General features: G+C 46.2%; 5 protein-coding genes across 14 annotated transcripts in view; 2 read left to right on the forward strand and 3 right to left on the reverse strand.

The window, feature by feature from the left end:
- Window positions 1-5,397, reverse strand: part of SF3B3 (splicing factor 3b subunit 3) — a 38,748-nt gene extending 33,351 nt beyond the window's left edge. The window contains exons 1-4 of one of the 2 annotated variants that reach the window (XM_081117828.1): window positions 5,269-5,397; window positions 2,645-2,782; window positions 1,344-1,670; window positions 442-614 (exon numbers count right to left, since the gene is read on the reverse strand). In XM_081117828.1, coding sequence (XP_080973954.1) covers window positions 442-614; window positions 1,344-1,670; window positions 2,645-2,714 — 570 coding nt within the window. In that variant the 5' untranslated portion in view covers window positions 2,715-2,782; window positions 5,269-5,397. Of the gene's footprint in view, window positions 1-441; window positions 615-1,343; window positions 1,671-2,644; window positions 2,783-5,059 lie in introns of both variants that reach the window. The other variant, XM_081117829.1, reaches the window with a different exon arrangement.
- Window positions 5,398-5,639: 242 nt separating this feature from the next.
- On the forward strand, window positions 5,640-29,356 carry COG4 (component of oligomeric golgi complex 4). Of its 4 annotated transcripts, XM_081118160.1 has the most exons (20): window positions 5,662-5,821; window positions 7,004-7,042; window positions 7,424-7,506; window positions 8,244-8,358; window positions 10,037-10,211; window positions 10,971-11,164; window positions 13,017-13,122; window positions 13,628-13,785; window positions 14,454-14,509; window positions 16,905-17,038; window positions 18,670-18,788; window positions 19,567-19,733; window positions 20,535-20,700; window positions 23,709-23,771; window positions 26,173-26,289; window positions 26,890-26,982; window positions 27,553-27,636; window positions 27,864-27,965; window positions 28,218-28,346; window positions 28,791-29,356. In XM_081118160.1, exons 1-20 carry the CDS (start codon window positions 5,663-5,665, stop codon window positions 28,923-28,925), a joined length of 2,394 nt encoding a protein of 797 aa, XP_080974286.1. In that variant the 5' UTR covers window position 5,662; the 3' UTR covers window positions 28,926-29,356. The 4 variants fall into 4 exon arrangements, with proteins under 4 accessions (XP_080974287.1, XP_080974289.1, XP_080974286.1 ...); XM_081118161.1 differs by lacking the exon at window positions 7,004-7,042 and having other exon boundaries at window positions 5,640-5,821; XM_081118162.1 differs by lacking the exon at window positions 27,864-27,965.
- A 296-nt stretch (window positions 29,357-29,652) lies between these two features.
- On the reverse strand, window positions 29,653-47,679 carry FCSK (fucose kinase). Of its 3 annotated transcripts, XM_081118157.1 has the most exons (24): window positions 47,604-47,679; window positions 42,341-42,445; window positions 41,844-41,995; window positions 41,663-41,713; window positions 40,771-40,896; window positions 40,391-40,463; window positions 39,908-40,005; window positions 39,440-39,520; window positions 38,763-38,882; window positions 38,420-38,591; window positions 37,887-37,999; window positions 37,135-37,236; window positions 36,846-37,016; window positions 36,320-36,384; window positions 35,572-35,942; window positions 34,700-34,910; window positions 34,353-34,519; window positions 34,043-34,264; window positions 33,542-33,685; window positions 33,261-33,380; window positions 31,475-31,662; window positions 31,292-31,391; window positions 30,572-30,795; window positions 29,653-30,405 (listed from the first exon to the last, which is right to left on the reverse strand). In XM_081118157.1, the coding sequence occupies exons 2-24, from the start codon at window positions 42,420-42,422 to the stop codon at window positions 30,304-30,306; spliced, it is 3,255 nt and encodes a 1,084-aa protein (XP_080974283.1). In that variant the 5' UTR covers window positions 42,423-42,445; window positions 47,604-47,679; the 3' UTR covers window positions 29,653-30,303. The 3 variants fall into 3 exon arrangements, with proteins under 3 accessions (XP_080974283.1, XP_080974285.1, XP_080974284.1); XM_081118159.1 differs by lacking the exon at window positions 36,846-37,016; XM_081118158.1 differs by lacking the exon at window positions 33,542-33,685 and having other exon boundaries at window positions 29,654-30,405.
- An 11,545-nt stretch (window positions 47,680-59,224) lies between these two features.
- Window positions 59,225-101,815, forward strand: ST3GAL2 (ST3 beta-galactoside alpha-2,3-sialyltransferase 2). 3 transcript variants are annotated; one of them, XM_081117841.1, is made up of 8 exons: window positions 59,225-59,425; window positions 90,253-90,337; window positions 90,701-92,102; window positions 93,773-93,966; window positions 96,142-96,321; window positions 98,404-98,449; window positions 98,744-98,863; window positions 99,358-101,815. In XM_081117841.1, exons 3-8 carry the CDS (start codon window positions 91,764-91,766, stop codon window positions 99,529-99,531), a joined length of 1,053 nt encoding a protein of 350 aa, XP_080973967.1. In that variant the 5' UTR covers window positions 59,225-59,425; window positions 90,253-90,337; window positions 90,701-91,763; the 3' UTR covers window positions 99,532-101,815. The 3 variants fall into 3 exon arrangements, with proteins under 3 accessions (XP_080973967.1, XP_080973968.1, XP_080973969.1); XM_081117843.1 differs by having other exon boundaries at window positions 59,334-59,425; window positions 90,253-90,355; XM_081117842.1 differs by lacking the exon at window positions 90,253-90,337.
- Window positions 101,816-104,159: 2,344 nt separating this feature from the next.
- DDX19A (DEAD-box helicase 19A) lies at window positions 104,160-121,674 on the reverse strand. 2 transcript variants are annotated; one of them, XM_081117839.1, is made up of 12 exons: window positions 121,508-121,674; window positions 119,212-119,260; window positions 115,938-115,988; window positions 115,103-115,238; window positions 112,490-112,582; window positions 111,580-111,682; window positions 111,119-111,233; window positions 109,793-109,970; window positions 109,182-109,419; window positions 107,358-107,520; window positions 106,676-106,867; window positions 104,160-106,258 (listed from the first exon to the last, which is right to left on the reverse strand). In XM_081117839.1, exons 1-12 carry the CDS (start codon window positions 121,562-121,564, stop codon window positions 106,197-106,199), a joined length of 1,437 nt encoding a protein of 478 aa, XP_080973965.1. In that variant the 5' UTR covers window positions 121,565-121,674; the 3' UTR covers window positions 104,160-106,196. The 2 variants fall into 2 exon arrangements, with proteins under 2 accessions (XP_080973965.1, XP_080973966.1); XM_081117840.1 differs by having other exon boundaries at window positions 114,754-115,238; window positions 121,508-121,667.
- Between the last annotated feature and the right edge of the window lie 5,212 nt (window positions 121,675-126,886).

Genomic DNA, 126,886 nt, shown 5'->3' on the forward strand with positions numbered 1-126,886 from the left:
AGATGCCAAATGGTTTGCCAAAGTTCACACTACTAGGTGATGGTAAAGCTGGAACAAAAACCCATGCCTCCTAATTCTGGGACCAAGGTTCTCTCATTTAGAGGATACTGCCTTCCACGCAAGGAAAAAAATGGTATGCTCCACCTTTCACTATCTCCCTGTGGAAAAAAACATCCCAACTATAATTTTATCTCCTTTTCCAGGCAGCTTTTCTCAATAAATACCCTGTTTCCACAGGGAGATTGTTCAAATCAGAGCAAAGTGTTATTACATAGTCAGGTAAGTTCTGAAAAATTCAGGAGGGCACTTGGAATATGGAAAAGATTTATTAGCAACACAGATACAAAATTCAAACAATGAAAAAATAACCTTAGGAAAGCTCTGAGGTGACTAGAAAAAAAAGAAGAGAAAGAGACAGAACGTACACACATTCCCTATTACCTCATAATCCATTTCCAGACAAGCAAACATTGGATTTTCAAATCCCACATCTACTCCAACCACGTGATATACTAAAGTGTTCGCTTTGTGGGCCTCCAGGGGAGATGAGATGGTAAGCCGGGCTGCAGCGTCTCTGTTTAAAATATATACCAATTTCTGTTTTTCAATGGCACCTATAGTTGAAGCAGACAAAACACACAAGATTTCCAGATAATGAATTGAGGGACCTAAAGAACAGCTAGATTCTTACCACAATTACTTTAAAAATCCTTAACAGCCAGCCCAAACTCTGTAAGTATACTAACTTAGGATTTCTTTTCTATCATTAAAATAGACAACAGTATCATTTTACCTACCTTCTTCCTAATACAGATTATAATATCCCAATAACCCTTCAGATATTTTTAGTGCCCTAGATTTAACGATATTGGGAAACTAAATATCATTAGTTTCATAATTGCCAGCTTTCTTGTTTCAGTTAGACCTAGTGATTTAGGGACTGGTTGGAGAGGGCTGCCCTCTAGAGGCCTGATCAGATACACAGAATTTTCTTCAAGAGATTTGTCAGAGAAGAGACATGAATGTGAATCATCACTTCAGGCTGATGAAAGCAACCATACTCAATGTCTAAAAATATAAAATCATTTCATTGTAGTCTTTTTGCTACAAATAATGCAAGAAATAGAAAAACACTCATTTCCAACTAGACAGGAAGTAGATAAGGTGTGTTAAGACTTTTTCCATTGTTTTAAAAGGAAAAGCAACTTTATGTTTGAGTTACTCCACATATGATCCAAACTTTACCCAGTTATGATTAGCACACTGCCAAGATTATAGCATTGTTATCCTAAACTGAACATCCATAATAGTCAGAGAGGCACTCAATAGAGCAAATCACTCACTAATCATAACAGCTCGCCCTTTGGGATCCACAGCTAAGAACTGGCCAGGAACAATACGGCGGCATCCACTCTTGCCAAAGGTTTCTTGGTGAATTTTCTCAAACATATTCTTAGATGGCTGGTATTCCAGGATAACAATCCGACCAGAATCACTGCCAACCACAATGTAGTCTTTAGTGCCACCCGTTAGCCTAAAGGCCATGAGCGAACGAATAACACCAAACACTTCCACAGTTAGCAGGGTGTGTACTTTGCCAGTGTTGGGATCCGGGCGAAGCAGCTCCAAGATCTTCCCACGAGAAACAACAATTTCCTGTTGTTTGGTTCCTAGATTGCCCCCACACACAAAAAAACAAATAAATAAGTCATGAAAAATCAGAACTACTCCAAAAAGTAACCTAGATGAGCCATAATGCCACTAAAGACAGGCAGAATTAAATGGGTTAGGGGCTCAGTATTTTCAGTTATTCTACTTGAAATGATCTAACAAAAATGGCACCAAGGTTTTTTAAATGGCTACACAAGTTACTTCCTTAGAAACTTTTTTTTCCTAACATTTGCCATTAATATGCATATTTGAACACTGCCCATACATTAATGGTATTAACGTATCCTTGGCATCACACAATTAAAAATTTCCAAAGGCTTTTTCTAGTCTATCTTTAAGGCTACTGTTCTAAGAAATTGTATTAACATTTTGTGCCATTTGATGTAGTGTCTCAAAGAACTTTTAAAGCTGTCAATAAAATATACCGTTTATTTCTAAACTCACACCTAAAAAAGTTCACTTGCTCTTGTAACTGCAATCAATACCTTCAAATGCATAATAGTCAACATAATTCCACCTGAACAGAGTTGTCCTAAACTTTAAACTAAATGTTTAAAATAACAAAGTTCTTCCTTGCCCAAACTCCCTCTCTGGTCTCAGCTAACCTGCTTTCAATATTACTATCATTTTCTCTGCCACCTCAGTTGGAAACTTGTATCTTTCACTTTCTTTCTATCCCCACTGTCAGATCTTCACTATCTTAATGGATTGCTATAATGACATTCCACTCTTACCCATCACAATCCATTCTCGTCTGCTCAATGCCCCACTTATTAGGCCACCTTACTTGCCAAAGGACATTTGGGTATCAGATAAAATCATAGTGCTTTGTAAACTATAAAGCATTATAGACATTACAGTGTTCTCTAATGATTAAAATTTTCCTATAATTTTAAAATTTGAAAAACATGAAACATAAAACTAATAATATTAAAAATGTTACATTCAGAAAGACAGTAACTGGACAACTTACCAGAGAAGTTGCCATGAATGGCAAAGCTAATACCAGTGGCTCGCTGCAAGGTCAAGTTGTACAGAAACATGGTGACAACACCACTGAGCCACCCACCACTCCACAATCCAAGCGTTGATTATACCAAGTCAAAGCAAGCTAAGAGCACATAAAAGGAGAAAAATATCAGCTGGGAAATTGATGTTTTAACAGACATTTCTATATAGGAACTTCTGGCTGAAGGCAGTAGAAACAGGCCTATGGAAGAACATATTCATAAGAGTTCCTTCTATACACCAGGAACTATATATACTTTGCCTCTAACCTCACAAGAAACCTACAGTACTTAATAGTAAAACTCATTTTATAGATGAGGAAATTAAGGCCAAGAAATTAAATCACATGTCTAAAGTCATAAACAAGTAGTAAAAATGTTGGGAGCTAGAGCTAGGATCTGAACCATTAATGCAACACTGTATTTGCTTTGTCACAGAAACCATGTAGGTCTACTTTTACTTGTATTTGAACAGGCTATGTGTTCACAAGGTTCAGAATTCAAAAGCACAGCAAAAAGCCCTCCACCCACCCATTCCCTAGCCATCCAGCTCTCCTCCCGGAGGAAATCAGCCAAGTTATATTTATCCTGTCCTTCCAGATATTTTCTGAATGGAAAAGCAAAAATGTACTGTATATTGCCCTGCCAGCGCGGCTCAGTGGTTGAGTGTCAATCTATGAACCAGGAGGTCACAGTTTGATTGTGAGTCAGGGCACAAGCCAGGTTTTGGGCTCAGTCCCCAATGGGGGTGTTCAGGAGGCAGCCCATCAATGATTCACTCTCATCATTGATGCTTCTATCTCTCTCTCCCTCTTCCTTCCTCTCTTAAGTCAATAAAAAAACATTTTTTTAAAAAAATGTACTGTATTTTACCTCTTTTCTTAAAAGGTTGGGTACTATATATTGTACACACACATTATACTGCAATTTATTTATTATTTTCTCTATCTTGGAGATACCAATAAAGGGCTTTCTCAATTTTATTTTATAACTGCAGAGTATTTCACTGAATGGGTATATTAAAATTCATTTAGCCAATACCCTGCTGATGAACATTTAGGTTGTTCCCAATCTCTTGCTATTGTGAACACTGCTGCAAAGAAAATAACTCACACATAGGTCATTTATACATGCATGAATATCTCTACCATTAATTCATAAAAGTGAAATTGCTGGATTGAGGGACTCATACAACTGAAAATCTGATAAATAGTGACAAATTACCTTTCAAAGAAACTCACCAATTTACATCCCCAACAATATATGAGTCTATTTCACCACAACCAGACCTCTACTCACTTGCACCTCTTCTATAGCTCTATGTCTCAGGAATGATTAGAATTTAAAATTTAAACCTACTCATCATCAAAAACTAAAACAAAATTGAATTCCTGCCGCTTCAGAAGGCCTCCCTAGGGTAGTCATGAAAAAAAGTTCTTCTCATTATACAGGACTTAAGACTACAAACTTATGTACCTCTACCACAAAAGAATTACCCAAAACTATACCTATACGGTCACTGCCGGAAAAGAAACTGAGTTATTATTAATTTTTTAATTCCCTCCGGTGGGGGCGCGTGGGGGAGGCAACTAGTCGATGTGTGTCCATGTTTCTTTCTCTTTTTCTCTCCCCCCCCCCCGCCCCCTCAGAAAAAGCAATGGAAAAACTATCCTCAAGTGAGGATTAACAAACAAGGCTGCAGAAACCACGAGCCACTTTTGAACCCCCGAAAAGCTACCTCCAGGCTGCTTTTCATTCTTTATACCCGAAGTCGGCCTACTTTCAAGTTCCTTTGTAACTGATGCCATCCAGTCACATCCTTGGAATTAATTTTCCCCAAACCTAGTTGAATCCAGGTTCCCCAACTATTCGTTCATCTTGGGGAATGGAGGAAGATGTATTTAAGAGAAAAAGCAAGCTAAAACTACAAGAACTTTGCACCAGGAACCATCACGGGCCACAACCTGGTAAATTTTGTGACTTCTCTCTCCTGTTTGTGTTTACTAGAAAAAGAGCCTGCAATTGCTCCCTCCATCCCTTCCCACGTGCCAAATGGACATTACCGCGCTTAAACTCGGCAGTCTTCAAGATAGATATCATTGCCCGTGTTGCAAATGATAAAACTGAGGATCAGAGAAGGAAACAAGTCGACCAAGTACCAAAATGCACATTCAAAACAGGTCTTAGCTCCAAAGACTGTTTCCGTTATTTACGCTTTTAACATGCGAGGCTTCTTCACTGACGCGTCCGAGTGCTGTTTACAGTGTCCTGAAGACCTCCTGCCCGCCCTTTCTCACACCTCCCCCAAACCCAAAGAGGCCCCAAGGCCTAAAAGCTAAGCAACCCCTAAAGGCTTATTTTGAGTCAGGTCCCCTTCCCACCTTGTAGACAGAAACAGGTAATAATTCCCGGGAGCCGTTTTCACGCCCCAAACGTTCCCGTCGACCTCCCCGTTTCTTGCCCGAATCCCCTCGGGCCTAGGCTGCCTCAGAGACGCCCCCCCCCCCAAAAAAAAAACCCCGGTGCACACTCCTATATAGCCACTCTATTCCTCTGCGGACCGGGGGAAGTCGGGGGGCTGCTTCTTTACCCTACAGCGGGAAAGATGGTGTAGATATCCAGCGGATGCAGAGTTCCTTCAAGGCCTAAGCCACCGCCAAAGCCGACACACCGGCATCCGCCATTAGCTTTCAAGATAAGGACCTTCAGCTTGGCGCGCGGCGGAAAAAGGCCCCAATCGGCGCCTAAAGGACGTGTATATAATTTTTTTAATGCATCGGTCTTGCAGCCACCCCGCATTGAAAATTACTTAAACATACCTTATGACTGTCACTTTTTCCAGGAGAATATAAAATGAATAGGCTTTTTTAAGTAGACATTTAAAAAATAAGTTCATCGGGCACTTCCGTGGGCAGCCCCAAAACACCGGTGCGCCAACGAGGAGGGGGGCCTCGCGGGGCCGGAAACACGGAATGGGAACAAAGATGGCGGACCTCAATTCCCCTCAGAAGCTGTTAGGGGTGCCTCCGCCGCCTGAGGGAGTGGGAGGAGGCCGTTGCTCCGAAATCTCCACCGAGCTCATTCGCTCCCTGACGGAGCTGCAGGAGCTGGAGGCTGTGTACGAACGGCTCTGCGGCGAGGAGGTGGGAGGGCTGAGCCTTTTTCCAGGAGCATCCAGGGGTAGTGGGCGTAAGAGCCGTCAGTCGGGGAAATCTGGGCTGTGGGAAGCTTTCTCCTTGCCGAGAGAAACAAAAAAGCACCTATTCGAGAAGCGGGAGTGTAGTTGAATGTGGTTCTTGGACCTACCTTCTAGAACCCTTCACTCAGTCTGATGCCCCCAAGCTTGTTTTCCCTGTCATCTGGGCGATCCGCCCCCCCCCCCCCCCATTGATTTATTGAACGTATATGCCAACTCTCCTGAGAGTAAGAATAAAGGTTCTCTTGCATTGCTTAGCAGGTTAAAAAACTATGAAATGCTTTCACTCCATTATCTCATTTAAGCCTGCAGTCGTTGCAAGTAAAGGTGAAGCGTTTTAAAACTTCCTCTTGGAGGAAATGATTTGGGGGTGTAATGTTAGCGTTTCGGTTAAATGCAGAGCTTTGTAGAAGCTTGAGATTTTACGACTCAGGCAAAACTGCCTAATCTTGGACAAGTCACGTCATCTCTTGTACCCCTGACACTGTGTCAGATGAGGGGGCGCCGACTCGACTCTAGCAAGGATTCCTTTCAGCTCCTAATGCTTTATCTCCTTTCTGCCTCCTTCACTGTTCTGTGGCAACCGGATGCTGTCAATACATTTTTGAATGTCAGTTGGGTTCCCTGCCAGTCAGGAGGAAAAGATCTAAGCCCTGCTCTAAAAGTTTAGTAGCTGCTCCCTAAAACCAAACATTTAGATAAGGTTGAGCACAAAAGCCAGCTTCAGCCTGGAGGAGGGGAGGGATCATTGACGTCTTTGAATATTTTCAAGTATTAACTTGCACCAGCTATAGCAGTTTCTGATACGTTTTTCAGCAAGTTGTGCATTATAAAATTAAGTACTCTTAACATTCCTAAACTTGCATTCATTGAGTCAAACAATACTTTCGGGGGAAATTAAGTCAATCTTACAGACGGAACAATGTTCTGTATTTGTATATGATAACTGTCGAGGTGAAGTTGCCATCTGTATCTTACTGGACTATTTTAACAGACATGCTTGGCTAATATTAATAGCTGTTATTGAACCATAAGCCACGTACTATGTTAATAAGCACTTTATGTTCGATATCGTGTTTGGCTCAAACAACAGTCCCATGGGATATGTATTACTATCCGTATTTTACAGATGAAGAAACTCAAGCATAAGAAGTTTACATTAATTGAGGTAATACAGTAAATGGCTTGGCTGAGAAAGAATTATACACTATGAAGAGACTTTAACTGCCACTTTGGAAGTGTCATTTGTTTAGCCATAATATTTTAAAGGTGTTCCTGTGTTAGGCCCTATGCTAATAATACTGAATAGAGGTTTGTTTTCTCCCTTTGTGGGGTTCATCTGCTCCATGAAATAAGATATACGTAATAACCACTATGCACTGTGATAAGTGTAAAAATTAAGTGGTGTTGGTTAATGTTCTGGGGTAACTTAGTGGAAGGAAAGAAGGCATTTGAGATGGTGTTCAACCTTCAGCTAAGTGGTTGGGCTGGAAAGCTCTTAGAGTTCCTTTTGACCATTCTGATGACAGGATGTTTCTGTGCATTTCAGAAAGTGGTGGAAAGAGAGCTGGATGCTCTTTTGGAACAGCAAAACACCATTGAAAGTAAAATGGTCACTCTCCATCGAATGGGGTGAGTCTGTTAATCTCAGTAAGAGCTATCGTACAACAGGGTCCAGTAGATACTTTTCCTAACTTTCTGCCAGTTGAGTGTGAAACAAAGAGGAGCATTACCTCAAGGTAAAGTGAACACCTAAAGGGTACAGTTAAGTGGTTTTCAAAGTGTTCTTGACCAGCAATACCAACACTACCAACATCGCTTGGAAATTTGTTGGAAATGCAAATTCTAGGGCCTCACCTCAAACCTACTGAATCTGAAACTCTGGGGAGGGGACCAGGAATCTGTATTTTAACAAGCATACCAGGAGGCTCTGGTGCATGGCTCAAATCTGAGAATCACTGTTTTTTACAAATTTTGCATATTTGCTAGTCATAAAAATTGCTCTTTGATTTCATCATCCTCTCAGATTGTTGGTTAGTACATTTTATGCTCACGTAACAGTTGGGAAGAGGGTATAGTGGGGGTAAATGGTGATGGAAAAAAGTAAAGAGAAAAAAACAATTGGGAGAATCTGTTCCCTAATTCTTTGGTAGTACCTATTTAGGGGTATCTTTAAAGTATAAGCCTGAGTTTACAGTAAAATATGCTTAGGGAAAAAAGCTGTTATTAGAGTGGCTTAAGCTAAGAATTGTGGGGAAGTACAAAAGAAGTAGAAGACATAGTCTCCATCTGCAAAAACACTTTTTCTGCCTCTTACTCCTACCCTCTGCCCCGATGGATATGTGTGTGCTGACAATGTGTATCTCCAGTCCCAACCTGCAACTGATTGAAGGTGATGCAAAGCAGCTAGCTGGAATGATCACCTTTACCTGCAACCTAGCTGAGAATGTGTCCAGCAAAGTTCGTCAGCTTGACCTGGCCAAGGTAATCGCATTATGGTGTTGATGTCTGAGTTAGTAGAGGTATTAGAAAAGCCACCACATTAGAAATTAGAGCAGCACCACCCAGTAGAAATCTAACACAAGATACCAAAACCAGACAAAGATATCAAAAGAAAAGAAAACTCCAGATTAATTGCTTATGAATATAGACATAGAAATTCTTAACACTAGCAAACCAAATCCAGCAACATACAAAAAGAACTATACTATGAGCAAGTTGGAATTTATCCCAGGAATGCAGAGTCGATTTCACTTATGAAAATCAATTAATGTTATATACCATATCAATAGAGTAAAGGACAAAAACCACATAGACTCAAAAAAGTATTTTACAAAATTTAACACCCCTATAAAAAAACTCAAACTTGCAATAGAAGGGAACTTCCTCAACCTGGTAAAGGTCCTCAATAAAAAAACCCACAGGTAACATCATACTTACTGGTAAAAGACTGGTTGCTTTCCCTGTGAAGGTAAGGAACAAAACAAGGATGTTGTCTCTTGCTGCTTCTCTTCACCATCATCCTGGAGGTTCTAGCCAGTGCAATTAGGCAAGAAAATGAAATAAAGATGATTCAGGTTGGAAAAGAAGATACTTAATACCAACCACATATGTACTTTTGAATTTTCTAGTAGCCATTTTTTAAAAAGTAAAACAAATAGGTGAAAATAATTTTTAAAATATTTTATTTAACTCATATCCAAGATGCCATTTAAATATGTGATTACTATAAAATTGTATTAATGAGATATTTTACCTTCATCTTTGTACTAAATCTTTGAATTCCAGTGTGTATTTTGTAGTTTGGACTAGCCACATTTCAAGTTCTCGATAGCTACATGGGGTTAGTGGCTACTGTATTGAACAGGATAGTGCAGAGTCTGGGCTCTTGAACAAGTCAGTCCCAGCCTTGGTTTGCCCTATGAAATAGCATAACTTTTCCTGATCTATTTGTTCAGATTCTGCAAAAATAACTTACCACAAAACTAAGCCACAAGGCCACCAACTCAACATATTAAAGGTTGTTTTTAAACATTCTTGTTTATTCTAAAAGAAAAATACTTTCCATATATTTCATTTACTTTATAACTTGGTTTACAATGTCATGTTTCCAAAATGTCAAATACATTCTGATTCTATTATAAATTTAACAATGTAAGCCAAATATAAATATGGGTTATTACCCTGGCTGGGTAGCTCAGTTGGTTAGGGCCTTGTCCCATATACCACGGTTGTGGGTTCAATCCCCAGGCAGGGCACATACAAGGTCAACCAATGAATGTATAAATAAGTGAAACAACAAATTGCTGTTTCTCTCTTTCCCTTCCTCTCACTCTCTAAAAGCCAATAATAGAAATTAAAAATAAATTGAAAAAACTGTTTGCTTGGTATAAGCAGCTTTAAAAAAGAAAATATGGATTATCCTTGTTCTTACTTCCATTAGTTGAATGATCTGGTTACATAAATTAAATTGCATGATACTTATCCATGGTCTTGGTCATTTGCAATAACCGTTTTGTGAGTGGTAGTATTTTTAAGTTCACCAGTGAGGGCTGGAAAGGGCCTATGGTTAACTATATTCAGTCCCTGAATCTCCCTACCTTCTGAAGAGATGTTTTTGGTAGAATAGGACATTGTTTCTGAGCAACAAGTCTTTTTGCAGAACCGCCTCTATCAAGCTATTCAAAGAGCTGATGATATCTTAGACCTGAAGTTCTGCATGGATGGAGTTCAGACTGCTTTGAGGAATGAAGATTATGAGCAGGCTGCGGCCCACATTCATCGCTACTTGTGCCTAGACAAATCAGTCATCGAGCTCAGCCGACAGGGCAAAGAAGGTAAGCATCCCAAACTGTTGATTTCTAGTTAACTGGCAAGCATCTGTAATCTGAACTAGGCACACTCAATCAGGAGAAGGGCATGTACTGTTAGGAAATTTCCTTGTCTGGCAATAGACCCTGTATGGGGCCTAGACCATCCCAGGGCAGTGTTGTTATTCCTATTTAATAGAAAAGGAAACTGAATCCAGATATGCTGTTCTCTGACCAGTGGGTTCTTTCCACTTGCCCATATTGCCTACTTAAAAAATTAAATTCTTAGCCTCCTATCCTGGGCCTTCCATAATCTTGACTCACCCTTTCTAGTTCTTATTTCTGTCTAGCCTTATTTCATGCTATTCACTCATGCATCCATTCATCGTGCTAATATTTATCGATCTGCAAATGACAAGGCATACATAGTTGACCCTTGAGCAATGTGGGAGTTATAAGCACCAACCTTCTGCACAGTTGAAAATCCTTGTATAGCCCAGCTGATGTGGCTCAGTGGTTGAATGTCAACCCATGAACCAAGAGGTCCCTGGTTCGATTTCCCAGTCAGGGCACATGCTCGGGTTACAGGCTCAATCCTGACCCTGGTCAGGGCTCATGCAGGAGGCAACTAATTGATGTGTCTTTCTCACATCTATGTTTTTCTCTCTCTTTCTCTCCCTTCCACTCTCTGAAAAGCATGGAAAAATCCTCTGTTGAAGACTTAAAAAAAAAAAAGTGGTGCACAGACTAAATGGCATTAATTTTCACTTTCTCCCCATGGCACAGGGAGCATGATTGATGCCAACCTGAAATTGCTGCAGGAAGCTGAACAGCGTCTCAAAACCATTGTAACAGAGAAGTTTGCTATTGCTACTAAGGAAGGGGATCTGCCCCAGGTGGAGCGCTTCTTCAAGATCTTTCCGCTACTGGGTTTGCATGAGGAGGGATTAAGCAAGTTCTCAGAATACCTTTGCAAGCAGGTATGGCCCTGATTGCTTGGCAGGATAATGGTATGGTTCTCTGCCTATAGATGGGCGCACTAGGTAGATCCAGTGTCTGTGGATACTTTCTCATCTCTTGATTTGACTCCCCTTTTCTGCTTTTTTTTTTTAATATTTTTTACTTATTTCAGAGAAAGAAAGGGAGAGGGGGAGAGAGAGAGAAACATCAATGATGAGAGAATCATTGATTGGCTGCCTCCTGCACACCCCCTACTGGGGATCGAGCCTGCAACCTGAGCCTGTGCCCTGACCGGGAATTGAACCGTGATCTCCTGGTTCGTTTGTCGATGCTCAGGCACTGAGCCATGCCAGCTGCGCATCCACTTCCCTGTTTTTGCCATAGCCGGCAGGACTGGATGCATGCATTCATTCAACATTTATCTATTTCTAGTCTTTGTACCAGGCATGGCCTAGACATCTGATGCTCATTTATTCCAACAGACCAAATGAAAGTATAGGAAAATTAAAATGTAAATTCTCTGACAAGTTGACTTACCCTTTTCAAGCTGTTAGCCAGGAAGTGGCTTCTTTATAGAGCATTTGGAGTTGCTGGTGAGTGCTTTTAAAACTTTGTAACCAGGGTTGAGTCTCAAAATTTAACCACAATGACATGAAGCAGATTAGGTCACTTGAGGTTAAATCCTGAAAAAGAAGCAGGCTCCAATTAAAGTTTCAGCCTTCTTTCCTCAACTTAGATGTGAGAGAATCAAATCCCAACAGGCATGTGTGCAGAAGGTTATCGTTTGTTTGTTTGTTTGTTTATTTAACTTCTCACCTGAGGATATTTTATTGGTTTGAGGAAGAGAGTGAACAAGAAACATGGATTGGTTGCCTCCCGTATGCTCCCCAACTGGGGACCAATCCCAAAACCTAGGTATGTGCCATGACCAGGAATTGAACCCGAAACCTTTTTGGTATACAGGATGATGATCCAGACAACTGAACTACCTGGCCAGTGCTCATTTTTTTCAACTATATGTCAGAGTGCATCCTGTCCATCCATCCCTAATTCTCTATAATGGAACACTAATCTGCCATTAAGAAAAATACAGTTCCATATGTGCTGACATACTTCAGTCTCTTATATATGTGGTTTGTTAAGTTAAATAGCAGTATGCTACCATTCCTGTTTAAAATGAGGGGCATGGCAATAAAGATATATGCTTGTATAGGCATGGGATATTTTTGGAAGGGTTAACAGTGATTGCCTCTAAAGATGGGAATTAGGAGACCAAGAGACATAGGTAAGAGGAAGAACCACTTTTCACCAAACACTCCTTTGTTCCTTTTGAATATTTAAGTAGTTGTGTTTAGTTATTTTTAATTAATTTTTTAGAATGTGTTCTGCAATGGCAGAACATTTTCTTTTTTTTTTTTCTTTTTTTTTAAAATATATCTTTATTGATTTCAGAGAGAGGAAAGGAGAGGGAGAGAGACAGAAACATCAATGATGAGAAAGTCATTGATCAAGCCCACAACCTGGGCATGTGCCTTGACCGGGAATCAAACCCTGATCGCCTGGATCCTAGGTGGACGCTCAACCGCTCAACTACTGAGCCACACCCGGCCAGGCAGCAGAACATTTTCAAAGAAAAGAAAAGCATTATTTATACCTCTGAATGGAAGAGCTACCATTGTGTTTAAGTTCCTTGTCTCGCCTGAGGCTTAGACAACACAGAGCTCTCAATGGAGGTACCTCTGTGCTGCCTAGACTTTTAGGCATCAGGGGAAACATGGGAAAAAGAAAGGCAATGGGAAATCTTTGGGGAAAACTGAGGCTAGCCTTTGGTCAGAAATATATGTGAATTTTCTTTTTATTTTATTTTTTCAGGTGGCCAATAAAGCTGAGGAGAATCTGCTATTGGTACTAGGGACAGACATGAGTGATCGAAGAGCTGCAATCATCTTTGCAGATACACTCACTCTCCTTTTTGAAGGCAAGCCTTTTTCTCTACTAGAGGTAGACTACAGACATTATCCTAACACCTGCATCCTAACTTTTCTTCTCTCCCCACTGGCCTGATGCCTTTATTGATGTAATTTACTGTATGCGGGTTTATTGGAGAATTAACTTCCAATTCAATATCAGGTTAGCAAAGATTAGTTTGATACTCCCTAGCCCTCAAGACCAAACTCTAAGAATAAGTTTAACTCTAAAATACATTCCTGGGAAGAGAGTGATACTGATTTTTAAAGATGTTCTTGTAGAAACTATCAATATAACTTAGGAAATGCCTGCTAGTGTACCAAGCACAGAGCATACTTAACAGACAAATTTGCTTAGCAAATTCTAACACTGACAAGAACCATTTGTATTCATTTGGGGAGGTGAAACAACCAAAAAGGGTTAAATTAGACCCTGGGTCAGCTTTGGCAGAGGAAAAGACTTTATTTTGTGGGAAGAATATTTGGAATCCAACCCTCTTGCTATCTTCTCTCTAGGGATTGCCCGCATTGTGGAAACTCACCAACCAATAGTGGAAACCTATTATGGGCCAGGGAGACTTTATACCCTGATAAAATATCTGCAGGTGGAGTGTGACAGACAGGTGGAGAAGGTGGTAGAAAAGTTCATCAAGCAGAGGAACTACCACCAGCAGGTAAGCAGGAAAAGCTACTAGTGGTTTGGAAGCAGTGTTAACTAGGGAATAAATGGGGGAAAAGAGAAAAAAGATGCAGACAGGAGAAAAATAAATACCAAATACAGACTGACCTGCATCTTGCCCATCAGGACTTGAGGTGTTGTCAAGATGATGATGGCCTCAGTACAAGATTGAGAAGGAACTGGAAAGGGCTTCCTGAAAGGAACACAACAGAAACATTAAACCAGTTCTATATCACAGAACGTGCAACTGTGCTTTCTAGTGATATGAGAATTTTATTTGTGAAGATCCTATTAAGTGTCAAGTAATACGTCTCACACTTCTCCTTTGTACCCTTAAGTACTAAAGGTAACATTTGCTTTTCCAGAACTTAATTTCTCCATTCTTTTGAGCAGAGAAAGTAAAGAGCAGGACTTAGAAGTAGTAGTCCCATAGACTTTAGACAGTAGTCCATTGGAATACCATTAGCATCACTTTTAAATGCAATAATAAAGGTGAGCATTACCATCTAAATCAAAAGTAAATCTTTGGCTCATCCTGAAAGCCTACTTCCAGTTAAGCACACTAAGTCTAAACATTCTTGTATGCCAGAAGTTTAGAGTGACTAGCAAAAGGCAGATAGAAGGAGGGTGGGGAAGAGCATTCTCACTTGTGGTGTTTTGCAGTTCCGGCATATCCAGAACAACTTGAGAAATTCTGCAACAGAAAAAATAGAACCAAGGTAATAATTCTCTTTTCTTCAGCCCATAGGTGTTTGAATTGGAAATCATGAATCATTCAGAGACTACTTTGTTACAGTGTGGTCTATGTTTTAAAAATATTTTATCTGTGACTCTTGGTTTTTTTTAATGGAATATATCCTATAAACAGAAGCATATATATAACTTGCGTGGTTCGTAAAGAATAATAGATCATTACCAATACTTTTGAAGTCCCCAGAGTGACTCCCCTCCTCTATCTCACCCAAAGGCAACTACTATCCTAAACAACTACTATCCTAAAATTGTGAGCTTTTAATTTTTCTAATAAAAATAGCATATGCTGCCTGGCCGGTATGGCTCAGTGGTTGAGCTTTGCCCTGCGAACCAGGAGGTTACAGTTCAATTCCCAGTCAGGGCACATGCCTGGGGATTTGGGCTCAATCCCCAGTAAGGGGTGTGCAGGAGGCAGCCGATCGATGACTCTCACCATTGATGTTTCTATCTCTCCCTCTCCCTCTCTCTGAAATCAATAAAAACATATTTAAAATGATAATAATAATATATGCTTGTTAAAAGAAAATCCAAACATTATAAAAATGTATTCATTCAATCAAATTTTTACTGAGACCCTAGCTGGCATGGCTCAGCAGTAGAGCATTGACCTGTGATCCAGGAGATTGCAGTTCGATTCCCAGTCAGGGCACATGCCCAGGTTTCGGGCTTGATCCCCAGTAGGGAGCATGCAAGAGGCAGTCAATCACTTTCTCATCATTGATGTTTTTCTCTCTCTTCCTTCCTCTCTCTGAAGTGAATAAAGACATATTTTTTAAAATATAATACAATACAATACAATATAACATAATATAATGTAATATAATATAATTGGTTGTTTACTTTAAAAAAAACTTTTACTGAGTACATACTACATGCTAGGCACTGGAAATATGGCAACAAACAAAGTGAACAAAACAAACCTAATTCTTTTCCTGTGGCATCTCTGATATATAGTGTTTACTATATGCTAAACATTGTTCTAAGCACTTAACAAATATCAAATCATTCAATCTGGGCTTTCTCAACCTCTGTATTGTTAGCATCCCTGACCTTTACCCAGTAGATGCTGGTAACACCCTTCAGTTCCGACAACCAAAAATGTCTCCAAACACTGCCTAATTTTTCCCTGAGGGGTAAAATCACCGTCAGTTGAGGATCACTGATTTAACCCATAAACATTTTTTTACAGATGAGGACCCCAAAGCCTAAAAAGGTTAAGTGACTTGCCCAAGGTCATACACCTAGAAAGTGACAGAACCAAGAAAAGAATCCAAGCAGTCTCACTCTAGAGTTCATGCCATTAACTACTGTGATGTACTACTAAGTGTAGGGTACAGGAGAACATGTAATAAGGGGATATAACCTAAGCTGATAAAGTTCAAGGAAAAATCCCTGAGGAAATGACCTTAGATCTGAGACCTTAAGAGTAGTAAGTAGGAATAAGGTGGAGAGCGTTCCAGGTAGATCAGGGAGAACGTGTGCAAAAGGCCCTGTGTGTTTGAAAAAGTGAAAGAAGGCCAGTGTAGTTGAAGTGCAGAAAGTTGGGGAGAACCTCATGAGATGAGATGAATCTGAAGAAGTTGTTAGAATTAAGCCATTCCAGGTCTTGTATCCTAAGAGCTATGGAAATCTTGATTATGATATGACCAGATTTATGTTTTAAAAAGATCTCTTAGACTTCAGTGTGGAAAGTGAATCAATCTGTATATAAATTGAAGTAGGGGTTCAACTTTTTTTTTAATGTACATATCAGTTATCCTAGCACAATTTGTTGAAAGACTATTCCTTTCCTACTAAATTGTCTTATCACTCTCCCTAGAGATCAGTTGACCATAAATGTGAAGATTTTTGTACTCTCAGTTAATCTATAGATCTATCCTTATGTCAGTACCACACTGTCTTGATTGCTGTAGCTTTGTAGTAAGTTTTGAAATTGGGAAGTGTGAGTCCTCCAATGTTTCGACTAATCATCTGGATAGATGAATGGGTGTGAGACAGTTTAAAGGTATGCCCCAAAATCTCATTACATCTAAATAAGAGGTTGGAGGGTTGTATGTTCTTTCACATGAGGCATAGATAATTTTTACTCAAACTGCTAACAAAAACACACCTCCCAATCTCTTATTTAGCCCTGGCAGGATTTTAGGGGCTTGAGTGATTTGTGTAAAACATGTAAGTGGAATATGTGTTTGACAGCCGTCTCTGATTATAATTGGGTCAGCAGAGCCAGGATGACTATCTGGCAGAGACCTTCTGGACCCAGTGGGGAGGGGATGTTTGGGACTGTGTTTGCCCTGTAGCTTTTATATCTCAGGGAATCCAGTGTCATCCTGCTTATTCCTTCTGCTTCATGTGTCTCAGGGAACTGGACCCCATTTTGACTGAAGTCACCCTGATGAATGCCCGCAGTGAGTTGTATTTAAGCTTCCTCAGGAAGAGGATCAGCTCTGATTTTGAGGTGGGGGACTCCGTGGCCTCAGAAGAAGTAAAGCAAGGTAAAAGGCATTTCCCATATTCCCTGGGAGGGCTGGGGTATGGTTAGCACTGTTGTTTCATAGTTAAGCCACAGATCTCTTAATAAGGAAATAACTAGGACTTGTTAGCGTCAAGGGGGGGTCTATGGGCAAATTGACTCCCAGGAGGAAATCTAGACTTAACTGAATTTGGACTTGGACTGGGTCCTTGAAGCCATCTAATTATTTTCCTCTTCTCTTTTACCCACACCATGCTTTGGTTTAGGGACTAGTGTTTAAGTGATACGTGCACATGGTAAGTAGGTAGGTAGGTAGATGAGGAAGGTACATGATTGATAGATAATAGATAGATTAGATGATAGATAGATAGATAGATAGATAGATAGATAGATAGATAGATAGATAATAGACAGACAGACAGATAGATGAAAAATATACATAATTTCATGAAGAAACTTTTGGGAGTGATAGGAATAGTCCAAACTGGATAGTAGCAATTGTTGCAAAACTATAAAGCTACTAAAAAAATCATTGAATTGTATACATAAAATGGGTTAATTTTATGGTACATAAATTACACTTCAGTATAGCTTTGAGGTATAATACTGAAAAAAGTGTATATAGTATAAAGAAAGAGCATACAAAAAGAGTACTGTAAAGAAAGGCTTTCGCCCCCTCCCTTAGTCTCTCAGTTCTCCCAGTCACAATTTTTGAAGAGATAAACACATTGAAAAAAAAGTGTGCCACAGTTCTATTTTATTTATAAATTTAAGAACATTTAATTCCTGCTGGTCAAGTATTACAGAATTCCCCAAACTGGAGACTTGAGACCAACCCAGCATCTGTGGGATTCTGCATGGCTTGTGCCAGTAATACATGGCAGAGGAATTAGTTATATGGCCCAGGTGGCATTGCTTGAATTGGTGTTTAAAGAAGGATGTATGCTAATTTGGAGTTTTGGGCCTCACTGTTATTAATTATAACTGTCACTATTCAGAGCTGTGCTGTCCAATATAGTAGCCACAGCCACATGTTAACAATTTAAATTTAATTAAAATGAAATAAAATTTAAAATTCAGATCCTCAGTCACATTAGCCACATTTCAATTGCTCAGTAGTAGCTACCACATTAGACAACACATAAAGGACATTTCCATCATCACAGAAAATTGACTGGTTTAGAGAATGAAATTTTTTATACCCAATATATTCCATTCTTTGCCCTAGAAACTTACATCTTTTGAGTCTTACTAATTAATTCTAAGGAAATTATGAAAAAGAAGTAAAAAGTTATTTGTATAAAAATGTTTACTCCAATTACTCCGATCTCCAGTTATCTCTAATAATGGCAAAACATTTGGAAATAACCCAGGTGCCTAAATATAGGAGAGTAGTTTTAAAAAATAGACTTTATCTGATAAAATATCATAGTCATTAAAAGTAAATAAGAGAAAATAAAGGCTATGTAGAAACATTGAAAATATTTATAATTTTTAAAGCACAATACAAAACTGTACCTATACTGTGATTGTAACCATGTAAATTATGTACAGATTTGGCATAAAGACTAGAAAGGAACTGAAAAAATGAAAAGGGTTGATCTGTTTCCCTTGAAGAAGAAAAGTGAGTATTCTTTCTTGGCTATCCCCTAGAACACCAGAAGTGTCTGGACAAACTCCTCAATAATTGCCTATTGAGCTGCACCATGCAGGAGCTAATTGGCTTATACATTACCATGGAAGAGTACTTCATGAGGGAGACTGTGAATAAGGTAGGACAGAGGACACATCCCTTGGAAATGGGGCTCCTGCCCAAGATGCCAGGCTGAAGGCATGTCATAATTTTTGGTCCTGCTTTGAGAATATCCTTGCATGCAGACTGCATGGCACCACTTTGTATGGTTAGTTTTTACGCTTTGACTTGTCATGCTCTTCATAGATCCAGGTGGGACTTCTTCCCCAAGGATCAAAAAAGAACACCTCAGCTCCTCAGGGAGACTGCTTGTTCTCTGCCTCCCTAGAGGTATATAGGTGAGGATCCTTGGGGAAGAAGGGCCTCTCCTGATGTCTTACATACCAGGACAACTGTTAAGTTATCCTCAAGGCAAAGGCCCTAAATACTTAATTTCTTAACATAGTGATCAATAGGGAAGTAAGGTATTTAAAAAAAAAAAAAAATGTTTTTATTGATTTCAGAGAGAGGAAGGGAAAGGGAGAGAGACATAGAAATATCAGTGATGAGAGAGAATCCATCAGCTGCCTCCTGCATGCCCCCTACTGGGGATTGAGCCGCAACCTGGGCATGCAGGATTCAAATCATAACCTCCAGGTTCATGGATCTATACTCAACCACTGAGCCACACCAGCTAGGTGGAAGTGAGCTATTTTAATAAGGAGGATCCACACCCAGCTGTCACCAGAATAAACCATATGGGGGAAAACATGGACAAGGTATAGAAAAGGAAGCAGAGCCAGGGCCTATTCCAGAACCATCTCGAACAGTGACATGCAGAACTGGGGCCCTCACTGGGTGCTTTGCCTTTTGAGTAGGCTGTGGCTCTGGACACTTATGAGAAGGGCCAGCTGACATCCAGCATGGTGGACGATGTCTTCTACATTGTTAAGAAGTGCATTGGACGGGCTCTTTCCAGCTCCAGCATTGACTGTCTCTGTGCCATGATCAACCTTGCCACCACAGAATTAGAGTCTGACTTCAGGTATGGTTGACACTCTTTCTCATTTCTAGGAGGCAGAAAGGTCCTAATCATGATTGATTACTGAGGCCTGTTTGTTTCTTTCCTTTTTTCCTTATGATGATAGTTTAGTTCTATACAAGATATTATCTCTTATCCATAGCACAACATCCTTGGCTCCAGGCAGCTGTACAGCAGCCAGATATTTTATGGGCCAAGTCAATGTTCCCTGAACTAAATTGGAGTCGTCACTGGCCCTCAGTCCTATGAAAGAGAACAGGCAATTCAGATGAAGGCAGTAATTGTAATATTAACATAGTTACCATTGCTACAGGCCAGTCCTAATAAAAACCCTGTGAGGTAGGAACTATTAGCTCTCTTTTATAGATGAGGAAACTGGGGCTTAAGGAGATTCCATGTCTTGTCAAAGATACTACACCTCATATGTGATGGAATATGGACTAGAGTCCCAAACTGACTGTCTCAAAACCCATTCTCCCAACTCTTGCTCAGCACTGCCTTTCATTAAGCTATACTGCTGAGTTTGTTGGAGCTTAGTGGTGATAACTGAAATCCTTATGGGAAGTCGAGAATTAGCTAGTCTTCTCTGTGTGCTCTTGTTATCAGTGCCCTTGAGGAGTATTGGTCTCTCTCATATCCTGGCTGCTTATGGTCTCCTAAACCGTCTCAAGGATTGGTTATACTCCCAAAAGAGCAACTTCTGCTGCTGGGTCAGGGTAGGATGCCCTCGGTCCTGCTGTCCCGGAGGCCAGATTGAGCACTGTCAATCCCCATCAATCCCCATATGCCATTTTACCCCCCCAGGGACGTTCTGTGTAACAAGCTACGGATAGGCTTCCCGGCCACCACCTTACAGGACATCCAGCGTGGGGTGACAAGTGCCGTGAACATCATGCACAGCAGCCTCCAACAGGGCAAATTTGACACAAAAGGCATTGAGAGCACTGATGAGGCCAAGCTGTCCTTTCTGGTAGGTAGCCCCACTGGCCGGGAGCTGGGTTGGTTTATCTTGAGAGGTTAAACTATGATCTCTAAGCTACACTATAGCCTTCAACTGGAGACTTTTCCTCTAATGTCTAAAGGAAAACTCATTTTAGAAGGTTCTGAAACCATTTCTTAACCAGGGGGCCTGTTTCTGAGGAGCCTGAGCCAGGACAGGCACTGTTTCCTGCCTGAAAGTTTGGGTGCTTAGCTTTCCAGAGTGCTCATCCCTAAAAGCACTATCCAGCTGTTGAGGGGCTCCACTGAGTATCAAGCTTGGCTTGCATTTGCCACAGGATCAACTAGAATATCTGTGCCAAGTCTTCAGATGGCTCCTCTGAGGACAGTCCCCCAGTATGGGTGGGTGCCAATCCTTTAAGCCTACCAGGACTGCTTTTCTAGCACACTTCTTAAGCTTTCAACTTTCTCAGAAAGGTGATCTTATTAAAGCCCTTAGCTACCCAGAATGACTGATGTGATGAAGCAGTGAGTCTTCCCAGTTGTGTGACAGATGTCAAAGAAGCATAGAAGGATGAAAGGATTTATACAAGGTAACAGCTAGTTTGTGATGAGCCAAAAAACACACAGATGAGTCTGAGCTCACATTCAGGCGTCTCTGGCACTTGCTGTCTTGGCAAGAATGGGAATAGCACTATCCAAGGTCATCCTGCTTCACCCTTACATTGGCCAGACTCTAGTTGTCTTGGCTTATGAGGGTCAAAGACTGAAGGAAACATCTAATAGCAGAGCTCTCAATCAGTACACAGATGGCGTCTCTGAACACCCTGGGGTTGGATGCAAAAGTGTATATATGTATTTTTTTCTGGAAGTATGGTCCTTAGCTTTTCAGATTCTTAACTCCCCAAAAGAGTTTAGAGCTATTACTTTCTCAGACAGAAACCTAAACATGCTAATACCTACCCCATCTCTGTATAAGGAAACCCTCAGTAACTAGTCCTCAGACAGATCCAGTATGGAGGCTCTTTAGGCAGCCCCACTCTCTTCCTGTCATTGAAGATATGTTCCCTGGGCATGAGTTCTATCGAACTGGAATGTCGTGGTTGTTGCCAAAAAAGGGTATCAGCTCCAAGAAACTGTTGCCTCTGAGTATGGTGCCTTTAGAGAACTTTGCCAAAAGGGCAGCCAGCTTCATTTGATCATGGATTGACTTAAATTTTCATCTTCTTTACATTCCATTTCTTTCTTTTTTTTAATATGTTTTTATTGAGAGGAAGGGAGAGAGAGATAGAAACATCAATGATGAGAGAGAATCATTGATTGCCTCCTGCACACCCCCTATTGGAAATTGAGCCCACAACCTGGGAATGTACCCTGACCAGGAATCAAACCGTGACCTCCAGGTTCATGGGTTAATGCTCAACCACTGAGCCACAGCAGCTGGGCTACCTTCCATTTCATTTTTTACAGAACTTACTACATTCTTTCATTTCTCTGCTCAGAAATGACTCCTTGCTACCTACCACAACAAAGCTAGATGTCTGCCTGGTGGTTTATTGAGGGCCCTCTAAATCTGACCCATCCTGCCACTCCAATCCTATTTTCCACCACTTGGCTCCACAAGTCTCCATTTGGCTAATGGCTATGCGTTCATGCATTGGCTGCTCCCATTCAGACAGTTTCATTCTTTTAGGGCCCAGAAGATAAGGCCAATAAAAAAGGTGATGCTGAGGCCCTGGCTGGGTAGCTCAGTTGGTTAGAGTGTCATCCTTATATTGCAAGGTTGCAAGTTTGATCCCTGGTCAGGGCACATACAAGAATCAACCAATGAATGCATAAGTTTCTCAACAAATCAATGCCTTGCTCGTTCTCCCTCCCTCCCTTCCTCTCTAAAAAAAAAAAAAAATCAATAAATTTTTTTAAAAAAAGGAAAGGTGCTGCTGAATGCTTGGTGACAGCTTTCTAGTTTTTCTGATGCCAAGTACTTAAAATGTCATTCCCACCGCAGGGCTTTTTTTTTATGTCACCTTGATTCATTTGGTTGTCAAGATGAATTCCCCAACGGTACTGACCTATCATTCATCATGAGCTGGGATAAGCCCAGTGAGTCCTTGCTTACAAGGGCTGTCAGTACAAGGAAATTTTGAGATCAATACCATTTGAACCCAAATCCATTTCCCCTCATGACAGATTATTCTTGGTGCCCTTAAATACCTTAGAAACATTTATGTTGTCATCTTCATCCTTGAGTGGTCATGACAGTACTGTTAATTCCCTAGAATCTGGTGATGTTAGCAGCCATGTGTTGTGGTATGCTAATGAAAGGCCTTAAGTCTTATCAGTCCACAGCAGAAGCAGCCTTAGCACTGTCAAAAGCATGACCTTTCAGTATCGGCTGCAGGACACTGATAAGGGAAGCATTCTTTGGAGACAAGAGGGGTGTCCTAATGTCAACTCCCTCAGGTTCTGGGATTCTTTTATCCCAAAATCCTGAAGCTCCTGACTCATCTCTTAAAAATTGATTCCTCCCTACATCACCTCTGCCTTTCTGGCCATGCCACTAGCACACCAGTTCAGAGGCCCTGTGAACCTCTCAAACTTCAATTCCTGTCCCACACAGCCTCTAGGTTAGTATTCCCAACCCATAGCTGTGCTCATGTGCCATTTACCTGCTTTAAATACTCCTCAGTGTCGCCTCATTGTCTACAGGACAGCACAGCACCCAAGTTCCAGTCTGACTTCCCCCACTCCTACAGCTCCACCTCTGAACCATTTTCCTGCATTTGTCTGTGCACTGACTCTGCTGATCCCCAAATACCTTGGGTCACTATCTCTGAGGTCAGGTTGACTTCACTGCCTTGGTGTCAGGTACAGGAGAAAGGGCGAGCCTGGTTCACTATTCTGCCCAACCTAAGACCTGATGACAGTCCTTAGCTCTCATCTGAGCCACAGGAGTGCAGCTGTCAGCCATTTGTGGCACTGGAGTGGGTACAAACACCAATAAGTAAGAAGTCACATTCTTCTGTCTTCACTTTCCAGGTGACTCTGAACAACGTGGAAATCTGCAGTGAAAACATCTCTACTCTGAAGAAGACGCTGGAGGTACAGAGGAAATTGCCTATCAGCTTTGAGGCACTACAGCCTCCCCTGGCCTCTTTTTGAGAGGGAGCCCTATAAACTCATCCTGGTGGGGACTGTGGCATGCCCTAGCATTGAGCCAGCTCCCCTTCAGAGCACTTGAGGAGATTCACTAGTGTTTAACTAGGGAATCAAGATGTATGTAACAAGGCATCTCTGGACCAGTATGAAGAGCTCTGGCCCAAGATTTGGAAGATCAGGATTCAAAGTAGATCTTCTAGCATATACTTAGCATGTGACCTTGGACAAGTCCTTAACTCTCAAATATTTAGTTCTCTCATCTATTAAATGGATCTCCATCCTGCCCTACTTTGGGCTTGTTGGGTGGCATAATAAAAAAACAGGGTTGAAAACACTATAAAAATGATAAAGCTTCTATAAATGTAGGAAATTAAGATGAGATAGAGTCACCAACCTGTACAAAACTGGTTGCTATTACCATTTTTTAAAGGAAGGCTGCATAGTATATTGAAAAGTGTTTGCACTTGGAAGTCAGATACCCCTGAGTTCAACTCTCCACTTGACCACTAACCAATTGTGTAGCCTGAGGAAAGTTCTCTACCCTCCCTGAGCCTCAGTTTCCTCATTTGTAAAACAGGGAGAATGATCTCTGCCCCACAGGGTGGTTGTGAGAATTGAACAAGATAACGTAAAGCGCCTGGTACTTGAAGGATGCAGTGGTAGTAAATTGTATTAAGAGTTACAAATGACAGCACAGAGCATTCCAAGTGTTAGAAGACAAGAGGCCCAACTCTGTCTCTGGGAAAGGAGGGAAGCAGGGTCCTACCTCCCTTGTGGCCCTTGTACTCTGCTTTGCTACAGAGGCACAGGGCTCCACGTGCAGGCTGGTGGTGAGTGTCATCCTTTGGGCTGGACAGACTGAGGAGGCTGGGGACCAACACAGAGAAGAAGGCCCAGAGCTGATGGGGTTTCTGAGGGTCTCCAAGAGAAGAGTCAGGTGGGAGTTGACAGTAGTATTGAAAACTGGACTAGATTATGAATTTACCCCAGAAAGGGCTCTACAATTGAATAAAATAAGAGCAATACTCACAAAGTACCAATAGCATAGTGTCTGTCACATTGTATGTATTCAACAAGGTGACTGTCATTGTTTTTAAGTCAGGGCATCTTAGATTATATTCTTGACTTCATCTTTAACTTAGTCTGTTGGATTTTGAAATAAAATTATAGGAAATGTTAGGAATTCAGAACTGAGCTTGTAGAACTAGCCAAGTGAAAGAAAAATGGATAGCAAAGAGCTAAAAACAATTCCCATAAATCCTACCCCCTTTGGATTTGCATTTTACATGTGTTCTTAACCCATCAGCAGCCCATGAGGTCGGGTGGCATTTTACAGATGAGGTTAAAGAGCTAAAGATAGTAAAGATTGGAACTGCTATAGGAATGAAGGACCTCTGCCTGCCAGATCAGTTCCTTTGCAATTCTCCCACAATGCTGCTCCTGCTGTAGGCAAAACAGCACAGGCTTTCTAAGGAAGCTACAAGAAATGTGGGCAGCTAGCAACCCAAACATGGTGAGCTTCAAGCAGCTCCCCCTGTAGAGTTATGTGCACCTGGGCTGTAGTGTGGGGATTAGAAGGAACAAGTGCCTTGGAGCCAGAATTCCCACCTTGAATCCCAGCTTCACAACTTACTGCTATGTGGCTTTAAGTTATTCATTTCTCTGTGCCCCAGTTTCCTTGTCTGTATAATAAGAATAATAATAGTACCCACTTCATAAGATAGATACTTTAATTAATAAAAATAAAATGCTTAGAATAGGGTCTGGCACATGGTAAGTAGTTAAATCTTAGCTGTGATCATGACAATCTCCCTTGGGCTGCCAGGCTACAGTATCTAAAAATCGGAAACTAGAATAGTTAGTATGTCCTTAGGGCCTACTATGTGCCAGGTGCTGAGCTAAGTTTGTGCATCATTTCATCCAGCTCTCACAACCACCAAGGAAGCAGGAATTTGTTCTCATTTTATAGACAGTGAAATTGAAGTTCAAAAACTTTAAATCACTTGACCAAGGTCACTCAATTGGTAGGTAGCTGAGCCAGGATTTGAACCTAGGAGGAATGTCTGGCTCTAAAGGTATGAAAAGATGTATGGTACTTGTGTTTCTTATTCACATTCCCTGACACTGGTACACCCAGATTACAAAGGGGGAAGTGAGGGCCAAATAGCTAACCACCAGGATAGAATCCAGGTTTCTGAAACCCACCAAGGACGCTTGCCTAGGATCAGCCTTAGCTGTTCCTAGAGAAGGCTAGAGTAGGAGAAATGGCTAGTTGCATGTTGCCACCCTCCCCACTGTCTGCTGCCCATGCTCAGAAACCAGAAAACTGGGTGTTCTCCTCTAGAGCGACTGTACCAAGCTGTTCAGCCAGGGCATTGGAGGGGAGCAGGCCCAGGCCAAGTTTGACAGCTGCCTTTCTGACTTGGCTGCCGTGTCCAACAAATTCAGAGACCTCTTGCAGGTAAGCCCCGGGTTCAACTACTGGCTTAATCCTGTGCCTGTGTGTTGCTCTGAGAAGATTGTTACTGGCTTACTATAGGCTCTGTATAAAGAAAAAGGGAGGAGGGGTGAGGGAGTAGCATGCAAGCCAGTGAAATTGTGCCAGTCCCTTGAGACTAAAGGCCCCATTGGTTCTTCAGCAGTGCAGTTATCATGTTGACAAGCCAGCATTCTGGTCCTCTAGAGTCTTCACCTGGCCCCCACTGTACCAAGAGCCCTCAGAAAGGTGCTCTGAGGAAATGGAATCACATGTTACTCAGACCTGCTGCTTGGCCTTAATCACAGGTGCTGCCTAGTACCAGGCACTCAGAAATACCTTCTTTTGAGAGTGTACAACACCAACCTCTAGGCCTATCTCTGGCCTAGACCTGAATTGGCACAGATCTGCAAAGGAACTGGTGTTCCTGGCCTCTTTTATCAGCATTATCTGTTATACTTCAAACAGGGCCTGCAGATAGTCTCAGAGCTGGAAGAATGCCCTGGCAGTAAAGGGATGGAGCAGGAGAAAAGAAGGATGGGAGGTGTGCCTTCTAGGTATGATACTTCTCCTTGTCCTTCACAGGAAGGGCTGACAGAGCTAAACAACACAGTAATCAAGCCGCAGGTGCAGCCTTGGATCAACACCTTTCTCTCTGTTTCCCACAACATCGAGGAGGTCAGTCAGACCACGGCCGTCAAGCTCAGAATTACCCCCTTGCTCCTTTATCCCCCAGCTGGAGGGCAATGGAACTGTTGAAACAGACTAGTCTTAGTCTAGTCCTCGTATCTTCTCAGGCCTACTTCCCTTGCCCTCATAGCCTAGGTTCTTCCCAGGAAACAGGTTGTTCCTGCAGTCAGAAGGGCTCAGAAAAACACTTAAAGGGAGTTTGCCTTGACCTTGCATCCTCTTATTAAGGCTCTTTTTGCCCTATCATAGACTTAGCCTTATTTCTTTTAACCGAAGGATTTTATTCCTAGAACATGAGATGCAAGAGTGAGTAATATGCCAGGAGCTTCACCATATTGTGTGGGCTGTGGCTATAGCCCAGGGTCGTTTGCCAATGGGAAATGTGATGCAGAAGTAGCAGTCACTGCCAGCTGGGATGTCCTAGCTGGTTTTAAGGTAGATGAGTCAGAAGCTACAGGTGAAGAAGGACCTCTTGTGTTAGAGGGGTGGAAGTGGGGTGGGAGTAAGTGGTTCTTCTTGGAGAAGCCCCCAGTGACCCATCTTGCTTCCTAACAATAGGAAGAATTCAATGACTATGAGGCCAATGACCCTTGGGTGCAACAATTCATCCTCAACCTGGAGCAGCAAATGGCAGAGTTCAAGGTGAGCAGGGGCTCTAGGGACTGGCTTATGGAATTACCCACCTCTACCCAAACCAGCAGCGCCTCATCATATTCCTGCTAGCCCTTCCAACCCTGGAAGCCCTTCCAAGTCCCAGCCTGTGGAAACACTCCCTGATGGCCTCATGTAACTGTCCGTACACCCCAAAGACTACTGTATAGGCAGAGGGGTGGGTGTGACTCCCACTGATGTCTGGTCTCTGTGTGTAGGCCAGCCTGTCTCCAGTCATCTATGACAATCTGACCAGCCTCATGACTAGCTTTGTTGCAGTTGAATTGGAGAGAGTGGTGCTGAAGTCCACCTTCAACCGGGTAAGATCCGGGGAGCACAGGCCCCCAGCTCTGTTGTTTCTCCTCTAAAGATGAGTCCAGTCACTTTGTCCTCTATCTGCTACTCCTAGGCCCTACATATCTGGGCCCAGTCCTGCCCTGGCTTCTGAGGCCTTAGAGCTGATTGGAGCCACAGGGTACCACCTAAAGCCCAGCACTAAGGGAAATTAGGGGCCAGTTCTGATAGACCAGAGGGCCAGGCCTTGAGCAGTGACGGCTTATGTTCCCCTGCAGCTGGGCGGTCTGCAGTTTGACAAGGAGCTGAGGTCACTCATTGCCTACCTTACCACGGTAACCACCTGGACCATCCGAGACAAGTTTGCCCGCCTCTCCCAGATGGCTACAGTTCTCAATCTAGAGCGGGTATGTGGGGTCCCCTCAGCCTAGCCAGGGAAAGGTGTCTGGGAAGAGAGGCATAGACCAAATTTGGATCCTAGCCACTCCATCAAAACGCCAGCAGACCTGCCCGGCCAGTGTGGCTCAGTTGGTTGAACGTCATCCATGCACCAAGAGGTCACCAGTTGGACACCTGGTCAGGGCACATGCCTGGGTTGTGGGCTCAGTCTCCAGTAGGGAGCATACAGGAGGCAGCCAGTCGATGTTTCTCTCTCATCCATGTTTCTGTTTCGCTCTCCCTCTCCCTTCCTCTCTCTAAAAAAAAAAAGAATAAAAAATATATTTTAAAATGCCAGCAGCCCAGCCCTGCCAGAAACCTTCCTGGGCACCACTGCTCTGAATCAGGTGGAGCCCCAGGCCTTCCCTCAGGATAGCTCCCTCCTTGCTCATTTGTCTCTGTTCTTCCCACAGGTGACTGAGATTCTAGATTACTGGGGAGCCAACTCTGGCCCACTGACATGGCGCCTCACCCCTGCTGAAGTACGCCAGGTGTTGGCTCTGCGTATAGACTTCCGCAGTGAGGACATCAAGAGGCTGCGCCTATAGCTGCCAGGGTGAGCCCAGCTGGCCCATCTTACTCTAGGGCCCATTCCCTAAGTGGCCACAGCCAAGGAGCTAAGCAAGGCTCTCTGGCATGAGGAGAGTTCTAACAGCCCAGACCGTTCCTCCATTAGCAGCAGGGAAACAAGGCATTGACTATCCATTCTCTGCACTCAGACCTAGCTGGGTGATGCTTTGAGAGCAACCCTTTCTCACCAAGAGGTGAGTGCCCTAGCTCCTAATTAGGTGGGCAAGTCAACGCAGGCCAGCCTTCTGCGTGGTGGTCGTGCTCTCATCCCTAGACACTGCAGCAAACAGACTGCCTCTCTGCCAGCCTTAAAGGATTTGGGTGCATCTGGGGACCTAGGGAATTAGGTTTACTCCAAAAAGACGATATAATGTTTATGACCATCCTGATTAAAGAGACTCCTTGGAGAGATGCCAGTGTGCTGTTGTCAGGGAGGGCTGGGTGCTACAGGGCAAGACAGGTCTACCAGTTGCATTGACATGTGAAGGCAAAAGCCTAAAGCCTCAGCCCCCCCACACCTAGAGTGGCACATAGCTACTGCCAGGACACACTTTATAGCTGGTGGCTCATCCAACCCTGGACCCTAATCCCCTTCCTGGGCCATCAGCACCAGAAGCTGGATCATCCCCAGGGCAGTTTCCCACAGTGCCAGGGGAGATGGGAATTCCTCCCAGCAGGAATAAAAGAGCTTTATGAGGACAACTTTGAAGGGAAGATTGAATTTATTCCAAGAAGTTCACAGTCCTGAAAACCTATTGCCCATAGGTTTCGTGGCACAGTCCATTTTATTGGTTAAGGCCTGAGTTAGCAGTGGCTAGCTGTAGAACGCACTAGCTCACTACCACAGACGTGGGTATGGACCCCCAACCCTACTCCCACTCCATCAAGTCAGCCTGGGAGTGTGTATTGAACATGGAAGTCTCTATTCAGGGGAAAGCCTGACCTCTAAGGAAGGCCACAGGAAATGCCTCATAGGGTCTTATTAGGGTCAGCCTTGCCAAAGGACCCAGGCTAAGGCTGATTGTCATCTCCTTCCAGGGCCTTAATGGAGAGTGAGAAGCTTAAGGCCACAGCTGAGCAATGGGATTTGTAAAGGCCACAAGGGATACTGAACATAGGACCTTCTTATGTCTAGATGGAGCAGAGACCAAGCCTAGGCCACTATTAACCAGGAAGTAACAGTCCCATTCCCAGGTGGTCTCTGCTTCACCGGGATTCAGAAGGGGCTGGGCCCAAACTCAGGTCAGCTTACTTTGGGAGAAGATTCATAAAGGGGTAGGTGGGGAGTAGGAGACTGAGTGCTCTGAAGGGAGGGGCTGCTGTAGCTCCAGGTGTTCTCTTGCCAAGGGATGAGCCTCATGGGAAGGGGCCTCCGGTTGAGGTCTCACTCCTCAACAGCTGCAGGCTCAGCCCCTGAGTGTCCACTTCTACTAGGTGGATGCTGTAGTTCCCGAGGCCCTGGGAGCAAAGGACAAGAGGTGTTGAGAAGACTCTGGGCAAATCTCTGGCCTTCTGGAGGCTGACCTGAGGCTGTAAGGCCAGGGAGACATGCAGCTGTAGCCCCTAGTTAGCCAGTGGACCACAGTGAAGGCACCTACCCCCCACCAACTACACCATCAGGTACCTCAGTCTTGTCCAGCACGGCCTCCAGAACCTCCTTTTGCTTTGGCTCCTTGGTCAACAGATAAAGAAAGCCCCCACCGCCTGCCCCTGCCAGGCTCTGGCCATACACATGGGGGGCCAGGACATCCATCATTCGCCGCACAGCCAGGGGCTCAGAGCCTGGAGCCATGAGCTTCTTCTGCTCCCAGTACAAGGTCAGGCACTGGCCCAGCAGAGGCAGGCTTCCTGGGTGGGGACAGAGAAGGGAATGGCGTGCCTGAGCCAGAATATTCTGTCAGTGCCCATTTGCCTATAATAAAGTGCCAAGAGGCACTGCTTAACCAGGGGCTGGAAACAGGAATAATAAAGACTGCCTCACAGGGTTGTCTGAGGACTCATGTGCACAGGGCAGCTGACATGGTGCCCAGCAGTGTTCAGTAAACTGTATGGCCACTCACTTGCAACCCTGCTTAGCTCTGACTCCCCTGCACTTTCGCTATGGGGCCAATTCTCTTCCCCCACCTGCTTCTTGGTAAATAGGGCTGGAGGCCTTCCCCATGCTGCAGGTATTGTCCTGAGGTATGGCTCCCACCTAAGTGAGACCCTAGGGAAGACAGACTGTAGGCTTCTGTCCCTGGGGGCTTAACACCTAGGGCCTGTGCCAAGACTACAAAGGCCCTCAGACCTATGGCTGAAAGGCACTCACTCCTGGTGCCCTGTCCTCGGGGAAGAAACACCTCACCTTGGTGGAAGGCTTTTACACACTCCTCCGTGTGCCGCACTAGGTTGTGGGCATTCTGCACGACAGCAGGCAGCCGGGCATACCAGCTCCTCAGTACATCCTACAGATGGGGCAGGAGGGGTGCAGTGAAGATGTAGGCCTTGCTGAGCCTCTGCCTATCTTCTTTCTGGGGCCGGGGCTCACCTGCAGCAGATTCCGAGCTAGGCGTGTCTTGCCAGTGTACACCAGGAGCAGGTGGTCATTGAGCGTCTGGACAAAGCCCTCCGGTACAGTTATCTCTTCTACCTCCACCTTCAGTGGCAGCTGAGCACGGGAGCGCCCCACCTTGATGCCAGGCATTAGACCACCCACTTGGTCCTGCCAGCCACCTCCTGTGAACCCAGGGTCCATCACTGTTGGAGCCTACCTGACCCAACTTCCCTCTCCCAGTCCAGGCTTCTGGCCCCCTGCATCCCTGGTAGGGAACAGCAGGGGAAGACAGCTTCCCCCAACTCAGACAGCTGGGCCAAATGAGCTGTCCAGCATCTGTCACCAGCCTTGGGAGCGGAATGAGCCCAGCAAGAGAAAAGATTTCACTCCAGAACCAAGCTTGGGATGCACAAGGCCAAGTTGTATTGCAGGCCTGATGTATAGTTGGAACTGAGGTAAACCACATAGAAGAGTAAGACCTAGTACTTACCTCTCCCCCAAGGAGAAGGGATATAGGACTTTCACGGCAGCCTAACTGGCCCCCGCTCCTTATCTCTTCTGCAAATAAGCTTTCAGCATTTCTTATCAAATGAAAAGCTTGTTCACATCATGCTTTAGTAATGAAAGGTATGGATCTCTTTTTCTCTTGCAGTTTGGTAAAAATAAAACGAGATGGTTCTGGGATAGGCCCTTGATATTTGGGGAAGGTCCTACAAGAATTTAAAGTATAAAATGCAAATGGCAGGAGGCATCTGGAACGTTAAGCCAAAACATGGTGGTTAGTGTCAGGCCCCAAATGTCAAGAACTCCTTAATTGCACCTCTGTCCTTCAGAGCACCTAGCAAAGCTTATAATTATAGTCATTTCAGTGGCTATTGATTAATGTCTGTCCTCAATAGACTATATGACTTTTGAGGGCAAGAGCCCTATTTTTGCTCATTTGATCCCCAGGGCCCAATGCTGAGTGGATACTCAATAGTTGTCAATTGACCAAATGAAAGATTTGAATGGTACATCTCAGAAGAAAACTGGAAAGGCCTCCCCATTTGCCCCTCTTGTCAGTTATGGGATATGAGTCATTACAACAAAAGGAGCGGGAGCTGGGCTGCAAAGTGACCAGAAAAGACAGCATAATTGGCATCTATACGTCTTTGTGACAGTTTTCTGCCCAAAATCACGATGAGGATGAAGCCTGGCATCCTGGGGTGACCACAGCACCCTAGATAGGACCAGACAAACCTCAGGCTGTTCCCCGTTATGCATGGATTCCAAGGGGCCATGGTGGCTACAGGAGGGAGAAGCCTGGGGCTACTAACATTCGCTATGATTACAGCCATGTTCTGGGCCCTCAGTGCCCCCCATATGGCTGGCAGGAAGGCGAGGTGGGTACAAATACCATAGCCCAAGGGAGGGCAAGTGGGTTGGAAAGGCAGGCTGAAGGTCCTGTCCCCTACTACAAATCCATTCTGCCCAGTCCCACCCTAAGGACAGTCCTGGATGGTGACACAGTCATGAGGAATAATCACTTAAACATAGGTACCTAACACACATGAAAGGTATAACACAGAATCTGACACTTAGTAGGTGCTCCTAAAACATCCGCTCCTTTGAGGTAGAAATATTTTCAAGTTGAAAACCACCAGAGAAGGTCAGAGTGATAAGGAAGCTCTAACTGTCTGAAGGAGCAGCAGTTATGTGGCTGTCTACAAGCCCAGGGGAGCCCCAGGAAGCTCTTGGAAAAGTGCCAGTAACCTCCCTCCCACCAGGGACAGTCCCATACCTGTGGTGAGCACCTGCTCCAGGTGCAGCACTGCATGGATCAGGGCCTCCCTGCTCATCATCCGACCTGCTGCCCGCTGCAAGGCGGCCAGGGCAGTGGCTGCCAGGATGCTGCTGGTGCCTGCAGAGCAGGGAGGAGGGGGTCAGGCATGAAACACCTCTGCCCAGCCCAGTCCTGCTTCACCTACTCCCTCTGTTGGGCGCGGACAGTGAGGAGGAAGGAAGGAGATGCTGGAGGGTAGGGATGGAGTGGTTGGCAGTAGGATGACAGGGCCTACTTACCCAGGCCAGAGCCATGGGGCAGCTCAGACCAGGTGTGCAGCTCGAAGCCGCCCCCAAAGTTGTGCAGCAACTGCTCACTCAGTGAGAGCTTGGAATGGATGTGCACAATCCCAGCACAGATAAAGGCCGCCTTCAGCAGGGCCCCTATGGAGGGACCAGCACCCAGCAAGAAATTTAGTATCCAAAGGGACAAGCAGACACCTCACCTCCATTATTTCCCAGCCCAGCATGGGGCTCATTTGGGGAACAAAAGCCCAGCAGCAGGGGAGGCCCCATCCCCAAGCCACAAAAAGTCCTCTGGGCTACCCAAAATAGGCAAATGTGCCAGCTCTACCTCCTGTACCTGCATGCACCGGGCAGGGTGACTTCGGGGCTCCTCGTCCAGACTGGCTAGCCCCCAGGCCAGGCCCCCATGGCCAGCAGGGTCTCCAGGGTTCTACCCCTACCCCCCAGCTAGCTATGTGTGCCGTCTCTACTGGCAGATGTCCTGGGTGCCCTAACCTGGAGCATGGGGCTGACAGTAATCCTGCAGGTCCTCCAGGCTCCGGCACACTATCTTCATGGCCATCTTATCCTGCTGAGGCCCCACTGCCAGCCACAGCTCAGGCTCCCAGATGCGACGAGCTCTGGCCCCAATGGGCCGGTGGCCATCCACTCGCACAGCCAGACCCAGCACTGCCCCACCAAGCTCATAGGCGAGGGGTGGTGTATCACTCCAGCCTCCTGCAGCAGTTGAACAAGGCCAAGCTGGTCACGGGGCTGCCAGCCCAACTCTGGAGTGGCCACCCTCACCCTCCTCCAAGGGGCTCACCAGAGAAATCCACTCGAGCTGGGCACTCAGCCACCACCCACTGCCCAGGTGCCGGCAGCTCCACAGGCTCCGTGGAGACAAAGTGCTGGGCTGACATCACAGCCTGGCGGATCAGGATCTGCCCAGCCCCCTCGTAGTGGCGAGCAGCTCGCACTAGCAAGACTGGCCTGCCAAGAGGGAAGGGAGAGACAGCGGCATGGAGCCCCAAGCTGGGGACAGACTGCCTGGGTTTGGGGACCTGACTGCCCTGGGTGACTTGTGTGTACCCCACCCCACCTCTCTTTGGGTTTCCACCTATGAGGATAACCAGGGGCTTCTCCAGGGGTTCTCACATTATTAACACCAACCTGCTCAGCCACTTGTCCCGCTCCTGGGCAAGTGCCTTCACACCCCCAGCCAGGTCTCCAGACTCCAAGTATGAGAAGGGCCGAATCCACTCAGGATTGGCAGCTGGCCCACTCCGTAAGCCGCCTCGGCCTTCTGCCATGCAGCCCAGTACATCTGCCACACAGGCCAGCACCCGGGCAGCCACGCCTGGGTCTCCCACGCCAGCTGCAACTGATGGACCAGAAGTCGGGTGGTTGGGGATGGCACTCACTTCCAATGCCCTTTCCCCAAGAGACTATTCAACAGTCCCCAAACACTCCAGATCCCTCACACCTCTTCACTTTTGCCCAAGATGTATCCTTGTCTTTAACTGCATGCCCCACTCCTCTGCTTGGCAAAAAGTTCTTATCCTGCCAGCCCCAGCCCGAGCCCCAGCCCAGCTGTGCTTCTTGACCCCCAGAGTGGTTAGGAGCTCAAATTCAGGGGTCAAACCGCATGGGTTCAGTCTCAGCACCACCCCCAACCCAGCTGTGTGGCTGTTGGTGAACAACTTAAACGGGGATCATTTTCCACAGTTCCTGGGATCATTAATGAGGTGCTGCCTGAGAGAGCCGGCCACATCCCCATGGGGCTCTGGCACCTACATTTTGATACCCAGTACAAAACATGTAAGCTTTGCTGATGCTAATAGGAACCAGAGGCTCAGCCTCTCACCAAACTCCTTACTGACAAGGATGAAACTTCCCAGAAACCTGAAAGCAAACTCCACTGTGTCTCTCTCCTGCTTTGAAGTCTCCTGACTCCCAAGTACCCTCAGGTCATCAACCCAGAGGGCAGGTAGGGCAAGGGATGCTGGGTCTGGCTTCTAGGCACAGAGACTTAGCACACTCACCCTGGTCCAGCATGGCCAGCAGGGTCCCAGGACAGCCCTCTCGGACAGCGGCCCGGATCAGTGGGCGCAGGCTGAGGTCCTGCCTGGCCTCCAGCACCTTGCGCACCTTAAGCAGGGCCTGGCGGAAGAACAGGTCCCGACGGGAGGCCAGTGTGGCAGCCCGGTTCAGACAAGGCTGCAGCTGCTCCCAGGACAGACGCCAGGAGGCCCGCCAGGCCCACAGGGCCTCACCCCCATCCTCCTGGGGGTCTAGCATCCACAGCACGTCCCGGGGCCCCAGGGCCCTTGAGGGGTGGAGCACAGGAAAGAGGCGGGCACTGAGAAGGCAACGCTCTGTTGGGGGTGTGTCTGGGTTCCACAGGTCCCAGTTTCTGATGTGGGGAGAAGACACATGAGCAGGAGGGAAGCTAGGGCTCCTGCTTCCTCACCAAGTCGTGACCTCCTGTCAGCTGGGGGCTGGCTAATTCACCGGGCGGGGGCAAGACCAATTCCTTGAGGTGGCACAAGCAGGCAATTTGGGGAGGGAGGCAAACTGCCCTGCCTCCTTTCCCAAGTCTCTGACAAAATCCCAAAGCCTGAGCACAGCCAGGGATTAGGAGTTGTCCAAGGGGAAGATGCTGGGGAGGGTCAGGCTACCCAAAACTACCCCAGGCCCCATGGGTTGGTGGGATGGCAGTGATGAGCCTGAAAGAAGCGGCCACCCTGGATCCCAAGGCCCACAGAGGCCCATCAAGGCCATCAATCTTACCGAATGCCTGTCTTCTGGAAAAATTCACTCCATGGCATGTTAAGATATGTTCCTGTCCCCTGTCTCTGGGGGAAGAGGAGGAAGCAGAGCTTCAGGGACCACAGGAAGGGAAGGGTTAGGGACACTAAGGCCAGAGAGGACAGGAGAGACTTGCACATATGAGAGCAAGTTCTGAAACACTGTGTTAAGCCCTGGAGCTCAGCGCTTCTGCCCAGGTGCCTGGAAGAGGGCAGAATCCCAGTTCTAGGCCCTATCCACTATAAATGACTGTGCAGCCCAAGGTAGGTCACCTCCCTCTCTGAGCCTCAGTCTCCAGCCTGTAAAATGGGGATAAAAATCCCCACCCAGACTGCTTGGCAGAGCAGATGAAGAGAGAGGTAAAGGCATGGAGAGATTCTACTGGCTATAGCCTATCCCTCAGGCCAGCACTCAGCAAGCCCTGCAGTGGAGTGGGAGCTGGGCTGGGACCCCCAGGGCTCCCCAAAGCCTGAAGATGGGGGTGAGGGGACACAGAGCAGGCACCTACTTCCCAGCTGTCCAGACGGCCAACGAGGGTGAAGGCACGGACAGGGGTGCCGTGCAGCCGCAAATGGTGCCCCTGTAGGACAAGATCATGCAGCTCCAAGCCGTGGAGTGCCTCGGATTGGGCCATGTCCAGGCCACTCACAAAGCAACCAGCACCTATGTGAATGGGGCCCTGGCAAGGGAGAGGGCAGGCATCCTGAGTGGCATGCAGCTCCAGGCATACCCCCAACACACACGGGACCCAGCCCCTACAGCCCTGCCCTCCCTCTGCCCCTGCTTGCAGGCCTCACCCGGAGATGGCAGTGCTGCAGGACACTCCCAGGACCCAGTCGGACAGGGCCCTCCAGCAGGCAATTGACCACAGAGCTCCCAGCCTCCAGTAGCTGCAGCTCCTGTGAAGCCAGGGAGAAGGTTATGAGGGCCCAGGACCAGGGGCTGCCCCAATCCTCCACCCCAGCCAAGGCCCCAGCCCATGTCCATCAGCCAGCTAGATCCCTCTCTACATCTGCCCTGACCCCAGCATCAGGCCGACTCCCATCCCGCCCTATTCGTGTTGTTCCCAGGGGCATACTCTCCCTGCATAGTCCTCTAGAGCAAGTCTGAACTTAGTAATGGAGGTCCCATCAGATGACAGCTTTCCCGGAAATCCTCTCCCACCAGTTCAGGTACCCCTACCACTTTGAGGGCCACCTCTGAACTGTTATCTGCCCCCTTCCTCAGTACCATGGCACTGACCCAGGCCCATCACTTCAAATGTGCCTGTCTCCCCACGCAGACCCCAAGGAAAGGATGTGGAGTCTCTAGCTTCTCAATCAGGCAGACCTGGATGTAGAATGCTGACTTGGCCACTTACTGGCTCTGTGGCCTTAGGCAAGTTACTTAACCTGCCTGAGCCTCCCATGCCTCATGTCAAGTGGGGATAATAACATCAATATTCATAGATAATCTGTTCCCAGCATGGGCTATTCCTTCGCTTTCTAGGAGCCCCTATCCCACCTGTCCTCAGACACTTCTGCTGGTCTAACCTCCAGCCAGGTCTTACCTCCACCTGGGAGTGCACGACCTGGGCCCCAGCAACCCCAGGGAACGTGAGACTGTGCAGGAACTCACTGGACGAGTTGGTCATATAGCTGTAGCTGCCATCGGGGATATATGCTATAAAGATATAAGCAATGGCCCCAACCCTATGCCTGCTGCCACTCTGATGCCAGGCCAGGCCTCTGGCCAGAAGATACATCTTCATCAGGCCCTGAGAGGGCAGGCATGGCAATGACTCCATTATGCCAATGGGGAAGCTAAAATCCAGAGAGGCTCAGCAACCTGCCCAAGTCACACAGCTAGAAAATGGAAAGACTAGGACCAGAGCACAAGAATGAGACAAAAGGAGGAGAGTTAGCGGGGGGGCTGCGGGGGGGGGGGGCAAGTCAGGGCTCTGGGTTGGGAAAGGATAGTTGTCCGATACATGCACTAGGCCTGCCTGGTCCAGGAGCCCAGGGACCAGGCAGGAGGCCACCTCATTCTTGGGGTCCTCACTCCTGTGGTCTCCCCCTCAGAATGCCAAAAGGCTGCACCCACCCATGGTGAGGGGTTGATCACGAAGCTCCGTCCACAGTTTGGCCCGGGCAACCTGAAGATAACCTGCGACATCTCCATCACTTTGCCCCATCTCCGGAGGCCGCCCCATCAGGAAGTCCTCTCTGCTCACACTCCGAGCCATGCACAGCAAGATGTCGAAAAATAGAGACAGCTGGGGAAGAGTAGGAGACACAGCTATTGGGGGATTCCTAGGCCAAAGTGGGACAGTCCCATCCCCAGAGACCCTGAGAAGGGAAGGGACTAGCCTGAGGTCACATAGCCAGGTTGCCAGTGTCAGGGCTTCTCCCCCAGGCCAGGGCACCAAGCCCCTACCCCTAGTCACCTGGACAGGCCGGGCTCCAGAGTCCAAGCCCATGTAGGTGCAGGCATCCAGGGGCGGGCTCACGTGGGTGGCCAGGAGGTGTTCAGCAGTCTCCACAGAGAAAAAGGCAACCCCAGAGACCTGGAGGAGCCCCCATGAGGGTCAGGTGGGGGGACCCTGGGGTCAGGCTTGGGCCTGAGTTAGGGAAAACAAATGAAGATGGACCAAGCAAGGCTGGTTGCCATACCAGGCAGGGTCCTTCATCTTCTGAGCCACTCCAGCACCCAGATTCCAGGCTTACTGGAAGGGGATCCCTTGAACAGGCACCTTCTGGGACCCTTCCCTCAATTTTCAGGCCTCCTCCATAACCTAGTTCTCCATCATCCCCATGGTCTGGTCCCAGACCCTTACCACCACTCCTATCCTTGCCCTTCATTCTAGAAGGCTCCCCCGAGCTGGGTTCCAGGTGTCCTCCCAACTGCATTCCTGAACTTTCTCACACTCTGGTTCTAGCCTTTTCAGTTTAGGACAAGACCCTTTCCTCACATTCTGGCCCCACCTGCTCTTCTACCACAGATACTGGTTCTACCCTGCCCTGGAATCTTCTAAAAGGAGTGGGGCTCTGCCCGTAGCAGGAAAGCAAACCCTCCCTTTTCCACAGGGTTCCCAAAGCCTCCCAACCTGGGTGGCAGCCGTACCAGTGGCACGTGCCCATCAGGCCTAGCGCACCGTTGTATGTCCGCCTCGGTGCCCTGGTAGTAAATGTCTAAAACGAAGCCCTATGTGGAAGGGAAAACAGAGTTAGGGAAGGGAGCAAAGGACAATCAGGAACAGGGACACAGTAAGGGTGTTCTCCAAAGGAAAACCTAGAGTGCATGTCTGGCAGGTACCAACATGCTCCCAGGGATCACTGTCCCACCCCGACAGTACAGGGGCTTTGCATATCTTCAGAGCCCCCAGCCCAAGCACAGAGCCTGGCACTGGGTGCATGTGCAATTCAAGTTTGGCAGAAGACTAAGTGAGCACAAGAACTGCTGCCATGGAGGAAACTCCTCCAAATCCAGACTGTACCAGAGAGTCCAGGGCAAGAGGCTGCCCAGAACACAGGGCCAGGAGGCCATGCCAGGTCAGCTCAGCTGCCCACACCACCACCCCAGGGGCACTACCTGGGAGTCGGTGAGGTAGACACCATGGTTCCGGGCATAGGCCATGCTCCCTGGAAAGGCGATCACTCTGGCTCCCCGGAAGCCGTCCCAGCTGATCCCTGTGGGTAGGGCAGTCAGGAGGCTCCCTGGGTGCCCCAACCCAAGGCAGACAGGCCCCAGCCAGGTAAAAAAAAGAGCTAAGGGCAGGGGCAACTAAAAGGAAACTATGGTTTCCAAGCCACATGGACATTCCTCTGGGAGAATGACAATGTCTCCCCTCCCAAAGCAGGGCGGAAAGGATAGGGCTGGCGTTCCTTTCTACAGTCCAGAAGGCTGAGGCCCAGCAGGGGAAGCTCTGCCTCTGGGTCTGGGCTTCATTCTCCACACCTACAGCTTCTCTTCTGAACAGGGCAGTGGGCAAGGCCCAGAAATGGCGAGCTAGGAAAGGCACAGCCGGCCTCTGGCTGTAGCAAGGGAGGAGGTCACAAGCCTTCTCTGGCTCACCTGGGTTAGGAGGAACGGACAGCAGCATGTCGGTGCTGCAGACCCACACACCTGGCGGGGAGCCTGGGCCCAGCTGCGGAAGAGAGAGTGCAGCTGGTGGCCTGGCCCAGCCCTTCCTCTGCTCCCACACAGCCCAGTGTCAAGCCTGTCCCCTGCTCTAAGGAGGCTCTGGCTGCTGAGGTAACAGGGGCATCCCAAGACCTTCCGTCCACCTCCTGGGATCGCACCTCCCCCTAGTCTTGCCAACACTAATTTCCTGAAGCTCTAACTCTAGCCATCCCCAAAGCCGTTCTTCCTGGCACCCCATCTGAGCCAGGACAGACTATAGCTGGTGGTGCAGTGAGAGAGAGAGAAGTCCCCAAGGCACCTGGCAGCCTCACCTGATAGCTCATGATGTCCAGCAAGCGGTCCAGGTTGCAGACCACAGCCTCCACGGGGGCCTGAGGGTTCTCCACAGGGAGGCAGGTGAAGGCCCGGCCACAGTCATCGAAGGGGAAGTCTCGGCCCTAGTAGGGAAGCAGGGACAGATGAAAGGCCCTTGGGATAGAGAGACTGGGGACACCTCATGGGCTGTGCAAGGGTGGAAAGTCATCAAGCTAGCAGACTTTTAAGGTGCGTTCTCTCATGTAATTTTTCCAATTACATGATTATAGTAAAAACTTAGAAAATTCAGATATACAAAAAGAAAAATAATCCCTCAGGAATAATAACCATTCCAATCATTTTGAGGTATATCCTTTCAGACTTGTATTCATATATTCTTTCTTTTCTTTTCTTTTTTTTTTCACAAAAATGAGATTCTGAAAAGATAGAGATAACAGAACTGAACACACACACACACACACACACACACACACACACACAACTGGGGAAATAAGATTGGGAACTATATAAAGCCAGGTCCCGTGTTAAGGGTTTAATTGATCATCTTAGCATATCCACACAAAGGAGGAACTGTTGCCATCCTCATTTTACAGATGCAGAAACTGAGACGTAGAAAGGGTCAAGTGACTTGCCCAAGGTCACAGAGCTGGTAAGTCTCTTTCCGGGCAATGCAAAGAATTAGATGGATATATTAATCACTTTCTAATATTCCACTGCTGTTAATATTTAGCCAGTTCCCTATTTTTGGACATTTGGATCAATTCTGATTCCGATTCTTCTGGATTTACACAATAAACACCTGGCAGACACACCCCTTAAGTCCTGTCTAACCCTGAGAACCAATGGTTCCAGCCTTCTGCACAGCACCCTGCCCAGCATCTTACTAACCATGTGCAGGATGAGGATCCAGGCCGAGTGTAGGACATCAGATGTGACCACCTGTCAAGAGTAGAAGAGCCCTGTTGACAGAGGCCTGGGCAGAAAGTACCCAAGGATGGCACCCTCTTGTCTGAGGAGAGACCCCAGCACAAACCCACTCAGATATGAAAAGAACAACATGAGCACTCACAGTGAAGCCTGCCTGGGCACTCAGGTGTTCAGCAGCCACCAGCAGGGCATTAAGGGTGGCTCCTCCACTGCCCACGCGAGTCTCAGGGTCCTCCACGGCCAGTAACAAAGTCCTGGCGGGGATCTGCTCTCGTTTCTGCCGCACTTCCAGCTCTGTGGTCAGAACACAGCCAGGACCTTCCCCCCTGCCCCTGCCTCCCAGCCCTGGTTCCAAGCACCTATAGCAAAGCTACTAATAATTATTACATTATCTTTGACTCAGTAGCTTTTCATGTTGTAGCTCATTAGATCGTCTCCCAACTCTGTGAGGTAAGTATGATTATTCCCATTAGCAGATGAGAAAACCAAGTCTCAATAAAGTGACATAAAGCATCAAAGGTCACATGGCTAGGAAGAAGCAGAATCTGGGTTTGAATCCAGGTCTGCCTGGCTCCTGGAGCTATAGAGGTGTGGTAGGGGTTCTACATTAGGGCAGAGGGGGGAGGGAGGGTCCCCTACCTCTCTGGAAGACCTCGACACTGTCCTTGTACTGGCATGTCAGGATGATAACCGTCCAATCAATCCCCTTGGGCTGCCCCATACTGGCCAAAGTTGAGGGGCTTCCTGAGGCAGAGATAGGGGGTGTAAGTGAATTTTTTTATATTATCATATCCTAAAATTGAATTTTTGGTGTAGAGTTTTGTGAATTTTAACACATGCATAGGTTCTTGTGGTCACCACCATCTATACCAAAAGAGAACTCCCAGATGCTGCCCCTTCAGTCACACCTTCCTCCATCGCTCATCCCTGACAACCACCGATCAGTTCTTTATAGCTAGAGTTGGAATGTAATCTTTTTCAACTGACTTCTTTCACTCAACATAATGCCTCTGGGATTCATCCAAGTTGGTTGTGAATATCAGTAGTTCTACCTTCCCTCTTTCCTTCCTTTCTTTTTTTTGCCAAGCAGTATTCCATTGCATGGACCTTCCACAGTCTATTTCTCCATCCACTCACTGAAGGACATTTAGGCTGTTTCCAGGTTTTAACAGCCATGACTAGAGCTGCTATAAACATTCATGTGCAAATTTAGTGTGAACATAAGACTTCATCTCTCCAGGTGGATACCTCGGTATGGGATTGCTGGGTCATGTGATAAGTGTATCTTTGACTTTCTCATTTCAGGTGCATGTTATTTCCTCAGGAGAGAAAGTAAGGGGAGCAGGGTGAGGTAGACAGTGGGTTCCACCTTATAGCAAGAGGCTACCCTTTCTGTACCACTGGAACCTCATCATTCAATCATTGGCTGTAACCTGGGAGGAGGAAAGGCCTAACCTCCCAGACTCCTGAGGCTAAAGGGAATTCCCTGGAGAAGGGAGCAGTTGTGGGAGGGGTGCACCACCCTGCTCAAGGGGTCCAGGAAGGGTGCCAACAGTGCTCACTACAGGGACCTCAGAGGGGATCTCTCCTCCCAGGGGCTCCAAACCTGAAAGAGGCTGCAATCCCACCTGCCAGCATCTTCCTCTGGGGCACTCTGAGCAAGTGAGGTGAAGATGAAGGCAAAGCTATGGCTTCACCCCTTCCTATCTCCCCCAACACTTCTCTCCTACGAGATGGAAAACCAGTCTGACTCCAGAGCTCCTGGCCTCCCCAAGAACTCTGTAGACAAGACCCTTGGAGTGCCCTCGCATCTACCTCTGGCAGAGTCCTGGCTGCTGTCCTACAAAGCAGCCCACCCCCACCTCTCCCCTCCACCCCTCATGGCTCAGTGCCAGAGAGATGGTGGAGCTAGCCGCATGCCTTCCCAGAGCCCCAGCCCATGCCACAGCCAGAGCCAGCAGGAAACCTGAGCCTCATCAGCAAGTTTCTTCTTAGGCCGGACGGACTCCTCTGCCACCAAGGTTGACAGAGCACCACTTAGCAACACCCACACTCCTATGAGCTTTCAGGGAAAGCCTCAACCACTAACAGAAACTGCTCTGTTCCCTGCTCAGCCCAGGAGGGAAATCCAGAGGGGAAATCTGAGCTAGAGATCTTGGCCAGGCACCTGAGGGCAAAGGCATTCCCCAAGATGCCCAGATGGCCTTCCAAGTAAAAGGATGGCAAGGGATTCCAGCCTGACCACCAACTTACTGTGGTATCTTTGGCACTCCTAACCCTCTCAAGCCTCCTGAGGCAGGGAGTGTAATTGACTGATGCCCCCAGCTTGTTCACATGGAGGCCATGCTTCCTACCAACTGCTCCCAACCAATGACTCAATGCAGCAGGGACACGAAGACAGACCCATTCCAGCAATTTGGGGATCCTCTGACAGGCAATCCTGGCTCCAGGACTCCCCATCCACCCAACAGAAACTGTCTTAGAACCTCACTGCAGTCTGAGACCCTTCCTACCCAACCTTCCTTCCTTCTGGTGTTGCTTCACAGGGAGCAACTGACAGCTTTCCCTGCTTCCTCCAGCTCCCTCCTCTTTTCCCCTCCCCCAATAAATCTAATCCCATCTTGGTGTCTCAGCTTCTCTAAGAATTTGAACCAATATGGGGAGTATAATATCATCTCCCTCTTGGTACCTTCAAAGGAAAATTCACTGTACAAACCTCTAACTTAATGTGTGGGATAGATGATGAAGAAACTGAGGCACAGAGAGGTTAAGTCACATGCCCAAGGTTACACAGCTAGCAAGTGGCAGAGTCAAATCTGAACCCAGACACTTTTGTTTCAGAGTCCGTTCTCTTAACCACTACACTGAACCTACTATATAGGATTGAAAAAAGAACAAAAGGAGTAAAGGGAATAAAGTGCTCCACACAGGTGGCAATAAAATGGAGATGACATTAATGATGACAACCATTAGGAGTGGGCTCACCCAGTCTGACCACAATTAAGACATGATGATTTTTCATTCCTACAACACCCCTGTAGGGTAAGTGTTCTGTCCACTTTACAGGTGCTAGTAGATGCTACAGCCAGGACTGGGACCTGGGTCTCTCTGATTCTTATTCAAGCAATGGTGATAATGATGTTTGGACCCAAGCAAAGGTGATAAAAGAGAGCAAGGAAGAAATGCCCCAAGGGGAGTCCAGAGGTCTGAGTCCAGACTTGGTTTCAGCATAGTGACTGGGAGACATGGACAGCAGACAGGTCATGCCCTGAGGAGGGAGGGCAGCCCTATCTAGATTGCACCCAACTAGAGATCAGGCAGAGAAACAGGACTCTGCCCCTACCTGTGTGATCTTGAGCAGGCTACTTAACCTCTCTGAGCCACAATTTTCTAAACTGAAAACTAAGGCCAACAATAGCAACCTCTTAGGACTGCTGTTTTTGTATTAAATAAAACAAAATACGTGACACACAGCAGGAGCTCAATGAACAGTAGGTCTCTCCAGCAGGAAAAGGAAGCAGGAGAGTTTAACCTCGCTCTGAAGCCAGTAGGGGTGAAGGCTCTGAAATATCTGAAATATTCTCTGGGTCAAAGATGCGCCTGAAGAAGAAAAAGATCAGGGAAGCCTAGGGAAATCAAGGCTGAGGAGCATGCCTCGCCAGATCAGCCAAAAGGCTATTTTATGATAACACAAAGGGTGGAACGATACTTGTAGTTAATATTTAGGGAGTGCTTTTTTCAGGCACCATGCCAAAGGCATTGTAGTATCAGCTCATATGATCTACTCTATAGTCCTGCCTATGAACTGGATCTTATCACATTCAAGGTATAGGTAAGGAAACTGTAGCTTAAAGAGATTAAATAGTCTGCCCAAGGTCATACATAGTACAGGCAGAACAGGTGTTTCCAAGTCTAAGGTTCATGTTCTTAACCACCCTGTAGGAACAAGACCTCTCTCCTAGGGCCTCTACCCTCTGTCATACCTGACATCTCTACAGAAAACTTAGAAAATAGTCCTTCATTTTCAAAATTCTGCCCACATTTAATCCAGAAATGTGTTTGTTTTTTAAATTGATTTTAGAGAGAAGAAGGGAGAGAGAGAGAAACATTAATATGAGAGAGAAACATTGATGGGTTGCCTCCTGTAAGTGCCCCAACTGGGAATCGAACCCACAACCTTTTTGGTATATGGGACGATGCTCCAACCAACTAAGCCATCCGGCCAGGGCTCTGTCCAACTTTAATAGAACTCCATATACTAAGGCTAAGTTGGACTATTATTTAATGTCCCCAGCCACATGCTGTCTAAAATTGGGATAGCGAAGGGGAGCTAGGGACAGAAAATATTAAGACGTCATCATATAATGTTTGAAGAAAGGTAGGGCAGGGACCTTGCATTTTAGAGCTTTAAAGAAAAAATCAGGCACATGGAGGGATCTGATTTGCCTTCTGAAGAAAAAAAAAAGCGAAAGAAAGTTGATCAGGAGTAAAATCACACTAAAGTACACAAAAGGCAAGTACAGTAGTCCCCCCTGATCCACAGGGAATACATTTCAAGACTCCCAGTGGATGCCTGAAACCAAGGACAGTATGAACCTCATACACACTTTTTTCCCCCCTGTACATACATATATACCTATGAAGACTTGCTTTGGATGGTATCCTTTCCCCTTAATCAACTTGTTCAACTCTGCTGGAAATGTGGCAGACACAGTCTCTCTAGTACTTTTTATATTTTTCAATCCAAATCTATTTATGAATCTGTGTAACCACCCCGCTTTTGCAGTAAATAGCTTGGTGTCACTCTTTTCAGAGGACCCCTTGCTTAAGTCTTTGTATAGGATTGATGCTTTCCGGTGCAACACGTTGCCATCAATCAGAACACGTTTTCTGTTCGTGCCTTCTACCCACAAATTTAATGCCTTTTCCATCTTAATTAAGCACTTACCACACTCACTGTGGCTGTGTAACTTGCAATGTGAGGGGCAACAGCAAGACTAGCATGAATTTTTTTCTTTCTTCACAATTTCACAGAAGATTCGTTCTTACAGTAGATCTTAGCAACCACAGCATATGATTTTTTTCTTTCCTTATTAAGTGGAGGACTTCCACCTTCTCACGTACAGGAAGCACCTTCCGGCTACTCTGGCATATCTGAACCGCCAGCTTCACTGCTCTCGCACTTTGGGGCCATTATCAAGTAAAAGGAGGGTTACCTGAACTGCGCTACCTGACAGTGGATCTGATAACCAAGACGACTACTAAATTACTAACCAGCTGGTAGCATATACAGCCTGGATTAAGAGGGACAAAGGGATGATTTACGATTTACGCCCCACGCGGGAGGGAGCAGGTGCGGAGGGGTCTCATCAGGCTACCCAGAACTTCAGACGATCTAAAACACGCACTGTTTATTTCTGGAATTTCCACATAATGTTTTCAGATGGAACACCTCCGGTAATTGAAACCGTGGAAAGCAAAACCGGGGATGAAGGGGGGGGGGGGGGGCTAGTGTAATTGAGATTTGTGCATAGTGACGAGATCCCACGGGGCACACTGAGGCGGGAAAAGCGGCCTCACGGCAAAATCAGCAGCGCGGGCAAGCAGCACCCCACCTGCCTCTGAGGAGAGGAGCCCCTGGACCCCGTATCCCCTCCCCGTCCCCAGCGTTCCCAGGTACCAGTACTCCCATTGAAAGACCCCGGCAAAGGGGTAGCAGGACCTGCCGCCCCCCGCCCCCCCCACACTACAGCCAGTGGGTGCCCAGGGGCGCCAGCTGAGCTCTCAGAAACTCTCTGCCTCGGTCCTGCCCCTCCGAGAGGATGGATCGGGAAACGGCAGCGAGGGGTGGACTGAGGTGTGCGAAGCGGAGACTCGAGGGGACCCGCGCGTATCCACGTACCTGCCTCCACCGGGTGCTGGGCTCTGCGGGCTTTTTTATGCCGGGTGCGCGTCCCTTCGCGGTGCACCCTGGGAAATGTAGTTTCGCCCCTTCGCCTGCCAAGGCTTGTCCTCTCCAAAAAAAACAGCTCCAACCTATAGCACGGGCAAGCAGATAGGGTCAGGGCAGCGCTTTCCAAAAGGGCAAGTCAGTCTTCAGAGCCAGAAAGAAGGTGAAGCAAGAAGGTGGCTCCGTTGGCCAGCAAAACTACAACTCCCAGAGGAGCTATTGCGTCTTAAAGACAGAGGCTCGGTTTTGGTTTTTTTCCCCCGGGACTCGAGGTTTCAGGTTACGGGTTTTGTTTAACTCCCCGGGCCCCGACCTGCTGCAACTGCTTTTCTCCGGAGACAAAAATCCGGGGAGGGGGGCGGGGGAGGGAGAATCCTAGGTGTTGCCCGAGCGCAAACGACTACCGTTGGATTAGCAGTAGTAGTGCTTTCCTGGTTTTCATCACGTGGGTCCAAAGGGAAGAAACTTGCCAACTCTGCAGTGGGAAGAGGTTCTTCCGAGCTTTTGGTTAAGTTTTGAATGGCAGCATTGTTTGTAATAGCAGAAAGTTGGAAACACTCTCTGTTTAGGGTACTGAAGAAATAAAGACATACCTATGCCGTGGAATACTATGCAGCAGTTAGAACCAGGTAGAACTTGATGCACAACAGGAAACGGTGTTCAAGACGTTTTGTTAAGGGAGAAGCAGCAAGTTGTTAGAACCCTATGTCCGGGAAGCCACTCATGTCAAAAATAAAGTATACGGACACATAGTATGTGTGGGAAAGGACTGGAAGAGAGCACACCCTGGGGCAGAGACTGCTAGGAATGGAGAGAGGCAAGAGAACTTAAGCTTTATCTGTATTGTTTGAATTTTTCTTGCAAGAACATACTTTCCAAATCTACTGTCATTAATAGGGAGCCTGGGAGGTCCTGCCCTCAGTCTCAAAGGGGATGGGGGGACCCTACTTCAACTCCGTGTGTAACCCCGGCCAGTCACTTGGTTACTCTGCGTCTCCCTTGTCACCATCTGTAAAAATGGCTTAATAATCGTATCAAATGCTGAGATTGTTGTAAGGATAAGATGTATGCCTGACTCCATATAGTAAATGCTCAAAAAATACTAACCATTTGACAAGAGAAAAATTCTGAGATGTCCTAAATTAATTTAGGGCAGGGCTCTACATACAGGGTGGGAGGAGAGCTAAGAGATTAATTAACAGGGCCACGGGCCAAAACCAACAAAAGACTACTCACGTTCCTAAATGTAAGTTAAAACTTTCAATCAACTTCCAGGAGGCTATCTAAAAAATAAATAAATTTTAAAAAAAGCAAACCACTGGAGCCACCCCATCCTGCATATGTGTGAGCTTTCTGCTTTGTTGCCCACAACCAATACAGAAGTAGGAAATATTTATTCTTTACCGTCCATGCGCCTATCCTAGAACTGCCACTGCTTCACCTTTTCCCAGCCTCTCTTTAAATATAGCCAGTGTAAGTTCTTTCAGAACAACTTACATCTTGCTTCCCCAAACCCACTGCTTAAAGGATTTCCCTCAGCTCCAGGACTGCAGGCATATTCTCCATCTAGCCCTGCTACTTGTGGTTTAGACTGTGTATATCCCAGGATGTGGTTCTTTTTCTGGCTAGCATATGGCTCAATAAACCCTTCTCTTCTTTCAGAGAAGCTTTCGGCCGCAAAGGTTTTTTGTTTCACATATCATTATGATTATATTTATTGTTGTTATCCCCATGCTGCCCCATTAAAGCAGGGCCTTTGATTTGTCCACTTAGAATAGTCCCTAGGACATTGGAGGTGGTTAGAACATTTTGTTGAATGTTGAATGAATGAATGAATGAATGAATGAATGAACAATCCCCCCGCTCAGCTTCCGCTACCCTGCCTCCTCCAAATTTCTCTCCTTCCCTCAGTCTTCTCCTACTGAATTCACTCCCCCTCTTCACCTGGCCCAGGTCTCATCCTCCTTGCTTCCCACACCTCAGTGCCTCCTTGTTCCCCACACCTCAGTGCCTGGGCCTTCTTCTGTGAACCCAGGAGGCCTCCAGGGAAGTGATGAGCTAGCTGCCTCCCACTGCTGCTGTTCTCATCTTTGCCGATCCCCTCTCTGCAGTGGAGTGGGAGGCAGGGATGCCTGCAGCTACAGCTTTGGCGGAGGCTCAAGGAAAACAATGTGCCCCAAGGAGCTCAGAAGCAAAGGGCTTCATGCCACCTCCTAGGGCAAGCCTGCAGGAGGGGTAGAGGGTGGTTTCAAGGGCCTCTTGCACTTCTCAGACTGAGAGGCAGAGATTACTCCAGGAGGGTTTTTGATAAGATAAAGCCCTCAGTGCAATCTGTCGGCAGCAGACACACACAAAATGTGAAGCTCTCAGCTCTGTGTGTAGTCCCCCCAAAAAGAGGAAAATATGCTCAGGACAAAGGAGCCGGTACACGCTCCTCCTCAGGGGAGCACACCAGCACCATTTCTTTCCCCCTTCTTCCCTCTGAGAGGACCCCATGAAACTTGCAACCGGGAGAGCAATGAGCAGCGGCAGCTTGTCCTGGGCTTAACCCCTGAACCTGTCTCCAAGGACCCCTTCTCTTTCTCTGACTTCTCAGTGAGCCAAAGCAGCCCAGCCTAGGTTCTCCTGTTGTTTCTTCTACGCTCTTCCTTGTTTCATTGTCTCAAGTATATTTTTGCTGCCATCATGGACGCAGTACCCTTTGACTCAGTACTGTGTAGCTCTTCCCTTTGGATACTCCCTTCCCCTATCCCCTTTTCCTTAAATAAATTCAATGTTTCTTTATTCACTGTCTGAGATGGCTATTTAGGCTGCCCACACACCACCAAACCTTAACCTTTCAAAGGGGTTACCACAGGGCCTGTCCACAGTAGGCATTCAACTTCCTTATTATTATTATTTTTAATACATCTTTATTGATTTCAGATAGAGGAAAGGAGAGGGAGAGAGAGAGAGAGAAACATCAATGATGAGAGAGTCATTGATCGGCTGCCTCCTGCATGCCCCCTACTGGGGATCGAGCCTGCAACCCGGGCATGTGACCTGACTGGGAATCGAACCCTGATCGCCTGGATCCTAAGGTCGCTGAAACCCAGGTAAGTGCCCTTGACTGGGAATAGAACCCGGGACCCTTCTGTGGGCAGGCTGACGCTCTAACCACTGAGAAACACTGGCAAGGGCTGAGCTTTTTTTTTTTAATTGAGGTGAAATTCACATAACATAAAATTAACATTTTAAAGCATACAATTCAGTGTACTTAGTACATTCACAATATTTTGTAACCAATATCTCTGTTGCCAAAACAGTTTTATCATCTCAGAAGAAAACTGTATTTGTTAAGCAGCCACGTCCGGCCGGACCCTACTTCCTTATTATTCAACAAACATGCTGCCAGTGAATGAGGGTCCAGGAAGGCTTCTTGGAGGAGGTCCAATCTGCAGGGCCCTGGATGAGATGTGTAGCTGCTGCTGGTAGCAGGAAATTCCCTTGGGAGCCAGGACTGCCCATGGGGATATCTTAGGTTGGGTTCCTAGATATAGAGCCAGGGACTCTAGAGCAAATGATTTATTAAGGCAGAGGGAAGCAGGATAGGGCAGGGGAAGAAGCCAAGCAAAGGATGTGGCTTCATCTAAGTCTTGCCTCAGTCTGATCCTACAGTGAACTCTGGGACAAAAAATGCACCACAAGGTTTAGCCCTCTCAGAAGCAAAGGAGCTGGACTTTGTACCCCTCTTCAGTCATTCATAAGCTGTAGGCCACTAGGAGGTGGGACAGGGAGGACTGTAATTTCTCAGGCATTTCTGGGTGAAACATGGGCTATGTGGACTGAAGACCATTCAGAGAAGGGTGGAGCTGTGAGCCGTTAGCAGCTAACACAACAGCTGGAGAATGGTAAGGGATGTCACCAGCAACATTTACTACAGGAGGACTGGTGAAGAGAGAGGAACTGGGTAAAGAAAATGGGAAGGGGATATTAAACTCTTCTTTTAGATCTCCCCAAGGAGAAAATGAAACAGCTGGCATGGTTTTTAAAAATTAAAGCCCAGCCCAGCCAGTGTGGCTCAGCAGTTGAGCATTGACCTATGCCAAGAGGTCACAGTTCAATTCCCAGTTAGGGCATATTTCCAGGTTTCAGGCTTGATCCCCAGCAGGGGGCGTGCAGGAGACAGCAGATCAATATCTCTCATCATTGATGTTTCCATCTCTCTTCCTCTCCCTGTCTCTGAAATCAATAAAGATATATATATAAATACACACACACACATATATAAATATATATTTTTTTAATTAAAGCACAGATTTGAACAGTAAACCCTTTCTGGACAGCTATTAAGTGGACTTCATCACTAAGTGGCTCCTGTTCCATTAAGCCTAACCATTGCCATTGGTAAATATCTTGTGCAGTATTTTCCAAAGAGTGCTTCTATAGGATGTTAACAAGTGCTGCCACACAGAGGGTGCCACACAGAATCATTAAAACAAAGGTAGACAGGTTTATTTTCTCCTTACAACTTTTAAAAATCAATATACTGGATAAACAAAGTGTAGTGTATCCATACAATAGAATATTATTCAGCCACAAAAAGAATGAAATACTAATATATGCTACCATTCGAGTGAACCTTGGAAACATTATGCTAAGTGAAAGAAGTCAGACACAAATGACCATAGATTGTACGATTCCATTTATATAAAATATCTAGAATGGATAAATCCATAGAGAGAGAAAACATTAGAGGTTGCCAGGGGCTGGAGTGGGGAGGTGGAGAGTGATTGCTTAACAAATACAGTTTTCTTCTGAGATGATAAAACTGTTTTGGCAACAGAGATATTGGTTACAAAATATTGTGAATGTACTAAGTACACTGAATTGTATGCTTTAAAATGTTAATTTTATGTTATGTGAATTTCACCTCAATTTAAAAAAAAAAAGCTCAGCCCTTGCTAGTGTTTATCAGTGGTTAGAACGTCAGCCTGCCCACAGAAGGGTCCCGGGTTCTATTCCCAGTCAAGGGCACTTACCTGGGTTTCAGGCTTGGTCCCTGCGCCTGGTGGGGCATGTGTGGGAAGCATCCAGTCAATGTGTCTCTCACATCCATGTTTCTCTCTCTTTCCCCTTTCCTCTCTCTCTAAAATCAATAAAAAACCATATCCTCCGTTGAGGATTGAGGGGGGGGGAAGTTCAGTGTGCTTGTTGCTAACATAGTGTCTTTGCTCTTAGGCTTTCTCAGTGGACACAGCTCAGGAAAAAATACCTACATGCATGAGAAACTGCAGGTTAACATATAAACATTTAATAAACATGTTAGGTTAGGGAATCCTTTTCTAGAAGAGTATCTCTCAGGACCTGTAAGGCAGCACAACTTGGAGAAGGCTGATCCAGTGTATGGGACATTGGTGGGAAGTGGGTTCTCTCTCTCTCTTTTTTTAAATTTATTTTTATTGGTGAAAGTATTACAGATGTCCCCTTTTTCCCCCCGTTGACCAACTCCACCCCGCATGTGCCCCACCCCCAGGTGGGAAGTGGGCTCTCTGAAGTGAGTCTCCTAGGCTAAGGTTGGGCACAAATGAAAGGAAGACTTCAGTCTTAACCAGCACCTTTCTTCTGTCATTTTGTGTGTCCTTTGAGAAACTGCTTCTCTGATCTGTGCATCAATTTATCCACCAAAACAATGGGTTCCATTGATATAACTGAAAGGACAATTTGAAAAACTTGATATTTTTAATGTCTGCCAGAGTGCTTTACTAGATCTCAAGCTCTCAGAAACTAGGGTCCAATTTTTTTATTTCTGTATATTTCACGGTGCCTACCATTGTGCTTTGCACATAAGGAATTACACAAATGACCTTGGACAAACCACTTAACCTCCCTGAGCTGCCTGCCAATTCCCCATTCAATGGGGGTTCTTGCCGGAGGCCAAGAATTAATTTTTCATTAATTTAATCAATATATTCTTGAAGGTCTATTTGGACCGACAAAAGCCAGTCCCCTGCTTTCCAACAGTTTATTATCCAGTGAAGTAATGATATCAAAAGACACTGTCAATTGAAGTTTCCCCAATTCCATTCCTTTAATCTTTAATTTGGATCATCAACATTTAGATCATTTTTAATCCTTGCTATTACAATGGTATAACAACTATCTATCTCTATATGTAACGAAGAATATGTGTAAATAGGGTACTTTTTAAAAAACTGTCAAATCAAATGGTGTGTCCGTGTATAATTTGAAGATATTACCAAGTTGTCCTTCACAGAGGCTGTACAATTTCAGTCACACTGGCAATGTACAAGAATCCATGTTCTCCACACACTTGGCAAGATAGTTATCAAGCTTTTTGATTTCTGCCAATCTGATAGGTGAAAAATGATATCTCAGTGTGGTTTTAATTTACATTTCTTTTATTAAGAGTAAAGCTCTGAGCCCAGCCAGGCGTGGCTCAGCGGTTGAGCATCGACCTAGGATCCAGGTGATAGCGGTTCGATTCCCGGTCAGGGCACATGCCCGGGTTTCGGGCTCGATCCCCAGTCGGGGGCCTGCAGGAGGCAGCTGATCAATGACGAGTCTCTCATCATTGATGTTTCTTTCTCTCTCCCTCTCCCTTTCTCTCTCTGAAATCAATAAAGACATATTTTTTAAAAATTAACAAAAGAGTAAAGCTCTGAGCCCTGGCCGGGTCGCTCAGTTAGTTGGAATGTCGTCCGGTGCACCAAAGGGTTGCCGGTTCAGTTCCTGGTCAGGGCGCATACTTAGGTTGTGGATTCGATTGGAAGGCAACTGATAGATGTTTCTCTCTCTCTCCTTTCCTCTCTCTCTAAACATTTCCTCAGGTGAGGACAAAAATTAAAAAAAAGTGAAGCTCTGAGAAAATAAGTGTGTTGGAGGGAATGTAGAGAAATTGGAACGCTTGTACACAGTTGAGGGGAATGTAAAATGGTACAGCCACCATGGAAAACTTTACGGTGGTTTCTCAAAAAGTGAAAAACAGAATTATCATATGGCTCAGCAATTTCCTTTCTGGGTATATAACTATAAAAGAATTGAAAGCGGGACTGGAAGAGATAGTTGTACACCCATGTTCATAGCAGCATTACTCACAACAGCCAAAAGATGAAGCAACCCAAGTGTCCATGAATGAATGAATGGATGTAATATGGTATACACAAACAATGGAATATTATTGAACCTAAGAAAGGAAGGAAATCCTGACACATGCCACAGCATGGATGAACACTGGGGACATTATAATAAGTGAAATAAGCCAGACACAAAAGGACAACTAGTGTATTCATACTCCTATGATGTCATTGTCAAATTTATAGAGACAGAAAGTAGAATGGTGGTGGTCAGGAACTGGGGGAGGAGAGAATGTGAGGGGTTACTGTTTAATGGGTTCAGAATTTCAGTGTCGCAAGATGAAAAAGGTTCTGTGGGTGGATAACGGTGATGGTAGCAAGATAATGTGAATGTACTTAATGCCACTGAACTGTACACTTAAAATTGGTTAAGATGGTAAATTTTATGTTATGTCTATTTACAATTTTTTTTTTTTTTTTTTGGTAAAAAATGAAGCTCCTCATCTTCTCATGTAAGAGCCATTGTGTTTCCTTTTCTGTGAACTGCCTGTTCATATCCTTTTCACATTTCCTATTGGTTTCTTGGTCATTTTACTGATTTGCAAAAGCACTTTGTATTAGCCTTTTACGTGTGCAAAAATGTCTTCCACTTTTCTATTGACTTGGTCTTTGTTGGCTTTGTGGGTTTTGGCTTTTAGCTAGGTTTAAGGTAGAGCTCTGAGTGAAAAAAATTTTAAAGCATTTTATTATGGAAAACTTCAATACATGCAAAGGTAGAAAAAAATGTTATCATGAACTCCAAGTAACCATCATCTTCCAGTTCCAACAATTATCAATTTAGCCTTCACCCCTACCCTACATTATTTTGAAACAAACTCCAGATATCTTATCATTCTATAAATAAGATTTCAGTATTATCATTAAGTGAGGTCACTTAAAAAACAACAATTGTCCAACCGGCTGTGACTCAGCCCTTGAGCATCCCGGTTCAATTCCCAGTCGGGGCACATGCCCGGGTTGTGGGCTTGGTCCCCAGTCAGGGGGGTGCAGGAGGCAGCCGATCAATGGCAACTCTCTCATCATTGATGTTTCTCTCTCTCTTTCTGTCTCCCTTCCTCTCTCTGAAATCAATAAAGATGTACAAAAAACAAAAAACAAATAAAACAACAACTAACCACAACACCATTAGCACACTTAAAATTAATAATAATTACTTAGTATCCAATGGTCAGTGTTCAAATCTCCCCTATTCTCATACAATTTTTTTCAGTTTGAGTTAGGAGGCAGGTAAAGTCCATACATTGCAATTGTTTGATATGGCTTTTTAAAATCAATAGATTCTCCTCTATCTTTTTTTAAAAATTGAAATGTATTCATTGAAGAAACTGGGTCATTTGTCCTGTATACTTTCTCACTGAATTTTGTAGACTGCATCCCCATGGTTTCAAAGAGTACCTTCCTCTGATACCTCTATATTCTGTACACTGGTATTGTCAGATTTGGGGTAATTTCTTTTTTTGACACTACTTTCAGAGTATCGTACTTCCATCAGGATTAGTTAGTTGTCTGTTTGTCTTCAGATGAATCCAGTTGCCTTCATTTTTCATGATATTGGTAGCCATTGGTGATTTTTGCCTAGATCCACTAATTTATTCAGAGTTGAACTAATTTTTTTTTAGCAAATGGTTCCCCAATTATTCTTTTACTATTTATAGAATAATTCATCTTTCCCCCCACTTATTTGAAATTCATCTTTATCACATGCCAAATTTCCATGAGTATTTGAGTAAATTCAAAAAGGCTCATTTGCCTTCTACCTGTGAGGGAATGTTGCCATTGCAGGGGACTCAGGTGCAGAGGCAAAGGCCTTGCAAGAGTGGGCCAGGCAGCTGGTTTCATGGGCACAGCATGTGGTTGCATGGGGACACAAGTCTAAGGAAACAAAGCAGCAATCCAGCGTCAATCTCAGTCAGGGTCCAATGCCTCTGATGGCCACTTGGCTACTTGCCCAAGGACTTAGGGATAACTCACCCATCCTTTTGGCACTTGGTGGATAGGGGGAAGGCTAGAGCCTGGGCCCCCAAGACCCAAAGCAGATACCCACTTTGTCCAAGATAAAGCCAGACATTAGTGAAACTGGTAAAGACTGATTTTAACTAGTAATAACTACTGCAATAAGGAAAAGGGCCCACCATGAACTGAACTCAACTTGGACTTGTCCAGAGGTGACCGGGCATTTTATTTTTATTTATTATTATTATTATTATTTATTTTTAATCCTCACCTGAGGATATTTTTCCATTGATTTTTAGAGAGAGTGGAAAGGAGGAGGGAGAGAGAGGGAATCAATGAGGTGAGAGAGACACACCGATTGGTTGCCTCTCACACGGATTGAACCTGCAACCCTGGTACATGCCCTTGACTGGGAATCAAACCCGGGACCCTTAGGTTAACCACTGAGCCAAACTGGCCAGGGCAGACTGGGCATTTTAAAAGGAGAATGAGGGAGTCCAGAGGGCAGTGAGCAGGGGCTTGGTAGAGGCAGGGAAGTGAAAAATTGCAAAGGGTCCGTCAGTGTAAATGCTGATTAGGCCAGCTGTATCTGCGTGCTGGAAATGATTGAGGTTACGATTCTAACCTCCCTCGGAGACTGGGAGACAGAGGCTCTGTCCTCTCTGAGGATTACACTTCCAGGCAATGGCTTTCAGGTCCCTTGGAAAGACTCTCCGGAGTTGTAGGAAATATATATACATCTCAAAGGGACAGAGGAAGTTAGTCACAATTATAAGCCCTTTTTAGTAAATGATCTATAAAAGCAGTGGTCACGAGCCTATTATCCAGTGTTGGCTAGAACAAACAGTCAATTATTTTGGTAGCCTTGAGCTTTATCAAGCAAGCAGTTCAAAGGGCACTAGGGTCATCCTAGGGATGTGGCTTTGGGCTGTTAGAAACTATGTTATTTGTATTTAAGTCTTTTAATGTAGGGGGAAGAGGGTGGGTGAAATAATTTGTGTTGAGAGTGTAATTTTTAGACCGAGGTTGAGGCCTTTGGAAGGAGAAGTCTCAGAGGAGCCTGGCTAAAGTTTGGTCAAGCAGAGAATCTCCCCTTATGGCTGAACAGTCTGAGATCGTGGCTGAGGGTGATGGTCCCCAAGTTTCTCTTTCAGAGGTCTGTGGCTCCCAGAACATCAGGACAGCAGGTGGTAAGGAGGGTCTACCTCGGTAGGTGTGAGAGTCACTCTCAGATACTTGACAAGCCAGGAGTCCACCTCCTCACCTCTCCCTCCTCTCCCTCCCCCATTTTAGGTCAAAGCTCACCCAGAAGTAGCAGATTCTACGGAGCTGACTCTAGTCAGAACTCTACCCAACAAACACCAACAGAAGCAGTTCCCAAAGTGGTTCCCCAGCCCAGCAGCATGAGCAGCATCTGGGAACTTGTTAGAAATGCAGTTTCTCAGGACCACTCCAGAGTTGATGAAACAGAGCCTGGGGCAGAGGGTCAGCAACCCTTGTTTGAACAAGCTCTCCAGGAGAATCTGACACATGCCAAAGGTTGAGAATCACTGACTTGCAGGCCTTCCCTCTCCTAGAGGGGATGCAACGTGGAGGGTGAAACTGAGGTCGACCTGGAGCTTCACAAAGGGTTTGAGTTAGATTTGGAAGAGTGGGGAAAGGAGAAGACATGGAAAAATGTTTAAAATGTGTGCACTTAAAAAATAAATAAATAAAATAAAATAAAATGTGAGCACTTTACCGTAAACAGCAGGGGACTGAAGGCATCTAACAGAAAAAGAGATGAGAATGGAAGTGAAAAAGTGCCCCAGCGGCTGAGGGCTCCAGCAAACCCAAAGACACTTGGGCCCCCTTTCCCAGGTGGGGAAAACCCCACGCCTATGCAAGCTCCTGGAGCTCTCCCTGCTCGGGCCTGGACGCAGCAGCCCAACTGCAGCTCCGGCTCGCAGAGCCCGGGCATGGAGCCAGGCTAGCCTCAGGTCATGGGTCTTCTCAGGCTCGAGTGGAAACGGTACCCTGGGTGCGGTTCACCGGGCGGAGGCTTCTCGCCCAGCGGGCTCGGCCACAGCTGGCCACAGCCGAGTCTAAGAGGCATCTGGGCTCCTTTGCACCTTCCTGGGAATCCAGGTATTTTCAACCCGGGCCCGGGGCACCGCACACCCCACATCATACACTTGGGAGCCCGGCTTTCAGGGAAAGGAGATTTCCCATCTCCCCCACCCCCTAACGAGCCGTAGACCCCCAAAGCCCCGGCCGAACTACAGAGCCCACAATCCTCAGGGCGCAGGCGCGCTGTCTTCGGGGTGTAGTAGTCCTGGATGCCTGGCACCCCTATTGACTGAGCGGTAGCTGGACTCCACATCCCAGCATGCCCCCGCGCGTGCCAGAGGAGGAGGGAGGAGAGAGACCGGAGGATGTGAATGGGGAGGGGGCAGCCGCCCCCCTTCCCCCCACCCTTCCCCTCGAGCCGGGCTGGGGTGGGGGGAGGGGCCGGGCGGCGGCTGGCGCGGCGGCTGGCTCGGGTAGGGCAGGGCCGGCAAGGGCGGGACTGGCCCGCTGTGGGCGAACCAGGGAGCTGCGGAGCTAACGGGTCCGGACGTTGGCGGTGGCGGCGGCTCTCTGCGCGGGTGGAAGCGGTGGCAGGAGCGGCGAGCATGGCCCGCGCGGCGCCCGGCGCTGACTGAGGTGCGCGGGTTGGATGAGGGCGGGCGGGATGCGGGTCGCCCCGGGCCCCTCGCTGCTCCAAATCCTCTCAGCGCGGGCAGCTGGCTCGGCCCAGCGGCCCAGACCGGCCCGGTCCACCCCAGCAACTTCCCCCGGGTCGGGGCGCTGGGCTCCCCCATGTGGGCGCGGGGCCGCTTGCATTGGCCTCAGTCCCCATCCGCGCCTCCTGCTTCTGCACATCAAGCCGCTCCCAGCCCTGCAGGCGCGTGTTCCACGCCTTGGTGGCAGTCCCCACTCCCAGCCCTGGGAAGCGCTCCGCTCCAGTCCCGATTTCCAGTCGACTACCTCCTAGTTCCTACCCCCGACCCTGCGCGCGCTCCTGGCCTCTGCACTATCTGGAGACCCCTGCCCGGCTTTCCCTTTTCGGAGGCTGTCTCTGTACCATCAGCCTCTCCCCTCTTTCCCTTACCTGGCAGTGCCCCCTAGCCACCTCCAATATCCCAGTTCTCTCTGATAAGATCTAACAGCTTGACCTCCTTCCCACTTTGGAGAAACTGAGGGGCAGCCTAAGCCAGGAACTTGGCCCAGGCCATGCCCCAGTCCTGTGGGGGCTCGCCTGAACCCATCCCTCCCAATGGAAGAGTCATTTCTTCCTTCCAGTCATTCCTCTGTGATTGGACCAAACTTCCCAGCCCCCTGCTGCGGCTCTGGGCTGAGCCCACATTCGTCTTCCCTTTAGCTTTCTACCACTTCTGTTTTCCCCCCTCCCCCCCATCCTTCCCACATCCCACCTCTGGCCCTCTCTGCCTGTAGAGAGTCACCAACCCATTGCTTGTTTGCTTAAGTTAGCTTTTCAATTTCTCTTTTCTTGCCAACCACATCTATCTCCCATTTTACCTCTTGCTTTACAGCTGCACAGGGCACTGTAGAACAGTCTAAGGTAGTGTTAGGGGAAAGAGGAGAGAGGTGCTGGTGGCAGGAAGGAATTGGCAGCCTCTTTCACCCAAGGCTGCTCAAGCGGGGTTCAGGGAAACAGTCATTCCTAGTCAGTAATTCACACTCCCATCTTGTCTTTGAGACAGTTGTCTAGAAGCTGGTTGGTTGTTCCTGTCCCATCCTCTTATTATGCCTGGTGAGCTCCAAAGTCCCTCTGAAATGAAGGGAACCTCCTATGTTGGTGGAGTTGGTGGCATTGGCAGCATAAGAAGAGCCTGGGAGACCACACCCCTAAGCCTTAACTTGCTTCAGTTGCTAACTTTAGAGGGGGTGGCTGTTTCAGAGAAGGATGGATGCCTGCCAGGTGCCCTGAGCTCTTTGTGGATAAAGACACAGTGTCTGTAGGTGTAGGCGGCGATCTCAAGTTTAGCTGTCATGTTCAGGATTTGAGGGACAGAGGGAACCAGGGCTCAGCGAGGTGGCACAGACTTGCCTGTATAATTCAATGTTTTGTTTTCTTATCTTTATTTGGCAGATTTGCCTTTGGGTTGTCCCTTTCTAGGCCAATGCTCAGTTTCCCAGTGGGAAGTTGGGGGAGAGAGGAAAATCTATGAACTATCAGGAGGCTCTGAGAATGTGTTGGGGTCCTGAATGAGCAATCTTGATCTGAACCAGATGGTTCCCTGCTTCAGCGCACACATGCCCCCCCCCCCTCCCCCTTGGCTAAGAATAGGACGCCTTGAACCTTGTAACTTGAGAATGGAGAAAGGGAGGCCAGGGGGCCAACTGTCTGTGTGTTTATGTCTGCATCTGCACACTTGCATGCAGGCTTGCCAGGGGCCTGTGGGAGTAACCCTGCCGGGGAATGCATTGCTGTGATGTGCCGTGGCATGCTCACAGCCCTTTATGAACTTTCTGAGCCCAAACCCCGGATAGGGCCAATTTCCAAGCCCCTAGGAATCACGGGGTGTGGCCCCATGGGAGTATTTCCCCACATGCCAACCATCTGGACCTGAGACACACCTCAGGGCAAGAATCACTCTTAAGAAAGCTACATGTGATTGAAGAGTCCAAAAGAGCAGCATTGTTGGGGGTGTTTTCTTTTCCTAGTCATGACAAGAGAAGAACTGAGGGGTAGGGGTCTAGGGAGAGGGGTGGGAAACTGATTCCTTTTCGTTGTTCTACACTATACCCTGCCTTGTGGATTTGTGTACTTGATTTTGGCCTCTATTAGACTGCAAGTTCCTCATATGTGTCCTCATTTCTGAAATAACATAACCTGGCTTAGTCTTTACACATGGTAGGTATCCAGTAAATGTTTGAGAGTCTTACAGTTAAAGATTTTGGACAGGATTCCTTATACTTGACCAGGTATCAGAATCCCCTGGAGAGCTATTTAAGGCACAGATTTCTGGGCCCCACTCCCAGAGTTTTCAGATTCAGTCAGTCTGGGTGGGGCCTATAATTTGTGTTTCTGTCCAGCTCCTTGGAGATAACACTTTGAGAAACCCTGGTTTGGGGCCATCAGTAGTTGCTTTAGAGATTATTCCAGGCAGAGGTAAAGTCTTAAGAGAGACTCCCTTCCACTTTGTGTCCCCACCCAGTCTAATTCCAGCAGCTGCATTGGATTGGCTTTTTTCCTTTCATTCTCATGCTGCCCGGTGTTGGCTAGGTTAATAGTAGGGGTGACTTGTGGTACCTGAGTTCCCAGTCCCAGTGTACCCATGTAGCAGACACTGCCCCATGGTTATTTGAAGAAAGGCCCCACAAAAGCAGGACATTTAAGAATCAGGGCTTTGGCCCTGGCCAGTGTGGCTCAGTTGGTTGGACGTCATCCCATGCACCAAAAGGTTACCTACCGGTTAGGTTGATTCCCGGTTAGGGCATGTGTCAGGTTGCAGAGTCCATCCTGGGTAGTGGGTGTACAGAGGTGCAGCTGATCGATGTTTCTCTCACATCGATGTTTCTCTCTCTCCCTTCCCCTCTCTCTAAAAATCAGTAAAAATATTTTTTTAAAAAAGAAGAAAAAGAATCAGGGCTTTGGAAAAGGGATGGCTGCGTGAACATGAGGAAGCAGACACTGAACCAGGTCCTCATCTGCCCCGCCCCTGTCTCTCAGACCAAATAGTTGGGCACTTGCAAGATAAAGTCCTGCCATGGCTGCACACTGGATAGGGTGCCTGGGAATCTCTGAAATTTAGAAAAGTGGAAGAAATTCCTTACATTGTGCTTTTACTTTGCAAGGCATTTTCTACCTGATTTTTTTTTAGGTAGGTTTATAAGACAGATATAGACCCAGGGGGCTTACTGAGGAGCGGAGCGATGTACTGTGTGCCACACAGCAGGCCCCAGGACTCCTGAGTCCAGCCTTCTGACAGAGCATGTGTTAAACCAGTAGCTATAATAGCTGGAATAATGGCTGCAGTTCGTTGAGCGCTTACTACTAGCCAGGCACCACTACTAGCTAGATGTTCTCACATGGTAGCTCATCAAATCCTCATAGCAATGTTGTGAGGATGGCATTATTGTCACTATTTCATAGATGAAGAAGTGACACTTAGAGAACTTTGGAAACTTGCCCAAACTCACGGGGGGACCTGAAATACAAACTCAGGTCATTCTGATGGCACACCCCACACCTTTGTCACTCACTGTCTGCCTTGCCCAGAAAACCTGTCATTGTCCTTTGGGTTGTCTGCCCCCAGAGTCTGTGAATTTTACTGAGCTTGGAACTATGCTGGGTGATGTGGAGGAGACAATGACCAAGTCACTGTCCTCTGGGAATGGGATAAGACAAGTACACCAGTGTCTATAGGGGAAGGCATAAGGGGCAGCCAGTGGCTTGAAGGAGGTAGAAGTCATCTCCATGGAGTGTTCAGAAGAGGCCTCTAGGTTGGGCCCTGAAGGGGCAGATGGAGTTCCAGTAGTACCTGTGGGCTAGAGAGGTGTGCGTGCCAACAGGTGCACAGAGTGGCCATCACAGCACTTTTAGGGAGTTTTCCTTTTGGTTGGAGCACAGGAGATGTATTTCAGAAAGCAATGAGAAGATCCTGTTTGGTTACAAGCAACAACTTGGCCGACTTCAGCAGAAGAGGACTTCTTGAAAGGTTATGGGAACTCCCAGAATCAATGAGATGACTCAGGACCCAGGTCCCCTTCAGGGTTTTAAGGTGGCTACACAGGAACCAACTCAGCCTCTTTATGGTAGCACTGTCTCCAGGATAAATATGCTCCATCTGTGCTGAGTAATTTTGTCACCACAACTTGGGATTCACATCCAAGGGAGGAAATGCCTGGTTGGCCCAGCCTGGGCCATGCTCTCTCTATCTTGGTCAGGGAAGGGCTGGTGGCATAGTGGGCAGTTCCCCTAGACTATATCTGAAAACTAAAGTTCCCAGAAGAAGAGGACATGGACACTGCAAAAGATCAGTCCAGAAAGGTGCTGGATGAGGTCTTGAATTGGCAGGTGGGAAACGGAGTACTTAGTTCCGACAACTTTCTGAGTAGGCAGAGGGCAGACTGGCAGCAGGGTATGGCTGGGTCAGAAGGAGACAAATAAAAAGAAGAGAAGGAGGAATCGGAAAACTAGGTAGGGTCCAGGTGAGACCTGATGAAAGCTAGAACTTGGCAATAGAAATGGAAAAGAAGGAACTGATTCTAGAGAGATTGCGAAAGTTGGTATCATCTTCGGGAACAGATACTTGATTGGTGGGGGTTTGACATTTCAGTGCCTGGGTGATGAGGTTGGTTCCTTTTGTTGAAATGGAGCAGTAAGGGGGAGGAAGAGTTTGCAGGAGACTATGGTATGTCTGTGCTTTGGAGGAGCTGTGTGCAGGATGGTCAGCACACCAGGAATCCTGATGAGCTCATCCCTCCTGACTCCAAGCTGCCTGATGTTTGAGGCCTCAGCCCTGAGGAGGTGGCATCCCCAAAGCCCCAGGGACCCTGTACTTCCTGAAAATGGCTCACGCTTTGTGAGCCAGGTTCAGCACACCTGCATCCCTTCTCACACTTTAGCCTGGGCTGGGCTCCCCCTTCGCTGCTCTCAGTTCCTATGTCCCAACTTCCTTCACCCCATGTGCTGCGTACCCAAGCCCTTGCCAACTAAAGGGCTGGGCCCAACTCTCTGGGGACCTAGGTTTTCAGGTTTTCCTCCCTTTCTGCTCAGAAGGCTTGTTGACAGTAAGTCCTTGGTAACTATCAGAGCAAACATCTATCTCCATGTGACATTTTCCAAAGAGAGGGTCTGAACTTTGCTCGCTATCTGGGGAAAACAGGCTTTTCCTTCAATTATGCCATGCTCATCAGAGACTCCTGTGTGTGTGTCCCTAACCAGCCATTCTAGAATACTTCTTGGTGCTTATTTGTAACTCATTATTGTAATTACAACATATTGTCAATTGAGCTTTCATGTTGTCATTACAGATCTATCCTAAAGCTCCAGGGCATAGGCTGGCCTTTGGGCCACCCCAGCTTTCCAGCTGAGAATTGGGGAAGTTTCCTCTTACAGGAGTGGGAGCAAGGGCACAGGGTCCTCTCTGGGGTGGGAGCAGGGGGGAGATATTCTGAAGGGTAATTTATCCCTGCAAATTCTCAGAGGGAAGGTCATCTTCCTGGGGTGAAGAGGACTGTTCCCTTCAATTCCAGCTGTTGGCATTCAAATATATGTGATATTTTGCCATCTACGAATGTCGTGCACACTGCCATATACAATAAAGTGAACTAGGGATGAGGGAAATGTAGAGAAACATCTAACTTTATTTTGATATCAATGCTAAATTTTTCTTTGTATAAGAGCAATATTAAAACAAAACAGATAGTTCTGGTATGGGATGTTGGAAAACATCCTCAGCGCCCCCCCTCCCCCTGTCTTCCTGTTCAGGGGGATTACTCTTTGCAGATGAGTAATCCCAGAAAGGGTAACAACCTCACCAGGCTGGCTGCTGAGGTGGGAGGGGAGCCAGCGGCATGTGAGCCTCCTGCCTTGAGGGGGATTTCTCTCCATGCGGTCCTCCTCTGTGCTTCTCCTCTTGGATTGTGATCTTTGCTCATTAGCACCCTTCCCCCTTTTCTGTTCTCTTCCTCTCTCGGGTTAGGGCGGGAAACACGCCAGAGGGACGTAGAAATCATCTGCACCTCTGTATGGTTAGGGCATGAGGCTCCTCCTGTTTTCTAAAGGGCCCCGCATCAGGGCTCAAGAGAAGGCAGGGGACCCTGCAGTGTCAGGGCATGACCCACGGGCCCCAGAGAGCAGTCGTCACCCTGCTCTACCCTCTCTCTATGGAGTCCTTCAGCTGTAAAGTCCGAGCACCACGGGCAGGCAGCAGCCTCCCCGCCTGAGCAGATCTGCAGCCTTTGAGGAGGAAAATCAGCAACAAATGCAAATAGCTAATTGGTCTTGAGGGAATGGCTTTGGTGAGGAAAAATCAACAAGTTATTTATTTGTGTGGCTACAGGGAATTTGGAGGGGTAGTGAAGAGGGAAAGCTGAGAGGTGATTACTGGAAGAGGCACAGGTGAGGGAATTGGGGCATGGAGTGGGGATGCCCCCCGCCGCTCCTGTCACTCCCACGGCTTTCCTCTCCTCCTCCACTCCCACTTCCCCCTTCCTCCTTTGCAGGAACATTAGTAGAAATTTGGATCTCCCCTCACTGTAAGTAAGAGTTCCCCACAACACCCATTGCCACTCAAGTTTAGTTACAGACAAAATACCAATCATATCATACTGATGGCAAACTGGAACCAGAGCCAGGAGGATATGAGAGTCTCTGAAGGCTTTTGCTGAGTCCTTCGGAGGGGAGAGGGCCTCTGAGCTCCTCCTGTTCCTGTCTTTCTGGGGTTCTCTGGGGGAGTGTGTGAATCTGGGGATGCCAGGCCACGAGGGAGTTTCCAGGGTTTGTCTTGTCTCTGTTCCATCCTGTCCCAGAGGGCTTGGTATTTCTCTGGACCAGCGCCTGCCAAGCTTCTGGCTGGTTCCTGGGGCCTCCAGCATAGCTCAGGTGGAGACCCCAGGTACCCCAGGTAAGGCAGACAGGAAAGCCTGAAGGGGGTGAGGAGAAGAGTGAGGACCCCATTCCAGCTCTTTCAGTGTTGGAGAGCCAACACTGGCACTTTCTTAGATGGGAAGGTGCTGTGAAATGGAGAGCAGGGTGAACGGTTTATATCAAGGAAGTTTAGCTTAAGGCCAGAGTGGCAACTGTTTGATGAAGGAATTTCCTCAGTGCCAGAAAAACAAATCACACTTGACCCTAAAGCAGCAGTAGGCAAACTTCTAGGATGAATGTGAGTTCTGATTTCTCAAGTGGCATTTCCTGTACTTAACACAGATGATACCTCACCTCCCTTCAAACCTGGGTGATGTATTTTAGAGGGTGTCTTCTTTCACTCAGGCTGCCCATCCTAGTGATTCCTGCCTACCCTGGACCAGATCTGTGGGCCTCCCCTGTCATTCATCGTATACAAAACAGAGAGAAGCCGGCAGATCCTCTGTTGGCAGTCAGTGAGGCCCAGGTGAGGCCTGGGTTGGCCAAGAGCCCAAGAACCTCAGGGTAGGGTTGTTTGGCTCTTTTCAAAGGAAAAACAGCTTGTTTGGCCAGGTGTCCCCATCAATGGATTTCATAGTCCAGAGCCCAGTCTGCTTGGATGCATACGGAGTTCTCCTTGCCTTAGCTACCCACAGGGGGTTGGTGCTGTGTGACCCAAGCAAGTCACTGCCCTTCTTTGGGCCTCAGAGTCCTCATCTGTGAACACAGAATTTGAAGACCTGCTCAGGGATTTGCTCTCAAACCGGCTGGTAGACCCAGCACCATAATCTGAGAGAGGAGGTAGTGCTGGGGGCACAGGATTCCACAGGATGGCCAGACATGTGTGAGAATCAGTTTGATTTTTCTCATAACCTGCTTGGAGGCACTGAACAGCAGCCAGCCTGCTCTGCTGTCTCTCTGGAGAACTTGGGCTCCTGCAGCCGAGGAAACTGGCCTCTGGCCTCCCGTTGTCCTCATACTCTCAGCCCTTGCTGTGGCTCTGTCCTGGGTTCAGGCAGGAAAACCAGTATCTGGTCTCTCATCACATTCCTCCCTTCCTACAGTGGCCACCGGTTAGGCCCTGAGGTGACTGTTTATAGGGTTCCCATTTCTTTATGCTCCCAGTGCCCCCACCCCCTCATGCCCTGGGATTTGCTCTAGCCAGGTTTTTGGGGTTTTTTCCCCAAAGCCAAGGCTGATCCTGTGAGGGCCCAGGTCATCAGCACAGACACATGGCAGGTCGGCTAAGAGTTGAGAACACAACCTGGAAGGAGAGGGATAAGGTTTCATGCACAAACCAGAATGCAAAGGCCTGAACTGAAAGGGCAGAGGTCGTGGACTGGGGACCTTGAGGAGACTAGATTGGGCAGAGCCTAAGGTTTCTTGGGTCATTGCCCAAGAAGGAGGGGCAAGATAGGGTGGTCTGGCCCAGAGATGGGCCCTAAGACCCACTGGGCTGGGAGGAAGGCCGGGCTTTTGTCCTGGGCTGGGCTGGGCGAGGCTGGGCTGGTCACACAGGATTGTGTTCGCAGGAAGTGTGGGAGGGGTTGTTAATGCCTGTTTATTCTCCACAGGCTGCAGGCTGCCAAGGGTCAGCCTGATAAGAGGGACAAGATAGGCTCCTTGAGTTTTATCCACCTGACAGCTGCCTCTCAGTGGACCCCACAGACACTGACAGTCTATTGTGGTGCTGCTCTTGCTCTATCTCCTCTCCTTCCTGAAATGCACAGGCCCTGGCTTCAGCCCAGCTGGGTTTCCCCTGCCTGTCCGCCAGCTCCCTTCCTATCTGTGGTCAGATGAGGTCTGCAGTGGGGGAAGGTCAGTCCTGGCAAAACTGAGCCAATTCTGAGCCTGACCTCAGGGTGGGAAACCACTGAGGGTGGAGCCAGGGCTCTGTGCAGAGACCATTTTGGTTTCAGATGTCACCCTGCTGCTCAGCCAGCCAGACCTAGGCCCACGGGGCTTTTGGGGAGTTCCACCTTAGCTCCAGAGGATTGGGAGATCCAGCTGTTTTGCTGGAAGGAGTGGGGATGGGGATCTGATGGGATTTGTGCTAGTCACTTTGGCCTCCTTGTGGAGAAATGAATTGGAAGGGTCTCTTTAGTAGATCTGGGGCTACTGTAGGTGAAGCGTGACAGTTCCTTGGATAATGTGATACGCAGAGAGAAGTAGAAAGGTGAGCGATTTAGGTGGTAACAATCACATGGACTTTGTAATAGGTTGCCTGAGGGATACTGAAGGAAGGAGGGGGCACAGATGACTCCCGCGTTTCAGGTTTAGATAGGTGATCTCCCTTTCCCAGAAACTGGGACTACAGAAAGAGGACCAGGTTTAGGTGGGCTTAGAGCATGCATGAGTCTGGTTTGGAGCAGGTTGAGTTTAAAGTATTTTGGGGTACCTCTAAGGTACGTCTCCTGGAGAGAGGGCATCCAGAAATGTGTGGGATAGATGAGTCTGGAGGTCAGGGGAGTGTTGGGCATCATTTGAAAAGCCAGGCACTATTCTTAACAGGTTGAGAAACAGGTTTGGAAAAGGGTTCCCCCCGAAATCCATTGCCAGATGGAATAGAACCTAAGATCCTGACTTTCCATTTCATTCCATGTCCAGGGTCATCTTTCCTTCCCTGACCGCTTCAGCTGGTTCAGGGCCCGGCCAGGCAACAAAAGGCATGGCACCCTCCCCTGCAGTGTCTTCCCTGTGGTTGGGGGACTCTGATGGCGGGCAGTGCTGACCCCAGGCTACCCAGGAAGGCTGTGCACGTGGCAGCCTCCCTTACCATCTGCAAATCTGCGCAGTGTCCCTGGCTGGAGAAATAACTTGGGTCCTGGCCAGAACTCAGCCACTGCCGGGAATCCCAGAACCACTTCTGATCCTGTGGCCTCGTGGGCCTCTGAGCTGGGTTGACCTATCAAGGATGGGGTTTTTACGGACAAGCCCTTCTGCATAAGATAGCAAGCGATACTTATTTAAGTGGCTTTCAAAAATTGTTTTAAATGTAAAATGGTTATAATGTCTGCAAGGTTGTATCAGTTGGACTTCTTCAATTACAAAGGTCAAAAATCTAACTCAGCTCGGCCGGGCGTAGCTCAGTGGCTGAGCATTGACCTAGGATCCAAGCGATCGGGGTTCGATTCCCGGTCAGGGTACATGCCCAGGTTGCAGGCTGTAGCCAATCAATGACTCTCATCATTAATGTTTCTATATCTTTCCATCTCCTTTCCTTTCTCTGAAATCAATAAAGATATATATATATTTTAAAAATCTAACTCAGAGTGCCCTTTGATAAAAGGGAACCTGTTGACTCGTACCTGAGGGTTTTGCTGGCCACATGTAGGGAAGATAAGGGGCTCAACAATATTCATATCACCCTGCCCTTCTCTGTGGTGACACCGTTCAGTTCCCACGTGGTAGAAGGTGCCTGCCATCAGTGCAAGTCTCCATCCTGTCAGCATTCCTGGCCAGGATTCCCTCAGGAGTCCTGGGTTCACTTGGAATTAGGGCCCATGTCTAACCTTGGGTGCATTTGGTGCTCTGGTTGTCCAGGCCTGGGTTTCATGGCGCAGAGATGGTTCCCAAAAGGGAAATGGGGTGTCATCCAATCTAAAGACATGTACTGAGGCAGCAGGCCATGCGAGATGTGCACTTGGGCCCTTGGAGACCTTTCAGTAACTCCCGACCTGGCTTCTCTGTCAGAAACACCACTGTAGACAAACTAATAAGGATTTGTTGCCATTTATTAACTTACCTTGTTAAAAACTAAATGCTAGAATGTAGAATGGAACTCAGAATCATTGATTCACTTCATTTACGGATCAGGAAGTGGCAGTTGAGAAATCTGCCTGATATCCCAAACCAGTAAATAGAACTAAGAGCAGAACCCAGGTCATCTGACTTGCAGACTGGGGGCTCTTTCCAGAATGAAGTGACATTTTTTAGAGAGGAGCCCCTTAGGTACCCCAACTGTCATCCACAAGAAGTCATTCATCCCCTCGACTTCAGGACAAAAAGCTGACATAGGAAGGTTACGACAAATGGTCACTTCCTTGTGGCAAGTAAGTGGCAAAAGTAGCCATTTGTCAGGTGAGATGAGGGAGAACATTCTGTGGCTTAACCTGTCCCAATAAACAGAGAAGGCATTGGCCCTACTCTGGCTGGTTTCTGCCTGGTGGTGCCTCCGTCACCTGTCCATCTCCCCTGTCATCGAGGCTTCTTGAATGCTTCCCCTCTCCTCTGTATTGTTCCTGCTGGGGCCCAGATAAGAATGTAGCTCCGGGCCGCTGTACTTTCTGGATTATGTTGGAGTGTTTCCTGTTAGGGAGAGTTTTGCCCCTCTGTCTTCTCCCTTGGAAGAGATGCCCAATTTCAGGTACAGATAGACAAATAGCACGATTTTGGTCTTAGTCCAGATATTTGACCCAACTTGGCAGAGCCAGGAATGGGGTGTTGTAGAAAGAGCTCTCGGCTTCGAACCTCCAACTTAGCAAGAGGAGACTTCAAGTTCAATCTGACACATGCTTCTTGCCTTGGGTGGGCCACTTCCCTGGACTTCTGGGCCAGAAAGGGAAGGCTGTCCCTGTGAGGGGCTTCGGGCTACTTGAGAATCTGAGTTACATAGAAACAAGATGCTGGAGGTCCTGGAAGCTTGCAGGCAGTTCTCACCAATGCCTCAGTGCCCAGGGAGTAAGGTAGGGCTCTTCCAAGTTTGGGAATTCTCCTCTTTCATTCTCACTATCTCCTCAGGTATCTTTCTTTTTTTTTTTTTTTTAAATATATCTTTATTGATTTCAGAGGGAGGAAAGGAGAGGGAGAGAGAGAGATAGAAACATCAATGATGAGAGAGTCATTGAACGAGCCCAAACCCAGGCATGTGCCCTGACCGGGAATCGAACCCTGATCGCCTGGATCCTAGGTCGATGCTCAACCGCTGAGCCACGCCCGGCCGGGCTCCTCAGGTATCTTTCTTCCTGCCCTTCAGATATTTGCTGACAGCCAGTTCTTCTCTCCTGAACTGTCAGTGTGCTCTGTGCCCAGACTGATCAGTGTGCTCTGTGCCCCTCCTGCTCGGCTCCCAGAGGTCCCCTGCTCTGCCTGTTTTGTCTGGAGCTGTGTTCTAAGTGATTGCTCAGCCTGGGCCAGACCTCCCTGTTCCCTTAGGCTTAGCTACAGTGTCTGTTCTTGTTCCTGCCTCCTTCCTCTCTGTGAGGCTGCAGTTTGGTGGGACCTCAGGTACATAGTGTTTTGCAGCTTAGAGCCATCACTTATTTCATCTTGGCAGGGACTGTGAAATAAGTAGGAGAGACATTATCATGCTCATTTTTGCAGATGGAGGCCCTGAGGCCCAGAGAGGTATGATTTGCTCAAAGACACGACTGTTGAACAGCAGAACCAGTCCTGGAATTGAGGTCCTCTCGGTTTAGTTCAGAGTTCACTGTAATCTGTTAACTCATAGGCACATATTGGGGTGGGGGTGCCTCAGTCTCACCAGGGAAGACCAGGAGCTTGAAAGCAGGCTCTGTCCCCACCTCTTCACAGCCCCTGGTCACACCTACACAGCCCCATTCCTAAACAAGCACCATCATATTGGCCATCCCAGTGTAACCCCAAGATATGTAATAAAGCGGGACCACAGAGACCACTCCCTGGGGACTGTCATAATGGGCCCTGGTCTGTGTATTTCTCTCTTCCCTGTTCCCCCAAAGTTGACAACAATAATGATGTCATCATGTCGATATCATCTTAGCAGGGAGCATATAACTTAGGCCAGCTCCAGGAAGATGAATCACTCCTGGAGGAAAGGACTGGGAAGGGTCCCCCCCCACACACACACACGCACCACACTCTCTCCCGCTCTCCTCTCCCTGGGGGTGAGAGTCAGAGACAGTACAAGGGGAAGGCTCCCTTTGTGCCTACTCATAGCAGCTGGAATTGCTACTTTCCAGAGGTAGTAAAGCAGATTACCCAGCAACCTTGGGGATGTTTGCTCCTCCCAGGGGCCCTGCCAGAATCAGTCCTGACATATGATCAGCTCCTCAATGAAGAGGAAGATTGCTCAGCCAGAGCAAGGGAGAAATAAAAGCAGGTGTGTGTCGGGCATGACCCAGCCTGGCAGCTGTGCTCTCCAGTTCACCAGCCACCTGCTTTCTGCCTCCTGTAGATGAATGTTAGTGACACGAGGAAAAGTGGGGGCACAGGGCAGGGGTTGGAGCTGGAAGTTACCCAGCACCAGCCTGGGCATGCACTCAGGGCCTCTAACTGGAACTTCCAAGGCCTCTGTTGGAAAGGTGACGTCCAAAGTATACAGCTACCAAGCCAAGGGCTGACTCTGGGCTCCTCTGTCTTTTTACTTCACTGCTGGAGGAGAGAGGGGACATTACTTCCTTTTAATTTCCTGGTCCAAGCATGGTTGCAGACATCTTTGGGCTCCATCAGCATAGCTGCCACAGGCTGACCTTTCCAAAAGACATGACTAAATATAAAAGAGGAACAAAAGAAAGCTAAAGATAGAGTGTATGAAGAATAAAAACAGTCTGACTCATGAAATACAGGTTACTGGTTTGTTTCCAGGGTACTCTACCTGTTAGAGATATCTACCTTTAGGGCCAGCATACCTCTGCATGTAGAGTCTCTGGCCTCCTGTCTCCTGTCTAAGGCAGCCCCTGGGACACATACCACCATGAATCCTCTCTAGACAGCTGGTCCACCTCTTGGTCAACTGCCTGTCCCACCCTCCTCTTTACTCAGGATTCATTGGTTGTGGGGCGTATGGCCATTTATCTAGGCCACATAGGGGATTGGCACCTACATGACTGTACCTTATAGGACTGCCATCTTATTCTAAGTAATCCTTGTACTAGGACCCAGTGCTCAGGCCCCAGCTTAGCTCACAAGATGCCATAGAAGGGCTGGTGGTTCTACAACATTTGATCTTAGCAGGAGCTATACACGTCTCCTCACCTGGTTCCTTCATCCCACTGGCCACAAGAATAGAAGCTAATAAGTTGGCCTGGTTAATGGAAGTTTGGGGATGGTTTGGGGGAAAGGTCGTTCTGTGTTTTTTTGAAAAACAAAAAGAACACTTTGAAGTCACCTAGTCTTGATGGAGGAAGTAGATAAGTACCTGACCACAAAACTGAGTTTCCAGCCTGCAGCCCGCCTCTGCGTCCTATCTAGTGTGTGTGTGGTGCCCAGGAGCCAGACAGGTCCCCGCACTCCAAATTGCTGCCTGCCAGTGCCCACGACGCTCCCATTTCATACCAAATGTTCCGATGAAGGCACACACAAAAATCAAAAGAGCCACCCCCTCACAAGGAAATGGGGGGAATAGAAAAAGGGAGGTTGTCGTCAGTTACAGCCTGCTGTCCCCACCCTGCTAAGGTTGGAGCCCTGTAGAGAGCTTTGCCCTGTGCAAAGGAGGCCTCCATGCCTGCAGCCAGGCTGTCACTTTCATGGTACTGCCTGGTCCCAGAGGCTCTGGCAGACGTTCCACCTGAGTGGCTTGGCTGGGCCATGAGGACTGAAAAGTTACAGCCAGAGGTTTTACCAGCCCAGTGGAAGATGTGTGGTGCATGACTGGGGCTGATGACAGATAGCCTTGTTCTCACCTGTACCTTCAAGTGAGACACGGGCCCTAGCTGGGTGAGCTGCGCTGCTCCTGACTTCCAGCCCCTGGGTTGGGAGAGTGAAGGATCCCAGAACCAGGGCTGCTGCGCTCCAAGGGAAAGGGTACCTCTGGACCCTCAGGTCCCAGTAGCTCCGTCAGCATTCACAGGGCTGTAGTTTGTCCTATGTATCAGAGCTTTGGGCTAAGCCCATCCTAGTCTGTGCCACCTAGGAAGAACTGGGGTCTGCTGTCTGGTTTGCTGAAAGCCTTAGAATCCTGTTGGGTCGTGTGTATGCAATGACTGCACAGACCCCAGTGCTGCAGCCATCAGTCCCCCTGCTTCCTGGGCCCCTTTCTTGCAGCTTCACAGTATTGGAGGTTGGGTTATGACCTCTCCCACGGCGTTCTCACCCTATCCCCTCTTCCCACAGAGGATGTGAAAATAGATGCTAGAGGGTTTTTTGTTTGTTTTTGTTTTTTTAAATATATATGTCTTTATTGATTTCAGAGAGAGGAAGGGAGAGGGAGAGAGAGATGGAAACATCAATGATGAGAGAGAGTCATTGATGGGCTGCCTCCTGCACGCCCCCTGCTGGGGATTCAACCCGCAACCTGGGCATGTGCACTGATCAGGAATTGAACCTCGATCTCCTGGATCCTAGGTCGATGCTCAACTGCTGAGCCAGGCTGGCCGGGCAGTGCTAGAGTTTTAAGTTGAATCCTTCAACTCTGGGCCTGGGCTAAGGCCTGGCTAGAGTTTTGAGCCCCAGAGACTGTGGCCTGTAGTCTAGAAGCATAGCTTCTCCCTTCCCTAGGTGTGCATTGGTGGGACTTGCATGTGCCCTAGCCCAGCCCTTCTCCATCAGCCTCTGCTGGGATCTAGCAGGCCCTAGCCTTCTTCACGGTGACCAGACTTTCCGTGCTTACAGATAGAGGGAGGGAGAACCCAGTCCAGAGCCGTTTGCCATGGCCCAGGCTAGGGAAGGGGCAAGAGGGCAATGTGGAAAGGAGGAACACCAGTCCTCCTTTGGGTATTAGGTTTAGGGCTCTCCAAGGGTTGGGAGGAAGAGGGCTGGTTGGGAGTTAGGAGGGGGAAAGCCCTGCCCCTCCCTGTCATCTTGTATGAGTCACAGCTCCTTTAGGGGGGCATTTGTCCTTTGCCTGCAGCCCCTGGAGCTTTCTTCTTAGCATTCGTGCTCTTGCCCTGTGTGTTCCAGGGAGCTGTCTGGGTGTGGTATGCCCTGTTTTCACTGGCTGCTTCCCTGCTGTGTGGGTGCACATGTTGGGGATAAGGCTGAGGGTTACCTGGAGAAGCCACTTACTCTTCTTTCAACCCCCTTCCAACAAGGGTGATGGAATCCAGTGACGCTGTCTTCTAAACCTCTTAGATTCACCCTGGTCCTCCCACCTCAGGGGAGGGTGTGTGTGTGTATGTGTGTGTGTGTGTTTGGGGGAGCCAGCATTGAGAAGGATTGGATTAACCTGTAGATTAACTGTTCTCTGAGAAGAGCAAGGGGAGTTCCCTTTGATGAGAGTGAGTTTGACGGGGACCATGGTCTTTTTCCCCACGGGGGCTGTAAGTTAAGGATTGACTCCTCTCTTCTTGAAGCCCTCGGCTCTGCCCTTCACTAGTGCTCTGGCTGGGTGTGGCCCTCTGAAGGTTTCTGGGATAGGCCATGGAAGTCCATCGCCAGCTCCCAACTCTTTAGAAGGGAAGACCCACAGTTGGGACCTGGGATGCCCATCTCTGAGGTTACCTGCCCCCTGATATCCTTGGAAGGGGAGCCCTCCTAGGGGAGCCATGGGTGGTAGGCAGGCTGGAGGGGCTGGGGAGAGTCCACAAAACACAGGAGCCCCAGCCCCATTGCTCTGCTTCTTGACAGAGCAGGAGCTTCAAGGCCCTAGAAAGAAGGGCTGTGCTGAGGGGCAGTGATGCAGCTATACAAGGACGGAGAGGGCTGGGGCTCTTCCTGTTTTGTCTGTCACTCCCAGGTGACAATAAATATTTGTTGAATGCACACATCCTCTGTTCTTCTCTTGAGGTCCAAATCATAGCGCAGACATCCAGATAAATGCAAAAGGAGTGCCGGGCAGCTTCTCTGTGGTTCTTCATTACACCTCTGTGGTAGGACTGAGATCTGAATCATGAGGGTGATGAATAGCCGAGCTACCTGGTACTCTGACCTTATCTTTAAAGGATCAGAGCAGACTATAAGCACCCTCTGTCCCTGACCCTGGGAGGCAGAGTGGGACAATAAGGTCTAAACCTTCAATTCTCCGGACTCCTGTCTGGCTTGCCCTGGGCCACTATTCATTCATCCCACTCCCTGCATCCTTTACAAGTCCCCAAAGTCTCCCACCTCCAGGGTCTTCCACCTGTCTCCTGCCTCTCTTAATATCTGAGGCTTTAAACCCTGTGGAGAAACCCCTGATTAACTTTGTCTTATCTAGAATCTTGCTTTCAAACTGTAGCTTGAGAGCCACTATGGGAATGGCCTTGGCAAGCTGTTTCGAACTAGCTCAGGGCAGGCCTTTGTTCTGTGTAGTCTGGTGAAGTGACAGCTGTGGAAGAGGTGACAGGCTTCTTGACCCACAAACTCTGCCACAGGATGCATATAGCACTTCTCTGCACAGCCTGTGGGTAAAGGTCAGCCGGGACAGAGCTGGTGCTGAGACCTCAGGTCTGTACTCTCCACACCTCCCTGGAAACTGCTCCTTTCCGCTGGGGGGCGGGGGCCGGCAGTGCCTGTGGTTAGCCAGGAAAGAGGCTCTCGAGCAGCGGGGCTGTGGGTGCTGAGGAACCTGTGATGCCTATCCAAGGTTCATGGGACTCCAGCCCAGAAGAGTTGCCCAAACTCTAAGGGACTGTGTCCTTACCTTAGCCTGCCCAAACCTGGAGCATAGGCACTGAGCTAGGAAGCTGTATGCCTCTCATCCTTACAGAAACCCTCTAAGGTGGGTGATATTAAGGACACAGATCAGAGAGGTTTAAATGGTTAATAGCTCGCAAGTGGCCGCGCCAGAATGTGAATCCAAGTTTTTCTAGGTGCTTTCTTCTTTTGGGAGGCTCAACTGGAAAGGGGCTTTCAGCTGCGGTGAACAGATGTGAGATCTGACAAGTTCTAATGAGGGAGAACACAGCCAGTAGCCTGCGGTGCTTAGGGAAGTATCCAGAGAGAGTTCCACGTTAGTGGCCCTGGTGTGTCTCTGCTGACAGAAAATTAAGAGCGGGCACTTCCACTGTTCCCATGATCCTGACAACTTCTGTCACTTTTACACACACACCTTTCCCATTGCCTCTTATTTGTTAAATCAGGTTTATACCTGAGGCCTCATGTTTTTGGTGGTCCACGAGAACTTAGAGAAAGCTTCGACTTCTAGAGTACCAGAGCTGGAAGAGTGGGGGCAAAATGTAATGATCACTTTCTTTTTTAAAAAATTTTTTTTTATTGATTTCAGAGAGAAGAAGGGAGAGGGAAAGAGAGAGAGAGAAACATCAATGATGAGAGAGTCATTGATCGGCTGCCTCCTGCACTCCCCCGACTGGGGATCGAGCCCACAACCCCGGGCACATGCCCTGACCGGGAATCGAACCATAATCTCCTGAATCATAGGTCGGTGCTCAACCACTGAGCCACGGCAGCCAGGCTGTAATGATCACTTTCATCTGCATACTTACATAATGATTTATCAGAGCATTTTTTCATTATCATGATTTCTTCTGAATCTTATGACCCTAGGGTTATATAAGGAGATGATACTCAGTTGGACAAATGTTTTTTGATGCCTACCGTATGTATGTAGGCCAGTGCTAGGTCCTGCAGTGATAAGGAATGATGAATCATAAATAACATGATCTCTGTACACTGAAAGTTTATATTTTAAGTGAAGGAGGTAGACATGACTTTTTAGGTTCTGTGTAGGATCATATATGGACCAGATTTGGCCCATAGTGCGAACTAGTTTATAACCCCTAGAGGGTAGAGTGTTGTGAGAAATGAGACTTGGGAGGGTGGCCTGATTTGGGGATTTCTGGATACAGTTGTTAAGGAAGGAGCCCCATGAATAAGGGAACCCCATCTTGTATGCTTCTGAATGCAGGGCGATGATGACTTTAAGTCTGAAGCGCTGTATGGACATGCCAAAGAGGCAGTTGAGAATGTAGGTCTTGAGCCTGTAGGTAGAACAGGCTCTTAAATATGGAATAGTAGAGATGCAAAGAAGAAAAAAGGGCTGCGGGTAGAATCTTCAGGATGCCTTAGCAGCTCAGAGAAGCAAGGAAGGTCTGAGTCCGGGAAGTAGATTGCAGAGGCTTGGAAGTCAAAGTGGTGGTCAGCAGGAGCATACAGGAGATAATCAGAGAGGAAGAGAGTGGAGGTAGGATTGCCTTTTTCCAATTGTTGAAGATTCAGGCTGGGAAGAAAAATGGCTTGTGGCCTGATGACAGCCTGGACTAGAATTTGGCTCCTGATTCCATTGCTTTTCTGATGTAATGAAACTAAAGGCTGGGCCTGCTGCAGGCAGGTTGGGGACTTGAAGAGAGTCAGATGGGCCTTTCATCAAAGGTGTCCATATGGCCAATAATGCATTTTTCCCTGGCCAGGTTAAAGACTATGAAATGGCCCAGTGGTGTGGAAGAGGGACTGAAGGCTGGAGTGGCTTTCCCCGGTGAACATTTGGTCAGACCACATCTGAAAGATCCTGTTTGCATATCTGCCCACTCCTGCCCCCACCCCACTGTAGACTAGAATGAAGAGAGGGGTGGGAGTGAGAGAGCAGTTTTAATTGGGACTTTTGATCAGCTTACCTCAGGCTATCTCAGTCTGCTTCCTTCAGCATGCTGGCTGGAGTTCTGTGAATCTCATTAGAGATGGTTTGATATGCCTTCCCAGGAGACGGTACTGGCAGGGATCCCTGGTTCCCCGGTACAAATAGTTTAATCTAACTCACCCAGTCAAGATGGCACTGTAAATTTATACTCTAAACACACAGCAATCATGCATAAAAAGATAAAATTCTAAAAACATAGTGATGTATTCCCCTGCCTCCCCCCCCCCCCCACAAAATGATAGACATCTCTGATGAGAAATGGGACAGGAACACAAAGAAGAGAGCAGGGCTAAAGCTGCAGGCCCACGGGTCTGAGTCTGGAAGCAGGCAGACGTAGCTGGAAATCTGGGGTAGCAGAGCTATAAAGTGCTGCACGTGAAGCATGGAATTAGAGCTAGTTCACTGCTTGAACCCAGGAGCTAGGAAAATAGGCTAGAGAAAAGTGCTTTCAACCCTTCCCTGGGGTTATGGTTTATTCCAAAGATGCTTACTTTAAGAGACAGAACCTCACAGCCTGGACCCAAGCTGAGCTGCTGCAACAAGATTTGATTCTAGACTGGGAGACCTAAAGGACCTGGGAAAGCAAAGGTGAGAACCCCTAGACGGGGAGAGAAAAGTAAAATATAAGAGAAAATAATAAGCTTATACACTGAAGTTCAGGAACATACGGAAAAAATTAATGCAAAAAAGGAAAGAACAAAATAAAAAATTTACCCCAGAAGAAATGAAAATAACAGAGTAATCAGAAAAGTCTTTAATATAAATTAAGTTTAGGACCCTCAAAGAGATAAAGAAACATGAAATCCGTTAAAGAAAGGGAGGTTATGAAAGAAAAAGGTAATGAGAACATGTGAATATAAAAATTTTAAGTAAAAAATTCTAGCAGTGAAAGAGTGTCATTCGAATTGGAAAGAGTAGCTAGAACAGAGAATTCGTGAATTGGAAGCTAATACTGAGGAATTCGTCTAGAAGGCAGCATACACACAGAGGACAGATTGACAGGCTTCAGCATGTATCTAGTAGGAATTCCAGATGTGAGTCAAGAAAATGGCAAAAAAATAATATGTGATGAGATAATGGCTGAGAATTCCAGAAGTGAAGAAACAGTATAAATGCCAAACAGAATAGATACCTAGACATAACATAGTGAAACTGCAAATAAGAATAAAGAGAAAATATTAAAAATTACCAGAGGGCAAAAAGAATTCAACCAGCTGACAATTAGCCTGACAGACAATATCTCAGCACTAGATGCCCAAAGATGATAAAGGAGTGTCATAGGGAAGGTAGAATTCTATATCCAGTTATCATTCAAGAATGAGGTAAAACAAAGATCTTTCTGGACATACTAAGACAGCTTTAGCACCCACAGACCCTTGCTAAAAGGTCTACATCAGTAAGAAGAAAAGCAAATCAGGGAGAAGGAACAGGTTGCTTGCATCAACATCGAGCACAGAAATTGGCATGTTGGCAAATTTAATTAACTATAGACAGTATATCAGGATGCTTTCTGCTACAAGGAATAGAATAACCCACAGTGACTTAAACTCTAAAAAAAATAGTTAATGAGCTTACAATGAGACGTGTGGAGGTAGGAAGTTCCAGGGCTGGGGCAGTTGACATGAAGGACCTCAAATCATTCTGTCATTCTGCTCTGCCATCCTCAGGGTGTAAGGTCTTCCTCCTCATGGTTGTGAGAGGGCTGCTGCAGCTCCAGGCATCATATCATCACCCTGTAGCACTCCAAGCAGGGGGATGCTAGAAGAAAGGAAGGTGTCTACTGTGCCTCTTTTTCTGGCAGGAGGATCTTTCTAAGAAGCCCCCAGCAGATATCTCCTTACATCTCATTGGCCTGAGCTGGTCCATCCTTAGAACAGTGCCTGGCAAAAGGGAGCAGACTTACTATGGTTGGCTTTGATCAGGCTTGCCTCATCTCCTGCGACTGAGTTCTTTGCTGTCTGAACAAAATCAGGATTCTGTTGGCAGGAGAGAAGGGGGAGTGGCTGCTGGTAGGCAACCAACAGAGTCTGCCTCAGATGGCAAAACACATGAACAAAAATCTAGTGTCTAATTTGTCTTTCAATTTATAAAAAAGGAAAACTGAAATTGTTGACAACATTTTCAAGGAAGAATAAAGTAGAATAAAGTAGGGGATTTCATTGTTAAAATACACCAAGCTTCTGCCTTGTTCAAGAGAATAGCCCTGCTGAAAACTGTAGTCTTCATTTTAAAAAATGTATGTATGCTAGCAAATTTAAGATAACCACTAAAAGAAGAGGAACATCATTTCCAAGCCAGACCGGGGCGGGGGGGGGGGGGAGTGGTAGGAGTGGGGAGAATGTTGGATTTCCAGGGAAAACACACACACACAAACAAACTAAAGTAAAATTAGGAGAAAATACAAAGTAAGATTGTAACACAAGTCCAAATGCACAATAAGTGTAATGGATTACAGGCCTGTGTTACAAAGATAAACTATCAGTTTGGGTAATAAGTAACTAAAATGGTCTGGAGCCTAGAGAGACCTAGTCAGCAGGATACAGAGACCTAAGAGCGGCCCTGGCCTTATCACAGGCGTTTTGTTCTTTAAATGACTTTCTGTCCTTTGTTCCACTGTTTCCTCCCCTCCCCAAACATTTCTGTCTGGCCTTATTTGCCTACCTATTAAAATAACATTGTTTTCCCGGATTTCGCTTCCTGACCTAGTGTAGTTAATGTATAACATATTCCTGGGATTTTCCCCTAAAAGACACAGACCACACTGGGACTCCTTGAGGGCGCAGGTGTGGAACAGCGGGGACCCCACATCTCAGTTCTCTCCCTGGGCCACTCCCACGAATGCCCAGCATTCTTCCCCTTACAGCCTGTTTCTTAGGGTACACCATTGATTCTCTTGCAAGAAAGACTTATTTCTCTAGGACTTAATTGAAAGTTAGCCAGAGTGACAATCACAGGTTTGAAAAACTCTTTAGCTCTTGCTTTCTGTTTCCTGGCGGCTAACTCTGGGCAGCATCAGAAGTACCAGAGCCGAGACCTCAGACTGGATGTCAGATCAAGGCGAGGTGTCCTGAAGGAAGGCGGGGGCTCAAGGGGCAGAGGCTGCCCGAGGGGCTTCAGCTGGGGAACAGAGAGGCCCTAGTCACTAGGGTAACTATGAGGGCCTGTGCCAGAGACTGGTGCCAGGATGTTGCAGGCAGTGACTTCAGTTAGCCAAGCTTGCGGAGGTGAAGCAACCAGTTCTCAGCCACTTCAAGGTCAGGCCTCACTGGGTTTGAGACATGTGTAAGGGAGGGGCTGTCAGGTTTCTTGCTCAAGGTAATGACTGACACCACCCCTTCCCCCAGGGCACCTTCTGCCCTCTGCTGTTGCCATACCCAGGAGGCAGGGAGTTGCTAGGCTGGTAGGAATCTGGGGCACAGGGAACGCTTTCATGGTTATACCTCAGTTAGTGGGAAAAGCCACTCTGGAAGGCAGTAGGTGCTTGTGGAAGGGGCACTGGTCTTGCAGCCATCAGACCTGGAGTGGCATTAAAGCTACATCACTTACTGCCTGGCCGACCTCGATCAGCTTGACCTCATTGAGCTAGTCTTGGGGACTTCTGTGCGTACCAAATGAGAGGCTCTGCCCCAAAAGGCTCAGAAACTCATAAAGCATCATGCAGTGTGAGTAATGATCTGTGAGTTGATGCCTTCACCGATGGCTCTGGGACACATCCTCGGGCTGTGTGTCAGTGAGTGGCTTTCTCCGCATCTTGGGCTGGGGTTTTTTTCCTCCCACCCCTTTCAGATTTAAACAGCCTCTGCAACCCCCGTCCTCTGTGCCTTATTTTGACATTCCTTCCCTCTGCCTGCCAAGAAGATTGTGTTCTGCTACACTGGTCTGAGGCTGTGCTTCATTAGGTTAAATCTGATGGCTTGCCTCCTGGGAACTGACCGGAGACTGGCTCTAAAGCCGCCCTAGCCTCTCCTTTTTGGGCCAGCTTTTGCCGCTCAAACGCGTACGCCCACTTCTCCTCTCCTTTACCTGTGAGCTGCCTAGGGCCTCCTTTAACGTCCGTTGGTTCCTTGTATCTGTCTGCCCAAGCGTCCATCCCCTGATTGGCAGAGGGCTCTAGGAGGAAGGAAATTATCTATCCTTCAAAGCCTTTGCTGCCCCTGACCTTCTGGATTCTGGTCTCCCAATTTCCTGTGTTCTGTCTCAGTATTTCAGGCTTGTCCAGCCATTCGGGGGATGTTTATGGTTAAATGGTCTCACCAGATTTGCTTAATCTGTGACCACAAACCTTTTGCAACACCATAGCATTGCCTTGCCACCCACTAAATGTTCCTTGTTACTCCCCTTCTCTCTTAGAGGACCATTTCACATTGGATCCCTGTAAATTTCCAACTTCAACAATAAAAAGACCCTTCTCATTTTTCTATCACCGAATGCACCCCCCTCCCCGTGCCTGTACCCTGTGCTCTGCACCGTTTCCTGTTTCATGGAGAGACCCTGTCCACATAGCCACCGGCGCCCGCCCCTTCTTGCTACCAAGGACTTTGCTTCTCAATTATCCTTTCTTTTTCCTGCATCATTAACTTTTCCCTCTACTGAATCACTCCCACTAGTATCCAAACATTTCTGTAATATCTCCCAGTTTAACCCCCATTCCACTTCATTCCATTCCCTTTTCTCTGCTAACATCTTTATTGAAATATAATTCACATATTGTACCGTTCACCCACTTCAAGTGTACAATTCAGTGGTTTTTAGTCTATTCACATGGTTATGCAACCATCACCACAAACAATTTTAGAACATTTCATCACCCCAGAGGAAACTCCTTCCTTATTAGCAGTCACGCCCCATCTCCCCCAACCCCCAGCCCTAGCCCTAGCCCTGGGCAACCACTAATCTACTTTATAAAATTGCCTCTTCTGGACATTTCATATAAATGGAATCATATCCTATGTAGTCTTTTGTGACTGGCTTCTTTTACTCAGCACAATGTTTTCAAGGTTCCTTCGTGTCATAGTGTGTGTCACTACTTCATTCCTTTTTTTTGTTTTTAATATGTCTTTATTGATTTCAGATTGAGGAAGGGAGAGGGAGAGAGAGAGAAACATCAATGATGAGAGAGTCATTGATCGGCCGCCTCCTGCACGCCCCCCGCTGGGGTTGAGCCCGAAACCCAGGCATGTGCTCTGACCAGGAATCGAACCCTGATCTCCTGGATCCTAAGTTGATGATCAACTGCTGAGCCACGCCGGCCAAACAGTACTTCATTCCTTTTTGGAGCTGAGTAAGATTCCATTGTATGGATAGACCACACTCGATCAGTTGATGGAACATTGAGTTGTTTCGACATTGGAGCTAATATGAATAATGCTGCTGATAGCCACTTGCATACATGTTGTTGTGCGGACATATGTTTTCTCTTGCTGGGCCATATGGTAATAACTATGTTTAACCTTTTGAGAAACTGCCAGACTGTTTGCCAAAGTGAAAGCACCATTTAATAATCCCACCAGCAATGTATGAGCGTTCCTCACCAACGCTTGTTAATATCTCTTCGATTATAGCCATCTTAGTGGTTGGGAAGTGACATCTGATGTGGTCTTAATTTCTGTTTCCCTGATAGCTAGTGATGTTGAGCGTCTTTTCATCTGCTTGTTGGACATTTCTCGTCCAGCCAGGTTTTCACCCCCACCATACTCTGGGTCAGCCATTGTGAAGGTCACCTCTGACTTCCATGTAGCCACAGAACAGCCAGTTCTCAGTCACATCTTTCTGTTTCAGAAAAATTTGACACAGCGAATTCTCCTTCATTCTTGAAACACTGTCTTTTCTTGGCTTCCCAGACACAGGGCTGGTTTTCCCCCTACTTAACTGGCCATTTCTTTCCTGTTTTCTCTCTACTGGCTTCCTCTTCTATTTTTTAAAATTTTTATTTATTTATTTATTAAATTTTGCTTAATTTTTTTTTTTTTTTTAAATAATTGGCTTCCGCTTCTAGACACTGGAGTACCCCAGGGCTATCTCCCGGGCCACCTTCTCTTATCTATGTCAGACCCTCCGTAGATAATTCCTTCTGGTCCTGTAGTTTTAAAAATAAACTGTACTCTGATGACTCTCAGACATATCCTTCTGGCTCTGGCCTCATCCATAAGCCTCAGATTTGTGTGTCCAATTTCCTCTTGCCATTTCCATGTGGCGTCTAAAGGGCATTTCAAATGTAATCTACCACAAACAGAACTGTTGCTTTTTTCCACCCAAACCCATTCCTTTCTTGTCTTTTCTATATGAGCAAATGCCACCCCTTATCTCCAGGTTGCTCAGGTCACAAGCTTCTGTGTCACCCTGCCTTCCTCTCCCTCCCCCTACCCCATTCCTGCCTGTGAGTTAATCCCTTCAGAATATATCCAACCACTTCTCACGACCTTCACTGCCTGCGATATTATAGGAGCTCCTCTCTGGTCTCCCTGCTAGGCTCCTACAGCAGCCAGAGTGATCTTTTAGTAAAAAATGTTTTAACCTAAGAAAAAAATAAAATTATATTTTATTATGAAAGACAACACACATTCAACATCTTACATGTCACATAGATACTCTTTTCTTTTTTTTTAATATATATTGATTTCAGAGAGAGGAAGGGAGAGAGAGAGAGAGAGATAGAAACATCAATGAGAGAGAGTCATCTTTGATTGGCTGCCTCCTGCACGCCCACAACTGGGGATCGAGCCTGCAACCCTGGCATGTGCCCTGACCGGGAATCAAACATCGATCTCCTGGATCCTAGGTTGATGCTCAACTGCTGAGCCACACCCGGCAAGGCACATATATACTGTTTAAAGAATAAGAATAAAAATTTCTCTGTACCCAGTACCTTACCCAATACTTCTGAAGCCTCTGTAGGCCCCTCCTTGATGGTATCTACCTTCCTTCTCCTCCAGAGGGAATTTCCTGAATTTGGCTTTGTATTCTTGATTTTATCATTTTATCATCTATGTATAGGGGCCTGAACAATTTCTTACTTGTCTTTGGGTACTTTTGAACTTTCAATGAACTCATACTTTAGGCATTTATTCATGACTTATTTTTTTTCCTCAACATAATAGTTTTTTGGTCATATTCATCCTGTCGAGGTCTAAAACTGGCCTTCATTCAATTTTACTATAGGACTTGAATGTACCACAGGTTATCCATTCTTTTCTGATGGGCATTTGTCTTGTCTGCAGTTTTCAGCTATTACCCAGTGCCAGCATGAGCGTTTGTTTACATCTCTTTGTGCACATGTTCATATGTACCTGGTGGTAGAAATACCAGAGTTTACTATATCCCCACTAGGATGTCTAAAATTAAAAAGATAGAAAATATCGAGGCATGGAACAAATGGAACTCTTATACGGTACTAGTGGAAATGTAAAATGCTACAACCATGGTAGGAAACTATATGGTAGCCCGGCTGGCATGGCTCAGTGGTTGAGCATCCACCTATGATCCGGGAGATCAAGGTTCGATTCCTGGTCGGGGCACATGCCTGGGTTTCAGGCTCCATCCCCACTAGGGGGTGTGCAGGAGGCAGCCAATCAATGACTCTTACCATTGATGTTTCTCTCTCTCTCTCTCTCCCTCCCTCCCTCCCTCCCTCCCTCCCTCCCTCCCTCCCTCCCTCCCTCCCTCCCTCTCCCTTCCTCTCTCTGAAATAAAAAAAGATATATATATATATTTTTAAAGTAAAAATAAATAAAAACTATATGGTAATTTATAGTAAAGTTAAACATACAACTACCCCATGATCTAGTAACTCCACTTTCAGGTGTTTTCTAAGGGCTATGAGAGGGTGTGTCCACAAAAGGACTTGCACAAGAAGTTCATGGCAGTTTTATTCTTAAAGAACCAAAACTGGAAACAATTCAAATGTCCAGACATGGAAAAGAACAAACTGCTGATGGACACAAACTACTGGATGAATCTCTAAAACATTGCTCTGGGCAAAAGGAGCCAGACACAAGAGTACATAATATGTGTTTATATAGGTTCAAGAGCAAGTAAAATCGAATCTATGGTTTCAGAACCCAGAAAAGTGGTGGAGTGGTGGGTATTGACTGGAAAGGAGCACGGGGAACTTTCTGGGCTGATGGAAATGCTCCGTATTTTACATAGATGTACACATAGGTAGAAATTCATCAAGCTCTATGTGGAAAGATTTCTGCATGTTATTATATACAAATTAAACCTTATTCAGAAAAATAGATCGTCCCAAGTGGGGGTGCGATTTGAGGGGAAATGAAACAGTATATCCAACCTGTTGTCAGGGTTCAATTTGAGCTTTAAACCCGCCTAGTATGACAAGCAGGCTGAACTTACAGGTGTTCATAGAATTGTAATTTAGTGGTTCTAACTACTCAGTCTTTGGGTGAGAAACCATTCGAAAACTTTCCAGTCACCACACAAAATGTTGCCACATTTTCTGTGAGAAAGATGCTTTTTAGTTCCTCTTTTAAAAAACCACACACACACACACAAACAAACACAAAAAACCACATGCTACTGGGATATACTCATGTCTTAATTACATAATGCCAGATTATCTTCCAAAGCATTGTATTTATTTATTTTCCCATCAGTGGTGAGTACATGAGTGTTTTTAATATTCCACATCCTTTCCAAACTCTTAGTACTGTTGGTTTTAAAACATTTGCTCCAAGGGTTCATTTTAAAATATACATCAGACCGATCGCCCTGGCTGGTTTGGCTCAGTGGTTAGAGCGTCGGCCCTCAGACTGAAGGGTCCTGGATTCGATTCCCGCCAAAGGCACATACCTCGGTTGCGGGCTCAATCCTGGCCCCAGTCCATGCATGAGCAGGAGGCAACCAATCGATGTGTCTCTTTCACATTGATGTTTCTTTCTCTCTCTCTCTCCCTCCCCACATTCCACTCTCTGAAAAGCAGTGGAAAAAATTTCCTCGGGTGAGGATTGAAAAAAAAAAAAGTAATATAAATGGGTGAACAATTTTAAAAAATAATAAAAATAAAATATACATCAGGCCACGACACCTGTTCTCAAAAAAAACCCTCCCATCTGATTCATAATAGATCCTAATGCCTTCAGGGCCCTCTGTGGCCCGCCTGTTCCTCTCCGACACTCTTCCTGCTTTGCTGTTTTTAACAGGTCAACCTTGTTCCTCCCGGAGCCCTTTGCACCCCTTGTTCACTTATGGCTCCCTGTAATTTCCCTGCAACAGCACTTTGTAATCACCTTTGATAAGTTAATTGGTGTTTAAATTAAAAATATCTTTGCATCATAGAACAAAAGTCTGTAAAAATATGTTGAGTATTAACAGGTATTTTCACAGTTTTTACTTGTTTCTTGATAAAGTTGTCAAGACATTAGAAAAAGGTACACTTAATACAAATGAATGGAATAAACTAAATGAGACCTAAGAAGTGGCCTTTGATTTTAAATACTTAATTTTCTCTTTCAAATGATAAGAGAAAGTTTATTTAGAACATTACAGGTAGTAGAAGAAATCAGAATTAGGCAGTGGGCACCTGGAGGGATGGGGAGTTCCCAGGAGAAAACAAGATATGTAAAAGCACTTAGTGAGGGTCAGCAGTGAAAGACTTCTGGGGATTTTAATGCATGTCTAGGGACCTCTGATCTTTTTTAGTCCCAATTAGCAACAACCCTGCACCTCCGTTTATACTCAGTGCAAATTGAGCAGCTCAAGCTTCCAGGAACAGCCTGGTTATGGGGTTCCCAGAACTAGGGCTTTTGCCGGCTACTCTACTTCTGTGCTCTTTCCAAACACATTGTTGAAACTAGGGCTTTTCCTCTCCCCATCAAGGCAGTCAGTTACCTCAGGTGCCCCTTCATTGAGTTAGGATCCCAAAGAGTTCTGACATCCCTGAGGGAGGATGTTTCCTTTAGAGCCGCCTGTGCCAGCTCCAACCCAGCCCCTGCCTTCAGTGGCCACAGTGGGCTGCCCACCAGAAACCAGGTCTCCCCAGTAAGGCCGCTCGCTCCCATCCCTTGCTCATCCTGGAAAGTCACCGCCTCCCATGGCCACCTGCCTCACAGCTGACCCTCCTTAGGTCACGGGATGCTGGGAGCAGGACCCTGTAAAACCAAATTCTCTTCCTTAGATGTTGGGTGTGGAAATGGGCAAAGGGGGAACTGGAAGAGGCAACGACCTGGCTTCCTATCAACAGACCATTCAGACAATTTCATGCCTGGAATTGGGCCTGTCAGACGGCAGTAGAGAGTTAAAAGGAGCACATGGGAGCTAGTGTTGCTGGGGCCCCTGCGGATGAGAGCCAGAAGCCCTGGGTGAGGCTTGTGGGGGAAGCTTCACTCTTGACCCTGGGAATCCAGCTTCTTTGTCTCCTTGTCTCTCACCCCTGAGCCCCTGAATAGTTTAGAGAGCTCATGGGCCTCTTTCTGTGCCCTGGCCAGTCACAGGCTTTGGACCACATAGACCTGGACTCAGATCTCACCTCCATTCTTGAGGTCGTGACCTTATGCAAGTTCCTTCACATCTGTAATCATTGTCTTCCCCCCACTCCACCCTCCCCCCCCCCCCCCCGAATCGTTATTGCAACATGCTGGTTCCATTCCCTGATGGCTTTGTGGTTTGGCTTGATCCAAGAAATTTGAACTGCCATAAAGGGACAGCTGGGGTTCTTGAACACATTGTCGGAGAGGCCTTCTCTGCAGCTGCAGGCAGCAGCCAGAGGACCTTGGAAGGGCTGGAGCTGGAGCTTTCAGCAAGGGATGTGAGGCCCAGGGGTCAGGTCAGAACTGGGACAGCCAGATTTAGATGGGAGCTGACGGGGAGAGGCAGGTAGCCAGGATTGAGTAATCCTCTTGGTGTTGGGGCCAGGGCCTGGAGGCTCCACTGTCAGCATTGTCCTTGACCCTGTCCCAGCTCCTTTGCATATGGCACGGATTCAGGGACCTTTCCTTAGGGCTGAGCCTCAAACCACTGGCAAGTGGCCTCTTGTCCCTGCTCTTGCCAGCCAGGGCAGCACAGGGCCTCAGGCTGTCAGAGCCCCCAGGGACCCTGGCATTCATTTCATTCATAACAGATGAAGACAAAGCCCAGAGGGCTGGGTGGTGGTGGTGCTGAACCTGGCATCCTGTGTTCAGACACTGTCATGCTCTCTCCCTGACACCAGAGCTGGAAGGATTGTTAATGGTTCACTCAGCTAACAAAGGAATACCTCATCTATAATCCAGTTTGAGAGAGAAGAGGGCAAATTTCAGGTCTCAGGCCCAGCCCCCTGCTTTACTTGGAGGGGCTTCTTACAGGCATCAGAGGGTAAGAGAACACCAGAATGGAGTCATATCCTCCGTCCCCTGAAATCTTTTCTGGGATATTTTTCAATTAAGTTTCACCTGAAATTAACCTCACATACCTGAACTAGGAACTTAAAAAAAAATTCTATTAAGAGTTTATTATAAATTTGTTCCACAGGCCACAAGGAAATAAAAGGACTGTGTACAGCCTTACAGGAAACAGGCAGGGAGCTGAGGAAGGCCAACATGAATCTTGGGCCTTGGTGAGCACATTCCTGGGGGTAGGTAGGGGGCCCTGTAAGGGAAACTGGACTAGGAACTTTCTAAACCTGGTTCTTGCAGTGACTTGTCATGTGACTCTAGGGAAATCACTTTCTATCCTTGTTTACCTTCTGGCTAATAAGAGGGTGATAGGTTAATCTCATCCTTTGAGGCCCCAAGTGAGGAGAGCAATGCTATCTGTGGATAGAGGCGAGAGCCCTTTCTTTTGTTTATGTTTGGTTAAGTGGGCATTGCCTCTACTGCTGGTGTTATCCCCTCAGGGACTTGGGGGCAGAGCTGGGGGAGAACGTGTGTGCACATGTGCAATTTTATCTGCACATTATTTTTTCTCTCTGCAATTTCAGGGTCATGCTGAGGCAGCCCGGCACCTGACAAGTGAGGAGAACCTGCCAGGGGATTACTGCTAGCAGGAGCTAACAGCAAGACGGCAGGACAGCAGAACTGCTGGCCTCTGGGGAGCGGGGATGGGCAGAGCAGCCTCTTAGTCAAGGCCAGCAGCACCAGGAAGGAGGCCTGGGCCCTGGCTGGGAGCTTGGCACACACTCTGCTGACCCAGATGACCCAGACTTCGTTCAAAGCAGCACCCTGCTGAGCAGCAGCTGTGCTCAGGCCCCAGAGGACTCCATTGCAGCAGGAGCTCTACAACGCCTTATAAAACTGCAGTTGGGGCTGTGACCATCTGGAGAAGGGGCCTATACTTCGATGGGAAGCGGAAGGACAGAACCTAATGCAAGGAGGATCTTGGTCTCTGCAGCACAGTTTTGTGACACCCACAGAGCATCCTGGTTTCTTCTCTCAGGGTTGGGGCCTGGCTCCCTTCCCCTGGCAGAGGGGTTGGGCCAGGGAGACCATCTGAGGGGTGGATGCCTCTTGCATGGAATCAAGGCTGCTCGAAGCCCACATGTTCTCTGTTGTGATTGGGGTTCAAGGGCTTCCCTGCTGCAGGGGACGAGGGGCTGCCTCAGCATCTGCTCATGAACCACAAGGACCCCAACTTCTCCAGACTGGACCATTTCAAGCCACCAAAGAGGGGGGTCCCCAGAGCTGGCAGCCTGCAACCCCAATGGACTAGACAGCTGGGATGGACTGACCTTCCTCTTGCCAGGGCAGCGGGAGAGGCAGAGCATCTGTGGCCCAGCTAGTGACAGAGAGACCCAATGAAGCCAGAAGCAGGAGCCCAAGTGGCTCAGGGACAGGGGAGCCACTCCTGCCCACGTGCTTTCTCCTTAGCTTGAGAGAGCGTGGCCTGGGACTCCTGCTGCTGTCCCCTCTGCAGCACACGCCTTTATGCCCCAGAATAGGCAGGCTACGCTGTGGCTGGCCTGCTAGTAGGCTGGGGAAGGAGTGGCCACAGTGATACCCGGCTACCCGCCGGGCTAGTGGCCCAGCCTCCCAGGGCTTCGCACCATGAAGTGCTCCCTGCGGGTGTGGTTCCTCTCCGTGGCCTTCCTGCTGGTGTTCATCATGTCACTGCTTTTCACGTACTCGCACCACAGCATGTCCACCCTGCCCTATCTGGACTCGGGGGCCCTGGGGGGCACCCACCGGGTGAAGCTGGTGCCTGGCTATGCTGGCCTGCAGCGCCTCAGCAAAGAGGGGCTCAGTGGCAAGAGCTGTGCCTGCCGCCACTGCATGGGCGACGCCGGTGCCTCTGACTGGTTTGACAGCCACTTCGACAGCAACATTTCCCCTGTATGGACCCGAGAGAACATGGATCTGCCCCCTGATGTCCAGAGGTGGTGGATGGTAAGAGAGCCATGGCGCCTGCTGCCTACCTTTGCTGTTCCTCTCCAGGGATCTGCCCCACCACCCCATTTAAGGGTCACTCTTAGAGCCCCCTCTTGGATTTCGGCTGTCTGTCTTCTGACCCCTAGAGTCTCGACAAAGCAAGAGGCCCATTGAACCAGAGCCAACTACTAGGATCGCAGAATCTGAAGGGCATAGTGAGCTTTGGCCTGGAAGGAGAGAGATCTAATATTCTCTAGTGCCTGTAGGGGCCAAGCATAGAACAGAAATGCCTACTGGGCCAGGCAGGTGACACAGATGAGAGAAGTGGTCCAAGTGAGAAAATGGTGAGAAGTGAGGACCATGACAACAGGGTTCCCGGGTTCCAGTGGTGGCCACCTAGGGCCAGAACAGGACTGCGGACAGAGCTAGACCTATGGGCAGGCCAGGCCTCTTGCCCACAGGGTTGGAACTCGGGGCTGTTTAAGCACCAAGCATGTTCCTCAGCTGAGACTTAGCAGAAGTCGATTTTCCCCTGCCTCCCCCCTTCCCCCCCCAGTTATCCTCTGTAACCATGAATTTAGGAATTCTCGTCTCAGAACTAAGCTCCCTCTCCAGACTGAGTTCGTGTTCTTGTTCCCAGGAGTCCTTTTTCTGTGCTCAGAAGAGGCAGAGAAGCTGGCCCACCCCACCCCCTCTATGTATTCTGTCCCCTGAGCAACTCCTGCTCTGCCACAAACCTTAGGTATTACAGCTCAGGCCACAGGACATTTTAAAGCCCTGGTTTGACCTTACCAATTGGTGGCCTGTGGACCAAGGCCAGCCCACTCAATGTTTTTCAAATATTTGCATCTGTTGTCAGCATTTATGAATCAGAATATTTCACATGAAATCCATATTTTCAACTTTTCTTGAAAAATTTTAAAACTTGGTCCTTCTGGGCTCACAATCCCACATGACAACAATTGACTGAAGTTGCCCCTTATTGATGGATGGAGCCTCCTGTTTGCCATAGGTCCCACCTGCGACAGCATTCTTGTGTGTCACTTGCCTGGCTCTGTAGGCATTTAAGTGCTGCCTGGACCTCATTTTGTGTTTTTCACCATAACTGGTGGTGAAACATGCAGGGAACCAGTTTCATTCTGGCTCTTCTGGCATTGAAAGAATTTCTGTGCTTCTCTACCTTCCCCGGAGGGCTCAGGGGGTAGCTTCACGTATCCAGGGAATTTTGCCCCGCGTAGCTTCTGTCACCCCCAGACTGCAGGCCGAGTTCCCGGGGCATCCCCTGTAGACTGACTTGGAAAGAGCTTCGGCAGCTCAGCGGGACTTTCCACATTACCTGCACCTGAAAAGGACCTCTTTATATGACTCACAGCTGCCCTGAGGGGACAGCTGAGCAGGGGCCTCTTCATGCATGAGGAGCCCACCCGAGAAGTTTCTCTGCTCCTGGCACAGGCCTACAGGTCCCTGGAGAATGTTCCCTGACCTCTGAGCCCCCTCCAGTGCATCAGAGTAGCTTGAAGGGAGACTTTACTGTTGTTAAGTGGAGGGTCATCACTGCTCAGAGAATTCCTGCTCCCTGACAGCCTGATTAGGAGTCCTGTGTGTGGCTTAGACACCGGAGGATCAGGGGAGGGGAGGCAGGCAGGAGCCCCTCCCTGCTCACACCCACTCCCTTCTCCCCTCTACAGATGTTGCAGCCCCAGTTCAAGTCACACAACACTAATGAGGTGCTGGAGAAGCTGTTCCAGATAGTACCAGGCGAGAACCCCTACCGTTTCCGGGACCCCCAGCAGTGCCGGCGCTGTGCAGTGGTGGGGAACTCCGGCAACCTGCGGGGCTCTGGCTACGGGCCAGATGTGGACGGACACAACTTCATCATGAGGTGAGCCACGGAGAGCCTGAGGGGAGGCCCAGGAGGGGGGGACTGGACTCCTTAGCCTTGTCTGGCAGTGTAGGAGTTGCCAGCTGCTGGGGTTGCTATAGGTCTCTAACACCCAGAACCTTCTGTGATAGGTTCTCACCTTTGTTGGGGTGAATGGGGAGGCAGAATTCCCATTCAAGACTTTACTTGAGGCCTGTACTCAGTTTCCAACTCTGAATTACTCTGAAAAGAGCTGAAACTAGACTCCTGACTGGCTGCTGGTGAAAACTCCCATCAGAGGCCCTCCTACCTGCCTGGTTTCCTTAGTAGTTGCGGCAGGGGTGAGGGACCCAAATCAAACCAGCATCTTGCTTAATGGTCACAGGTGATTTCTCCCAGAAGATTCCCAGAAGAGGGATATCCTAGGCAGAAGCTGTCTGGTGCTTGCTCTGGACTGCTGTCCTTTATGTCGCAAGGTTTAGATTATGTGGGGGCTTACTCATTCAACACATTAGTGTCCAGCCTTGAGGACAGAAGGGTTGGGTGGGCATTCGTTCCAGACAGACATAGTGTAAGAAGTCTGGGGGTGGACAGATACTAAGAATGGACTTGTGAGCTGAGCATGGGCTGCTCCTTCTGCTCTGAACCGGTTTTCTGACTTTTTCACTATACTTGGGGACAAGAAATGCTGTCCCATTCCTTAGAGGAAGAGTCCTTAAGAATAAGATACTGAAATGCCCAGTTTTCACAAAGTATCTCTTAGGATGAGCATTGCAGAAGGACCAGGTTTCCCAGGAGGAGGAAGGAAGGGCTTTGTCTTAGAAACTGTTGTTGTCTCCATAGCAACACCAAGGCAGCAATATGTCTCTGAGGCTTTCCACATTCCTTGCAAAATCCTTCTTATGTTGAGAATGGTGGCGTATAGGGGAGGGAGATGCTAAGCCCCATCCCGAAACCCAGAGGCACCTGAGATTCTCCCCATCGTCCAATTGTTGGCACCCAGAATGCAAGGGAGGCAAGCTGGGAGCTGAAGAGGGGCCTCTCTTTACCTAGAGACAGTGGCTGAGATTGGGGAATAAAGTGTCCATCACCCCAGTGAAGCCCTGGAACACTTGGGAAGTCCAGGGAAATGCTCTAGACGGCATGAAGTCCCTGCCTCTCTTGCCCTGCCATCTACACCTCGGCGATGGTTGGGCAGCTCCAGGGTAGCAGCACAAGAAAAAAGAACCGACAAGAAAAAAGGCTTGGCTGCTTGCTATGACACCTGGGTGGCACCCGGTTAGGCCAGGCTGCAGAAAGGAATTCACACATGTTCCCTCACAGGGACCAGGCTAGGAAATGTGGTATGTTGCAGTGGACCCCAGAATCGATTTGTGGAAGGGGTGACCCAGATGGTAATTGGCTGTCTACTGATAGGGAGCCAGTTAGCAGTGGAGGCGACTCTGCTCATAGGCATATCTTGGTTTGGAGCCAGTGGGGAGGCCTCCCTTCTTGAAAGCAGGGCCAATGTAAGACCCTACTGGGAGGGTCAAGCTGAGTTACAGTGAGATGATAGCTCTACCCACCTAAATGCCTCCTCCTCCTAATGTCTTCTGAGCCCACCGATAGGCTGCTTCCTGCACACCCACTACTGGGTGTCGAGCCCATGTGCCCTGACTGTGAATCGAACCGGCGGCCTTTTGGTGCACAGGATGATGCTCAGCCAACTCAGTCACACCGGCCAGGACACACACTACCAAATTTTAAGTTTTCCTTTTCTGTGTTGTAATTCCCTCTTGCTGCACACAGTAGTGATTCGAGAGATAATTATAAGGAAATAAGTGGGATACCTGACACCACTTGGTTTTTTCACTGAATAGCTCTTGGACTTCTTACCAGTACATGTAAAATCTACTTCATTCATTCTGATGGTCACATGGTATTCCATTATTTGAATGGGCCAAATGTATAAACCAGTTCTTTATTGTTTGATTGATTCTGCTTTTCACTATTGTGACGTTGCATTGAATATCACTGTATACATGTCTTTGCACACTTATGCACCTATTTTTATAGGCTGGGTTTCTGGAAATGGAATTGCTGGATCAAAGTGTACATTCATTTATATTTTTGATGGCTTGCACCAAATTGTCCTCTAAAAATCTTGTACCAATTTCGATGACAGTTTCTTCTCATGTCAACCTCTTGTCCCTGCAGAATGAATCAGGCCCCAACTGTGGGCTTTGAGCAAGATGTTGGCAGCCGAACCACCCACCACTTCATGTACCCTGAGAGTGCCAAGAACCTGCCTGCCAACGTCAGCTTTGTGTTGGTGCCCTTCAAGGCCCTGGACCTGTTGTGGATCGCCAGCGCTCTGTCCACAGGGCAGATTCGATTGTGAGCTGCCCTGCTGACTGGGAGTGCAATATGTTTGACAGGACCCCCCCCCGGGAGGAGTCTTCCTGGGGACTGGATCTTAGGGTTCCTTTTACTGAATATTTTGGTCAAGAGGGGTGGGTGAGGAGGGAGGCAATTGTAGGAAGGGGCCCAAATGGTACATTAGCTAAGGACCAAACATGTTGTCAATTCCTCCATGGTGACAGCCAGCATACTGGTGATGGAAACGTGTGGAAAGAACAATCTGGTTTTGGTGTTCTTTCCAGGAGGTGGTTCCTGACTGTGGGTGCTCTGCCTTCTGAGAATTTTCTTCGGGAGCAGTTGCCCAGTCACAGGAAATTCAATTAGCCAAGTATATTATTTAAAAAGATTTTTATTGATTTTTAGAGAGAGGGGAAGGGGGAGGGAAAGAGAGAGAGAAACATCAGTGTGAGAGAGAAACACTGATTGGCTGCCTCCTGCACGCCCCCTTCCAGGGATCAAGCCTGCAACCCAGGCATGTGCTCTGACTGGGAATCAAACCAGCAACCTCTTGGTTTCCAGGATGATGCCCAGCCAAGTGAGCCACACTGGCCAGGGCTAACCAAATATATTTTTTAACAGCTTTATTGAGATATAATTCACATACCATACAATTCACATATTTAAAGTGTACAATTTGCCCGGCCAGCGTGGCTCAGCGGTTGAGCATTGACCTATGATCCAGGAGATTGCTGTTTGATTCCAAGTCAGAGTACATGCCCGGGTTGCGGGCTCAATCCCCAGTGGGGGGCTTGCAGGAGGCAGCCGATCAATGACTCTCTCATCATTGATGTTTCCATCTCTCTCTCCCTCTCCCTTCCTCTTTTTGAAATAAAATAAGATATATTTTAAAGTGTACAATTCAATTGCTTTTAGTCTATTCAGAGTTGTATAATCATCACCACAATTAATTTTAGAACACTTCCATGTTCTAAAGAGGAAAACCTTTAAAGATCTAAAGATACCCCTGTATACTTTAGCTATCACCCCCATTTCCTATACCTCCAAGGTAAACACTGCCTTACAGTGGTATTTGTGTGTGTGCAAAATGTGTGTAACTTAAAATTTACAATTTCAACCATACCGTTCAGTAGCATAAAGTACATTGACATTATTGTGCAGACATCACCACTACCCATCTCAGAACTTTATCATCTCAAATGGAAGCTCTGTGGCCAGTAAAGAGTAACTCCTCATCTCACCCCTTTCCCCACCCCTGATAATCACCATTCTGTCTCTATGGTTAGACTATTCTAGGTATTTCATATAAGTGGAATTATGTAGTGTTTGTCCTTTTATATCTGACTTATTTAACTTAGCATAATGTTTTTAAGGTTCATCCATGTTGTAGCATGTGTCAGGATTTCATTCATTTTAAAGGCTAAATAGTATTCCCTTGAATGTACATACTACATTTTGTTTTATCCAGTCGCCCAGTGATGGACAATTGGGTTGTCTCCACCTTTTGCCTATTGTTATCACATATTTTTGAACACAGAAGTATAAGTTAGTGTCCTGATTTTATGTTTGGGAGACATAAAAGCTAAAATAAATGCTATAGAGTTTAAATCCCATAGATTTAAAAGGGATTAGAAAAGGTAATGTAGGTTATGGGTGTCAGGGCTGGCTAATAAGGAGGAAGGAGGGATTTGTGCCAAATGTGAGATTAGCGAGAGGGTCAGTGTGGGCACTGGTAAGAGCACACACATGGTATCACATTATCAAAGCTTTTTATCATTTGAGATGATAAAAAGTTTGAGATGATCAGCGAACCCACCCTGTGGAGAGTTCACATCAGAGTGTTGTGGGGGAAAAAAGTTGGGGCTGGAATATGGAAGGCCCCGATGCATGTCTAATAAAACATCCTTATTTTATCTTGAAGGGCATGGGGAGCCATTGAAGGTTTCTGAGGGAGGTACTGCAGTCATGTGGTGTGGGAGAGCAGTCTGGAAGCAGGGGGGCTTTTTGTGAGGCTGTCATCACTCAGGCTTGAGCAGGAGGAAAGGCATCCCTGGGTCCCACAAAGCCATCTAAATGTTTTGTTTGTTTGTTTGCTTGCAGTACCTATGCCCCAGTGAAGTCCTTTCTTCGAGTAGACAAAGAAAAGGTAAGCTCCCTCCTCCACCCCCTTCATTATTCCCACCTCAATGGAAACAGTATAGATCTGACTCCTGGTGTGCCTGGTCCTGTGGCTCAGGTGTCCCCTAGTGCCCTTCCAGGACCTTCGGTGTCCCCATCTGCTGGTATGCCTGACCTCCACAGAGGCTGCAAGGAACCAGGGAACACAGATGAATGGGTCCAAGGGCAAGCATGGAGAAACTTGCAGAAGCTGCTCAGAGCCTGGCCTGAGTCTCCAGGCCCCCCAAACCCCTCATGTACCTGTCCTATTTTCTCCTCCCAGGTCCAGATCTACAACCCAGCCTTCTTCAAGTACATCCACGACAGGTGGACAGAGCATCATGGGCGGTACCCTTCTACAGGGATGCTGGTGCTCTTCTTTGCCCTGCATGTGTGTGATGAGGTGGGTAGCCCAGTGGGGGGGTAAAATAGTGGGACCCGTGGAACAGGCAAAGCAGCGCTTCTCAGGGGTTAGGGGTGCCTCAAGGAGAATGTGATTTTGTAGGGAGAAACCATGTGGTTTTGATTTCCTTCCATTTCTAGGAATGGATCTGCATTTCCCAAACTTACTACTTTAATGATTTTTACCAAATCTTAAATCACTTCACTTAAAAGTTAAAAGTACTCCATTAAAAAAACAACAACGGGAAGTTAGCCAGGGTTGAACTAGGGGTCAGACGGGTGGAAGGGCAGCTGGAAGGGAGCAGCCGTCTCCCTCGGCGCCTGACGTCCCGCTTCCCGCGCATCCCGCGCTCTGGGAATCCATTAGCCGCCGGCCTGCCGGGCTGTCGTCGGGTCGCAGCGGCTTTCTCCTCCCCCAGTACGACCCGAGGCTCTCCCGCGAACTGTCTTCCACGGTCCCCGACGTGAGGTGACCCGCTGCGCCCTCCCCCGCAGGTGAACGTGTACGGGTTCGGGGCCGACAGCCGAGGCAACTGGCACCACTACTGGGAGAATAACCGGTATGCGGGCGAGTTCCGGAAGACCGGCGTGCACGACGCCGACTTCGAGGCCCACATCATCGACATGCTGGCCAAGGCCAGCAAGATCGAGGTCTATCGAGGCAACTGAGAAAGGTCTGGCCGCGACTCTTCAGGCCCGGCCGCCAGGCGCCGGTGCGCAGCCCGGCCGGGGACTCCAGGCCAGCCCCATGGCGGACGCCTCCGCAGGAGCGCGGCGCCTAATCCCGGGCGACACCGGGCCGCGGTCTGGACCAATCATGCTGCAGCCCAGCGAGCGCCGGCTGTCTCCTGCCAATCACAAGACTAGGGGCCTGGCACCAATCAACGCTGCGGTAGGGCGGAGCCTATGTTTATCTCAACCAATCATGCGGTTTAACGAGTCAACTTCCGGCACTGGGCCCCGTCTCCTCCAATCAATGGCCTTCGGAGGCGAACCGGCCGTGTCTATCCCCACTCCCCTAGGCTCTTCGGTAGGATTTTGTTTCACGCTTGTTAAAGAGTAGAGGTGGCTTCTGTCCTCGAAGAAGTGTTTTCCTCAGGCTTGGTCGGAGCTGTCACAGGCGCTTGCGGGCCTGACCCCGCCAAGGACGCCGAGAAGGAAACGGAGGGGAGGGCTGGGTCACGGCGGCTCGGCCTCCCCTCCGCGGGAGTCCCTTGTGGCCTCGGGGTGTTCGAGGGGCGGGCCAGGTGGTTTCCAGGGAGCGCTCTTCCAACCCAGAGGAAAAGCCAGAGCTCTCCCAAAAGGCTCCGGGCCTCCGAGAGAATTTTAGACCCTACATTTCTCTTATCGTTTAGGCTGAGATGGGTGTCAACCCACCAAAGAAATGCAGTGAGAATCCAGAGGGCGCGTGAGTCCCCTCATCCTCCCTCCCCCCCTCCCCGCCTTTGGCCACCCTATGGAATGGCCTTTCTGACCAGGGCATTTAGTATCTCACCAGAAAACGAATCGTGTTCACCCTTTGATTGGGGGCAGAATTCGCCTAGGGCCGAACTCTGGAACAGGTGTAAGGAACTGGGCAGGGGACAAGGAAGCCCCCTCACATCAAATGTAAGGTGCTTCTCACTCACGTGTATCCTTGGCCTCTACTTTGCGCTACAACCTTGAGTGTCTCCTTAGGCCCTGGGCCTCCTCACCAGCCTACTTGCTCTGGAAAAAGAAATCAAAACTTGCCCTGGGATTGATTGGGGCGTTGCTGCTTTTCTCTTTCAGTCTCTCTCAGTCTCCCTCCCTTCCTCCTCCTCTCCCTCACACACACAAACACACACACGTCTTTGGCTGGCTCAAGGGAGAGGGAGCATCACGTGGGAAAGAAGGCTGGAGATGGGGAGCCCAGCTGCCTGGTGCATGCACCTTCTTCCTTCACATATCACCCCAAAGAGGAGTAGGAAACCTCTTGCTTGGGGGTGGAATTTGCTTTGGGCTCATAATTTAGTTAACCTGAAATTACCAGGTATGGCTGACCAACAAAGATTCTTTAAAAATTCTAAGCTGGCCGTGGAAATTGCTGGGAGCCTAGCTGGGGAGGAGTAGACTTGCCCCTCTGCATGCCTCCTCCCCTGCCCATGGGTCTCCTCCCCCACGCTCACCTCCTGCCTTCTTGCTCTAACTCACTTTTCACTTCCAGCTCTGGAATGGGCTGGGAAGCTAACCACCACTAAGGGATTACAACTGGAAGCTACTTGCACGTCTGAACCCAGCTTAAGTCCCTAGAGGAAGTTGCCGATGGTCTTCACCCTTAAAGGTTAGGGAAGTTTAGGAGGGGAAAAGAGCTTCTGTGAAGCTTCCAAACCACTAAGAGGAACCCCCTATCCAGCAGTGACAACACAGATATCACCCATTTTCTTAGTGAGTTGGTACCACCAAGCAGCCTCCTGGCCATTGGTGTAGTTCCTGCAGCTGGCTGAGGGAATAGTAACCAGGGGGGTATTAGAGGAGGGTTGGGGCTGGGCAGTGGGTGCCCCCAAAGGTTAATATATTGAGAATTTAGCTTGAGTTTGTACCTTCCTAATTCCAAAAGTAGGTGGAATAAAGAATGGGGGTGGATTTGGGCGGGCCTTTGGTGAATTGCCTCTCAGGGCCTCCTCCCACCATTCTAGAGAGCTAAGGCACCAGCCATTCTTGCCCGCCTCATCTCAATGCTTCCTGAAGTGGCTGTTTTGAGTGTTTAGAAGATGACAAAAACAATGCAATTATGCCAAACAGTATTGAGCAGAATAATTTATTTCTTTTTTGTTGTTGTTCCTTTTTGTTTTGTTTAAAACAATAAATACCCATTCTGGAAGAGGTAGGTCCCAGCATCCAGCCCAGATCTCCTTTTCTGCAATAGTTATTTAAACAAACTTTTTATTTCCTTCCCTTTCTCTGTTTCTGAATTAAAAAGAAAAAAACATTATATAGTCATTCATCTGTTTCAAAATATCAGTGGGGAGCTGTGACCAAGTAATGGCCAAGAATGTTGGGAGGAATGTATGAAGGGGAGGGATGGACTCCCCGACACCCTCCCCTTTGCATGAGGCCTCCCAACCCTGGACCCACCAGCTATGCCCTTCTGGAGGGTGATCCTTCACGGTGCCCAAGTGGGTCAGCAGGGCAGACACTGTCCACTGCCAGGGATCAACACAGCATGCAGATCCAGCAGGCATCAGGATGGGGCTTTTCCCCTCCATTTCCAAGTTCTGTGGGACGACCCATGAAGCCATAGGTGTGGGTTGGCAGGAAATCAGAATGGTAGCAGGTGCCCCAGGCTTCTGAGGAACCTGCTCATGCTCTTTCCTTGGACAATCTGGACCAACAAGCGTACTTCCATCATGCTATGGAATGCCACTGAAACGGTTTTATAATTTAGTTATAATTTAGTGGGTCAGATAACACGGATCTTATGATGGACTACTTAGGGTCCATAGTCACTTGGTGTCCTAAGATTCAGTTTCTGCCAGTGCCCAAGAACTGCTTTTCAAGTGAAGAATACTTTTTGTGGAGGGCACTGGTCTTTATCTAAAACCCTAGGTCTCGGGGCTGTAATTCTCCTGTTTGGAGTTGTTAGATACTCCTTGTAGCATTTGGTGGGCTGAATCATAAGGCCTGGTGGTAGGACGGGGCAAGCACAGCCTGGACTGCTGAGAACCATTTCTTGTCCTGGTCCCCTACTCAAAGCCTGTTGCATTGTGTGTCATAATTGGTTGCAGCAGCACTCTCAAATGTTGTCACTTGCCTCCAGAATCGGGAGCTCCACCAAATTGTGTCCCCCACCCCCATGTTGGCCAAAGACTATGTTGCTTTGATCCAGCAAAGATACCACATCAGGAAACATGGGTTGGCATTACCACTTGATCACATTTGCAATAAACTCATTCTCCTGAGTCAGATGCTGAGTAAAGGGGATTAGGAAGAAAATACCCACCCCTGCATAATTCAAGTTTGATGGAAGCACCATTGTCTGCAAATCCTGCGGGGATGTGGTGTGGACTTTATATATATTTAAAAGAATAGTTCACTGATTTTTAGGGAGAGGGAGAGGGAGAAAAAAACATCAACGTGAAAAAACATCGATCGTTCCCTCCCATACACACCCCGACCAGGGACGGAACCTGCAACCTGGGCAAGTGCCCTGACCTGGAATTGAATTGGCAACCTTCTGGTACACAGCATGATGCTCAACAGAGCCATATAGGTCAAGGCTCTTGCCCTTTTTTAGTGAAATGTATTTTCTCTCTCCTTGAGCATCCAAACATATATAAAGTTCTCATCAGGCCATTCCATAAAATGAACTTTATCTGGGGTGAATTAATTTTGATGTTTACAGTATTTATTTCTTAGCGTTAGATTTCTTCTCTCCCCGCAGTCCACATATGGGTTTAGCAGTTGATTCTATCTGGCTCCCCACTCCTTTGGCCCTTATTCTAGAACCAGGCCTGCTGACATTCACTGATCTGGGGATGTCACAGACCAGGCGGGCAGAGTCAACAGAACTGTGTGTCAGTTACCGGTGACAAGGGAATGGGGGGGGCCAAGTCCTCCTACCACCTTTCTGGGCCCCAAGTTTTAACATAACTCTCATGCCCAGCCATGGTGCAGGCCAAGTTCAGTCCAGTTCCCACCCTGCAGCAAGCCTGGCTGTACTGGAAGCTTCCAGACCCCTCTACTCCACAGGACCTAATAGCCTGTAGCTACTCCATTTCTGGACTGGAGCCCAACAAGCATTTGGCTTCAGCTGCGCTCACCACTTTGCATTTCTGCCCCATTGCTAGTCCACAGAAATATTCATCTTGTTTTTGGCTGATAGTGTTTTCTATTTTCTAGTTTTTTGTATCCCTGTTGTTTTGGGGTCAGAGTGGGCATTGCTTAACTAGAGTACTGGGAATCCATCTCCTATCCTCATGCCCTGCCTGTCTCCTTCCTGTAGGAGCACCCACCCCCCTCACCTGGTCTCCTGCCTTTCTGGAAGCTGCTCCCCTTTCAACCACAACCTTTCTTTTCAGAACCCTTTCCCCCATCTCCAGCTATAGCCTGCATCTGCCCCTCACACATACACCTGCACAGTCCCTCTCTATCGTACCTGATTTCCCCCATACACTCAGTCTTTCACTTTCACTCATTCATATCTGTTCCCATCTGGACCCTTTGTATCTCCCCATTCACTCAGTCTTCATGGCTCTAGCCCACACACCACAGCCCTGTCACTGCTCACTTAAGGTAACCAGAATCACTCACAGCCAATGAGCAGGGCAAAACATTTTGATACAAGAATTTAGAAAATTTACTGCCCAAGAACTGCCACTACAGGAAACAAGAGTAAATAATTTATAATAATGGGATGAGAAAAGCTTTTCTAGCCGTGACATAAAATCCGGATCTCTTAAAATAAAAATGAAATTTAACATTAAGATCAAACTTTTGTATAGCAGTAAGGAAAAATGAGTTTGTAAAGATAAACTAGAAAAGCATCTACCACTCTAAAACAAAGTTTAATTTCCCTAAAATAGAAAGGTGGCCAAAAATCATTAAAGATTGACAATTCAATAGTAAAATGTGAGACAAGAATGGCCAGTATTCCAAGAGAAAATACAAATATCCAATAAACTGAAAATTTGCCAAACCTCACTAAATACAAAACAAAAAAGCAATGCTGTAATCTATTTTTGCTATACAGACTGGCAAAGGTTTAAAAATTAATGTACAGGATTAGCAAACAGGTAAGAAAATAGTATTTTTGTATAATTGCAGTAACATAAAATTGGTAAAACTCTTTTGGCAAACTAAGTTAGCAATGTATTAAAAGTTTAAATGTCCCTGCTCTTTGACCCAACAACTCTACTTCCAGGAATACGTCTTAGAGGGAGTCTCAGCAGGGCACAGAGATGAGTGAGGATATTCATGTGGCACTGTGGCAACACAACACAGTGGAAACCCCCACATGCCTATGACTAGAGGAGCCATGAAATAAATGCTGAGCAGCTACACACTGGAATGATGCCATTGTCAACAGTGACACAGATCTATGTGTGCTGGGCACATCACAGGTCCAAAATATGCTGGTAAGAGATTCACAAAGACAAAAATAAAAGATCAACAAAATATGCTGGTAAGTGAAATGGCGGGTTACACAAGAGTGTAAATAGAATGTTCACATTTTTAAAAAGCAAAGTAGATTGATGTATGCAAATAGAAGGCAATATATTGAATGTTCACCAAGCTGCTAGCAATGGTGACCCCAGAGGTGGGGATAGAGAGCACTTGCACTTTTATATAGGTACACACCCAAATACATTTTTTAATGAACATGTATTAGTCTAATAACCAGAAAAATAGAAATAAACACATACCGAGATTAGTAAAATGTTTCATAATTATTTTAAAATTTCTTAACATAATGAATGATGGGCATAGCTCTAATTTATGTGTCCATAGTCATACCACGTATGAATTAAAGTAACCAATAGGTCCACTATTACAGATGAACAGCATAATCCAAGTTTTCACTTAGTCATAACTTCCTTTCCAAACTGTGCCGCTCACCTCCAGGCATAGTGTGACACCCCATGGATAAGAACCAACTCGCTCCACCAGGCATGTGTCAGAAAATTGCCCAGTGTCTCCTGGCTACCATGACTGACTACCAGGTGCCAAGCAGATAGAGCAAATGCCAAGAGGCAAGTCAGGCCTGGATCCTCAAAGGAGTCACCTACCCTTGCAAAACGAACCCGTCTGAAGATTCACTAACTTCCGTGTTTCTCCCCAAACCGAGGTTTACAAAGCAGCCAAGATGCTTACTCAGGGAGAAACAAAGATACCCTCTGGCACACAGAACAGAGGTTAAAGAGATTAACTGGACACCTCTGGATTTTAGGAGAAGGAAGATAGCCCCAAGTGCAGGAGACATTTGTGACTGGTCTCAGGGACAGAGGAGGGGGACAGCTCGCAGGCCTCTCTGCTGCCGCTCCCCATGCTCCATCCAGGCAGCGGGCCTCTCGCACAGGGGTGGAGGATGGTCCCAGCACCCCCAGCTGGAAAACAGGAATAGGATCCTGGGGCCAGTGATACCAACAGTGACCAGAATATTACAAAGATGGGGGAAAACGTAGCTTAAAAAAATGGGGGAAAAGGACGAAATTTTCCAAAATGTAAATTTTCCTTTAACCTTTTTCAATCATTTGCATAATTTTTGTCAAGTCCAAATGTAATTTAAAATGAGGTAGGTGCCTTTGTCTTTCGGTGACTGTCCAGATCTATGCTATGAAAGCACTAGGTTCCTGTGCAGGGACTGGTGGAGCTTTTCAGTTGGCTATTTTCTCAATCTCATCCAAATCATCCGTGTCCAATCTTTCTATTTTCTTATCTGAGGGAAAAAAAAGAATCAAAGAGAAATCAACATGGGGTTACTGTGGAGACACACACCTAGGGAAGGGGCAGCACAGCAGGGAGATGAAACACACTGGGTAGGAACACGTCTGCCTCTGGCCACATTCATCCTTCATTTATCCCCAAAGGCTTCTGGTGCCTGAGAAACAGACACTCACAGCAACAGTCAGAGGCCGAGACCCCCAGCCTGGCCAAGGGGGAACTGTCATTCACGTCCCTGACACTGAACTCTCCAGGTGTGCTCTTTGAGAGCTTCCATATTGTAGGGAAGGAGGGGAATGGGGACAGGGACAAAGCCTCCCTAGGGGCCATGGGAAAACCTACTCTTCCACCCACCCTTGGATTTGGCCCTATAAGGAAAGGGCCCCGGCAGAGGACAGTCCCAGAGACTCACTAAAATGCTCCTGGATTCTGTTGAGGATGTTCATGCTGTGCTTGCTGTCAACCATGTTCACTGCTAGGCCCCTCTTGCCAAAGCGGCCAGTGCGCCCGATCCGGTGCAGGTAAGTCTCATTGTCTGGGTTCCCATCCTTGTCCACGGGAAGGTCAAAGTTGATGACAACAGAAACCTGTTCAACATCGATACCTGCATGAAGGAGAGTTGGAGAAGAGTAAGGATGAGAGACAGAAGTCACTGTCACTTGCCCACAGTCAGCCTGGTGCACCAACTTTGGGTGGAGGGAGTCAGGGTGGGCCAGCTCTGGGATTCACAGACAAGCAGCACACAGCAGAACCCAGAGGAAAACCATAAGACTTTGGCAGGTGCTAACAAAATTATGAAGTCAGTAAGAGAGCCTCTCCTAGACACAAGTGCCTGGAGATGCAACTGAAACCTCAATGGATGCCCCAAGAAGAGCAGGTGCTGTTCTAGACCAGTCAGAAGCCTGTACATTCCCTTCCACCAAGTCAGGACTCGGGCTTCTGTGAAAGTTCTTATCTGCTGAGGGAATCCAGCCGCCTAGAAAAAAATGTCATCACCAACCCTGCTGAACTCTCCCAAACCATCCGAGTTTTTCATATATGAGGATTTTTCTCACTACTCTGAGTCTGGCAGACCAGGACAAATCTCTGCTCACCACGGGCACACACGTTGGTGGTCACCAGAACCTTCTCTTTGCCCTCTCGGAAGCGCTCAATCACCGCAGCCCTCTGCTCCACCATCATTTCACCACTCAGCAGAGCCACCTGGTGGCCTTCTTTTGAGAGCTCTGCTGCCAGCCAACTGGCTGTTTTGCGGGTCTGAAGGATGAAAACATTTGAGAAATCAGTCCCTGAAGAAAATATTTTTGATCTGGAAGATTCTACCTGAAACTTACCAGCAAAGGGTTAAATTTCCTAAAATTGTTAACATGATGGTATACCAAGAAGTAACAATGTGCCCAGCTAGCGTTGCCCAGTGGTTGAATGTCAACCCATGAATCAAGAGGTCACTGGTTAGATTCCCGGTAAAGGCACATGCCTGGGTTGCAGGCTCCATCCCCAGTATGGTGCGTGTAGGAGGCAGCCAATCGAGGATATTTCTCTCTCACTGACGTTTCTATTTCTCTATTCCTCTCCCTTCCTCTCTCTAAAAATCAATGAAAACATATTTTAAAAAACAAATTTATAAAAAAAAGAAAAAAAAGAAACGACATTACCTGGGTAGTAATTTTACAAAAAAATTTAACCTAAATATAATCACAAGGGGGAAAAGTCAGAGAAAATCTACTTACTAGCCTGGACTCTAAGATAACCATGTCATGAAAGGTAGGGAAACTGTTGGAAACTGTTGTAGATTAAGGGAGTCTCAAGGGACACAACTAAATGCAACAATCTCTGATTGGCTCTTAGGTTTAACAATAGCCACCAAAAGCAATAAAGAACCTTTGCATGCCAAGTGGGGAAATGGAATATGGATGAACTGTTTAGGGGATAATATCACTATCACTGTATCACTGTTTAAGGTGTAGTAATGGTATTACTAAGGTCATTCTTAGGAAGTATTTATTTTTAAATATATCTTCATTGATTTCAGAGAGAGGAAGAAAGAGGGAGAGAGACAGAAACATCAATGATGAGAGAGTCATTGATCGGCTGCCACCTGCAAGGGAGGTCCACAACGCCCACATGTGCCCTGACCAGTAATTGAACCTCTATCTCCTGGATCCTAGGTCGATGCTCAACTGCTGAGCCATGCCTGGCTGGGCTCTTAGGAAGTATTTAGGTGTGAATTTTCATGATGTCTACAACTACCTTTAAAATGATTCAGCAAAAAAGAAAAAGTACAGATATGTCACACATAGATATGGATGAAGCAAATGTGGCTAACTGTTGACAACAGGTGATGGGCACAAGTGTTCATTTTATTTTTTTCTTTTCTATAGGTTTGAAAGTTTAGATCTGAGCTTGGGAGAGGGATGCCACTCTAAATTATATGTCTTCCAACAACAGAGTAAGAGTTGTCTAATTCTTATATCCTTTAAATAACATTTTGAAATTTTCTTCAGAAATCTTAAATATTTACTCCTGGGGGAAAAAAGTGTTTTTTTTGTTATTATAAACAGGAATCTATCCTTCCATTTTCTAAGTGTTTGCATTTAAGACTAGAAAGCATTATTTTATACTGACTTTGTAACAAACCATCTTAATTTCTTACATCAGTTGATTCTCTTGGGTTTTTTAATAATACATCACATACAAGTAATGTAAAATTGAAGGGGCTCTATGCTTTGACTATGTATACCTCAGGACACCAAGAAGAAACTGCCTCTTACATCTTCACAAACTGTTTCTTTCCTGGCTCCACAGAGGAAACCTGGTCCTCCTCAGCACTAAGGTGGAGCCAGCTGAGAGGGAGGGGAATGGGCAACACCTTTCCATGGAGCTCCTCCTAGGGCAGGCCTGCTCCTGCTGCTACTCACATGGCAGAAGATCATGGCTTGAGCAATGGTGATGGCCCCGTAGAGGTTACACAAGGCCTGGAACTTCTCGTCTCTGTTATTGCACAGGACGTAATACTGCTTGATGGTGTCCAATGTCTCCTCCTCACGTTTCAGTTTGATAATGTTTGGGTCTGGAACCACTTTCTGGGCAAATTTCCAGACAGAGTCTTCAAAAGTGGCAGAGAAAAGCAGCATCTGGCAGTTCCTGGGCAGCATCCTGCAAGGCAAGGCCCAGGTGTTTGGCATGACCCTGAGTTTCACACTGGAACAAACAAGCACAGCCTCCCCGGGCGTGGATGGTCTATATCCCTAGGAAGGTGGCAGAGGTGGAGGAGCACTGTGGGGAAGGGGCAGGAGCAGACATGGGGCAGAGACAGGGTGGTGTTAGATTCCCTAAGTCTTTTTCCTCAACCCAGGCTGGGAGTATGGTCATTGCTGACATGGCCCATCAAACAAATGCTTCTGAAGGTTCTGAAGCAAAGAAGCCAGCATGAGAGAGGAATTGGATATAACAGGTGTAGACATAGAGAAGAAGATTTTTATTTGCAGATCTGGAGGCTGGGAAGTTCCTCCCGGATCCAGAGTCTTACCTTTGGATGCGGATACTCTGATCTTGGTGGCCCTGAGTAGCTATCATCACATCAGCCTCATCCAGAACAAACACCTTGATCTTCTTGGGGTCAATGAACTTGAGCTTGGCACACCAGTCTAACACAGTCCCAGGGGTGCCAATGACAATGTGCTCACTGATCTTCTGACCTCTTTCCACTGTGGAGACAAGATGTGTTCTGTGGGTATTTCCATGGCAAAACCAGCTCTGGAAATCAAAGCCTTGCCCATCCTTCTAGAGCTAACAGAACAAGTTAATTATTGCCTCCTACATGCACCCCAACTGGGGCCAGGGATATCTCTTCAACTTTTCTAGGTAATACCGAAACTGTCTCCTACCGTGACTATTTCAGTGTATACTCCCTGCCAGGAGTGTGAGTGTTCACGTTCTGTGTCTTCAGTAATACTGGTAATTGTCAGATTTTTTCATTTTTGCCCACCTGCATTTTTGTGTTGACTAATGAGGCTCATCTTTTCATGCTCACTGGCCATCTGAATTCTCTTTTTTATGAAGTGTCTGTTCAACTAGGCCTCTTTTATCTATTCTCCTATTAGACTGCTTCCTTTTTTCTCAATGACTTGTAGCTTTTTAATATTCTGATAACTTTCTAATGACCCTCTTCCCCATTTTAACCCATATTCTCTGTATTATACTCTGCAGAACACACAGAAGAAAGAACTTCTGGAGGATTTCTGATTTTGGTAAGACCAAGTGAGCTATCCATGCTCTTACTCTTACTAAAGCTGTGCTTACTTTTAAAAAAGGTATCTGACCTCTACCTTGCATCCTCAGTGCTGCCATCCCTCTCTAGTAAGCAGCTTCCAAAATTCTGGATGCTAAATTCAAAACCCTGTCTTCTCAGTGAAGAACTCCAGGACTCAGGGATTTTCTAACAATGCAAAATCTTATTTTAAGAGCAAAAAGAGCCCGGCCAGGCATGGCTCAGCGGTTGAGCATTGACCTAGGATCCAGGCGATCGGGGTTCGATTCCTGGTCAGGGCACATGCCTGGGTTGTGGGCTTGATCAGTGACTCTCGCATCATTGATGTTTCCATCTCTCTCTCTCTCTCTCCTTTCCTCTCTCTGAAATCAATAGAGATATTTTTTTTTAAAAAAAAAAAGAAAAAAAAGAGCGGAAAGAACTGTTAAGAAATTAACAATTAAATAGATTTGCTAAAATCAATGCATTTGGGCTCTAAAGTCAGATTGAACCAGAGAGCTGAATAATCATTACCACATCTGCAACATTCAAACACCCAACCACCCTACCCTGCTCACTGCTTAGGGCTCACCCCTTTATACTCACATTTATTGCCTCGAACAGCATAAGCAAGCTTTAGTTCCGGATGAAATTTGCCCATCTGCTCAATCACTTTTCCTGTTTGAAGCGCCAACTCGTAAGTTGGGGAGAGGCATAGGCACTGACAGGGAGATCATAAAGGATGACTTTAGGAGACCCTTTTAGTAATAGACAACAGGTTCTAAAGCAATAAGTATGCTGATGTTATTACAACTTGAACCGTTCAGGAAACCACATCCCCTTCAACCAGGCCAACCTTTCAGCTTGGCTGGGTGGATGCCTTTGGAAGCTATGGTTTAAGGCTGCTTCCAAATGAATTCTACCCAGATCCTGCTCTGCCTCAGCCACAGTTTGAAGCATAGGAAACACTGAGAACCCTCCAGAGGCACCCCTATCAATCCCCCACCAGATGGCACTGCCCTTCTCAGGACAAGCAAGTCAGAACCTCAGGATTCCCCAGCCCTCACCTGGGGGTATCTCTCCGCTGGTTCCACTCGGCTGAGCATGGCCAGGACAAAGGCAGCTGTTTTACCAGTACCAGACTGAGACTGGGCAATCAGGTTCTGTGGGCTTGATCAAGGAAGAAGAGAGATGAAAATAATATTGGTTCAACACAAAAAAGGTGTCAAAATGTTCTTTCTGGGTGGTTGGAATATAGATTTCCCCTTTAGTCCAGATTTTCTGCACTGAGCACCATGATATATTTTTTATATGTTGTTAAAAAACTGCTTAAATATATGGGAAATAATGACTGTTTTAGATGGGTTCACACCAAGAAATCCTCATTCTAGGCTCTAGCAAAGCTAGTGCCCTAGTTAGGTACCTTAAGGGCCCCATGGAAATTAAGACTACAGAATAAGATCTGTGCCAAGACAAATCCCCGAGGACATTTTCTGCTGAGCACATTATTTTTATAATGTGCCTCTAGGCCCTGGGTCCTTCTGTGTGTTCCCTTTTCCCATCTTTATGGAAAATGTGAGATACCAAGTCAGACAGATGCTTTAGAGGGAACTTTCACATTTTACTTCAAGTAACCCATTGTCATGGAAATAAGTGGCATTTTTGACATTAAAAGGGGGAGGGGGTTAAACAGCTCTGGTCAGTGTTGCTAAGTGGTTAGAGCATCAGCCCACGCACCAAAGGGTGGCGGGTTTGATTCCCGGTGAAGGGCATGCACCTGGGTTGCAAGTTCAATCCCCGGCCCTGTTCGGGGCAAGTACCAGAGGCAACCAATTGGTGTGTCTCTCTCACATCGATGTCTCCCCCCAACCTCCGCCTTCTTCCACTGTCTTGAAAAAAATCAATGTCTTAGTCTCAAGACAGTAACAGCTGTTGGTGGATGACATTGAACCAAATTCTGAAGAGGTGCATACTCACGGCTCAGCAAGCATCATGGGTAATGCGTTCTCTTGTATCTTGGATGGTCGATTGAAGCCCATGGCATAGACTCCCTGAAGAAGCTGTGGTTTCCTGGGAGGCCAGGGAGAGAGAAGATGGATTTCTAGTTGTTGAGACTGTTTTAAAGTCCTAGAATTTTATCTTTCCCTATATCTAGCAAAGAATGATGCTTCCTATTTTTGTCAGACATATTTTCCTATGCCTTAAAAAAAACACTATCTAAAACAAAACCAAACCATCTTTTCCTACTAGATCTTAATCTACAACTATTATACAATTCATAAAATATAGACTAATTTCCTTTTTGGAGAAATTTATGCTTTCAGCAGACCCACAAATATGATTGACCTTGGGTTACAAGTGTTCCCTGGATTAATTCATGGTATAAAATAAATTATAAAAGACATTTAAAAATAACACTGCTTACTATGCTGCTAAGACACAGAAGTCCCTTTGGAGAATGGGATTTAATTTCTTAGTGCAGATATTAGATTGAACCAGTCATTTTGTGTTCAATAGTCCTTCCAAAGCCAGCTTGGAAAAATCAAGCGTTAAGTACTTGGAAAAATCAAGAAGTAAGAAAACTGATTCAGCCAGTTTCTAGTAGCTGATCTATATAGTACATAGGTAAGGAGGGGTTCAGTTATCATAGTGACCTTTACAAATGCTCAGATTTATTTAGGTCTAATCAAAATCAAGAATAGGAAAGCACAAACTTTTTATATAAGCAGCTACACAACAAATACCAATTAAAGTTGCTCTTACATCACATTTACAATAAGCTCTCTGCTACCTCTAAACAGGGTGTTTAACAAAAATCATACTAGAGCCCTGGCCCGGTAGCTCATTTGGTTAGAGCGTTGTCCCAGTATCCCAGGGTTGTGGGTTTGATCCCTGGTCAGGGCATACAAGAATCAACCAATGAATTCATAAATAAGTGGAACAACAAATCAACAATGTTTCTCTCTCTCCTTTCCTCTCTCTCTAAAATCAATAAATAAATTTTTTAAAAATCAGACTAGATTATTTCCAAAGAAAAGTCAAACCAAGTCAATACTTCTGTTCTCTAGGCCTTCCTTGGAGTTTAACAGGATCTCTAGAAGGCAAATTCTTCTGGTCTGTGTTGGTTCTCAGACACAAAGAACTTTGAAAACATAACCTTTGGTGTCTGCCATTTGGAAGAAAAGGCTGTAACGCCAGCAGATTCTGATTTGGTTGTCAAGGAAACAAAGTCACTACTGAATGAGGATTTTCAATTGACCTAAGAGCTTTCAGTGGCTCAATTTTTTTCTTTTATTTTGCAGATTAATTCAAATCTTTTAAGTACAAAACAGACCAACTATATTAGGTGACCTAGGTTTCATTCTTTGTTTCCTTTGGCTACTAACAGCTAAATCAGAGAAAACTTGCCTTTTCAAAGAGGACAATTCGTCACTGGTTGAACTGAGAGCTCCAGTCCTTTAAATGAAAGGAACTTAAAAAACCCACTGATACTTGGAAAAGCAAACTGTCAGTTCAGGAAACAATAGAGCACATCTAGCTTCCCTAATACAGTTTATGAACAGAAGCAGAGATGACAGATTTGTTGAATGAAGCCCTTGAGAGGAAATGATACAGAAAAGTATAATTTCCTGAAATCATTTTTAAAAAGGCCACACTTTGAAAAAAAACCATTTGTTAACAACTTGATTTAGTTCTAGTTTGCTCTAGCATTTTAAGTGTCTTTTACTCTAAAGCTGTGATAATAGTTAGCAGAAATGTGGCCCCTGTTTTCCAACAGTAGGCATACTAGAGATTTTGCTGAATAAAGGCAAAGAATCTATTTATTCCATCACTTTATTATTGACCAGCAGAAAATAGCTGGTCAATGATTTGAGTCCTGGCAGGCAGCAAGAGTGGTGTCTAAGTCCTGTGTCACTCATAACACCCAGCACAGTGGCATGCACATAAACCAATGATCCATAAACACCTCTTTACTAACTTACTGAAGAAACAAAAAACTTCGTATGAGTTTTCATAATTATCTCTTTAAAATAATGACACATTAGAAGTCATTCTAAGTACAAGGCCATACACGTGCTCCCCTAAGACTTAATTCTGGATTTTTTAAAAATTCCAGAATGTTGAAGGCTGCTTTGCACTATAGGTCCTGGGAATCTTGTACAGGCTCTTTTGACAGATTTTATAAAACAGATAAACTATTCTTAAGACCATAAACCCTATAGTCTAGCAAAAGGGCTTACCTAATAAGAAATGTTCCTGACATCCAGAAATCACCTGTCAGCCAATATTTTATTGAAAGTTCTAAGAGCATAAAAGAAAAAAGACTTTCAGCTATGATGAATAAACTTGTGGCATTTAAAAATCCCTATCAAGAGGAGAACTGGGAAGCCAAGAAACAAGGGTGGGAGGGAGACCATCACTGTTACCTTTTTCATACTTTTTGACTTTTCAATCATGTGAATTATTAACTAGTCAAAGAAATAAAATACATTAGGATTTTAAAAAATAAAATTCCCACAAGAATCTCTGAGATGCTAAGTTTTATAAGAGAGGGACAGGTAAGAACAGCTAAAAGGAACAAATACTCACAGCCGAAGCTCCTCGAAAGACTTCACTGAGTAGAGGGGGGACTTTGGATCCCGCTGCAGGACTTCCACTTGGTTTGTGTTATCAACCAGGTTGCTTCTGATCAGCTTGTTGAGTAAGGACTGAGCAGCTCTGTCCTCTGTCAGGAAAAAAACCCAGTAGGTTTTCTTTTTGTTTTGTTTTTAATTTTTTTAAATTTTTATTGATTTTTAGAGAGAGGGAGAAATAAAAACATCGACTTGCTGTTCTACTTATTTATGCATTCACTTGTTGACTCTTGTATGGGCCCTGACTGGGGATCGAACCTGCAACCTTGGCATATGGGGACAACACTCTAATCAACAGAGTTACCTGGCTAGGGCCACCAGATTTTTTTCACAATCATCTGACAAACTCCATCCTTGTGACACCTCCCCTTCCCCTTTATGGTTCATTCCCTAAAAAGGGTATCTATATTCATCTCCACTTCCTCTCCTCCCCTTCTGTTCAATGTTCACTGAAGAGAGGTTTACTTAACCTCTACACTTGACGTCAGTCCCTGTCAAGCCCACCAATGATGTCTACACTGCTAAATCAATTCAACAGACAATTTTTAATTCTTCTCCTATTCGACTTGTTACCTATATTTGACTCCCTACTTTGGAAAAAGTTCCTTCTTCGGATTTCTGGGACAGCACTCTCTTTTGGTCCTTCTATATTACTGACTGCGCCTTCTCAGTCTCCTTTGTGGATTCCTCCTCTGCTCCTTCATCTTGTAACTCAGAGTGCCTCTGGCTCCAGAAAGGCAAGTCCTGGGTCATACTCTGTCTCTTGCTACAGGGTTTCAAAGAGTAGTTACCTTTCTCTTCTTCATCTGTTTTCTCTGCAGTAACACTGGTTTTTATAACACCTACACAAGAAAACAGTTGTCATAATCAGAACAGCAAATATCAAACCCACCCAGGAGGTAGGACAGTGTAAATACTAAAACTTATTTAAGTGATCAAACTGTAAATAGTTGGCATTTCTTTGTATTTAATAAATTTTTATTCCTAGGAAGGTTTTAAGTGCATAAGAAAATTCCAAATTTCTAGAAATTTTGGCTGACTTCAAAGTGATCAGAATGTCACCTCTGACTTACTTATCCTATCATAAAACATAGCTTTATATTAGCAAACATAAACATGAGAAAGAAAAATTAAAAGACAGAGGTAAAATGTTCAGTTTTTATAAAATGTATGATTATAAACTTGCAGGACAAAGTCTCAACTTAAGTAAACAGAAGTCAGTAGCTTACATAAATACAAATAGAGATATAAATAAAAAATCCTATTTATAATAGCAACTAAAAAGACAAAATACTGCACCTAGAAATGAAGTTAACAAAAAATATGCGAGATTTACATGAAGAAAACTTTAAAACACTCATAAAATGCAAAGAGCCCGGCCGGGTGTGGCTCAGCGATTAAGCGTCGACCTAGGATCCAGGAGATCAGGGTTCGATTCCCGGCCAGGGCACATGCCTGGGTTGCAGGCTGCAGCCGATCAATGACTCGCTCATCATTGATGTTTCTATCTCTCTCTCTCCCTCTCCTTTCCTCTCTCTGAAATCAATAAAGATATATTTAAAAAAAAAAAAATAGTAATAATGCAAAGAGGTACAGCTAAGAAGCCCATAAGTAAATTAAAACGAGACTCTAAAATATTCACTTAACCCACAAGAAGGCAGGAAAAGAGGCAGAGAAACAAAATATGAGGGGACAAACAGAAAACAAATAGTAAAATTGCTAACCTACACACAATCAATAATTACCTTAAATGTAAATAGATAAAACACAGAGATTATTAGAATGGATTAAAAAAAAAGCAAGATCCAACTGTCAGTTATCTACAAGAGGCACACTTTAAATATAGACACAGATAAGTTGAAAGTCAAGGGATACAAAGAGATCTATTATGCAACTAGTAAGCATAAGAAGGCTGGAGTGGCTCCCATAAGGCAGAATTCAAGACAAAAAGCATCACCAGAGATAAAAGGGGATATAAAAGGGTCTATTCATGAGAACGACATAAATGTGTATACACCTGAAAACACATGTGCAAAACACAGGAGGCCAAAAAAGACAGAATTAAAGGGAGAAATAGACTATTCCACAATTGTAGTTGGAAGTTTTAACACCCCTCTTTCAAAAATGAAAAGAATTAGACCAAACAACAAACAAAAAACAATTAAAACATAGAAGATCTGAACAACACTATTAACCACATTGGCCTAATTGACGTTTACAGGATACTATACCCAATAACTACAGAATACATATGCTACAAAGTCGAAAGACAAATAAAACTGGCAAAAGTATTATCAACTTCTATCACAGTTAAAGGGTTAACTTTAATGTTTTTATTGATTTTAGAGAGAGAGGAAGGGAGAGGGACAGAGAGATAGAAACACTGATGAGAGAGAAACATCGTCCATCGGCTGCCTCCTTCACACACCCTACTTACTGGGGATCGAGCCCGAAACCCGGGCATGTGCCCTGACCGGGAATCAAACCAAGACCTCTTGGTTTCTAGGTCAACACTCAACCAACTGAGCCATACCGGCTGGGCTAAAGGGTTAACTTTAAAATACAAAGTTCTTTATATTTAGAAAAAAGACAAAAAACTCAACAGAAAAATGGGCAAATGACACAATCAATTCAGGAAAAAGAAATATAAATTCTTTTCAACTTATGAAAATATTCAACCTTACTGATGAAACACAAATTAAAATACATTATGCTGGTCCACCATTTTTACTTATCAGATTGGGGAAATTCCAAGATTTTTACTAAAAATTCTGTGGTTAGGCTGTAGGGAAACAGACTTTCATGTTTTACCAATAGAAATATAAATTGGTACAATACTTACGAAAAGTACCTTGAAAATACTGATAAAAATTGCAAATGCATATACCTTTGACCTAGCAAATCCATTTTGGGGAATTTATCCTATAAACATATTTGCATACATGTAAAAAGAATTAAGTTCAAGGTTATTCCATGAAGGACTGTTTATAACAGCAAAAGAATGTTATCAACCCAAGTATCTATCAATAGATGATTGGTTAAATAAATTATGGTGTAACAACGCAGTATAATACTATGCAATTATAAAACACAGTGAGGAAACTCCATTGTACTGATAGGAAAAACTTGCCAAGATATGTTGTTGAATAAAATAATGTAAGTATACTGTGTATACCATGACATCTTTTGGTGAGAGAGAAAGAAAAGGAATCTGTATTTGTATTTCCTGTGCATAAAGAAACTTTGGAAGAATACAAATAATCCAATAAGTGGTTAGTTATGGGACAGGATAGTATTATGGGTTGAATTGTGAATTGTGGATACCCCCCACCCAAATTCATAAGCTGAAGTCCTAAGAATGCACCTGGGAATGTGATCTTATTTTGAGATAGGGTCACTGCAGATGTAATTAGTTAAGATGAGGTCATTAGGGTGGGCCCTAATCCAATATGATCAATGTTCTTATAAAAAGGGGAAATTTGAACATAGAAATGTACATAGGGAGAATGTCATGTGAAGATGAAGACAGATCAGGGTGATGCTTCTATAAGCCAAGGAACGCCAAAATTTGCCAGATCCTTCCTCATATCCCTCAGAAGGAACCAACCCTGCTGACACCTTGATCTTGAACTTCTGGCCTCCAGAACTGTGAAACAATACAATTCTGTTGCTTCAACCACCCAGTTTGTAATACTTTGTTAGGGCAGCCCTAGCAAACTAATAAAGGTGGAGATTGGGAACAGGGTAAATGGTGGGCCAGCATGGGAAGGCCTTCACTTGTTTATACTGAGTTTTGAACCCAGATTAACCTTTAAAAATTTTAAAGAAACATTATCAAGCAAACAGTGATGATACAACCCAATAGTGATTCTTGATTTTAAGGAGCCAGAGGCTAAATTATGGAAAAATAATATATCCCCTTCAGTGTGAAACTGACTTTACTGGCTGTCAAATCCAGTGCTGACATTTGCTGAACATGCTAAATGAAAGATCCTTTTCACATTACAGCTATGAATACAAAACAGAAGCAAACTTGTATCCAGCTTACAGCTTGTAGTGACTCACCATTGGTATCTGGTTTGACTTTCTCTTCCTTGATCTGCAAATTACTGATCTGAATGGAAATAAAAGAAAACATTTGAGAGCAGAGCCATAGGATAACCTAATACCATGAATTATTTATTAAGCTAATGTACACAAGTCTATGTGATAAAATGAAAAGAGGGTTTCTACCAACTATTAGGAAGCAACGTTTTATTTTTTTAATATTTTTTTTATTCTTTAAAAATTTTAAACCATAAAGTGTTTATATTCTTGCCTATATTTAAAAAGTTAAGAGATTTTTCTTTTAGGAAGCAATGTTTTAAAACATTAAGTGACATTAGCTTCCTGATAAGCAAATTGTTTAGAACCAGATACCAAGTATGTTTAGGCCTATGTGATATAATATCACAGCTAGATCAGGGTCATAGGTTTAAAAAAGAATTTGAAACCTATTTTCAGTAACTGTCTTTTAGGGAAGATCTAATGCTAAACACTAGATTGTAAACTCTAGAGTGCCAGAACCATGTACTATATCACACTTTTTTATTTCTTTGTGGATAATTGCCAGTTTTACACCTCTGACCTGATTGTTCTCCTGAACTCCAGGGTAACAATGCCAAATGTCTAATGGGTTCTGTGCAGAAAAGAGTTAACATAACAGGCCTGACTACTATTCTTAGGAAAGCCAGCTTGGAAGGTTGGCCACTGGCTGGCATCTGGGAAGGTGGATTTTGAGAGGGTTCCTACCATTCCCAGAACTGCTGAGAATTTCCACACTAATCTCCATCACTCCTAATATATTCAGATCTCTGCAGTCCAATAAATCTTGCCAGCTCTCAATCTAATGTTGTCAGTGTCCTTAAAAATCCCCATATTAACCAAATAAAGCCTCTCCTCTTTATGTTCTTAGTTAAGGTCCAAAGTACATGCCCTACATATTTTCTGTACTGCTCCTACAACCCAATAACCTTAAGCTGCAGCAAAAATGAGTTCTGATTCCTGTTCTCTAGGCAAGTCCAAAACTTTTGTGCATTCTTTTTTCCTAAAATGCCTTTCACCTCCACCTCTATCTTAAAATGACTCAATCTCTAATATCCTGCTCAAATGTAAGCTACTTCAAAAGGAATTTCCCTCACTGTCTTACTCATAAATGTCCTCTCCCTGCTCAGAGTTCAGTTATTATTCTTCCCATTTTCATAGCACTTCTCACATTCTAGCGTTCCTAACTAGATTGTAAAGCTTCTTCCTATTTTCCAGCGAATTTAGTCCACTTCAAATATCCGCTGACAAAATAACAATCCTCGCAAAGCAATAAAGGGTGAGAGAAGAAGTGTAATTTACGCATTAAAAAGTTAACCCCCCCAAACCACCAAAAAAGCCAACTATCTTCTTAAAGCCAACTCCATTATCACTAAACAAACCTATTTAGATATAAGAACAGAAAGTCAGTTACACTATAATTACTGTCTAGTTGAATGGACTGTCATTAATCAAAGAAGAACCAGTACATGAAACTTAATGCCACTTTAAACATGAATGAAACAATTTGTACTGCCTCCAGACAACATTTGTAGTAGACTGAAATATATAAAAACCTAAATCTGTTATTCTGCATAGCTACAAACTACCAACCATATTAAGCATGGATCTAAAAAATGTTCAAATAAGACGCTCTCCTTCCCGGGAGCAAGCCTAGGCCTTTCTTCCCTCTCAGGTGTGCATCTCCTAAACTCTAAGGGTCCCCATGAGACTTGCAATTAGGGGAGCAATGGACAGGGGCAGCTCTACGCAGGCTAAACCCCTGAACCTGTCTCCAAGGCCTCCTTTTCTCTGGCTTCCCAGTGAGCCAACAGAAACCCCGCCAAGGCTCAGTTCTTTCCTATAACATTGTCAGAGAGCCAAAGCAGTCTGGCCTGAGCTCTCCTGTTGCTTCTTCTATCCTAAACACTTCCTTGTTTCACTGTCCCCAGCTTTAATATACGTACTCTCAAAATAAAATAAAAAAATGTTAAAATAAGAGGAGCACATAATCATTCTACTCTTGATGAGCATCAGCATCTAAATTTGCCTTTCCTTAATATGCCCGCTGGGAAGATGCAATACAGGAAAGACAGCAAACGTAGCGGGGGCAGATCTGCCACAGGATTAAGTCTTTTAACTGGCCCAGACGAAAAAAAAGGCTCGAAATTGATCAAAGCGCAAATCAGTACTGATTCCCGGGTGGGCCGATGGCCTGCCCCACCCGTGGAACTCCCTTCTAAGCACGGTCCGCCTGGGCCCTCCTACTTCCTTCCCCCCTGGAGCTGAAGCCACTGACCGACTTGACAGCTGCTTCCTGCTCGTCCACTGCCAGGGCCCACGAGTCGGTAGCCATGGTCCGGAGAGAGGGAGGCCTACTTTTGAAAAAAAACCACCGCACCGCAAGCCAGCACCGTTCCGGAGCCCGCCGCAGTCGCAAGAATTACACTCACGCGGACCGGAAGCGGCTGTGCTGAAAAGTGACGTCAGTTCCTGTCCGGCGCGAGACGTCACCATTCCGCGCCGCGCAGGCCAGGCCTCGGGCCCCGCCCGTTCCCGTCTGGCGCCGGCCCTAGTTTTCCGCGGGTTTTCTCAGGCGCGGCCTTTTAGCGCCTTAAAATCGCTAAGGTCCCTGACGTGAAACAGCCCTCACTTAGCCTTACTTCATACTGAAGTAACCCGGGTTTTATTTTCAAGCCTGCCATGTCTCATTAAATTTATAAATCTCTGAACTCCAAAGCCTTACTACACGAAGAAAAGTTCTCTGAGAGTACTACATGATGCCAGTTCTTACCGTTAGAAACGCGGTAACAGGTAAGACGACAAAAAGCAAAACTAAACCAAAAGCCCTTAATCTCCCCCCCCCCGCCCCGTAATCCCACCACTCCAAAAAATACAACAGCGTTATCTTTAATGTCATAATTATCAATGCAATGACATAATACTCCATCAAGCTCGTATCACAGTTTTATCATTAATTGGTAACACTTCAGTGAGCATCAATACACCATTAAAATTTATCCTATTTGTTTGCCGCCAGTTTTTTTGTCTCTCCCCGCTAGAACATTTTTTATTTTTTTAAATTTTTATTGAAAATAGTACAGATGTCCCTTTTTCTCCCCAATGACCCGTTCCACCCGGTCCCACCCCCCTCCCCAGTCCCTCTCCCCACCACTGTCCGTGTCCTTGGCTTGTGCTTTGGTTACTCTCTCCCCCTCAACCCACCTGCCCTCCTCCATCTCTCTGAGATTCGTCAGTCTGATCCATGTTTCCATGTCATTGAATCTATTCTGTTCATCAGTTTATTAAGTTCTTTAGATTCCACATATAAGTGAGATCATGTGATGTTTGTCTTTCGCTGCCTGGTTTATTTCACTTAGCATAATATTCTCCAGGTCCATCCATACTGTCCCAAATGGTATGAGATCCTTCTTCTTTACAGCTGCGTAGTATTCCATGGTGTGAATGTCCCACAGCTTTTTTATCCACTCATCTACTGGTGGGCACTTGGGCTGTTTCCAGATCTTAGCTATTGTAAACTGCACTGCTATGAACATAGGGGTTCATATATTCTTTCTGATTAGTGTTTCAGGATTCTTAGGATACATTCCTAGAAGTGGGATCACTGGGTCAAAAGGCAGAATATGAACTTTTTAAACAAGAGCAAAACTCTGGTGTCTTAGTCAAACAGCTGATTAGTGAACTAGAAAAGTTCATGGCACATAGACTCTCAAATAGTTTTTTAGTGTATGGATGAATATAATAGACATTTTAGTTCAAAATGTATATACTCTAGGACACATTTCTAATCATTGCAACATTTGTGTCAAAATGTATGAATGACATGAATACTTTACAAAAGAGAATAAATGGTTAGTAAGTACATGGAAAGGAGCTCAAGTTGTTGGTTATTAAGGAAATGCAAATCAGTCACAATGAGATAACACTGCATGCCCATTTGCATGGATCAAATTAAAGATTGACCCACCATGTATTGGTAAGGATGTAGAATGTTAAGGAAAAAATATTCAGTGACAGTTGTTAAAGATGGTAAGACAGACTTGGTTACGGACCATTAAGGTAGGTGTAGGGATCACCACAATGGGATTTTGCAGTGCAGGACAGAGATTGGGCTCAGCTCCAAATACAGCATGGGCAAGTGGGAATTTATAACAGGGGAGGGGCTGTGTCAGTGGGTGGAAAATTCCTAAGAGGAGACATTAGGGGTATGGGAGTCTGTCTGGTTAAACCAACCAAACACAATTTTTGCTGAAGACAACCTAGGGTTGATCAGGCATCACCTGGGGAATGGTGAAAGATGAAGAACCTGATCAGGTGCTGAGGGTGATCAGATATCAAGGGTGTGGGAGGTTCTTGCTAAAATTGGATTGAACAAGAAAGTGCACAGATGGGCCTAGGAGAAGGTTCAGGACCCTGGGTAAAGTTTGGTCATGCAAAGAAACCTTGTCAGATCAACTGAACTTTCATAGGCTTCTGGAAAGAATGTAAAATGGCACAGTGGTTTTGTATAACTGGCACTTTCTTGAGAAGTTAAACATATCCTACTCCTAGTTTTTATCCAAGAAACATGAAACATATATCCACAAATAGACTTGTACAGAAATGTTCATAGCAGATTTACTCATAGCCCCAAACTGGAAACAACCCAAATGTCCATCAACAGGAGAATAGATAAGTTATAGTACATTTATTCAATGGAATACTACTGAGCAATAAAAAGGAACAAACTGTTGATACACATGATGAAATAGATTGATGACAGACACAAGAGATGCATACTGTATGATCCATTTATATGAGATTCAAGAATAGGAAAAAAGTGAAATCTATAATGATAACAATTGAACAGTGGTTGCCTCTGGATGGGGGAAGGTTGGGCAGGAGACAAGGGAACTTCCTGGGGTGATAGAAATGTTCTAGATCTTGATTGGGTTACATAGATGTATGAATTTGTTAAAACTCATAGAACTGTACATCTCATTTTATTGTGCTTTATTGTCCTTCACAGGTGTTGCGTTTTTTACAATCTGAAGGCAAGGCCCTCCATCAGCAAAAAGATTACAGCTCACTTTATTGCAATGCTTGCTTTATTATGGTGGTCTGGAACCAAACGTGCAATATCTCTGAGGTATGCCTGTATTTAAAATGTCATTTTATTGTATATAAATTATACCTCTCATAATCAGACTCAAATGTTACAAAAATCACAAGGGTGCTATATGATGAACTGGAAGATTACCCAATTGAAGGCAGGAGCTAGTGTAGTAGACCAGATGACAATAGTGACCTAGACCAGGCTGAATTGAAGAAATACTAGATTGAACCATATGAAAGTGCCCCTTTCGTAGGTCATTAATGGTCAAATAGTGGCAATTTCATTAGGTTCAACCCAACAGAAAGTAGAGTTGATAGGCGGGTGGATTAAAAATGGCCTGATATTTGTCCTGGCTGGGTAGCTTAGTTGGTTAGAGCATTGTCCTGATACGCTAAGGTTGCAGGTTTGATCTCTAGTCAGGGCACATACAAGAATCAACCAATGAATGCATAAATAAGTGGAACAACAAAATTGATGTTTCTCTCTCCCTTTGCCCACCCTCCCTTCTCTTTCTCTCTAAAATCAATTTTTTAAAATGTCTAGGTATTTCATAGCTTCTCCCATTAGGAGATGAAGTTTATTTCCCCACCCATGATATCTAGGCTGTTCTTGTGATTTGTTATGACCAAAGGTGACAGAAGTGCATTGGGGAAGTTCTCAGCCAAAGCTTCAAGAGAACTTGCACCTTCTGCTCTCTTTCTTGGAAGCTGGAGATTATCTACCATGCTGTGAAGATGAAAGACCACATGGAGTGATCCTATTATTTTCTTGGCAGAACCTAGACATCAGCTAGGGGAATGTAGCTGCATGAGTGAGCCTGGGAGAGACCAGCAGAGCCACCCAGATAACTCTCAGAATTGTGAAAAAGTCATTTTAAGTCATTGTTTTTGGGTGATTTGTTATACTGCAGTGGATCATAGATACAAAAGGAGTTGGTGATTATTGGTTGGGGGTAGGGAGGAAGACATGATGAATCCAGGTTTCTGGGTTGAGCAACAGGCAGTTGTAATGCCATTTTGTGAGCTTAAGTTAGGGGAAGAGCCAAAAGCAGAACATGGTTTTTAGAGTGGTGGTTTCTGGTGGTGGTAATAGATGATGGGTTCAGTTTGGGATATGTTGAGTGCAGAATTCCTGAAGACATCCCAAGTACAAGTGTCATGTAGGCAGTGTTTCTACAACCCTAGAGCTCAAGAATTGGATCTTGGTATAGATTCAGGAGTTGCCAGCAGAAGGAAATAAGCCTCAAGAATGAACAAGATTGTCCATGGGAAAGAAGGAGGAAGAAATGGCCCAAAAAAGAGCTGTAAGGAACAGTCACATTTAAGAGGTGAATAGAGGAGGAGCCTGCCAAGGAGACTGAGAAGTGGCCACAGAGAAGGAAGACCAGTAGGTGTGGTGTGTCACTTTAGTCACCAGAAGAGTGGTTAGAAGAGGGGATATCCATAGTATTAAACACTGCTGAGGAGTCAAATATGATTTTAAAAAATGTTTTGTTTTTTTTTGTATTAGTTACATGCAGGTCATTGGTGTCCTTAGTGAAAGCTATTTCCGAGGAACAGTGGGACAGAAGTCAGATTGCAGAGAGACAAGGAGTGGGAATCAGTGTGTAGAAGTAACTCTTACAAGATTTTTGGTCATCAAGGAGAAATGTAAGGCTGGAGAGGGAGGGTTGGATTTTAAATAGGCGGTAGGATTATAGGAGATATGTTAAAATATCACCAAGAAAATTAATGGGTGGACTTTGAGGAAACTGTGGTTAAGTGAAATAAGCCAGTCACAAAAAAAACCAGTCAGGTAAAACTGCAGGGGGTTCCTAAGAACCTGATATCTATGTCCCAGACCAGGAGAAACCTGAAGAAAGTCTGAAATCTACAACAGCTTGGGTGGTATTAGTGAAGGAGAGGGGTCAGTCTCTTTTTGCAAAGGTGACAGGCTCAGCTGACATCATACAGGCTTTGCAGGAGAGTCCACCCTGATGCCATCTGTTCTTTCTAAACCTTCCTCTTGGGTTTCTCCCCAGAATTATTTTGTAAAGTGCATTTAATTATTGAGTCACAAATCCTCTTTGGAATAAAAACAGTAAATAGGTATATAAGCCTGCATTCTTCCCCTATATCCCTCCATTCCCTTTCTTCTGCATTTTCAATGGCATCCTGGCACTTGCTGTGTGATGGGACTGATGGAATAATTTTCTAACTGGTTTATCAGATGCCAGCCTTTTCCAGATCCAGTATATCCTGTATACTCCTGCTAGACCAATTTTCCCAACCTGCCCCCCACCCCCGCAAAAACGATTTAATCACTTCCTGTGCTTTAAGAATTATAATTTACTAGTAAATCCAAATACTGTTCAATCAAATCTCCATTTTCTACCTATTGAGACTCTGCCCACGTGGCTAGGCTCCTCACCTTACTACCCTTTTTGTATACTGTGTTTATCCTGGTGAAGTTCCTTTAGTCTTCACAGGGCCAGTCTACGTAAGGCACTATTCTTGTCACTTGAAATCCCTTTTCTCTCATAAGCAAACTCCACTCCTTCATGAATCTTCTCTAACCTCAGAA

This window comes from Miniopterus schreibersii (genome assembly GCF_964146895.1).
Source record: "Miniopterus schreibersii genome assembly, chromosome: 18".
NCBI lineage: Eukaryota > Metazoa > Chordata > Mammalia > Chiroptera > Miniopteridae > Miniopterus > Miniopterus schreibersii.

Excerpts from the sequence above, each read along its gene's own strand:
- COG4 (XM_081118160.1), top strand. The coding sequence starts at position 5,663 with ATGGCGGACCTCAATTCCCCTCAGAAGCTGTTAGGGGTGCCTCCGCCG. Across the intron at positions 7,043-7,423 it reads AGAAGTTTACATTAATTGAG|AAAGTGGTGGAAAGAGAGCT; the intron begins GTAATACAGTAA and ends TGTGCATTTCAG. Across the intron at positions 27,637-27,863 it reads AGCAAATGGCAGAGTTCAAG|GCCAGCCTGTCTCCAGTCAT; the intron begins GTGAGCAGGGGC and ends CTCTGTGTGTAG.
- FCSK (XM_081118157.1), bottom strand. The coding sequence starts at position 42,422 with ATGGGGCAGCCCAAGGGGATTGATTGGACGGTTATCATCCTGACATGC. Across the intron at positions 40,006-40,390 it reads GTCCGTTCCTCCTAACCCAG|GGATCAGCTGGGACGGCTTC; the intron begins GTGAGCCAGAGA and ends CCCTACCCACAG. Across the intron at positions 33,381-33,541 it reads GCCCCATGGCTCTGGCCTGG|GCACCAGCAGCATCCTGGCA; the intron begins GTAAGTAGGCCC and ends CCTGCTCTGCAG.
- ST3GAL2 (XM_081117841.1), top strand. The coding sequence starts at position 91,764 with ATGAAGTGCTCCCTGCGGGTGTGGTTCCTCTCCGTGGCCTTCCTGCTG. Across the intron at positions 93,967-96,141 it reads GGACACAACTTCATCATGAG|AATGAATCAGGCCCCAACTG; the intron begins GTGAGCCACGGA and ends TTGTCCCTGCAG. Across the intron at positions 98,864-99,357 it reads CCCTGCATGTGTGTGATGAG|GTGAACGTGTACGGGTTCGG; the intron begins GTGGGTAGCCCA and ends CCTCCCCCGCAG.
- DDX19A (XM_081117839.1), bottom strand. The coding sequence starts at position 121,564 with ATGGCTACCGACTCGTGGGCCCTGGCAGTGGACGAGCAGGAAGCAGCT. Across the intron at positions 115,989-119,211 it reads AGTCAAACCAGATACCAATG|GTGTTATAAAAACCAGTGTT; the intron begins GTGAGTCACTAC and ends TTTCTTGTGTAG. Across the intron at positions 109,971-111,118 it reads TGCTGTTCGAGGCAATAAAT|TGGAAAGAGGTCAGAAGATC; the intron begins GTGAGTATAAAG and ends TTGTCTCCACAG.